Raw genomic sequence first — 144,179 nt, forward strand, 5'->3', positions numbered from 1 at the left:
TTAATTCACGTACTTTGTGCCGTGTTGGTACATCTGTAAACGAAACGTAACATTCTTTTTCTTTTTTTAGTTCAGTTCGGTCTTTAGCGAAATTCGATACTGCTTGACACAAAAAAGGAAATATTCTGTAATACTCTTCAATTATTGTAGTAGCAAGATTTTCATTATATTTCTCGACATCTTCGAAACTAACTTCTAGAGTCGACCGATCTGGATTTATTAGATCGGCTACTGTTCTCATGTACTTGAAATCTCCATCTTCCTTAAACCTAACGAAACAAGAAATTATAAATTGGAAATTCAAGTTTTTATAAATACTCACTCCTCTAAAAAATCTTGGAATAGCTTCTGGCATCGTATTCCAACTTCATCCTTAACACGCAACTGTCCGACGTGGGCATCAGCAACATCCATTATTACTACAACTCGTTAACAATCACTTAAAGATTCACTCGAAAATGACAATAATCATAAAAGAAACCCAGCTTCGTTATAATATTATTGAAAGAATAACTTAAAATTCTAGTATAATGAAAACAACCGCAACAATCCGAAATTGTACACCATACAAAATAAGATGCGCGCCAAATCTGTTGTTGGCGCTACGAATGACAGCTAAGTTGACAATAGTTACACGCTCGTTCAATTTTATTCTAAAGTGAGCTATTTGTACTCTCTCTAATTTATTTACACGCTCATTCAATGTCGTCGAGAAAATTTGCCCGCCGCGTACAATCAGCGCGACAACAAAAAAATCGAGAAAGAATAAGAAGAAAACGAATTGATAATTCATTCCGCATCTTCTGAATCAATTCCGATAGATTTCCGATAAGATATGTCGTTTCCTCTAGGTTCTATATATAAGTCACATTTTTTCCATATGAATTACAATTGAAAAACGGTTGACTGAATCAAGTGTTTTGCCCATACATTTGTTTTGTGCTGTACTAATGTACTTTTCCACTAGAAAATAAAGTGTTTAACACATGTAGTTCGATTCAATAGCAAAACACATCACATCCAAAGGAAAAACACATCAAAGCTAAGTGAAAAAAAAATCTAATCTTGCATCTTAATGAATTTGCACATGAAAGCTTGAAACAAATCACTTTGGTTATGCATAGAAATGAAAAAAGCATATTAAATGGAAGTGCTAATTACATATGAATCGATTGTAGAGGTAACGAGTGATGAGCTCAATATTTAGATAAGTGTAAGATTGCCCATAGTGATGTCATGCAACTTTGGCAATGTACGCTGCCTATTTTTTGCGCTCAAATCAAAATTGGAGTATATGACGATATAATTTTAGGTAGCTTATACAGTGGGAAATTATCGAGGAAATTTGGCACCCGGGGCAAAATAAGATTGCCGTCCCCATCCTTTGTTTTAGTGAGCAAAAAAAAGATGAACTCCGTCTCCATCTGACTTGGGCGAGCAAACCCATACCCCACGCCACGGAGCTTTTAGAAGAGCTCGACGATGAGCGATTTCTGCTATTACTATCATTTAAAAACATTTAGACAAATGCAATGTTTCACACATTCTTCGTGTAAAAAGTTCATTCATCCATCTTCAGGGCGACTTTTCTTATATACATCACAACCGCCTCGAATAACGTTGAATTGTTCACCGCACAAAAGAGAGAAGCGTGAAAATGAATAAGCTATACTTGTGAAAAACCCGAATCTTCGTTCATTTTGCATCAACTGTATTTATCAATGCTCGGTGGGTAGCAATAATGGAGAGTGGTAGGATAAGGTTCAACTAAGTAATAAGGTCAATAAGGTACAATACTACATTTAGCAACTATCTTAAAAATATTTTTCATATTTTAGAGGCACTCTTTTTCGATAGTTGTGTGTGTGTGTGTGTGTGTGTGTGTGTGTGTGTGTGTGTGTGTGTATGTGTGTGTGTGTGTGTGTGTGTGTGTGTGTGTATGTGTCAAATAATCTCACTAGGTTTTCTCGGAGATGACTGAACCGATTTTGACAAACTTAGAAAATTCAAATGAAAGGTCTCGTGGTCCCAAACGGAATTCCTTAATTTTATCCGGATCCGACTTCCGGTTCCGGAATTATAGGGTAAAGTGTGTTCAGTATTGTACACCATCACTTAAACCGGCGAAACAAAAGACGTACAAAAATTTCTAAACTAGTCTCAAAACTACACAAATTGATAGTCATCATCAGTAGGCAACTAAACAAACCGATTCCGGCTATCCTGGTTCCCGGTATCCGGTTTCGGAAGTACCGGAAATAGTGGTCAAATATAATAAATTGGATCTCACTCACTTTTCTCAGCGTTATGGGCGGAACTAAAACCGTAAAAAATGTTATAAACTGGACTCTAAACCGTTATTTCCAATCTTAGGGTCAATTGAAAGGTTTTATGGTCCTACCAAAAATTACTGCATATTTTCGGATAGAACAAACATTTAAATCGTCATTTAGAGTGCGATAACATAATTGTATAAAATCTTCAAAATTCGAATAAAAACTAGTAGAGTTTGTATGTCATGTTAGTTGGTGGCCGTACGAACCGACTTTGATTATACCGGTTCTCGGGTTTCGGTGCCGGAAGTGCATATAATAGTGAACCTATTTCGTTTTCTTAAGGATGACTTACGCAATCAAAGCACTGTTTTATTCTGTATGTTATGCATAAACAATCTCTTGGTTTCTTTCAAAAATCGAAGAGAAAAATTTTGAATAGAATACCACAATATTATATGTACATGAGAACGGCATCATTACAGCATTACGTGGATTAAAACAGGTTTTGAATGTGATACCACGAGCTTTTGAAGAAAATTTGCTTTACCGTATGTGTGATAATGTTTTGCACCATCGTACACATAAGATTTCCATTTCACTTGTACATACAATGCCTTGGGTTTCTTTACATGCGCGTAAGCTCTAACTTATGAAAAACTAAACATACACACTAAACCTCACTCGGTATTTTTTTTATCTTTTGACGAGTTTAGAACAGCCGAACTACCGAACATTCTCATTCTACTGATATATAAGCACAAATAAACATTTTTTGACAGCACCTTTAGCTTTCCTTTTCGTTATGTTTATTCCGCCTCAGTCAACTATCCGGTTTTGGACTGTTTCGCTATCGATCGACGGAGTGCATTGAATATATAGATTCTTAATTTTGAGGTTCAAGTTCGATTCTGCGAAAGAAAACTGTAGTCGCGACAAAATCCCCTGAATAAGTCTTACAGATAGTCGGGCAACAGCGCGACTGGTTATATTTCTAAAACTAACGCCATTAATTTTATCAATGATTGAAGCCGTAGATTCTGTATCAAATTCCAGAGCCGACCGCTCTATTAGTTCTCTCCTGGTAAAAGACGTGGCCGACGTGCATAAAAACGTGTATCTGACCAAGTATCATGTTAATATTATGTTCACACTGGCCGAAAATAACATGTTTTAACGATAGTAATATAAAGTTAAAACCGCACTGTTCACACTAAGAAAAATGGTTATACCTATCTGCGTTGCCAGTTCATTTCCCCAAAAATATGTATTCGACGCAAAAATCTATCTGTATCATATCGGTATCAATATCTCTTCTACATAAGTAGTAGAAAAGGTGAGCGAAAAAAAAGTCCCAGGACAACCTTTTCTCATGTCTATTCAAGCTAAAAACCGAAATCGGTACTTATCTGTGTGATCCGGGAATTATCGGTATTTTGGGAGAACATATCTGTATTGTGGTATAGAGGTCAAAAATTTGTATAAATACCGAGAAATAGGTATACCTGGCAACGTTGGTACCAGTTTTCAGTTTTGTTTATTATGATTACATGGCTACTTTGATGGAAAACTGCCGTTGTTGAACAGCTTGTCAATTGACATAGTCGAAAAGTGAAGGAAAATGCTAGCAGGGTTGTGCTTTACTGACAATTATATCATGTTATTTCGGGAAAACATGTTTTAATGTGACGTTTATGAATATGAAATAACGCAAAAGTAAAACATGTTATTTCCCTTAAAACATGAAATCGGAGTTATAACATGTTTTAACTCATAGTGTGAACATAGTATAACCTTAGTGTTTGGATTGGTGGCTTCCGAAGGCACAAATATTGACCTGGTGCTCATTACAGATGGCGACAAGATAAATACGGAGTTTTATATCGAGATTTTAAATAAGTATGTTCTTTTATGGATCAAAGTAAAGTCGAAAACAAAATTTTGAATTTCAATAAGATGGGGCTCCGTGCCACATCTCGCAACGCACTCAGATGTTTTAGCAGGAACATCTGCCGTTCTGGATGAAGAATATTTGGCCACCACCCAGACTCAATCCTAATCAGCTGTATTACTCAGTCCCGCTTGTAAAAAAATCGCAGACCGCAGAAACCTGGCAAATTCCGGCAACTGTAAAAATTTTGCAGGGGAAATTGCGTTATTCGGTACGTGACGTCTTGCAAGGTCGCTCTTCCTGTTTTTTTTCTGTTCGACTTCATTTGATATTCGTCTATTCTGCATGTAGGTCCGTAAATGAAAGCGAGTCTTGAGACCAGATAAATGAAATACAAAAACTGCTACATTGCGAGATGAAGCTTTGCATATCATGTTTGGTAGTGCAAAAGTTATGTTATTGCTCTTCATTTAAACTTCTAATGGAAAAAATAAAACCAAAGACGCTAAAAATGAAGAACCAATTCAAAACGGTTCGGCCTGTCTTGTATGGAAAAATCCCGACAGAAACAGAACCGTTAATCAATTAATCGTTAATTAATCAAAGGCATTTCACTAGATTTTCATTTCTGTACTGCGGATACATTCGGTGGGTTCCACACAAAAAGAAAAGTGCACTTCTTCCAGTGTCCATTAGACAGACTTTGAGTGTGTGATTGTGTTGAAAAAAACTGGTGCTCACCGGTGTGTACACCTCTGTGAAAATATCTGCATCCACTTCAGGGAATTTGATAGCTCTGTTCTAGCGCTTTTGTGCGATTCAGTACTAGAGGTAAAAGAATATAAACACGCGCACTCATCATGCGTGCACACTGTATGTATGTAAAAGAGAAAAACTCTAGTTGTAACTCAGTGCGAAGGGAAAAATTCCGCTTGCTCTTCATCACACAGAGGAGGTAGACATTTCTGCCGTTAATAACCGCTAGGCGGAATCCTCTGCCGGGAACGGTTGTTGCATTGTTTCAGACTCTTGTCGAAATTTTGCCAGCATTCCGGTAAAACCTTCTGGCAGACGTTGCCAGGCGTCTAGGGAGAAATCTGTCAGGCACATGCAAATGGGGTATGGCTCGTCATCAAGCCCAAGGCATATTTTAAAAGCCCCCCGAGTACAGTAAGCCTTAGATAAATACTGCAAGCAATAAATCCATGTGAAATGGCAGCAAGTGGCAACTGGGTCGATGATTTACATAATTCGAAACTTTGAGAAACTTCAAATAAATTTTTTTAAATCGAAACCGAAAGAATTTGAATAGCAAAACAGTGAAAAACACAACGAATTTCTTTTAATCTGGAGCATCAACAATTTAAATATGGCTTTGAAAAACCACGACACCTAAAATAACATGTTTACTTGCGTTCATTGCTCCAGATTTGATTTTTTGTTTCAGAATTTGGAAAACCTAAACGAACTGCATGAAAATACACGTGTGAATCAAAACTCTATGTTGAATTCTTGCAAATGCCGCGGATCGATTTTTCCTTTTTTGTTTTCAAAACATCGTTTGCAAAATCGTCTTATTTGAAATATTAGGTGAATCAATACAGCTTGTGTTCTTATATCTATGAAACAAATCAATCAAACTGGTTGAACAAAAAAAAACTTATTTTCGTTAGATGGTGCTCCTAATTTACAGTCCTAATTATTTTTCGGTTTACGTTCTCTCTCGGAATATTATTTTAACAACAACAGTCACATCGAATATGTAAGAATACAATCAGATATATTCATACAAAATGTAAAACATAGGATGTCAATTTTCGGTTCATTATCTTTATGTTATCAATTCTCTGTCAGCCGGTTGGTAAACCAACACAATTATAAACTGAATATGCCTCAGGATCAAGTAAAAATTCTCAGTGCTTTCCAATGTCTGCTTTTTGTCTTATCATTAATCTATTAAACAATACATCACATCACTTGAGGCAGAGGGCTCAAAGTGATATCCGGATAGAAAATTGGAGTTACGAGCTTTAAAAGAAATACTTTCCTCAAGTAACGCATTTTCGGATCAAGATTAATTTTCATGGGAGAAGACTTTTTACTCATGGTTTCATGAGAAGTTAAAATGATTGGTTTCATGATTTTCTAATCATGACAGCAGTAACGGGTTTCTTTCCGTGTAAATCTACATCTTCCTAAAACATATGAACACTATACGTATTAAAAATATTTCTTCGTTCGGACAAGAATTTATTTTGTATTACCTTTATTATCTATCCGGAAAAACTGGTAAAAAATGAAGTAGCTTTAGATATTGATAGAAAGACAATTTCTTCGAAATTTATTTGAGAATATTTTGTGAAATTTTCAGAATGATTCATCGAGGTTACCGCTTATTTCGAATTTTTTCTGACTGAAGAACTTCCGAAATTTGCAACGTTAGGAATGACATACCTCTACTTGTTGATAGAATATCTAGACTTTGAAGGCTTATATCTTAAATCTACCGTGACAAAGTCTAAATAATTTAGTTTAGATACGATTAGTAACATATATACAAACATATATGTTTTCGCGTGAAAAATAAAGTCTTATACTTTTCTGTAAAACACAGTCAGTTTCAATGCATCCGCCATTTTATTCGCTTTAATTTCCTGGTAGTGTTCAGGAAAAGAAGACGAGAGAAATCAAATCTACTCAACAAGGTTCCTAAACACACAGACGCAAAAGGGAGGGAGATTCAAAATCTATACGCGACCTGTTCTCAGACTTCAACGAATCAACGAGACGCACCATATAGCAATCATTTACATATTATTACTATTTATTTTCGCATTACAAATAGCTGAAACAAATCCCAACAAAACAAATCGGTAGCAAAATACTACGCAAACAATAAGCGATGATTAACGTCAATTGATATGATTTATGAATCCTTCCGCTAGGTGCTTTGCAGAGTGGTTTCAACCATCATGCCATGAGGATCAATTTCTAGTTTTGCCCGTTAGCAGATTTTACGAAGCATCGCAGCAAAGCAAATCCAATTCATTTTAAACATGTACAACTGTATCGACGATGTCGTGTGACACTCTGTTGTTGCACAAATGAAGTATCCGTTTGGCGCGTTTTCCTTTCTGCATTCAACTATGAATTAATTATGCTTTTTACTACGCGCGCGCGATTTTTCCGATGTCACTATGTTTCACAGATGCCTCCTTGCTCGTCGTTCGACAAAAATTGTATTGCAAACACAAGCACACATCGACCACCTTTCAACTACCGGTAGCAGCATAAGTCCACATGGAACATAAACGATAGCACGACGAGAAGCAACAGTGTGGCAACATCGTCATCGTAGCATCGGAATAACAACCGAAGAAAAGGTGCTCCTTTTTCGGCGTGTTGCTTTATAAATACGTGTGCTTCTATGCTGCTAATGACACAAAGCTCGTACCAACCGAGAGGGAAACACCTAAACAATAAACGGTGGGAGCGAATCCTGATAGCTGAAGAACAAGCATCAATTGTATCCAGTGTCCAAAAAAAAGTTAGCTAGAGTAAAGTGAAGTGATTTTTAAGTTCAACAAAAAGGTAAAAATAAATAACGGCTTTACAATTTTGTGAACACTTCTTCGATTTTTTTTTAGTTTTTCAAAAAGATAAAAAAATAATTCAACAGTTTAGTGAAAAGTATATTTCTAAGCATCTTCAATAGTGAATGTCTGTATAAAAGAAAACAAGTGTGTGTGTGTACCAAAAGCATAATGCATTCGACTGGTTGAGTTTTCCGACTCGAAAAAACGTCCTATGAAAGAAACGATGACAGTTTTTTATTATATTCTAAATTCAGTTCTGATTCCTGAGTTAACCCACAGTGCAAAAAAAACACCAAACTGTTAACGATTTTATACTGTATGCATAGGAAAACCACACCGGATTGTATATCACAAACCGCAACCAACAATTTTATGGCTGTATGTGAATGAGAAAAACATTCCCACCATGTGAGGTACACGATTAAAATATTAAAACAGTCAGACCGAACTAATGGAATCACTCTGTTCCGGATTCCACTTGTTGCTATAACTTGGTCGTCGGAATTCATATCTACGCCAGATTGAAAAAAAATATTTTTTTGTTTTACCTTTTTCAAATTCTTTTAGTTAGTGTTATTTTAGCACGATCTTCAAGATAATTATCTTCGCTTGAGCAACCTCTATTGGTGTTTAATTATCGATAGAGAGCATGAAACTTTACTTTGAAGCAAGTTTTTTTATCAGAACAAAAAAATGTTCACTGTCTGTAATTATTCGATGATAATCTTTTGTCGTCATCAGTCAAAATAAATGATACATATTGTATTGAAGTCGAACCAAAATGTGGAATGAAATCACGTAATCGAAATTTATGTTCAAATTCCATTTAAAAACTATCATTTTTAAGGATTTCCCAACTAGCATGCTGATTGTAAACTTTTCTTATGTTTTAATGTTTCGAACTAACAAGTAGTGAAAAAAGAATATTACGATGATCTCCAATTGAAATCTAGAAAAACGTAAGTTTGAAAATGTTGGAATATCATGGTTTTTGTTTTTTAGAGGTTTAAAATTTGCATTAATCTTGATTATTTATACTGAAACTAGCATTTTTCTGATCCATCCATTCTTCAAAATAACTCGCTATTATGTCTCTGCTTGAATCGATAGAACCTTCTAATACGTCCACTCTAGGAAATCCGTTGTTCATTGATAGATTGTAGGTTAATTGATTCAACTGTAATTTTACGTATTCCTGTAATTAAAAACTATTGTTGCCATTCTCATTAAGAAAGGATATGCAGCCACTTGAAAATTTATTAAATTATATTAAATCTCATATTTTTATAAACTCAGTTCGTCAAGTGTGTGTGGGTGTATCCGTTAAATAATCTCACTCACTTTTCTCCGAGATGGCTTAAATGATATTTACAAAACTAGACTCAAATGAAAGGTCTTACAGTTACATGCGGGATTCATGAATTTAGTATGAATCCGATTTTCGGTTCCGGAATTACAGGGTGATGAATGTTTAAAATTTCAAGAATCCCAAAGAGGGAGAAATTCTCCTGAATGTGGCGCAAGCTGTTCCAATTCGTATGTCATACTGGTTTTCGTCCGAACAAAAGTTACTGGTTTTGTTCAAGGAACAGTTTTTTGAAGAATGCCTCAGTAATATTAATGAGGGCAGTGCCACCGAGAGAAAATACGGGCCCGGGAGGGGTTACACTGTTACGGGCCCCTATACATGAGATCAAACACTCCGTGTATTTATCACGCCAAAACGCGACTCTCGCATTAATTGCACCTTAAGGCCTATCTGTACTCGGCCGATGAGACCCATCGGGCGCGTTTTTTTTTTTCAGATTTGACTAAGCGTGCTATTTGTGCATGGATCCGGGAAAATGTGTAGATCGGTCGCAGAACAAATTTTGGTTATAGATTATTTCTTTCTTATGAAGAATAAGAAATAATTTTAAATCTCTTGGCGGCCCTGGATAAGGGTATGAGTAATATGAGAATTAAATCATTAAACTACTAGGTGTAATCAAATTATATTCATTCGCTAGCTCTGCTTTGTCGTATTTTAGAGAATTGCATAAAACAGAATGTATATAAAAAATGTTTTCTAGTTTCTGTTATGAGGAACATATTTTTTTTGCTTTTTTCAGGTATTAGACTGAAACTTTCAGAAGTAGGTTTTACAAAGCGATTGTACACTATTTTAGTTGAAAACGGTGCTTAAAACACATCATTTCTTCGATTGTCGTACTGCACCCAAATCTCGAATTTTTATGTATTTTTCCTGAAAGTTAGTTTCCTCTATAAGATCAACTTCATGCTTTCTGCTAAACCGTATGTAATTATATTTTTTACCTTCAATTCTGAAATACTACTTTCAAAAATGAGTGAAACCATCAGGTTTAGTATATTCTATTGACATATCTGCATTCTTATCAATTAATAGGATTAGTTATTTAAAATTCGGAACGTTATTGAAAGTTGGTTTGAGTCAATGTGTAATTAGTTCACAACAAACATGATTTTGATTAGTTAGGACCAGAATAATTGTAAATGGGGTTTTCGCAAAAGAGAAACATGCTGGAATATTTGGAAAAAACACTGAACACTATCACTCAACAAATAGTGATATCTTCATTTTCGAGTCCAAGATATACGATATACGAAGTCTTTGATATACGATTCTCGTCTAAGAACGGTTTTGGGATCTTCGAATGAAGTGTATCGGATAAAGTTCCTGGGAGATTTTAGAATATTAAAATGCATTGGTTTAACGGGAGAGTCTCTCCGTCTTTTTTTTATTTTTAACTCTAGGCTTGCTGCCTTGCTGAGAGGGCCCGATTATTTTTGAAGTATTCAAATTAACTAGGTCAAATAAGTCTTGCGATATATTCTTAGTTTGAAGTCTTGAGAAGAGCTTATTTTTATAGCATAAAACATATTGAATTAGTGGAGATTAGCTCGGAATATAATTCTTTGGGTAATAAGCCTCTAAAAAGGCAGATAAATTATTTATCTTTGAAAAAAATTATAGTTATTCTGGTAGCCTTGAAAAAGACTATAAAAATCGAAACAATTCTAGGTAGCCAGACAAAATTCCAGGAACCAATAGTTGTTGGGACTGAGAATCTGAATGTTTAATTGAATTTTCGAGTCGACTCTGATCCGATAGCTCGTTGATATGCCAAATTTCAAATCAATGCTTTATAGTTTGTGAAAGTAGATTCAAAAATAAAGGAATATGTATGTAATTTCACATACAATTTTATGCTACGAAATGTCATGAAAATAACTCTAAACTTAAAAAATGATTTTTAGGGAAGGATGAATGAAAATCAAAGGATGATGATGCAGAAAGACTCAGTTAATTTTGTTTTAACGTTGGCGGGTATCACATTTCTCAAAATCAATCAATGGCCATGACCCATGAATAGGGATTCTTTGTTTTATCAAGTTAAACATTCAGCAGATGAAAAAATGTCATATTCAAGGATATCATGAATGAATCCCAAACGAACTATTGTAAATGATTTTTTTGTATCCTCTAAGTAATAAGAGTCCCATGTCTCTAGAATCGGATTGTGTGTATTGTGATCCAAATTATTCAAGCGATTTTTCGGTTAAGTCTATCTAGGAAATATGATGATTGGATGTGGATTGCTTAGTGCATGCTTGCAATATAAGACCACAGAGATGAAGATATAGTATTAACCCCTGGATTGGAGAAGAATTTGCATTTGCCATTGAAGATCTAAGTTTATTTATTTGAAGGAGTATTTTTGGATGCCTCCATTTTGAATAGTTTTTGATCAGTCTTTCTTCCGTTGGGTTTATTTTTGGGTTGGGAAACCACTGAATCATTCGATAAATTACCTACAGAAAATGTAAAAACATCTTGATCGACTAGCTCTGATTTGAATGAAACGTTGTGTACGTCTTCTTTAAGGCAAACCATTAACTTAGCACGGATAGAGAGGCTGGACGGACACCAAAAAAAGTTAAATGCTTTTCAAGAGTTAGAAAATAAAACAAACAAGATAATGTTGAAAAAATTTTATATAATTTTATTTTTTGATATTCTTTTAATTTAAACTTTGGATGTCACCTAGAACCATTATAATGAGAAATGTAATTCAAAGAACTAAGATTTTTTAAATGTAACTACCAGTTGTACAAACATAATGTCGAAGAAGAATTTACAGGCAATCAAGTGAGCACTTTTGAAAAGTACTTTTTTAAACTAAAACATTTATCGGAAAAAAAATAAATTTTGCCACATTTTTATTTAAAACTTGTTATTAAAATCAACTTGTGACGTTTATTTTATTAGTGTAGTTTAAAAATATAAACGTTATGAAATTTACGTTTTTGGTGAACAATAGTCCTTTAAACACTAGAACATAATTCTACAGCTCAAGAGCAATAAATTTCCTGATGGTGACTGTTTCTCTTCGAAAAGCAACCGTTCTCGAGATAATCAGATTTGAAATTCAAAGCACACTGACTTCTGACGAATGATTAAATTTTTGGCTTCAGTCGACGAAAAAACTTTAAAACTGTAAACGTAAGTGTATCAAATTATTGTTATTGTTTAGTTTCAGATCTGCAAAATTTAATATGCGAATCAAAGGAAACTTTCGTTGGGTATGTTGAGGATTTGCAACTTTTTAATTAGACTCCGGCACAAAAATAATGGATGTTTTATTCACTATTCAATGAACAATTAAATTTGTTATATTTTTTAAATACTGATGATTTCAATCATTTTTGAAAGTAGTATTTCAGAATTGAAGGTAAAAAATATAATTACATACGGTTTAGCAAAAAGCATGAATTTGATCTTATAGAGGAAACTAACTTTCAGGAAAAATACATAAAAATTCGAAATTTGGGTACAGTACGACACCATATACTAAACCTTTTTGAAAATTTTATATATTTTGTAAAAAACTTCAGAAACTAATCCCAGCCCAGAACGATGTCTCGTGGAAATACTACCTTGATCAAAAAGTTCTCGGAATTCATTTAGATAATTAAAAATACATGATTATTCATCAAAATTGATATTGTCCCCTTCGGCTGCAACACACTTATGCCAGCGCATGTTCCAATCCTCAAAACATTTCTCATATTCAGTTTTCGGTATGGCCATCAGAGCCATCTGCAATTATTCCATAACCTCATCTCGGGTGCTGAAACGCGTTCCACGGAGCGGTTTCTTGAGTCGACCGAATAGGAAGAAGTCGCAGGGAGCTGTGTGACTGTGCATTATCGTGGTGCAAGATCCACGAGTTGTTTGCTCATAAGTCTGGTCTTTTTCGGCGACAACACACCCTTGTAACCAATGAAAACTGTGAGCATCGCCTTCTTTTTCGACTGAAAACGACGTGTTTTTCGGTCGCGGCTCATTCACCGCATAAGCACGATGAGAGGGAAAGGTAGATTGAACTCTGGAAAAAGGACTACTCGATTTAAACCGTGCTTCTTGGGTAAAGACAATGCTCTCGATGTAGTTCAAAATGGTTTTGTGGGTGGGATAAAGGAACGGCTTCGGTACAAAATGTTAGGCGGGAATTATTCACTTCGTTAAATAATCAACCATTTGCCGATTTGGTGGTTCAATGCATAGGGCGCTGGTCTTTTACAAGCCAGTTGTCGTATGTTCGAGCCCCGACGTGAAATGATTCTTAGTGTCTGTCAGTAGGATCGTAGTACCAGCCATGCAATGATCCTGTACGCTATGAATCAGCTGCGAAGTCTGTTGAAACAGAAGGTCAAATTCCCCAAGGCTTTGATTTTAATATTTTAGTTCGGTATACAACTGATGACTTTACAGTCCTATTATTTACTTGATTTGGTTATTACCATTAGGACATAATTCACAACTCTAATAGCTAACCTGGAAAGTACGATCCGATAAATAATTTTGATCAAATAAATAGGAAACTGGAAGTGAGACATTTTTATTTAATATTAGACCTTTGTGCCAAACACTGTTGAATGCCTTTTCTATGTCTGGAAGAACAACTCCAGTGGGTAAACCAGTAAACCAGAATACCATTGCATGGCTGGTGCTACGATTCTACTGACACTACGCATCCAGGTCGGGGCTCAAACATACGGCAACTGGTTTGTAAAGACCAGTACCCTATACATTGAACCGCCAATCTAAAATATTAACAATGTTGTAGAATTAATTCATATAACTTTCTGACCCTATGTGCGGTATTGGTAACCGCACCCAGGTGGGTGGCGTGAGAAGCATCGACTAACTCATCACGCTATACTCGTCCCTATGAATAACACATTATCATTTATAAGATAGATCGGAGTGATTTTCAATTTCGAACATTTTAATCATAACTTTCGGTGATTCCGGAATTGAGAATCTGGAACCAGTATATCAGTATGAATTTGTTATAGAATTATACCGGATCTCGGAGTTATACTGGATTCCGTAAATCCAGCTCCGAAAATACCGGAAGTAGTGGTTAAATCTCTAGATTATATTTTGTATCAATTTTGTATATGAGGAATGGATCATTACACCACTAGGTGGATTAAAACAGTTTTTAATCAACTGACCAGACCTACTACATGGAATGAAAAGTCCCGAACCTCTCACAGAAAAGACGTGAATAGTTTTGAATCGTGTATATTTTTGTTGAGAACGACCCTCTAGATAGCCCAATACCAAATTTCTAGTGTTTAAATAACATAGCAACGGTGAAATTGAATGATTGGCAGTACGTTGATCCACCATTCCCCTTATTCTCCAGATCTGGTCCCCAGCGACCAAACAAACCTGATAACGTTTCTCCAGGGAAAAAAAATTTCGTCGAATGACGAGGTCATTGCAGAAACGGAAGCCTATTTTGAAGGCCTTGTCAAATCTTCATTTTCAAAGAGCATCAAAATGTTAGAAGACCGATGGGTCAAGTGTATCGCTCTAGATGGAGATTATACTGAAGAATAAAAAAGTAAATAATATAATAGACCCTGGACTTCTCATTCCATGTAGTACACATTTAAATAGTTTTCGGGGCGGTGGAACAGCAACTCGGCCTATCTGTATCGGAGGCCTCTGTTTCGCGTGAGGAAGACCCAGTGAGTGGTACTGGGCACTATTAACCGATCGCGAGTGTCGAGTGTCGCGAGTGTATAACTCAAAAAGTAAACATCCGATCTCAAAACCATTCAATAGTGTTCTGGGTGACGGGGAGACCTTTCATTTGCGACTAGTTTGATCAAAATCGGTCCAGCCATCTCTGAGATCTCGACCTCTTAGTTGACAACACACATACAGACACACACACACATACACACACGGACATTTGCTCAGTTCGTCGAGCTGAATCGATTGGTATATGACCTTCGGTCCCCCGGGCCCCGGAAAAAATTTCTAAAGTTTGAGCGAATTCTATACCTTTTTTTTTATATTTATAAAAAAAGGTAAAAATATGTGAATTTACGAATGTAAATAAATGAATAATATAAATAAATAAATAGTGTAAATAAATGATTGTAAATATATAAATAAACAATAAATAAATGTAAATAAATAAATAATAAATAGAATAAATAAATAATAAATAGGATAAATAACTAACATATAAATAAATGGAAATAAATAAATAAATCAACAAAACCCTAGTTTCAACACCAACCTAGGCTATTAAGCAGAACTTAAACGTGACTCAAACGTGTAAACACGGAGTAGAAACGCGATTGACATTTGAATTCTACTTAGATATTTACTGACAATTGATATAACCAAAAATATTACAAAATTTGACATATATATATACAAGCTGGACTCAGTGACCAAAGGAACAACATTGTGACCAAAGAATAACAGGCCACAAACCGGAAGTCAAATTCCAATAAAATTTTGTAACATTTAATTATGCTATCATATTTTTCCTTTTATAATAATTTTATGAAAATTGGTCCAGTCATCTCTGATAAATCGACATGAGTTCTATTTTGGAGATTTTGACTATTACGAAAATCCGGCACTCATATAACATATAAAACAACATTTAGGGGTTTTGTTGGTTTGCGCCAAAACACATATTTTGTTTCTACTTCTTCGCGTTTCGCCATCGCCAAGCACTGATGAATATATAAATCCATTCAAATTACCCTTTCCACAATATGGCACAAATCTTCAAATATCAAGGGGAACTTGCCATTTGAGCCAATTTGTTCTGATTCCACAATATGTTATTATAGGCGAATTTAATTTTTCTAAGTCGTTTAAATAGAAAAGCTATTGATTGTAAATAACGAACTGGCAAGATTCTCATTGAGTCAGTTGGATCATAGCATTAGTCATGCAATTATTCCGTACTTACAAAATTTGCCGGCTAAGTCTTTCGAAGCAGAATGGTAATATCCCCATCAAAATGTAGCATAAAAACAGTCATTATAATCATTTTCTGTACTAAGCATCTGCTATTCTACATGGCTGACAATTATTCCACTCGAATATTTGAGCAAATTTCAAGCCACTCAGATTACTAGATTTGACTTGTGACAGATATGAGCTAATATTAGAGACGCATGTGTGTCTTCTTTGTTCGAATGTAGAATTTGACTTTCACATTGTTGTAATCCAACTGTGTCAAACAGGTGTCAAAAACGTGATAAATCTAAAGGATTGTCAGCAAAAGAAAAAGGCATAGAAACAAAGGAAGAGGCAAAGCTAATCCTCTGCACAATATTCGATCTTGCAAATCGAAATTTGATGGCTGTGAAGTAAATCTCGAGCCCATGCATGGGTGTTGATAGATTCATATACAACTGTCGAATTCAAGATTAAGCTCGTAGTATTGATTTTCTTCCTATATCGTCTGGTATGCATTTACAGTGAACGATACCATCAAAATCCTCGCGTTGTCGTCATACACATATGCAAAAGCCAACCTTTTATAAATTTAATTCAAATGTCGTCACTCGCGTATGGCTCAGTTTAACATAATCAGGGTACACAAATTTCTATTCTATATCACATAAAATCAATGTAGTGGAAATAGTACTAACCTGACATCCAGGTGATTAAAGTAATTATCCGGACTGTCACTGAAACGCTGTGACGATTTTAGTTTCCATTAAATTTTTAACCATTCAACATTTTATTAATTTATCGCATGATTTGAATTATACATATATTAAGATACGCGGGAACACCGTCAGCATTTAGGAGCAAATGTAGTTGATTGCTTTTATGATGCTTCTAACAAATCGATTCAAATTGATATTATTAATTAGACTACTGGTTGTAATAAACGAAATTCCAAACAAATGTTGTCATTGCTACGGAAGTAAGAGAAAAATTATAGGGTTGTAAACGAGACACGATGTATCACGAGGACATTAAAAATGCAATTCTCAAACTCACTCATCGATAAGATTAACTTTGAAAAAATAAGCAACAAATGGTAAGACACTAGCATTATAAAGCTAATTTTAGGTTTTAATATGACATTAGTCTTGAATCCTGCTTGTCGAATCCATTCCGAAAATATTTGAAATAATATAATTGAAAAGAACCTGTTTTAACCACCTAGTGGTGTAATGATGCCTTTCTCATATCAACCATACTATCATTTATAATACTGTGGTATTCTTCAAAATAATTTTCTTCGATTCTTAAAAAAATAACCGAAATCGGTTTGTTTGACCGTCTACTGATAAAAACTATCAATTGGAAAATATTTGAGGTCGATTTATAAATTCTTTTAAGATTTTTCCCCATTTTCAGTGATGGTATACAATTTTTAACCCACTTTACCCTATATTTCCGGATCCGGAAGTCGGATCCGCATGAAATTCAGGAATGGGCATGACGTATGGGACCATAGGACCTTTCATTTGAACCTAAGTTTGTGAAAATCGGTCGCGCCTTCTATGAGAAAAGTTAGAACACATATTTTCATTTTTTTGCACATTTTATCCCATAACTCCCGAACCGGAAGTCGGATACAAATCATATCCAGGATTTTTTATGAGACCCTAAGACCTTTCATTTGAATCTAAGTTTGTGAAAATCGGTTCAGCCATCTCTGAGAAAAGTTAGTGCACTTATTTTCACAATTTTTCGCACATTTTACTCCATAATTCCAGAACTGGATCCATAATTCCAGAACGGATCCAAATAATATTCAGGAATTTTGTATGGGGCCACAAAACCTTTCATTTGAATCTAAGTGTGAAAATCGGTTCGGCCATCTCCGAGAAAAGTAAGTGCAAAAAACGTAACATACACACATACGCACATACACACACACACATACACACATACACATACATACATTTTGCGTACTCGACGAACTGAGTCGAATGGTATATGACACGTGGCCCTCCGGGCCTCGGTTCAAAAGTCGGTTTTCACAGTGATTGCATAACCTTTCTATATGAGAAAGGCAAAAATCAAAGACACGGAACAGCCATTTTGGATTTTGAGAACTTAGAGCCTTCAATTGCTGATACCAGAATAAAAACCTTTCCTGATTCCACCTAGTGGTGTAATTAAACCTTTCTCACATTACCAATATTTTCATAAATATTACACGGATAAAAATCTATTGCCTGTACCATGATTTTTTAATCATGAAATCATGAACCATGTCTACTTATGGAATTTCATGAGCAAAATGATTGATATCATGAAAATTTGCTTGAAAGATGTGGCAATGGATTTTTATCCGTGTACTAAACGATTCCTCATAAAACTTTTCTTTGCATCTTGAATTAGAACAAGAACGATTATATGGGCATAAATCAGTATTAATGTTTCAATTTTTAAATAGTTTTGAGGAATATTTTGAATAACTGACGGGCTTCGATTTCAAACACACTATCATACATTTACTTTTGGGACCATTACACCTTTCATTTGAATCTGAATTTGTGAAAATCAATCTAGCCGTTTCCAAAAAATTCTGAAGTTTGCAGTATACGATTACTTTTTGGTGCTTCCGGAACCAAGACCTGAGATCCGGTATGTCCGTAATCAAGGTATTTAGTGATCAACTAACAAGATCTGCTCAACTGAAGAATTACAAGGCTAGTTGGAAGTATTTTACTCGATTTTTCTAGTGTCTTGTTTAGGGATACGCTCTCGAGGTTAAAATTTTTATACTTATCTGCCTGCAATTCCAGATCCGGAAGCCGCTACTGGATAAAGTTTGACTGGGTACTATAAGATTGTGAGATCTTTCATTAGAATCTAAGCTTCTAACTTGCAGTAGAATCTAAGCTTGTGAAAATTGGTCGAGTGGTCTCTGAGAAAATCAAGTGAACTTTTTTTCATTATTTGGCACATTTTAAAACGTTACTCCGGAATCGGAAGTTGGATCCGGATGAAATATAATGAAATTGGGTTTGAAATGCGTCACTTCTCGACTGGTGCCAAAAAAGGTGAATGACGGCGTTGGTTGTGTCGCAGTCATTGGCCAAAAACTCAACCAATATCATCAACCAAGCACCGTACTCTCCAGATATGGCCCCGTGTGACTTTTTCCTCTTCCCCAGACTCAAATTGCCATTGCGGGGAACGCGTTTTGAGACCATAGAGACCATAAAAGAGAATTCGCTGCGTGAACTAAATGCCATCCCTTCGGCGGCCTATAAAACTTGTAAGGAAAATTGGATCAAGCGTTAGCATGCATGTATTGCCGCAGGAGGAGAGTACTTTGAAGGCGATAATAAAGAAATTTATTAAAAATTGAAATTTTGCGTTTTTGAATAAAATTCCGGTTCTTTTTTGATCATAAGGTAGATCATTTGAATCTAAATTTAAGAAAGGCTATTTTACTATACATCATTTGAATCTAAATTTAAGAAAACCGCTAAAGCGTTTCTGAGCTAATCGAGAGCACCTTTTTCGTAATGCACAATTTATCTCATAAGCCTAAAATTTGATCCCGATAAAATTCAATTACATACTATGGGACCAAAGGACATTCCATTTGAATCTTAGTTTGTGAAAATTGATCTCCATCTCCACTTGAACTCTACTTTGACATTTGTTTTAATCACTTCGAGTGATTTTCTTATGGCTCAATTTTCAAAACCAAACCATGCGTATGTACGAGTTCTGTTCAAAAAGTTCCCGGAAGTTTTTAATTGTGCGCGTCTGGGGAGTCCGGTGGTCAAAAATTTTTTTTATTGTGTTGGTACATATGTCCCTAATGTATGGTGAAATTTTCTGTATTCATTGTTTACATTCTGTCTTGTAGCGGCTGGTGTAGACGTGTTTTTTTGAGCTCGGCGATTTTTGTCTTGGTGACGTTGGGTGCTTTCATCGATTATTGACGTGCTGGGTCGACCGGAGCGTTCGTCGTCTTCAACGTCTTCGCGGCCATATTGGAAACGCTTATACCACTCGTAAACACTTGTTTTTTCATAGCAGACTCACCGTAGGCTCTCTGTAACATTTCGCACACTTGGTTACACTTTATTTCATTTTTCACGCAAAATTTAATACAAATTCTTCCATTGTTTAAACTAATAAAAATCGCCGAGCTCAAAAAAACACGTCTACACCAGCCGCTACAAGACAGAATGTAAACAATGGTATTAGGTTTTTGTTATTTAATGTACTATCTATCAATCAGAACTTTTGAATGCTCATGCCACATCAAGCTATATACCAAAACATATCATAAGGGAGGTGCACAAATGGTTCTGAGTTTTATATCAGAAAAGCACTGCACTATTTCAATCCACAACGAAGCAAAGATTGATGATAAACATTTTACCATCGGGTTCGTTTTATCGTGTTGTATGGGAATCCTGCTTCTCTCCTCTTACTACTTGAGCAACTTTCCCCATGCACCGAAGAAGTGAAATTATATTGCTCACTTTAGCTTCTGTTTGCCCTCCGCTTCATGCTAAGAATGGTAAAGGATGCATCACATTGTGTCACACGCACACGTTACTAGAAGAAAAGATAGATAAGTGGCTATTAACGTGCTACGAGAAAACATATTCAAACAACACCACTTGCGATTGAGTTCTGATTATTACAACTGTTGTAATTTGATCCAACCATGCATTGCGGAGTCTAAGATGGTTATCACCAGTGTTAGATAACTGTTAGTAAAAGCAAACGTTGCACACTTGTTGACTGTCGGAATGCCTTGCGATGGTGGCTATTTGAGACAAAACTTCTACCTCCGTTAACCTGAAGCCAAAGCTACAGGCTAAGCACCTGTACCTTTGTCAACAATGCAGAACTTTGACTTGCTGAATGTGCGACAGTTAACCAAATCAACTACAACATTCGTATCCAAGCTCGTTAGGCTCGTTCCAGGGGTGGAAATAAGCAAAGTTTTTTTTTCATATCACATATTTATTGTAGATATTATAATGAATTCTGCAACGAATGATTTTTGATAATATAAATTTTGATTTTACATAGAATTTATAAATGTCTTCATCGTTATCAGTATTACTGCCTGATTCGGAATCAACATTTCAACAAAGTTCGGTTCGTTTTAATGCTGCTCTGTGTTCATTAAACAGGTTTGAAGTTCAAATGGCTGTCACTTACAGTTCCGGTGATGTAATGGTATAAGTGACGTTAACGTCAAAACTGATTACCGTTCAATTTTCTCGGATATGGATTATCCGATATTAATAATTTCAAGCTCGTTAAGTGAGTTTATCTCGTCAGTCGCATCGAAATTCCACGTTTTGTGATGTATTTGAAATTTATTTAGTAATACCGTCGTGGTGGAAGTAATATCATCAATAAAAACTGCTAATTATATTAACATAAATGCTGCGATGAATAATATTATAACTATAAGAAAAACAAGTCCAGTCACAAAGCGTGCTATGGAATTGATTAATATTAACCTATTTAGCTTGAAGGCCATACACAGAAGTAACAGGAGTGCAGGATTTGACTACACCAATTCAAACGCACCATTGAAACGCAGCGCCAAATACTGCGCTCCAGTTACTTATTTAAATCAAATTCATGTCAAATAGCATTTCATTGGGTTTAATCTAGATAATGCATGAACATTAGCATCAACCAGCTGGAAGTAAAACGAAATCTTTTGTCTCTATAATCACTATTTGGTGTGGTATATTTTTTTACTAATTTTGAAATGCGTATTGATATTGCGCAGCGTAAACTGTAAAATTAACACGGCTGGCAAGCCGAAATTTGTTTCGTTCGGGACGTCGGTTTTGATATTACACTTAGGTGTAATATCAAAGAAGTGTTTTGCAAATAGCATTAACTTTACGTCTGCCTAGCGGTTTATGTTGAACCGTCAGGTCGAAGGTAGCAGTTCAACATAAACTGCTACGCACTGATGAGTCTAAGACGAAACGTAAAATCGAGTAACATTATCAATTGGATTACGATCCAATCTGATTATTTTCATAAAACTTTCATCTAGCATCCATTCCTTTCATCTAGTATTCATTTTATTGCAATTAAACAACAGGTTGCGAAATCGAATACGGTTTGTATCATACATATAAATTGATGAAAATCATTGATTTACAAACTCCTTTTTTTTATAACTATTTATTGGAATATGAGTTAAAATTAAATTATTAAGATTTAAATTGGGTGTTCAGCCACAAGTGGTGACTTTTCAGCCCTATTATATATATATATATATATATATATATATATATATATATATATATATATATATATATATATATATATATATATATATATATATATATATATATATATATATATATATATGTATATATATATATATATATATATATATATATATATATATATATATATATATATATATATATATATATATATATATATATATATATATATATATATATATATATATATATATATATATGATTTGGTTGTTACCATGAGGACATCATTTGCTTCCGCAATTCTGAGATTTTTGTGTGGGGAAAATTCTAAACCTACTTGTATTGTGTAATGGGGAAAAGGAACTTATATACTAACTTACTAACTAATACAGAGAGCGAATCGATTCAATTGAAGATTGCATCGATTTTTGTCGGAATTTGCTTATAATATTATGTGACATTACATCTAATGGTTCTATCTATATTTGTGAGTCTGTGTAACTCATTTGTACTAAACCAGGGAGGACGATTCAAAATCATTTTCAGAATTTTATTCTGAATCCTTTGAAGCGTTTTCTTCCTGGTGGAACAACAACTTGACCAAATTGGTACTGCATAAAGCATGGCTGGTCTGAAAATTTGTTCATAAATTAAAGCTTAGAATTTCTGTTTATAAGAGGATATAAACATTTAATATATTTATTACACTTTGCCTGGATTCCTTCAATGTGATCCTTGAAAGTGAGTTTTTTGTCATACGTTAAACCTAAGTATTTAGCTTGATCAGACCATGTCAATTGCAAGCCATTCATTTTGAGAATGTGATTATTGTTTGGTTTAAGAAAAGAGCTCATAAGCTCTTGACTTATGAGGAAAGATAATTAATTGCGTTTTTGCTGCATTTGGTTTAATTTTCCATTTTGACAGATAATCACTGAAAATATTTAAACTTCTTTGTAGGCGACTGCAGATCACTCTTAGATTTCTACCTGTGGCTAACAGACTTGTGTCGTCACAGAATAGCGATTTCTGACAACCAACGGGTAGATTTGGAAGATCAGAAGTGAAAATATTATACAAGATTGGAGCTACGCTCGAACCCTGCGGGACACCTGCTCGTACGGGTAGCAATTCAGATTTACAATTCTGATAGCTAACCTGAAGAGTACGATCAATTAAATAATTTTGAATCATTTTGATCAAATAAATAGGAAACTGGAAATCAGACATTTTTGCTATTAATCCTTTGTGCCAAACACTGTCGAATTGTTTTTCTATGTCTAGAAGAACAACTCCAGTGGATAACCCAGAAGATTTATTTGCTTTTATCATGTTCGTTACTCTGACAAGTTGATGAGTAGTTGAATGTTCATGACGAAATCCAAACTGCTCTGGTTAAATAATTGAATTTTCATTTATATGAGACATCATTCTCAACAAGATATTTTTTTCAAAAAGTTTACTGATAGAAGAAAGTAAGCTAATTGGTCGATAACTTGATGTTTCTGCTGGGTTTTTATCAGGTTTGAGGATAGGAATTACTTTAGCGTTTCTCCGTCTTTTTGGGAAGTAAGCTAATGAAAAACACTTGTTGAAAATTTTAACCAGGAGTCTCAAGGCAACATCGGGAAGATTTTTAATAAGAATATTAAAAATTCCATCATTACCAGGAGCCTTCATGTTTTTAGGTTTCCTAATAATTGATTTAATTTCATCAAAATTAGTCTCAATAATATCATCGTGTGATAACACTTGGGTTGAAATATGCTCATATTTCAGTGAGACTTCATGTCCAATAGGACTCACAACGTTCAAATTAAAATTGTGTACACTCTCGAACTGCTGAGCAAGTTTTTGAGCTTTTTCGCCATTTGTAAGAAGTATTTGATTTCCTTCCTTGAGAGCATGAATTGGTTTCTGAGGTTTCTTAAGAACCTTAGAAAGTTTCCAGAAAGGTTTAGAATATGGTTTAATTTGTTCAACTTCTTTAGCGAAATTTTCATTTCGCAAAAGAGTAAATCTATGTTTAATTTCTTTTTGTAAATCCTTGACTATGTTTTTCATAGCAGGATCACGAGAACGTTTTTTTTTTGTTTCAATTATAGAGGCTTTAACATCTTAGGTCATTCACCTCTTCGGACCATAAAATCTTTCTGACCCTATGTGCGGGGTTGGGAATCGAACCCAGGCGGGTTGCGTGAAAGGCATCGACTATCCCATCACGCTATACCCGTCCCCACGAGAACGTTGATATTGTCGTCGACGAACATTCTTCAACCGAATGAGCAGTTGAAGATTGTCATCGATGATAGGAGAATTTAATTTAGTTTGAGCTTTGGGAACTGAAAGATTTCTAGCTTCGATAATGTAATGATTCAAATGATCAATTACTGTGTCGATGTTCGCAGTATTTTCTAAAATAGTTACATGATCCACCTGATTTTCAATGTGAGATCTGTAATCCAACCAATTAGCTCTATGATAGTTGAATATAGAACTAATTGGATTAATTATAGCTTGGTTGGAAAGTCTGAATGTTACTGGAAGATGATCTGAGTCAAAGTCAGCATGTATAATAGGTTCACTACAAATGTGACTTTGATCTGTTAGAACCAGATCAATTGTAGACGGGTTTTTCACGGAAGAGAAACAAGTCGGATTACTGGGATGAAGAACTGTGAAGTAACCAGCTGAGAGTTGATTATGAAGTATTTTACCATTACTGTTATTTTACCTACAATTCCACTGGACATGCTTAGCATTTAAATCCCCTATAACGAAAAATTTCGGTCGATATCTTGTGAGTTTTTGCAAATCGCCTTTAAAGAAATTTAATTGTTCGCCGGTGCATTGGAATGGCAAATATGCTCCAGCGATGAAATAAATTCCATGAATGGTTTCAACTACGATTCCCAAGCTTTCAATAACTTTAGTATTGAAAGAAGGTAAAATTCGATGTTTAATTTGCCGTTGGACAAAAATGGCAACTCCACCACCCATTCCAGTAAACCTGTCAAATCGATGAACCACATAATGTGGATTACTTTTCAATTTGACATTTGGTTTAAGATAAGTTTTTGTCACAATGGCAATATGAATTTTGTGAAAATTATAAAATTCATCTTCGCTCGATTTCAAAGATAGAGCATTCCAATTTAAAATACTCAAATAATTATTTAACATCACTGTTAAATTTTAAATTCATTATAATATTATTTGCGAATTGCCATCCGATTTGAAATGCTTCAAAAAGTGATGAAGTCGAATTCATTCGGATGATCATTTGAAAAAGTTGATCCTGTAGGTAGATCATTTTACTTCAGTTATATCGCCTAAATCAACTTCATTTAAAGAAGCGAATGGCATTGAAGGAATATTTCTAGGTAGACTGCCATTAGAAGAAGATGATTTGGCCGAGTTCATTTTTAATTTCATCAATACTTTGATCATTTGATAAGCCTTTCAAGACAGCCTTGAAGGGTCTGTCTGATTTTATATCATATGAATAAAATTTATGAAGTTTCTCGGACAAATATCGAATAAGACTTTCGTAATCTTCCAATCAATCAATCAATGAGACTTTTACTTCCAGGAGAAAAGTAGAAAGCTCAGTACGGAATGCTTTGAAGTCGGAAATCATCACCGTCACTGGTGGCATAGATTGATGTTTCTTCCCAGAACGACAAGCGTCCATTTTGGGAATTTTTGAAGAATTTTTTTCTATGTCGCTACAATCGGATTCAGGAAGAATCTCGTAAATATTGTTAGACGGCATAGGATCAACGGAAGGGAAATCCGTCCGTTGTCTTTTATTTTTAAATTCAGATTCTATAAGATCGTGAATGCTATTAGAAAAAAATTAGGCTTATTGCCTTTCCGGTTGGACGCAGGCATTTTTGAAAAATATAATTTAACTAGGCTAAATTAGTCTTCTAGTTTGGATAAGTCTTGATAAAGGCTGCTTTTGAAATAGTCTTAATAAAGACTGATTAGTTTGAAGAAAAATTCTTTGAATTGCTAGCCTTAAAAATGGCTGATTAATGTTTTAGTCTTGAAAAAGACTGATTATATTAGAATATCACTCTTTGTATAGCCTTGAGAAAGGCTGACTAATTGTTAGTCTTTAAAAAGACTGTTAGTGATTCAGGTAGCCTTGAAAAAGACTGAAGCCTTGAATCAATGAAACTCTAGGTAGCCAGAAAAAAATTCCACGAGCCAAGAGCTATACGCGTGCGGTGCGAACGACTATTCAACACCGACTGATTTACAAACTCCTTTAATATTCCTTATCATCCATCACTAAACTTCTCAAAGATACTTTTCTTTACGTTTCGTCTTAGACTCGTCAGTGCAGAGCAGTTCAAATTGAACTGCTTATTGCAAACTTAAACAGTTCAACTTTTCGGCTAATACTGGCCGATGCAGGTATAATCATTTAGAGGTTAACCTAGGTTAACCCCTAAATTCCCAAAGATGCAAAATCTCAATTTTCCACGATTTTTGAAGTCCAATTGACACGCATTATCCTTAGTTACAAATTACTGTAGGATTATTGTTGTCACTAATTTTCACGTCCCTCATTGGGATCAACGATTTTAGATGTAAATCGATGGGCACTAATGTCTGATTTTGCTCATATGTGATTTTCGTACATGAATCAGTGATAATAGTAGCTCAAATCACCACCGATCAGTATTGATTTTGATCGATGTGATTCGATCACTGATCAACCGATCTTAAAAAGATTAGATCAGTAGTGATCTTTATTGGGAAAGATCACAATAGTTCATCTTTGCTAGTGTTTACGATTTAATGATTGTTTGATCTTGATTTTTCCATTTTGAATGGGATAACCGTATAAAATCTTAGCCTGTACTTTCAGAGCAAATGTGTTGTTTTTTTTGCATGGAAACATATTGAATGTTATGTATTTTATCTAACAAATTCAAAGTAGTTTGCTGTATTAATTGAACGTATGCACTTGCAGTCCACTATTTAACCTACATGTTGTTTGAGATCTAAAAGATTTTTCGTGTACTTGATATTGATGACGAACCAGAATTCGGATATTTTTATCTTGACAAATTAGGTTCGATAATACAAAATACCTATCAAAATATTTGTCGGAATCAAATTCATAAAAGCGTGAAAAATTACTTCAATTATCAATATTTTCAAGTTTAAAAAGTAGTTTAATATAATTAAAATTACTAACGTAATTACTATATTAAATTCTAGATCATATTTGAATGATTTTTATGTACCATGCATACAATTTTAAATAAATTTTAAGGTGGTGTTGAGCAAGACCGCATCAGGATTTTCAAGAAGTAGTTAAAAAAAACTTTAGAATGATTGAACAATTACAGATATTTTTCCCCGCTTTTGAAAACCTAATTATGAACAATTGTACCGTACGCCAAGGAAAGTAATTGAACAAGTCTCAGAAAACACAACAACCAAAAATGTAGGGTTTAATATTATTACAAATTTGTATAAATATTATATTGTGATCGGGGACTTGTCGGAGAGTTAATTAGCACAAGTTGCTACACCTGTTCTCATGCGAATGGAGCACTCGAACTCCGTTCTTGGCTAAATGCGTTAGGAACGAACGAACCCATTCCTGACGCGGTACTTGAATGTGCGAACGAGAGCAGCTAATGATCTTCACCTGCGCATGGCTATCTTTTAAGATTGAGATCTCGCAATAAAAAGAGCGCGTATGGATAAGGTCTGCTGCTACTCTGTGTAATATACAGTTCCCACAATTTAAAAACTAATCGCTATTTTAGTTTTATCTCCTAATATATTTATCCGTGAATGAAGTTTATCCGTAATATATGTTCAAAATTTGCAATAAAAATTATTACTTTGCTCAGAGTAAAACTGTCAGATTTTAACAAAAAGTTAAAATTAACCGCGAAATGGTTCACAATCCTAGAAGTCTACAGTTTGGTTCGTTTTTTGGCCTAATGTATTGTAGTATACAACACTCACAGCTTGCTTGGACATCTCGAACGGAGAGATTGAGTTGCCGTTTTAAGTAACTAGTCACGTTAATAAACGGCTTTTACGGTCTCCAGATATAGTCTGCCTAGCTGTTAACAAACCTACTCCGAACATTATTATTATATTGGACATAGTGCGAATTTTTGGGCAATAGCCCTGATATCAATGACAAAATCGCATTTCAAAACATATTTCATTCTTTGCATAAATCATTTTACGAAATTCTCAGATGTAATCAACAACGTTAAATATTTACAGATTTTCTAAGAACTCGATAAGAGTTTTATTTTACTAATAAAAATTTAGAAAAAAAATCCTTTGGGAAGGAACTCTCGAGATTCCGGAGCCCCCAAAGCAGGATAATGAGTAATTCAAATAGTAGTGAAATAACAAGATTCGAAAAAAAAATTATGTCGTTTTCGCTTGAGAAAACTGAAACTGATCCAGGGTAATTTCATCAAACATACGCTTTTCGCGAAACTGTGTTAGGTTCGCACTTAGCAACGGGGGTTTGAGCAAACCTGATATAAAAACCGAGTTCGAAACTGACTAGATTTTCAGTTCAACAACGTTGAAACTAGGTTTGGAACTAGCTTCAAGCAAACGGTTTGACAGCAGTTAGGGTGAAAACTGGGTTAGGTTTGGCATCAAGCGAAAACGACATTAGTCTCAATTTATGTCTTTTTATTTGGGAAAATATGTTAAAATTAAATGACAAAGATAACGTGTATCACTACTCAGCTATCTTATTCTTATAGGAATAATTAAAGTTATCATACGATGTTGACAAGCACAACACCCTACTATTCGATGACAAGATTATGTCGTTCACAGGAGTATAATTGCTTCCTATCTATATTAGCGTTAGTCGCCTGGTATTTGAAGAATTTCATTGAGACTTGTTGCTCTCACAGATGAGAATGTGAAGATAATATGCTAACATGTGGAATTTTGCAATAGATAAATTTGAGCAATCTTTGGACACATACCTGGCGAAACCGTTTCCACTACCGGTGCACTGTACATCCATTATAAGAGAAACAGAAAGGAAATTTGAAAGGCACTCACTTTTGTACAGTAAGATTCTAAAATATGTTTTGCCCAGATAATGAACTATCTAAAGCAATTGAAGTATTGAAGTGTTCCGCCCTGCCCAGTAATGATATGTGTCTTAATAGAAGACAGTGGCCTTCTATTATTTCTATTTTTGCAATTCAAATGGAGTTTTCTCAGTAAGGGTACACATAGCGTGAAGAGTCATATCACCCAGTGTTGGTGATTGCCGAAAATTTGACAGAAGCTGCTATATTACTATCTATATTGTATACAACATTTTCAATCCGGTAGAAGATGCTACAAGAACTCGAGTCTCTCAATGCATGAACCGCGAGAGAATTTTTCTACATTCCTTCGCTCCACTTCATACTTTGAGTATTTCACGGCCCTTAAAAATTACAGTCTGAGAATGATCGTTGCTGTTTAGAATTTCCCAAGAGAGAATCGCAAGTTGACAGTTATCGCAGAAAATAGAGTCGATGATTCAACTTGATGATTCTCATACTAGGTTTCAATATTTCAAAACCCTTGTGTGGATCATTCACATACATTTTCATAGACAAAGATTATATGCACATAGTTAGAATAAGCGGCAATAGTAACATGATTCTATCGCAATTATCAACTGCCTGTATAGAATCGGATCGCGAAACGAGAATAAGCGACCGTTTGTTGCTTCAGAGAAGATCCCCACAGCAGCGTGCTAACCTTTGATTCTCAGAAATGTCATCGAGAGAAATTCGCTCTCGCACTGGTGTCGATTCTATGTTAAATGTGCCATGCCGGGTTTTTGTTGTTGCGAAGATTTCCAACTCTCTTTGATGGCACTGATTCAATCGTTGAAGAGTTGCCAGTGAACGTTCTTTGATACGATAAAAGCCATCCTTGATATCACCATCTTTAACGCAGCATACTTGGGTTCCATTACCCACCCTACATATATGTAGGTTACAAAGTAAATTGTGACTACGCAAGGCGAAGAACCATAAGGTTAAATGCTCTGGAAAAATGTTCGAATCAATACGAAATGCATGAAAGCAAGTTGGCTAAACTGAAATTGCCCCCCCTGTGAAAAAGTCGAATTTACAAATAGTTTCCTCACTGTATTTAGTGTCCATAAGTTGGTTTGCAAAAGCATTTCGACATTGTTAGGAATGTTTACAAACATTTTTTTTAATTTAACGACCGCAATATTTGATTGTTCCAACAATGAAATTAAAACCAACAATGCTTTTCCATTGAAGCTCTATTAGAAGGAAACGCATGATGCTTAGTTCCAGTAGTTTATGCATCATACGTTTCCTTTTAATAGAACTTCAATGGAAATACTAAATGATTGTTAATTTGTTATCTGATATTTATTTTCTCATACAGAAAAATCATGCATGTACTGTGAAAACTGACATTTGAACCGAGGTCATCAAATATCATTCGACTAAATTCGTTGAGTTGAAAATTGTATCTATGGGTGCCAAATAATCTCACTAGGTTTTCTCGGAGATGGCATGACTAACTTTTACAAACTTAGGGACAAATGAAAGTTCTTATGGTCCCACACGGAATTCCCGAATTTCTTCCGGATCCGACTTCCGACTGAGGAATTACAGGGTTACTTTTTTAAAAAATCTGAAATTCCATGAATTTGGTGAAATTTAAAAAAGTAATATTTAAATGAGTAGGCCTCGTAGTGAATGGTCGCATGGTTCATCTATGATGCTTGACCTGTGTTATGTGTGTTTGTGGTTAACTGAAACCCCTAATGTGGAGATCAAGATACCACCTTTCGAATTATGCCGTTTTCCAACAAAGCCAGGAACTCAACTAGTCGTCAATCTAAACGGGTATGCATTTTAGTTTTCAACCCACCTTCAGACGGAACAAGAAACCACGACTGCTAGCATCATTAATAACATAAAACTTTATTTAAATCTATATGAACTTTCACACTGCCGGGTGATGAATACAAGCATTCCATCATAAAAAAACTATTATGCTTGAATACATACAACATAAATTATAAATAATGCCCCTGTTTTGTTTGCTGAAATCAAATAGCTAAACATGGATATTGTGAAAGTGTTATCAAGGAATATTTAACATCTTATTAATAATTAAAATAATGCGAGTACCCTTTAAGTTAGTGTTGAAAATATCAATTACACAGATCTATTCGCTTTCTATACTTTTTGTATTCGTTACTCAGAAATTAAAAACCCTTCTCAATACAGATGGTGCAGCGCATGAGAATCAATTGAACAGTAATAGTTGGTGCAGTGATACTCGATTTGGAAACTTGATTGTTTGATCACCGCTCTCAGTTAACGAAAATCATACAAAGGTAAGTGATAGCAGCAAAATTTGTAGCGATATTTTTCTAACAAAGTTGTCCTTATAAAAGTATTTAGAAATTAAGCGATTGTCGTACAATATAATTCTAATTAAATTATTACTGTGCCTCAACGGAATTACACGCGAAGACATTTTTCTGAATGAAATTATCAAAATTTAATTTTGTTCTTCCATGTTGGTGTCAAGAACAGTTTTTGTACCCGATGGTCATGATGCTATGAATAAGACCGGCCTGATATCAGACGTTTTCGTCATTTCACGATGAACTTCCCACTTAGTATAGGGCATAAGGGAAGAGACAATTTTTGCGCTCACCTCGTGCTGCACAAGGTACAACATTGTTTGCAATCACTTTCTGAATTAGCCACCACCTAACTTGCTTACCGTACAGAAAACGCATTCGCCCCGTTGTAGAGTGCGGGAATTGATACTGAAATCCAAATAGTTTACATGAATAAAAGTTGCTGGATAGCTACAGCATCATGTGAGCTAGAAGTGTATGTCTTGTTTATGCAAGCCCCTTGAATGAATTATATTAATATTCAAATGGACTCTTTTTAATATTAATGAAATTCAAATAAAACTAGAATTACTACTTGTTAGTTGTTTTTTAGAGAAGTGCTATAGTCGGGTAGAGATTTTATTACTGAATTAATCTAAAACCACACCGAGCTAAATTTTCCTTTTCACATTATATGAAATTCTAATGATTTTGCACTATTAGCATTTCCAATAATAGTTACAAGATGTGTTCAACATCATGTCAAATATATGAGATAATCTTATGAAACATAAAACTCTTCTTAACGTTATTTTTACAGGATTTCCATATAACGAATGAAATTTCCGGTCTTAGTCAAATTGATTGGCGCGTCTTATAACCATTACTAGATATCCGCACAACATACATTGGAACAATTTATGAAGCGCATATTATATTCACTTCGATTTTATTTAGATAGGTTCATATATACCATATGACTAGTTTTATAAAATTTATATATATATATATATATATATATATATATATATATATATATATATATATATATATATATATATATATATATATATATATATATATATATATATATATATAACTTTCAATGGAGCTCATACGAATAGCAGATAATCGCCAACTACTACTTTTCTTTGAGGATTCAAGCTTTACTAGTATTCCGTTCGGTAAGGGAGCACCTCATGATATTTGCGAAAGAGAAGTGAGATCCCGAGACTGAAAATAAAAATGAATCTTACTAGACAGATAGAGTAATGAAATGTACCGGATATATATTTCATGGTCCGTTAACGCATATCTTTGATCGAAGTTGGATGAGCTGTCTTGTCAGCGATTTAAAATTACATTGAGATGCGGAACTTCCTGAAAAAAAAAATGGTCTGGAGCAGTTGATGAATATCGGAGACACAACTATTTCTTCAGCTTCAAGCAGTACGATTCACGACTTCCATCGGATTTCCATACAAATTATATGGGATATTTTTATAACTTTCATTATGATAACGTCCATTTAGATTTGACGTACACATTAAATAAAGATTATAAGTTTCCATATAATTTCTATGAATTATATTCTGCATATGATTCATATGACAAATCTAATGAATATAAATAAGATTTTCATTTCAGTGCAGTGCACAGAAGAAAGACCTTGTCACACCATGCGTCTCCATTAGTTTTCGGCACGTTATAATAGTTAGTATGTATGAGAGTGTACAAGAGTTATACGTCACCAATTTGTATTACTCTACACTACACCATACTCATAAAAAAATTGAATTTAACAGATGACTTAATCCTTCATACGATGTAATTCATAAAGACCTAATTTTTCAAATGACGGAAAAATATATTTTGTAATGACTCAATGTTAGATTAGCTTGAATTTTACTGGTTTTGACTGTATTGTGCATTCGACTAGCAGGAGAGACTGTATGAATTTGAATGCACATTTTATCAACCAAGCAGATGTGAGCTTCTATGGCTCAGTCGATTAACATGCGTACTTTGCGGTCCGATGATTCTCGGTACAAGTCGCGACGGTCGCTAACAGTAATCATTTTTTTTATTTCAATGAATTTCATGTCATGGATTTTTAGACACAATATTAAATATTCTTCCACGTAAATTTGCGTGAACTGCGACGCTCCATGTATGTGCATCTAATAAAATGTAAAATCAAAGGGTTTTTTCGCAGTGTGTACATTATGTTTATTTGTTTATTTTATTTCGTCAAGCAAATGTAGACTACATATAAATTGTTTACAATGTTCACTTACATACTACACATTATTTCTACGACAAAGCTTAGATTTGATTTGATTTTTTGACATAGTAAGGTCAAGATGTTCGCAGTATTGATTGTAATGGCGCATTATTCGATTGACTGGACTGTATTTTGCATAATTTGTTCTAGCTTGTTTTTCTAAAAATAATTTCCTGGAACGTAGTTGGCGGCTAGGTATATAAAAATTTAATTGCGATAATAATGGAGCTGATTGAATGCGTTGAGAAATAATGTCGCTGATAAAATAAAGCATTGCAAAGTCGCGGCGTTCTTTAAGTGTTTGTATATTGATAAGCATGCAGCGTGCTTCATATGATGGTAGAGGAAATGCTGTCCAGTTTAATTTACGAAGTGCATATAAAAGAAATTGTTTTTGAATAGATTCGATGCGTTCTTCGTGAATAATATTGTATGGATTCCATACTAGGCTGCAATATTCCAAAATAGGTCTGACATATGTAGTGTATAATAATTTAATTGTATATGGATCCTGAAAGTTATGACTGAAGCGTTTAATAAAGCCCAGCATGCTATTAGCTTTATTGATTATGGTATTGTAGTGTTCCACAAAAGTGAGCTTGGAGTCTAAGATTACGCCTAAATCTCTTACAATTTTACATTTTTCTACAAGTTGATTTCCTAGATGTATGTTTATAGGTATAGTTTCATTTTTCCTACTGAAAGTTATTGAGTTACATTTTTTTACATTGAGTTGGAGTAGACTTTTGCAGCACCAAATGTGGAATAGATTGATTTCGTTCTGGAATATTACAGCGTCGTTGATATTTTTAATTTCCATGAAGAGTTTCATGTCGTCTGCATATATAAGCACTTTCAGATTTTTTAGTATGAAGGAAATGTCGTTCTAATTCGCTACTGAGATTAATGTGATACAAAAAACCTACTTAAAACATGGAGAAAAATCCATTGTAGGTACCATGATTAGGTAAAAATGAAAATAATGAAACGAGTTTTCTCATGAGATCATACCTATTATTAATAATATTATGAACAAAATGATGTAAATCATGAAAATGTTTATGGGATTTGCCCACAAAATCAGCAGTAACAGGAATGATCTAAGTAATGTTTCATAATTTTCATGATTTTTTAGTCAGTACCGGCAAAGGATTTATATCCGTGAAACATTAGAATCTTGCAATCTTGATTGCAATGATTATTATTATTATTATTATTATTATTATTATTATTATTATTATTATTATAATTATTATTATTATTATTATTATTATTATTATTATTATTATTATTATTATCATTATTATTATTATTATTATTATTATTATTACTATTATTATTATTATTATTATTATTATTATTATTATTATTATTATTATTATTATTATTATTATTATTATTATTATTATTATTATTATTATTATTATTATTATTATTAAGGCTTCGAATATATTTCCCAACGAAGCTGAAATCTTATAGTCTCATTCAGGGCTTTTAAAACCGCAAGGGATCCAGTGTCTTCGATTCATCAGTGTATTAGCAGTTTTTGTTTTCTGCTCATAGCGTCGTTTTCCATTGAACATTAAGCCTTCTCAACATTTGTATCAACAGATTACAAAAAATCAACAATTAACTCTTTAACTTAAGCTAACAGAAGAGACCGGGGCAAAAATGGCCACTCGCAATAATTCGAACACTAAATGTCACATCCCTAAGGCCTACGTACAGAGGGCTAAGCCCTCTATATGTAGACCCGAGCATAAGCTACAATTGGCTTATGTTTATTTGCATTCCGTCCACTCATTTGAGCCTAAGTAGTCGGTGAGTGCGAAAGTGTCGATTTTTTTTTGCCAAAAGTAAAATTATTCCAGAGTTTTTGGGTTGTGGAATATATTCCCTGGAACGAATCATGTTCCATGAGTGTTTTCAGCTAATTATGATGCGCATTCCATTGAATGCTCCCACAGAGCTAACCCAGAGATTTTCGATTTCAAGGTTGGTTGTAGCTTCCGAACAGTATGTAACATTCCGAGTGAAAATATTATTCTCGGTCAAATCCCTCCGAGAAATTCCCGGTGCATGTTAAACATGAAATCGAAGATATACTGGTCCCAAACGTGATTTTTACCATCTGCTTTGTTTGATTAGAGTTAAAAAGATTCCATAGCCTTTCTATATGAAATCGTCAATTGATTAATCCAATCCATTCACATAGAAAATAAAAAACACGTAGGGAGTAGAAATGTGGTAGCAAAATTATAAAAATATAAAATAACGTGGTAACGCACTCTACTAACGATTGATAGAAGGCGTTTTTCGGTTTCTAGCCATCAATAATGTCAAGAAAAAGAGAAAAATAGACTTACTAATGTCATTTTCGCTTGAGAAAACTGAAACTGGCCCAGGGTAGTTTCATTAAAGAGACACTTTTCACGAAACTGTGTTGGTTTTGCACTTAGCAACAGGGGTTTAAACAAACCTGATATAAAAACCAGGCTCGAAACTGACTCGATTTTCAGTTCAACACCTTTAAAACTAGGTTCGAAACTAGTTTCAAACAAACGGTTTGACAGCAGTTAGTGTTGAAACTGGGTTAGGTTTGCCATCAAGCGAAAACGACATAAATATTTGTTAAAAAGGAAAAACATATCAAATAGACTATGCGAAAATTACTCAAAACAAATGTATAACAACATGCAGATTTCGAGCAGCCTTTACCAAATCCAACGCATGTTTGTAATGTATTCTCATACCAAGCATTCTCCACGTTTCTTTTCTTCGAGAAAGAGCATCTTCAAGTTTATGTAACAACATGCAATGTTGAACAAGTCAGCGGTACAGGTCAAACGAGAAGCAGTGCAACGTTCTTGCAAAAAGAAAAATTCGTCACTACTTGGACCCCGCTTTTAACCTAATATTTACTAACATATATGTTATGCTACTTTGTGTTTATCAATATCATTATGGAAAAATAATGATCCAAGCAATTACGGCATTCAATACTACATTATCGAAGCAGTTGATATAACTCAAACTCATCGTTGGCTACAAAGAAACAAGTCGGCTCCCTTTTAATGTGTGCACAATTAAAATTGCTTCATATAAACATGAGAATAAGATCTCATCATCAGCGACGAAATAAACGAGAAGAATTCTCATTGTTGAGACACGAAAGTATCCATTCATCCATCCACCTGGCTGACTGTCGTCAAGTGTCGTTTTTACTGTAAAAGAAGGAGGCTCAGTTGTTGAAAAAGGTTTCAAGCCCATTTTTAAGTACCACATAGTAGGGTGTACCTTAGTTTAAAATCCACTATCTACAATATAAATTTGTGGATATCACGAAATATTTGAGACTACAGCACGAATGATTCATGTCCTTAAAAACTATTGCATGAAACTAAATTTTATTTTTCAAAGGTGTCATTCAATTGCTACTGGAAAATAACATCAATTGGATTAAAACTTGATGATCTCTATCAATTGCTTTCAAAACTCAAAAAACTAAAAATGTTATGATTACTTTTACTTTCACATAATGCTGCAACAAGACACACTCTATCCCTTCATACAGAACGTAGAAAATGAAATAGCACATTCGTGCTATTTCATATGATACTGAAACCACCATCTGAATTCAAAAAGAAAGCTTTTGGTTGTTATGTTATTTTCATTTCATGAATCAAACATATTTTAGATACGTTGTACGATGAGTTTAAATTATTATAAAATAGTGTTGCTTTATCTACGTTATGCAGCAACTATCATATGGAAATGCATGGTTATTTGTTACTTTAACAAGCATTAGAATAAAATTCCAAGTTTCCTAGTTCTAGCAAAGTGATGTAAACTCAAACTGAATTAAATTTAATTAACTCGCATCACTTCTTCGCATGTAAAAATTATTCCACTAAGCCTCGAGCGTGCATGCAACTGTCTTATTTACTTCGGAGCCATTCGTCCAACGGTGTCAATGTTTGAACATCCGATGAACAATCAACATGCTCTCGATGATTTATGGTTCAAGCGAAAATCTGTTTATTTTATTAGCTGAATTTATGTGTTTCTAGTATTTTCCTGTTTGCGACAACAGTATCGATAGACAGCCTGCCACACGCTTACAGCTTCAACAAAATCATATTTTTAAATTTTACTTGCTGTTTTATTGTACCATTCGTGCCTACACACACTTCAAGAACAACGGTGCAGTTTCCACCGCAGTGAATTTCCGCCGTTCGCATCGATTTTCCTACGCTTTGTTGGTGACACCGCAATGTAGCAACGGATGTGAAACAGATTATTTCGCACTCCATTAAATTAACATTATCCGGTAAGCGGGCTACTCTATACTATCAACAGGTATTCGATTCCGTCGTTAAGGAAAACGAAGCTCTTCCGAGGCGAATTTTCACCAACAGGCACATGTAATAGGCTATCCGTACGTCCGGTCTCGTTTATCTACCAGCGGGCACACTTATCAATAGCAGATACCTATGTTGTACTGTTGGTGTGCTCATGCTTCTACCGAAACCATGACATGATAGAAGAAACCAAACCATATAAAAAACTCATCTCATATGTTTACATTCAAATAGATACGATTAAAAGTTACAATTAGAATACAACTTTGTAAAGATTATGCAAAGCTGGGAACAATGACACAATAATTGTCTAATTAATATCAAATATAATTCTACCGGCAGGTTGCTCATTATTTGTTGAAACAAAAAAATGTTTGGCCCTGCATATATAGCAAGTTTGGCATGTATGGCGCTTATTGTTAGTTCTCCGTATTTCTAAATACCAGACGCTTCTTGATTAACTTAGAAAAATCGCTAATGCCTAATCGTACAGAGCGGTAGAAACCAGCCAATTTTCTTAGGATCTGCTGTTACAGGGAGCATTTTTTGAATATGACTGAATTTTCCTTACGGTTTGAAAATTACGAGATTTCAAACACAATGAAATGAAGTAAAACAAAAAGAATTATTAAATTTTTTTTAACAAAAGCAGAAGCGATAATTCGGGTATAAATCATGCATTTTTGTAGACATTAACGTGTCCTTCTGGTGGCTTTTATAGGCTCATATAGGGTAACAGAGGTATTTTGGCCACTTCATATATTTTGGCCCACCTAACAAACTTTATCAATTTCATCGGAATTTATCGATGTTAAGTAACCCATGTTGCATCAATTTGAAGCTAATCACATTAAATTACCTATTGCGGAAGGAGTTTTCGAAGATATTTCAACATTTGATGGATATTTTTACTAAGTGGGCCAAAATAAAATCAATCCTAAAGTGGGCCAAAATACCTCTGTTACCCTACTCCACAAGGGTTAAAAGCAGCACAGTAATGCTCGACAGAATGAAAAGAACCTTCATGGTGGTGCATTTCCCCCTAAAACGACATCCCTAGTAAATGCATGTGCGTTTAACCTCAGTATTGGAATCATGGATTAGAACGATTCCTACCATTAGACCGCAAGCACTAATTTGCAGGACACAACGTGTACGGATGTTGCCAGTGTATGCCATCTAATATGAGACAATGAGTAAATTTGTGGTTTTATCCTCCATTAGTGGTCAAACACTATTCATTCCGTATTGTTCTATTACTTTGCCTAGCTCAAGATTCGGCAATTAGAATACATTTGTACTGAAAGTTGATTCTGAGATAGTTTGAAATTGATTTGTTTTTTGGTTTACTAGTTTAAAAACTCTCGAAGTTGCACTTTTAGAGAGCTATTAAAATTAAAAAACTGAAGGAAAGAAAAACCTAACACTGGGGGCTTGTCGATAATTGTTGATCGTTTTGCCAAACAACGAAACGGTATTATACTCATTTAAATCCATACTTGGATGTCTGTTCTCTGTGTCTGTAGTGTGGTCATACTTCACTCAAACGAATTTAGGAGCTATCATGATGACGTCTTCGTCCCGGATTGGGAACTCAATAAGCAAGGTGCTGGTCTTGCAAATCAGTTGTCGTATGTTAGTGCTCCGACCAAGAAAGATTCTAGGTGTCAGTAGAATGGTATTACTAGCCATGCAATGATTATGTACACTAAGAACCGTCTGTTGAAACAGTATGGTCAAATTCCTCAGAAGGAATGAAATACCAAGACATTGCTTTTCTTTCTCCTTGTAAGTAATCATTATAGCATGCTTTAACTATTTTTATGTTTTGTTCTATTTACCCCGGCTTTAACCTCTTTGGCCGTTTACTGGGAAGAAAACCGAAAAGAAATGTCTTCTCAATACATTTAAATTTTGACTTGTCATAGTAGGTATAGCTTGATTTAAATCGATGGCTCGAGAATCCTTGCCGCTGGAGACCCTCTGCTGTTTACTATTTTGAGTATCGGTTCCGTATCGAAATTCTTTGGGTTTGCTTTAACGGTTGTCCTGCGGCAGCTCCGCAGACAACCGGAGAGATGGGCGGCCGTAGGCGGGAGTTCGAAGGCAGGAGAGAGCACAAATTAAGGACGATATGTTCTTTGTCTTGGATAGGATCCCATTGAGTTTAACAAATTAAACTGGTCCAACTGAATTGAGAGGTAGTGCTGGCAAACCGGAAGTCATGCTCCACCCGGCATCGTTAAACTAATTTTAGTTCAATATATTCAACTTTTTTGTCGGAGTAGGCTGAATCTAACGCACACCGGATTTGCTGAACAAGAAGATGATATCGAGATAAGCTTGTCTTAACAACAAATGCAACGCAGCGGCCTTTCGACTATATTGTTGTAGTTTTTTCATTTAATAATATATTTAATAAGGCACCTTGGCTTAGCTCTATGGCATTTCTTAACAGTACTTAGGACTAGGAATATTTCTTGAGTTATAACGATGTTTGGAAATGGTGGCCGTTTCCTTTTGTTCCTGTGGGTCCGCGGGAAATACCCATAGTCTATGAAAAGCCCGGCGGGTGGCCAGCATGTTGCTCATCGACTGGAGCGGTCTTTCGTGGGCGATGATGGTGATGTTACGGACGAGAATGAAAGAAACATAGAGAAGGAAATGTTGTGGAAAACGGAGTAAAAAGTGGGTATGGAAACGAAATAACTAAGAATGATAAAGAGCTAATTAGTTGACATCAAGATGGTGAGAAGACAAGGGAAGGGAAGCGAAAAATTATTATTGTCTCGACTACAAAAACCGCAGTTGAACAAATCGAACAATGCGATGCAATTGAGCACAATGCCATTGACGTGCGTATACATAATCTTCGCTACAGAAACAGCTCTACTCAAGCACCAAAGGAGCAGTACGACGAAATTTTATCAATTAAACTACATGTGCCAATACAATGCAGAAAACAGAAAAATTAAAACAAAACCTCTGTACATATTCATATTTGTACAGCCGCTACTTTGTTCAATCAGCAGTCATGCCCATGTGACAGTCTAACGCAAGAAAACACTCCACACAATGATATCGCCAGTTCAATTTACCTTCTGCTCCACATGAGGGCTGATTCGAGATTTTTTGCTATCTGTAAAACATAACCCGTTTATTCTTGTCATCTATCCTGTCATCTTGTGAAATCTAATTATGAAGTTAATGTATCAGTTGCGTGCCAATTACCATTCATCATAGCTTCAAATTAATTTGATTTTTATTTATCGCACAGTTGAATTATTTCAAATCGTTCAATAATTACTAGAAAAAACCATTAGGACCACCTTATCTGTTCATGTTTAGCTCAATCAAATTGTTGCAATTTTCCCTATTCAATACTAAAAATTATCATCAGCCTACTAGTTAGCACATACAAATATTCTATAAACTTATATCGTTTTCCATTCATATATTATAATTATGATCAAAATGTTTTCATCACAAAAACCAACTAAAACTATTCTTTTGCATAATTTTAGTGTCACAGACCAAAACTAAACGGACTGAAAAACAATAAGCATATAAACGAAGTCAGCTTAGCTTCACTCTAACATTTTGTGACAATCGCTTTCGAAACAAGTTAAAATAAACACTGAAGAAGCAACCTCTTAAATCGCATGATGACAGCTGTGGAAGAAGCATGTTACACATTGTCGAGAAGGCAAAATTAAAACAAGTTTATTTGTGCACATTTCAAGGTGGAGATGCTTTAACTGTGCCTGACCTTATTTATCATCCCGTGGAAAAAGGAAGTTTTAAATTTCAGAAAAAAATACAGTATTGTGTAAGAGATACGACCAAACACAATGACATTGAGAATCAAACAAATTTCAGATTCACTCATCAATACGTTTAAATTTATGGCGCTGATGTATCTAATTAAAAACATTTGCCAGTTCAGTGCACAGAGTAATTGCAAATTGATTTTTTTATTTAACAATATATAGGGAAGCCCGGGGTTAAACCAGACCACTTAAATATCATTGGATTTAAAAGAAAAAATAATGTTATTGAAATTAAATTTACTATTATTAATCAATCCTTACTACTAGTGCAACTAGTGTCCCGAGATAGTGACAGATACAGATACCAGTATTTCGATGTGTTATTTCAAAAATCAGGAATCAGAACTAATTGGCTCAAGTGGAACGTTCCCCTAGTTTTTTGGAGATTTGTGCCTTGCCGTGGCTTCTCATCATTTTTCTGATGGGAAGGGAAGCATAAAAGGAACATGGAAGGGAAATGTGAAGATGTGAAGTGGATGAGGTGATAAAATAGTACAAAAAATAAACCTTTCTGCATCCACGAAAGGATGCTGAACGATCTGACTACTACTAACGAACCTTACTACTAGTGTCCCGAGATAGTAACAGATACAGATACCAGTATTTCGATAAGCTATTTCAGGAATCAAGAATCAGAACTAATTGGCTCAAGTGGAACGTTCCTCTAGTTATTTGGAGATTTGTGCCTTGCCGAGGCTTCTCATCATTTTCCTGATGGGAAGGGAAGCATAAATGGAACATGGAAGGGAAATGTGAAGTGGATGAGGTGATAAAACAGCACAAAAAAAGAAATAAACCTTTCTGCATCAACGAAAGGATGCTGAACGATCTGCGGGTGCCAAAAAGCACATTTAATAAAGCCTCCAACCCCCGAGTGGATTTAAAAATTTAACAGAAGTGGATTTAGAAATTTTACGATAGAATATCCTTCAATTTTAGTTCACCAAACACAGATTCAACCATGTTTGAAAAAGGACGGGTATAACGTGCTGGGTAAGTCGATGTCTTTCACGCAGCCCACCTGAGTTCGATTCCCAGCCCCGCACATAGGATCAGAAAGTTGTTTCCGGCTCGAATAGGCGAATGACCTTAAGATTCAAACCTCTGTAATTGAAACAAAAAAACATGTACGCGCTTTCAGGTGACAGACAGATCGCAAATATAGTAGCATAAGTGACATAAACTATCTATTCGCAAATTTTGCATCGGTTAAATTTTTTCGATTAAATTTGAAAGGATTAAGGCGAAAATTGCCGAACATAATCGTAACCGACGTAACCGACAAATTCCAGTGTTTTTAATGCACCCAATTTTTCAAAGATGAATGAATCGATTTCAAAAGACTTTGACTCATTTGAAAGCAACTAATTATTTAATAGGCTCTCAATGCTAAAACCCGAGGATAGAATCTTAGAAAATGTTTTACCGAGACTATTTAAATAGCAAGAGAAAGGCATCATTACACCACAAAGTGAATTAATAAGGGTTTTTACTTCCTGATAATTTCCAGAGTATTACTTCCAGGTGATGAAAATAACATATGCATAATAGTAGTAGCTTTTCTAATCAACGAATTGCCATTCACCAATAAAAACTGCATCTATAATCTGCACGAGATTGCTTCGTCGGATAGTCTTTAGGGCATGTTTTTAATTTGCGTTCTGAATACATTGCTGCCATTGTCAGGAATTTGAATCGATGCCAAATAGAGGCAATATGAAGAGTAGAGGACGAAAATTTTCTTATTTTCTAGATAAAATTTCTACAGTTGAAATATATCAACAAATTTGGTGTTTCGCCTTTGTTCGATGACTAAATCCGATATATGTTTTAGTTACTTCGAAGACGTTTTCCTTTTGAGCTGACCAACCTCTACGGGATTCTCTTCCCAGACCTTAAGCTAAACGACATGTTCGATAGCGCTTTTGAAAATAACTCCCTTCTACATTACTGCTTCAATCAATGAAAACCTATTCGACGAAGGATATCCTTATTTCTATTTCATGAAAAGATCCACCACACGAGTGCATCACATCCACATCACATATGCATACTCGATCCAGCAAACATTCTATCCAACATATAATCTCTGAATTCTGAATGGAAGGATTAACTCGTTCGATTTATCCACCTTCTAGCTTGCTCAGTTGTGAAACCGAATTTCATTCACGGAATTACTTTTTTTGTGCCAAGGTATGAGCTTCGGTTGGATTCTTACTTACTTACAATTCTTTTGATGTAAAATCTATGTCAAGAGATGTAGGCACTTATTCTCGTTAAAGCAAACAGAGACAAAGTTTACCGATCCACAGGCTGGCTTCACTAAACTCTTCAGAGGAACAAGTTTGCCGTTTTATGCTTTTGTTGGGCTTTTTATCCCATAATTGTTTCCGTCTGAATTGTATTGCAGATTGTAATGACTTGTGAAATGATTATGTGTACAAAATGTATCATTATTAGGAGACAATATAAGTAAAAGAAAATGCTTGGGGATCTGTTCATTTCAGTTTGCTATATTTATTTTTAGCTACTTGAAATCCTTGTGTGAAGAACCCTCTGCAATCTGTGTCAAAAAATTAGCTTATATTTGACGGCATATGTCGATTTATTAAACAAGTAAGCAACACGTAGAAATATAGATTGTAGACAAGTAATCATTATGATTTAATGAAATCTAGTATGTGATAATAAAATTAAGAATAGATGTGGTTTTGGTTTGATTTCTGATCAACTTATGAGTGTTAGATTTCTTTCAAAAACTATTAGTCAACAATCAAAGATAACAGATCGGCTGAAAAGTTCGTATCGTTTCTATGAGAGGGCGCCACTAGAATTAAATCCATACCATTTTCAGTTAGTAAAACCTTTAAAAGATACGTCTATAAATTTGACAGCTGTCTGATTATTAGTTTGTGAGATATTGCATTTTGAGTGAAGCTACTTTTGTTATTGTGAAAAAAATGGAAAAAAGGGAATTTCGTGTGTTGATGAAACACTACTTTTTGATGAAAAAAAGTGCCGCCGATACCAAAAAATGGCTTGATGAGTGTTATCCAGACTCTGCACCGGGCGAAGCAACAATTCGTTTGCAAAATTTCGTACTGGTCATATGAGCACCGAAGACGATGAACGCAGTGGACGTCCAAAAGAGGCTGTTACCGATGAAAACGTGAAAAAAATCCACAAAATGATTTTCAATGACCGTAAAGTGAAGTTGATCGAGATAGCTGACACCCTAAAGATATCAAAGGAACGTGTTGGACATATTATTCACGAATATTTGGATATGAGAAAGCTTTGTGCAAAATGGGTGCCGCGTGAGCTCACAATCGATCAAAAACAACAACGAATTGATGATTCTGAGCAGTGTTTGGAGCTGTTATATCGAAATAAAACCGAACCAGTGACTTTTTCCTGTTCACAGACCTCAAGAGAATGCTCGCTGGTAAAAAATTTAGAAGCAATGAAGAGGTAATCGCTGAAACTGAGGCCTATTTTAAGGCAAAGGACAAATCGTACTACAAAAATGGTATCGAAAAGTTGGAAGATCGCTATAATCGCTGTATCGCCTCTGATGGCAATTATGTTGAATAATAAAAACGAATTTTGACAAAAAAAATGTGTGTCTCTATTAAACGATACGAACTTTTCAGCCGAACTGTTAAAGCGACCCTGCTGGCCAAAACGCTTCCCTTTCTTCTTAGTATTCAAGACATTTCTGAACAAAAGTTTCATCACTAACACTGGGTCGTATCTTCTCAAAAACAAAGTCCACAGAGTAAAACGCGTTTGATATGAATAAAGAAAATCATGTTCGAACATGTAGTTAATGCTACCTTCGAATTTAAGCATTTATTGCATGCCGTATCGAATCGGAGCCGGAAAAGCTGTAATAAGTATGCACAAAGCAAGAAACGTACTTACTGCTGCAAAAATGCCACTTTATTAAATTTTTCTTTTTCACTTTATCTGCAAACACACGAGTAGCAACCTATGGAGCTTGTAGTAAATACATGTTCGAAAGTTGTTGCGTAGTAAAGTTTCTGATTTTGACAGGAACGTGATCCACATGTAGCATTTACTACCGAAATACAAGCATGATACGTTTTATTCATACGGCCCACTATCTTTTCGTAAGATCTTTCTGCTATGCAAGTTTTCCAGTTGTCGTTTGCTGGAAAATATGAAAAAATCTGAAAATATCATTAGGCAGCTTTTCGATGTAAGGCTTTGCCAAATACAAATAATAATACCCCTAAGTCCCATACAAACGAACCGCCAATGTTTGGTGATAGTTTGAAAATGTGGAAGGAGATCGTTTCTGGCAACGCTTTATGCTAGTTGCTACGGTGCTTGTTTGTTTATGTTTATCGTTGCTGTATTAAACTGCAACAATCAGTCTAAATATCGCCGGCACTAGCACAAAAGATGAAAAATGAACACAAACACCCACGAATCTAAAAATATCAATACAGCTAGTAGTATATTCATGGTGGCTTAACCATTCTAGATTATTGTTTAACTTACATTTCGCTTGTGATCTTGGTTATCAGATAAAAAATGTTTATTTTTTTTTTCACTATAATAAACAGTAACTACGGTGAACTTCACGATGTAAAATACCCTGGTGATCACGTTTTTCTATGTGTTAGTGCGGTTGTCATTTTATTTTGGAATAACAGAGAGACGTGAAGAAGAAAAAACATAAACAAATGACGTTCCGGGAGTTGCTTTTATGAAAATATTTAGAGTTGGTTCTGTTTGCGAAAATATTGACAGTGAAATGCGGCCATCCACAGCATAATCACTCCATTATCCATAATAACTGTAATAGATACCACAGTGCGATCCGCCAAATCCTTGTGTACAATTTTCTATATTTCGATGTTACCTTGCAAGCCCTTGAAGAAAAAATGTCCAGATTTTCAATTAGTGCCAAAGATTCACCAGGCTGCGCAACAACTGGAGTAACTTAGAAGTGAAATCCCGATCTGAAATGGTCGTTTGTTTATTTTTACATGCTTGAATCCCGGCGCACCATACTTAATTTCGTGAGAAAATTACCAACACAACCAAAACTGTCTTATTATGCCACCAGTGTATTTTACGTCGTGGGTGAACTTGTTCTTACCCTTCAGTGTTGCTAGTTTTATAGAAAACTCGTTAAAGTACATTGTCACTCTGACAGTGTATCATGACAGTGTACCGCACGATGCAAAATGTGTCCTTGAAAATTTGTCGAAGTATTCCGTATTACAATTTGTATTTGGCTTTGCTTCGACTAAGAAAGAATTTCAACCGTATAAAACGTCTAATGGTAGGTTGCTACTTAGTAATTAACTTTTAGCAGTGCTGATGTCTCCATTTACAGTGCAAAAATCAAGAGAAACAAAGCCATATCTTTGATATAAGAATTTTCTTATAACAGTCACTCTACGGGCATTATGCCCCACCTTCGATTCAACAGTATGCTTTGAGTTAAAATATTGTTTTGGCGAGATGGACCAACCATGATCTTAGTCCACAGTTAAACCTAGGGGAAAGTGTTATAAAGCGCCCCTGATGGCCAAAACGCCCCCTTCTTTTTTTAAGTATTCAAGATTTTTCAACATAAAAGTTTTATCACTAACAGTATCTTTTCCTAAGATCTTTCTGCTATGCAAGTTTGGAAGTTGTCGTTTGCAGGAAAATATGGAAAAACTGAAAATATCATTAGGTAGCTTTTCGATGTAAGGTTTTGTTTCGACTAAACAAGCATTTTAACCATGTAAAACGTCTAATGATCGGTTGCTACTTAGTAACTAACTTTCAGCAGTGCCAATATCTCTAATTACAGTGTAAAAATATAGAGAAACAAAGCCATTTCTTTGATATACGAATTTTCTCATAACAGTCACTCTACGGACATTTTGCCCCACCTTCGATTCAACAGTATGATTCGAGTTAAAATATTGTTTTTAAGATTTATAACGATTATTAAAACAAAAAGTAGCGTTGGGAGGATAAAAAATGTGTGTTTCCAATTGTAATTAATTGATTATGCAATCGATTTCGGATGCAAAGAATATCTTCTTTATCTGCTTTTCTTCTATACCGACATTTCAAGGGGCATATTGCATCATTGTTGTGGGGCAAACCACTGATTTGTTGTGAGACAAATTATACGGTTGCTGGGGCATTATGCCAACGGCAAGCAAAAAAACTGAGAATGTGTCCGTTTTGGAAAATGTGTTTGTAGCAATCAATTCTCATCACTTCTACCGAAATCATTGAAAACTATGTTCCTCAGACGTTTTGCAAAGAAATACATACATTATCTAAGAAAATATATCAGTACATTAAGAAATATCTCAACGTTTTTTAAGGGGGACGTTCAAGTCACAATAATATTTTAGTGTATAAAAGGATTTCGAATAAGAAAATCAATCATTTATGTATAATATGAGCAATGCAGGATGCATCGATATGAAAAATAATAATGCACCGATCGATGGACTTTCGCAATACCTTATCTTACTTGTTGTGCTCATTTGCATCTTATACCTGCTGGATTAGATTCTAGACCCATTAGGTATGGAGTGTGGTTCGGGTTCCTAGTGAGAAACCCAGCCCATCATAGCCGTATAATTTTTGTGATATTCGCGATAGGTATCTTTCCAACCACTGTATCATTTCGCGATTCAAATGCTATCTCCAGGTTCCGCCATCCATCTGCACTTTGACGTACATGATTGACAGTACCTTTCTCTCCAAAATACTACGAGCCTCTGCTAATATAGGCTACGTCTTATAGTCCTAGAGCAGCGTTTTGTAGCTGATCAGAAGAAATTTTTCTCTTATAATTTTCACATCAGAAATAATATTATGAAACTTGAAAAAAATCTGTCAACAATACTGACATTACTGAAAGTAAACACTCGTAATCTGTGGACTAAATTAAACTCGTTGTAAAAACTTACCAAGAATAGTAAAGAATCAATTTATTCATTAGTTTTTTTTTGGTTTTCTCATTTTTAAGTTGTCTGATAATAAATACACTCTCCTACAGAGTTTTTACGTGAAAAGTAGTGATAGAGCGAGAAGACCGGTGTGTGATTAACAGAAAAGAATTTTGGATAAATGGGCCGGTCGTGGGGCGGTTAGGATTAAAACATGTTCAATGTACGCTGTACAAACTCGGTACTGTTGTAGGATTGTGTCCATCACAGCTCAGGGTGGCGGAAATGGTAACCACATATGCACCTAATGCATAAGAACGCAGTTCCGAGTCCTATCTCTATGTCTCTAGGTGTATCTTTTTTTTAATTATAAGGTCAATCCTCAATCTTGCAAACTTTAATAAAATAATAACGGTTGAATGAAAAAAAAATCGGATAAGTGCAACTTAGTTTGGACAACCCGTTGAAGTATATTTCACCGCAAAAACCGGATAAAAACTTTGAATACAAAACTGGACAAGAATTTCGCAATGTAAAAATCGTTTCAAAACTTCTTTTTCGCATAAACCTGACAAAAAATTTTAAATTCGGATAAAAATTTAGTCGGTTCTATTGAGACAAATGTTTTTATCCGGTTCTTGTATTCAAACGTGAAACGCAGCATAGATTTGACCGCCCGTAACAAACGAACAAACAAACCATGCTCAATACAGTGGTGTTCAAAAGCCGCCAAAAAAATTATGTCCGAGAAAAAGTGTTAGGAAATCGATTGACTTCTCTTTAAAATTATACACTTAAAAAAGTTGAGCTTTATGTCCTATCAGTAACCGAATTCGAGATATTTTACATGAAATTTGAAGAACTTAGGTTTCAATTAAATAGCGCCTTTTTAACAAGTCCACAAGAACAAGAATAAATATTCCAAAAAGAATATAAAACTGACAATAATTTTTCAAAGTTCACGATTCTAGAAAAATCTTAGTATATAGTATAATCTTTGATATCATGCCCAAATATCGACAATTTATAGCTTTTGAACCATAAAATCATACGTGAAAAATTATGGTTTGTCATTTTGTAGCTCCCCAAAGTAACAAACAACGAAAACGAAAACGTTAGGGTCTTGTAATTTACATGTAGAAAGTGTGTGGGACAGTAGTTTTTGAATGACGATGGACACGAACTTTCAAAACCTGCTTTCGAGAAAAACGCGTTTAAAGTTTTTTGTCTATAAAATCGAAGGAAACAATTTACTACTATAGGGAGCCCGTAGGGTCTAACATTTCAAGAATTTTTTATCAAGTTTTTAAGTCAGACCCTTGCGCAGGAATCATTCAACAGTGGTTTCAAGGGAGGGTTCAAGAGAAGGTTCAAGAGAGGGCTCATAAAGGGGGTAGACTCAAGGGGGGTGGGGATTCAAGGTGGGAAAGGCGCAAAAATTTTAAAGAAAAATCAAGTTATTTGCACATTTATATAAAAAGTACTCTATTGTTCATGGAATTTAATGTTGAAAAATCTTCCGTACGGAGGGGGTTAAAGCACGGGCCTGTTTTGAGATAAACAAACCAGCTATAACTTGCTATAACTTGCTAAGTTTTGTTCCGATAGGTTTGAAAATTTCACAGAATATTCTTGAAATGTTATGCTATAAACAAATACAACGAAAACAATAAATTTTAAAGACAAGTCCAAAATTCCGATTAGCTTGTGAAATGATATGGGAGTAGTGGTCTCTGAACGACAGCTGATAATCAAGTACTACACCTAAGTCCCTTACAATATACTCTCTCAAGGAATTCTCCAAAAATAGTGTATCTCCAGAGAAGAGGATCTTTCCTGCGTGTGAGTGAAACCACGGATTTTTTAAATTTTCAACGGGAACGGGTCGAGTTCGGGTTAAGAAATTCAGTCGGGTTTCGAGTATTCCCATTTTTCCGAGTTCGGGTCGGGTACGGATGAAGGTTTTTATTTTTCATCGGGTACGGGTTGGGTTGAAATTAGAAGAAAAATTATTCTCGGGTTCGGGTCACACATGAAAACTTTAGAGCAATGTAATTAAAAAATCATATCAAAGCCACTTAGCTTGGAAAACCAACAATATCATGCAAAGACAATTCCAATTTTCAATGTTTGGTTTTACGTGGCAAAAATTCTGAAAAACACTAAAACAGAAAAACATATCCGTATAAATGTAGACTCTGATATAAATTATCAAATAGCTGCCAAAAATGAACTTTTGATTGCACACTTAGTTGGGTACGGTTGACAAAAAAGTTTGTACTGCTGATAAAATCAATAAAAACAGCAAAAGTGTCGACCGCTATCAACTTCCGAATATAATGAAAGTAATTATATTTTCCTTCATTTCCGTTCCGGTTGCATTTCTCACTCCAACAGAATGCTAAATGACTTGGTCGAATTAATACTAATTTCATGAATGATTAATCCCGTACGTATACAAAGTAGCGTCATTAAAATGATACCCGATACCTTTGACAACTATGGCAGAATATGGACGACCAAACTCGCAAGTGGTCCATACCCAATCCATAATGAATTAGGTTCGGCATGCATATTAGTTACGTAAGATGGCATCAACGGTGCAGATGAAATGAAGCAAGTGTGTCTCGTGTATGTTTGCGTCCTGAACGATAACAAGTTGTTCATTTGTTTCTAGGTAATTGGGAAACATGATTGATGGTGGTATCATTGATGTCCCGCTAGTTATGTGGTCGATACGATGTTTCATATAATACTACTAACCATGCTGGAAAGACAGACGTACATTAGTCCGTCCAAAGCAATGAGGACTAAGATTTAATCACAATACATAGAATTTACTTACACTTTCGAAATTGAATTGAATTGAACGACTATTAAAATTTGTGTTTCAATAACCGAATTTCAAATTATTTAGTACATGAGATTAATGTTGTAGTCTCATGAACATCAATGTAAATTAAAAAAAAAATCGAATAGAAAAACAAAAAACAAACATATATGACATATATGAGACTACACGTCATAAAAACTCATAATATCTTAGTCGCAATGTCAAATTAGCCTCACGTGACGGTGCCCGAAAGAACAAATAAAAGGATCATTGTTGTCAATTAAATATGGGCAACCGAAAACTTTTACTGCTCTCCAATTGCACCATGATACCTCATAAATTTCAATCAACGCACATGTGACCTGGTTTTACTTGGAGCTTTGCTTACAACAGCAATCAAAGAGGGTAAACTTTTGCATCTTTAGCATACTCATGAAAAATCCTTAATGAATGAAGCACCATGATCATGCTCGAATAGTTCTCTCACTTGATTTATTCATTCAAAAGACTGTACAGTTTTTAAACGTGATGAACATTTTGAACAGTCCCATAACTGTCTAGATATCTTTTGTCCATCTCTGGACCAATGAATACCAATTCATAAGAAATCTTCACTTTCACCACTTCCATTCGTCTAGTTATTTTCGTACATCTTCAAAAATTAGAAAGTGTTGTTTATCCATGCGTATTCCACCGATGAAAAGAAGTGATAACCAGATGGCGTCAGGTCTAGTAAATATAGCGGGTGTGGTAGGAGTTCCCAACCAAGTGTGGAAATTGTCTTTACCGTACTCCGAGCCCATTCAGACCATTTTTCGATTGATGCATTGTTCAAATTGATCATTTGTTTGCTGCAACGGACAGAATTAACAGTTTCGCCGGCTTTAAGAAGCTCGTAGTACACTACTCCCTTCTGATTTCAACACAAACATTGCATTGTCTTTTCTCCAAAACGATTCGATCTTGCACGCGCTGTTGATGGTTGTCTTAGCGTTGCGTTAAAAATTTGATGGCTTTCCGATGCATTTAAAACACCTGTTTTAATCCAGCTAGTGGTGTACTGATGCCGTTCTCAAAGCTCAAATCTCAAAATAATTTTCTTTAATTTTTGAAAACAAAAAGGATTGTTCATAAACTAGTATAACCTACAGAGTGAAACGGTACTCTGGTCGGTTAGGCCATCTCTGAGAAAACGTGAGTGAGTTCCACTATTGCAGGTACTTACGAAACCGGACTGGGATCCATTTTTAAGTCTATGGATACAATCTCCGGTCGTTAATCGAAACCCGAGTACCAAGAAGGCCGAAATAAATTTATCAGGTCATCTACTGACAATTACTACCGATTGGAATAGTTTTGAGATAAGTTCAGAAATTATTTTACGTTTTTTACTTCACTCGCTTTTAGGGACAGTATACATAATTTAACAATCTTCACCCTGTAATTCCGAAACCAGAAGTCGCATCCGGATGTTTCATTTTAACCTGAGTTTGTGCATATCGGTCAAGCCATCGCTGAGAAAAGTGCGATCCATTTTGGAACTCATAACCACTATTTCTGGTGCTTCTGGAATCGGAAATCGGTAGCCAGCATAGCCGAAATCGATTTGTTTCGGTATCTACTGATAATAGCTACCGATTATAGTAGTTTCGAGGCCAGATTAGAAATTGTTTTACGTTTTTTGTATCGCCGCTTCAAGTGAAGTATTGTCAGATCCTGATGAAATTTCGGAGTTTTATTTGGGACTATGATACCTTTCATAAGATTGTTAAAATCGTTCAAACCATCTCTGAGTGGAGTGAGGAAGTAATTTGAAATAGGATTTTTTTTCACTAATCACCCTACAATTCCGGAAATGGCATTCGGATCGAAAAAAAATTCAGGAACTTTGTATCGAACAGTTACAACTTTCAATTGAATCTAAGGTTTTGAGAAACAGTTAGCCGTTTCTGAGAAAAGTAAGTGCACTTATTTTCATTTTTTGCACATAACACCCTGTAATTCCGGAACCGAAAATAGATATCGAATAAAATTCAGGAACTATGTATGTGGTTACAAGACCTTTCATTTTAATTAAAGTTCATAAAAATCGGTTCAGCCATATCCGAGAAAAATATACACACACATACACACATACATACATTTTGCGTACTCGACGAACTGATTCGAATGATATATGACACCCGACCCTCATTTCAGAAGTCGGTTTTCAAAGTGATTGCATAACCTTTCTATATGAGAAAGGCAAAAAGGCTCGAAACCAAATTAACAAATACGATGTTTATGATGCCAACACGGTTCATAATTACGCGCGTATAAATTGTATCAAGTTTTTTTACAATAAATGGCATTGATTTTTATTTTGAATTCATAGATGGTGAAACTGAATTAGTAAAACTGTTCGCCCGGATCGTATCAGTATTTTTTCAGTCTGTTTCTCTTTTGGTACTGCATTATGATTATTTCAATTCATTGACAAAAAAGTTGCGGTATTTTGTAGGACCGATAAAGTTGTATTCTATAATAAAATCTGAGTCGATAAAATAGTTTTCTGGTACGAAATTTGAGTTGATAAAGTAGAGGTCATATAACACTCAAGTTGCAGCCAAAGTAGAAGTTTATCACTGTACCAAATCCAAAAATAGTATAAGACATTTTTGAAGGCATTCGGTGTTGTAAATTTCATCATAGCTTGTTGACTTGTCTGTTGTGACGTGAACTTCACTACGCAATTCGTAGATGAGAGATTCCTCTATTGAAACGACTTTGAATTTATCTTTTCCAGTAAGAATCTTTTGCACTGACTTTTGATAGAGGTTAGCTTTGTCTAATGATTCGTCATCCATCGCACAGCAACCAACACCGCCTTATATAGCTGTTTAGCAAGGGTTTTGATAATAGATTTTTGATGCACGCTTATCGCTGATTAGAAAGGTTTTGGAACTTGTAATCCCGCCCCTGCCTTGACAAGAGTAAATCTAGAGGCGACATAACAACAAATAGAAACATCGTATGTGAGTGTCACTCCAAGTGAACAAGCGACCTGTCAAATCTTATATAAATCATAAGCAATTGTCAACATTTCGGTCAATTTGTTTGAGTCGTTGTCAACCTTACGGATGAGATGTCGTCACTTTTCTAACAGCTTTGACCATCTTAACGTAGATTCGCAAAAAAACCGACCTATTTGACAACACCTTGTGTTGTGAGCATTTTGGGCGAAATAATTCTTGATCTTTAACCCCGTTTTTCAGTTGAAAGGTCTTACGGTCCTATTGAAATTTTCGAATTTTATCTGGACGACTTCCAGTTTTTAAATTATAGGTTGATGAGAAAAAAATATTTCAATAGTGTGTTTAACTTAGGTTCAAATGAAAGGTCTTACAGCTTTTTAAATATGTTCTGAATTTTATCCGGATTCGATTCCCGATTCCAAAAGTACAAGGAGATAATTTTGAAAATTTCAATTCTTCATTCAAAGTAACTATGCAATGAACGCAAAAACTCTTCGAAACTGTACTGAAAACTGTTCCAATTCGCAGGTCTTGCCAGGTGATATGGTTCCATACAAAACTTCTGAATTTTATCTAGATCCTACTTTCGGTTCCTCAATGATAGGGTAATGAGTGCTTAAATCTTCAAATCTTTGCTAGTTCATTATATAAATAGTTTTAATTGCTGGCTATTAGAACTGACTTCGGCTATACTGGTACTAGGATTTAGATAACGGAGGTATTAGAAATAGTGGTCAAAATCAACAATTAAGAACTCACTTCGATATCTTGAACACGAATAGGTTCAAAAAAAGGTCGGATCCGACGTCCGGTTTTGGAATAATAGGATGATGAGTGTTTCACGTGCTTTAGACAATAACATTTATTTGACAAGCTGTTACCACAAAGTGTTACACAAATAGTATCATCTGTTTGTTGCTAACCTTTGTTTAATGCATTGGAAAAAAATTAGGGTAAAAAGTCGAATTTCTGCATCGTAATTCACCATTTATATCACAAAAGCGCAAAAAAACATCATTGCCCTTTAACTTGTTTCCCAGATGTGAGTGAAGAGACATATCGTTTAAATGAATGAAGTTTTAACGAATAAAAAACCTATATTTACAAGTCATCATTCTAAGTCTGCGGGAAGCGTCCCGTAAAGATTTAGTACGCTATGTAAAGAACCGCCTGACCGTCAGCTTACCGCCTGAATGCGTCAATTAGAAAAGTTTTTCTCCCTACAGATGGGTGATAGCATTGTACCCTTCCCCAAGCCAAAACATTTATCAGCAGTTTAAATGGAAATAGGCGTGAACACGGAATTAAAGTATTTACATGGTTCTTGCTTGCAGCACAAAGTTTTTACTAGCCGGAAGGTTGTGATAAAATAGCTAGACTGACCATCTTTCTTGAGTGATATTTGAACAAGATATAATCATCGTAAACCTGAACACGATGCGATTTCTTTGCAATAGTGAGAAACTATTGCAATGTGATACTTTAATGTCCATACTTTTTTAGCCAAGTTCTGAATTGATATGGCTAAGCACGCTAAGCCGTTGTAGATGTTCTCGTATTTCATGCTCCATCGAGAACGAATCCACTCTATAACGTAATGTTGAACAAAATATACATAACCAATCATCTGATTCCGAAGCTGTCGAACCTAATAACTGACGACCGACAAGACCCAACGTGGCATGCTTAAACGCTCAGTTATTAATATTTTATTGATTTTACATCATTTCCATGTACCTGATACTGATGTTATCACTCTCGTTCGATTCACCAGGATTTGTTTGCATGTCGCATATTGAGGACATGACGCTAACCCTATAACGGCAGGAAATGAGCTAACATAGATAGGTGGAGAGAGCAAGCACCTGTTGATTTTACAACCACTTCGAAATACTAGAAGTATTAAGATGAAGATTACATGTGGACATAATTTCCTCATAAAAATGTTCCTTGAATAAAAACGCAGATTTCCACACGCGATAATATTATTTTATGGTTCACGCTTACCATCCTTTCTACGTGACTGGGTGCAAATCAGGGTGTTTGTTTTATGAATGCCTGATTAAAAATAAAAACTTGAATTAAGCGGTACGAAAGAACAAATCGTTAATGCTTCAACCGTGCATCATTTCAATTCCGTGGATAATTTTTCTTGTTCCAGTAAAAAGCAGTTATGCACGATAGAGATCCAATTACGATAGCAGGTTTCTGCGCCCGAATCTTTTTGCATTGTGATAAATATAACGATGTGCAAAAAAATTTCTATGAGACTAGTTTTGAAAGTTAAGGAAAGCAGCTGAACTGACATTAAGTACCTCAAATTACAATCATTTGTTATTCAATCTCTCGGAAGCGGATGTTGTTACAAGTTATTCTTTCTCGTTTTTTTTTTTGCAGGTCATGTGCCGAATAAACCTAATGACGTTAAGTTTACTTTTAGTGCTAGGACCTGCTGGACTGATGTCAGAACACACACAAAATGCTGACGGTAAGATTACTAATATTACTGAGCCCTAGAATATTCACAGCCAGAGATTATCATCATACATTCGAGCTAGTTTAACTTAACATTGAACCGACTCTGATTATATGGGGTAATTCGCTTTAATTGACCGACGCTATACAAGTTCTTCGTGTAAATAAGCTACTGTAAATCAGAGCTATTATTTTTTACCGAAATCGATGAACCTAAAATTTGCGCTTGATTACCTTCTATGATGCTTCGTTGAACAATAGTAAAGCTGCTTACCAATGAAAATTTTCACCGAGAAGTATCATTCTTTACTACATTAAACAACCAACCCATTTTCGCCAAACCTTCAATAACATTTCTACCTTTTGATGTGAGGATGAAACGATTTAAAATGCAAGGTAGTAAAAAGTGGTATCAAACTTTGTCCAAACGAAACTATCACTGGGAATTTAAAACTTACAACTCTCAAAATGCATAATACATTGAATTATTCGATTACATTTAATTATGAAGCTTTATATTTCGTACAAATTTTTGTACAATGCCAGTATGATCAATACGGATCGGGAATGCTTCATTCGCATATTCGATTGAAATTATTTACAGACCTAAAGACCTTACATATCCAGAGGAGCTTATCTCCTCTTCAAAGTTTTAGTGATTTTCATGCGGTTTCATGTTTGATTATAACATGGACTATCCAAAGCCTATAGAGCAGAATACATTCTGTTTTTGCTTTGCATGATTTTCACCTGAGGTGACAATTTATATTCCGATCTGACTTCTGGTTTGAGTATTGCTAAAATGATGGTGTGATGATTGCTAAAATTTTTAAATACAAAAATGTCTTTATCATAAGAGCTGCGAAAAGTAGTAAAATCATCAAAAATAAATTGGTGTTCAGGCCGAACAAGTGAAATTCGACTATATCGGCTGCGATTGCAATTGTACCGTCACACGCAACCCGGATTGACGGTTCATTGCGTGGTGTACTGGTCTTACAAACCAGTTGTGTCGTATGTTCGAGCCTCGACCTGAAATGATTCATAGTGTCAGTAGTCTACTTGGTGATCACTTTGCCAAACAACCGTTAAATTGGCTGTCTGTTCTCTGTGCTATAAGTTGACATGTACTTTCAGCTGAAGACATACTTGAAGCAATAAGCTTAGAAGTCCGTTAAACTGCTGGCAGCCAACTGTCGAGAGATGTACCCACCTATTCATATACTTAGAGAAATTTATAGTCGCAAGATATCTTCCGATTGAATCTCTAATAAAACAATAATGACAACGCTAATCCTCTTCAAAAATATTGCAAACACCAATAGTTACTCTTTGTATTATGAATGTATAAACTTACGTTATTGTGATAGAAGAAACTGCGAAAATCAAATTCTAGTAGCAATGAGAGCATACAAAAAATGCATTCGAGCTATTTGAAAATTTTGGTCAGATCGAATTCTCTATATGTGCAAAATTAATGTGCAAAATTTGATGACATTTGATACTTACCGAGCACTCGAGAGAACATTTTGTTCCAACAATATGACATTACATGAGATACAGCGAACTCAACAATAGACTATTTGTGTTGAAAATTTGAGCAAAACATTAATTTAAATAGAAGGTTTTTTTATAACATTCATGGAATCTTAGTTATTCAAGATATTCTACAGGTAAAGATATACAATAAATCTCAAACGGCTTTACTGTATGAACGATACGAAAAAAATGTGTTTTCTCGTAGAGCAATTGAAATCAAAAATTTTGCGGAAGGAAATAGTTCTCAGGTTTGATTTCATTCTATGGGGTGTATTTTTGGGTAAATGTTTTTCGTTGGATAACATTGCGCTGATAACGACTTCACGTCAGAACCAAATAAAAAAAATTGTGGTTACTTTCAATTGATTACAGCACCAAGAATTTGAACGTTGCTGGATGCATATTCATTTAATTAAAGTTTTATCCGTGATCGGCCATACATGAGCGATAAAATTTCATCATTCTCCCACCCTACAATTGGGACAAGGCCTAGAATTCATTGATCACTAGTAGGAACAAGTGTTGAACTAAGATTCCTTCTCTTCCTACTGTGACTTGCATGGAATAATTGTATCATTTACATTATTACACATTCCATGTTCTAAGTCAGTTTAAATTGCACGTTGAACATGAAGTACTACTCTAAAGTATCAGGCATATTCAATTTCAACTGTTTTGTTTTGTCAATTATAGGAAACACGCGGACGGTTTACTGAGCTAGGCTAAATTAAAAAAAAACTTCAAATCGATGAGCGACACAATTCAATATCTTTGAATAGAAAATATGCACATATCTGCCGACTTATTGAATAACAAAATCTCGTGCTCTTCACAGATTACCTAACATAACTGTTTCACCTGCGTGCATGGGTGTCACAGGTGGATTTACAAAGCTATTGTTGGACACATTCTTTGCTTTACTGAACTACCGACACCATGAATCTCACATGCATTGTATTCCAAATGCACGGAATAGTCAAAAGGAACAAAAGAAAAAAATAACTCAACACACCTGTTGAAACTCTCTTTCACCAGCAGCTTAAAGTTTCGCACTGCCATGAGGCGTAAGGGGGACAAAATTAGAAATTATTTACTCCCTCGGCTGAAAAACGGATAAACTTCATACTTTTCGTCTAATTGCTCAGCTTGTACTTAATTTTACAGCTTCTTTGCCCCTATAGGCAAATTATCTGAGACAAGATGGAAAGAAACCTTGATTCCTATTTAACAACAACCACTTTTTGTTCTACCACCAAAACAGGAACCATAAAAGACTTGTACGAGTATCTGCTACAGCGGGAGTACGCTGCTCCAGTATCGTATGCGGATCACCAGATAAAGCGGAAGGCTGTCCGTTCACCCTCATTGCGGTTACGTTTTGGGCGACGCAGTGATCCTTCAATGCCAGTGCGGTCCGAGGTAAGCTTCTTGAACTTTTAATATTTATTTTAGCACTGTTATGTTGAGTAGCGTACAGTGTTTATTACAAAATAGGTTAAGGCTATAACTTTTCAAACTATAAAAATGGGAAATGACTCACAGAGTTGCTGCATTTTACAGCATGTAACACGAAAAGTAAATATAAATTGTGAAGTGCTTATGATATCTATCTATATATATTTATCATTTTACGGCACATTCGCAACAAAAGTAATTCACGGTTTATTTGACATAACATATGTTTTAAAAAAAATACTAATTAAGGTGAACAGATCAAATACCGTTCGCACTTAAGCAAAAGAGATCGTTTCCGTCATGTATTCATATGTATTACGAGTTCCGCAAATACTGTTAACTACCTTTTGCATATGTGTTAATGTTCTGTTATAAATAATATTATAATTTGGATGTGAACCTGCGGCTCCTTAGTTCTTTACCTTATTGTTAATTTCATAAGTAGTCTTTAAAGATCGATTTATATCAATTAGCGAGGATTAGACACCACTTTTGAAAACTCCATTTTCCGAGTTCCTCCTTCACAAGAAAGTGCTCCAAAAGTATGACGTTGAAACGTTTTGATTTTTGCTTGAAAGAAATATATACATTTCTCAATGAAACAATTTAGTCTATCTGTCAACATTTTCCTAGCAGCTCTGTAAAAGCTGTAAACGGATGATTTAATGAATTTAATGTCCATTCAGTTTATTTCTTTGATCGAAGAGTGTTCGATTTTTTAAATAAATTCCGCCTCACTTTTCTACACTTCAGTGCAAAAAATTATGTGAAATGATAAAATGAAATCCAGAATATGTTTCAAAATTTGTTTTACACTTCCGATGCTGGCACCACTCTAGATTTTTTAGTAATAAAAAAAAGCTCCATATTTAAATTTTTCTAAAAAAATAACAATTAACCATGCGTCTCTATTAGAAGGAAACGTATGGTACATAACTACTAGAACTAGGCACCATATGTTTCCTTCTTATAACGCTTCAATGGAAACGCATGATTGATCGTTATTTTTCTTTTCATACAAAAAATGAAAAATTATTGCGGATGACTGCTTTTACTTAAACGGGTTCAAAAATTATTTTTATAACATCACTCGGGAAATCTTACGAATTTTCCAGCCATTTTCACCCTGCAGATAGAAAAAAAGTTTTTCAAAGGTCTGTATGTTTAGGTTTAGGCAAATTTTTCAAATTTTCCATCGAAAATTTTCTAAAACCACCCGCACGCATGGTAATTGGACGATGGCCTTAAATAAACAGAAATTCGGTAATTGTTACTCGATTATACACTTCATTTTGTTATGACTCAAGTGACACGTTCCCCTGATTATTTGGAGATTTGTGACATATATTTAACGAAAACGCAATAAGCCAACAAGGACTGAAAATCCAGCCTATAGTTTAACACAAGAATTGGTTTGCTTTTAATAAAAATTAATCATTTCGAAGAAGAATTTAAATTGGTAAATTAATTTATGTTCGATTTCTAAAGTAATATTGCGATAAAACCAGTGCATTTGTTGACACGAATTACTTCAGTATTGTTATAGAAAAAACTGAAGACGAATTTGATAACAGATTTCAGATATTCAAAGTCAACAAAACCACTCTATCATTTAAAGTAAATCCTAATACAAAGTAAAGCCCTTCCATGGAATTTGTCCTTTCTGTTTTTCAACAGACTTCGCAGCCGATTAATAGCATACAGAATCATTGAATGGCTACGATCCTACTGACACTAAGAATCCTTCCAGGTCGAGATTCGAACATACGACAACTGGATTGTGAGACCAGTGTCCTATGCATTGAACCGCCAACCCGGGCTGAATCTTAATACAAATAGCAACACAAATAGGAAGGAAAAAAATAAACAACGATAATAATTATAATAAAAGCTAATAATTATCTACCTTTATAAAAGCCTGGGACGACCTGGACGGGATCATCCGGGACACTCACTATATCCTCTTTTCTAGTTATAAACAGAAATTCTAAGCTCCGTCTTAAGAACAAATTGTTAATTTCTAAGCATATTTTCAACCCATCTATGCTTTATGCAGTACTAATATTGTCAAGTTGTTATTCCACCAGGAAGAAAACGCTTCAAAGGATTCGGAATAAAGTTTTGAAAAAGCTTTGAACCGTCCTTCCTAGTGTAGTACAGATTACTTACACAGACTAACAGATATACACATCTAAAAAAAAATCGCGAAAATTACGTCTTCTGAGACCAACATCTACGAGCGCCAAAATTGACTCATTTTACACACAGAAAAAAATTATGAATTTTACAGGCGACAGAATTCTACAAACGATACAATTCACAACTACTTGATTTTTCGAATGATGCAATATTCCACTCGCACAGAATTTTATAATCTCCGAATGTAATGGATGGATTTATATGTATCAATTATTTAACGAACAGATATGAGCTCTGTGGTTCAGTCGAGTAATCGATGTGCTTGTGATCTAATGTTTCTCGGATCAAGTCGCGCTGCTGCTAACGATCTTTTGTTATTTTATTTCGTTCGAATTCGAGCCGAATTCGAATTGAACAAAAATTTGTGTGAAATACAACGCTCCATTTATATGCATCTTATAAGATGTAGATTCACAACATTTTTTCAAACTGTGTGTCACATAATATTGTAAGTAAATTACGACAAAAAAATTCGAGGCAATATTCAATTGAATCGGTTTGCTCCTTTCCCCAATTACATCTTGTTAGTAAACGACTGGACAATGCGTAATACAGACCCCAAAGTGGTTCTTAGCCTCTTGTCCAGCTACGCCTATCCCTACCTCCCCGCGGTGCCGACTGTGGTACAAGTAACCATAGGAAAGATCGGGTTATCAACCCCTGTGGGATCTTGGTCGTATGCTGACAGGGAAGGGAAGGCTTGTCTCCTCTTCACAGAGGGCGAGCCTATCCGAGCGTATGTTCGCCATGTTAGGGGCGACTTGAAACAGCGTCTGTTCTCCTAGTTAGGAGCGGCTGATTACCGTCCTTGTGTCAGCGTGGGACTCTCAACAGTGCTGACACGATGGCCCTCCTGCGAGACAGGAGTTTGGTACAGGCCTAACAAGCCGCCCGTAAAAAATAAGTTACGTATAATCAAGGAAGAAATACTACTCGGATTACGATTGGAAGCTTGGCACATGGAACTGCGAATCGGTGAGCTCCAAATTCGCGACTTCAATGTCGTAGCACTGCAGGAACTTTGTTGGACGGAATAGAAGGCGTGGAAAATCGTGCATCACCTCCTATCAGAGCTGTGGCACAACCAGGTGGGTGGCAGCCAATCAGTGATAGGATGTGCATATTGAAGATCAAGGGCTATTGAGCAATATCATACCAAGTTGACTTAAACACAACGAACGATTCTACCAAATGCTACAAAATTCTGAGAACTTGAGCTTGTGCAGATATGGGAGAATTATCCTCCAATAACAACAAAGGTTAACGAATTAAGGGTTTATAGCCTACGTTGAGAGAAAACGAACTAAAATCTCTTGATAATTCTAGGAAGTGTGAAAATGGTTTTATTTCCACCGGATAAAAAAACCATCGTGTAGTACATGTTTGTTATTTTTGTGGTACATGTTTGTTATGTTCGTGAAAAATTGTTTGATAGTGCCACTGCCGCAAAACGCTTTTTTGTATTCATTTGCAGTTAGCACGATATCTCCAAAACAAATGAATCCAATAATTTCAAATTTTCAGCTATTGTTCCTAATTGCTATAGCTAGTTCGCCAGCTTTTCGGAATAATCATAGCCCATCATTTGTGCACTTTTTTCGCAAAATCCTTCGTTCACGAACTAGCTAAAGCAATTCAAAACAACGTCTGTAAATTTGGAATTAATCGATTCATTCACAAACATAACAAAACATGTACTATTCGATGTTTTTTAATTCCTTGAAATAAAATCATGTCCACACTTCCTAGAGTAATCAAAATACACCCAAACCTCCGTCTACGAACACTTTTTATACGTAACCTCTTTTTACGTAACTCTTTTTACGAACCGAATCCCGAATAACGTAATCTTTTTTTACGAACCTACTTCGTAAAAAGAGGTTTTGGCATATATCGAAAGCGATTTTCGACTCCATGGAAACTACTACAATAGGGGTATTTTTGGAACGGGATTAAAAAGTAGATTCCGGAAAAGGATGTTTGAGGTATTTTGGAAATCCAAGATGGCAACTTCCGGTTGATTGATATTCCTTGAAAACTCTTACAATATGGGTATTTTGGAAAGTATTTAATAAACAGACGCCGCAAAACTATGTTTGGTGTCGTCTCGTCTAATATAAAATCCTCCGGTTTTTCGATATGCCTTATAAACCCTTAAAACAAAAATATTTCCGAAACATATTGTATACGAATAAACGATGTTGAGCTCGTTTCAAAATTCAATGAGGTGACTTTCGGTATACTGTTTTAAAAGAATATCAAGTCCAAGGAATATGGCAAAAACTTTCAAAAAAATACTAATAAACCGGAAGTCACTGTTTTGCATTTCAAAACCACCTCAAATATCATTTTCCAACGTCTACTTTTCAATTTCTTTCCGAAAGTACCCATATTGTAAGGGGTTTCAAGAAATATGAACAAACCGGAAGTCGCCGTCTTGGATTTCAAAACTACCTCACACATCGTTTTCCGACATCTACTCATCAATTCCGTTCCGACGATACCCATATTGTAAAGGTTTTCAAGGAATATCAATAAACCGAAAGTCGCCATCTTGGATTTCAAAACTACCTTAAACATCGTTTTCCGACATCTACTCATCAATTCCGTTCCGACGATACCCATATTGTTAGGGGTTTTAAGCAATCTCAACAAACCGGAAGCCGCCATCTTGGATTTTTAAACGAGCCCAAACATCATTTTCGTTCACCTCCACTCAAAATAATAATCATGTTATAGTTACGTGAAAAGTTATGTGAATATTTTCCACCCTACTTTTCACGTAGATTTTAATGGACTGACATTTAAAAGCTGTTTAATGCATAATCCAGTAAAAGTTACGTGTTTCATAGGTAAAATGTAATGTGCTGCTCATATCACATTTACCAGTTCATATCAAATTTAGATACCAGAGAATTATTATTTTATATATTGGTTAAAGTCAAAAGGGAGATTTCAGATTCTTATATAAATCTAGGAAATGAAAAATAAAACATTTATTTCAGAAAATTAGCATAGAATTTCAATGGCTGAAAATAAAAAGCAACTAATAACGTGGGATCTCGAATCGGCAAGCCTTCAGAAATCGTATTGTCACTGCCATCCAACCGAAGCCGAAGTCGAGATACGAGAACTCCCACAACACTACCAATGCAGGTTGAAGTCGCAATACATGGTTCCAGTGTCTCTAGCTTCATACCGATTTTGAACTCGTTTTTCGGTGGACCAACGACATGTTTGAAGCATTCGGAAGGAGCGGCAAACTTCCGAAATCACGCAGACACTCGGTCCAGTTAAACACATGGAAACTTTCATACTGGAATGGTCTGGTCGATGTATAGTAAAAAATTGTAATTAATAACATTTCTCGCAAATATTTACACTACTTACAATTTGAGAGCCACTGTTCGCCATTTTCAAAATCGAGTTTTTCACACTGGAAATTCACGTAGATTGTTTTGACGTTTGGTCAATTCACATTTGAAACCAATTTACGTGATTTTTTAAGTAAATCGAACGTGAATTTTTATTTGAGTGTACTCTTCACATCCGTTCCGAAAATAGCCATATGATGCGCGGTTTCCACATTCATTACACAAAACTTTTTTTACGAAGTAAATTTCAAATAACGTAAACTTTTTTTACGAACTACCTCTTTTTACGAACCCCCGTTTAGTTCGTAAATGGAGGTATCGATGTATATGGGCTCGTTTGTTCGCGCCGGATGGTATAATAAAACTCACTAGTTTTTCGTTGGATCTGTTAGTAGAATATTGTCACTAATAGTACCGTTTAATTTCACGATGTTACGTCATTACACTCTCACAAAGTCACTATTTTCACAGTCACTATTTCCACAAAAGTGTATCAAACTTCATAATACAGATACGTATTTTGGAATGTTATTTACATCCTCAGTGTATCGTAACAAACTTAAAAAACTTTTCTGACAACCTCAAAGTCATAGTAAATGGATTGTTTCGAAATATTTTGATGAATATTGAAAAAAAGAAAACCCAAAAATGTTTTCTGAACGAAATGAATATTTAATAAAAATAATAGTCTCAAGGTTTGAAACATTGAAATTAATCTGATAACAGAAACTAGGGAAAAATAACTCCTGCAATTGTAATTTCTCACTACACGGAAGTAGAATTTCCGGATCCAGAATTGTAGAGTTTTAAATCCAGCCATATAACTTTTTCAAGTGACGATGTAAATAGAACAACAAACTCGTTTAGACTTTACCGGTTTCGAATTCCGTAAGTGGAGGTTACAAACTCCAAAAATAAAATGAACGAATGAACGGCTATTTCGGCTCTCGGCTCTAGGTTCCGGAAGCAGCGTTTGAAAACCCAAATAAAACGCACACCGATTTGTCTGAAATGGCTTAAGGCTCTGAAACAGATAATAGTTCCAGGAAGTAAAATGAGCAAATAAATTGGATGGGAATGTAATGAGAACACTAAAGCGTTGGTTTCAGCCATACTTGCGATGCTCTTGTGTACTGGAGTATTGTTTCATAAAAAAACAATTCTGTTTACTTCATGTAAGGTCATTCGCAGCGGTTTTCTCTTTCAATCGCTCCAATAATTTACGCTAATACTTACTAATTTTGGTTATCGATTTAAACAACATCAAACATTATTGAATTAATTTCTTCTTCAAATGGTCACGCAGGAAGATGACACGACGGATTCGGATACGATACGCCCACCACAGAAACGAACACGGTTCGGTCGACAAGAACCGATGTTGCCAACGGGGGAGGATTACGATGAAAATGATCTAATGTCCTATGATAGACGTGAACCATCAAAACGATTTCGTTGGGGCCGCTCAGGAGGAATGGTAAATACCTTTTTTCGGGTTTTGAACATGTCTCGTAAATCTCTATCCGTATTCAACAGTTCCCCGCAAATGATATTATGCAACAAAAGTCCATTCGAGCGCCTCAACTGCGACTTCGATTTGGTAGAAGTGATCCCATCTGGGCTGTGGATGAGATCCTAAAATCCCATAGATGCTATTAAATTTTATCCTGATTAGACTTCCGGGTTAGGCCCCGGAATTAAATAATTTTTGAAGTTTTCAAACCATCCATAACAAGAGTGTGTTTTTACAAGTGACGATTTGAAAGGAATAACAAATTCTATTTGAATCTACCAATTTCCGATCCCGAAGTAGAATTCAGAAACTCCAAAACAGGATACACATAGATTTCTCAGACTTCAATTGACCGGTTTCAAAGTTTTTCCTGCACTCTTTCTGTCCGATAGGTGTTAACATTTTGATACGGAACCCAATTTGCAACTCTGTATAGCAAAAACTGTGTGAGGCGAAATAGTGCGTACTAGTGCGAAAAGAAGTGATCCGAGATGACCACCTTATTCCGTCTCGTAAAAAATTGGAAAAATCTTCTAGATTTACCTCAAAATTATTCCAATTTATAGACCATATTAGTTAATGTTCATACAAATTTATTTTGGCTCTCGATTCTTGGTACTGGAAGTGACGGTCGAAAAACCAAAGCGAAACTAACATCAATTTCTCATATATGACTTAAGTCTCGTTAATAGGTAATAGTTCCAGGAAACAAAATTCGGTGAATAAGGTGGACGGAAAAGTAATGAGAATCCTAAACCGTTTATGATTTTAGTCACGCTCTTGCCGACGCCACGATCTTTCCGACACATTTGGCTTCATCATTCTGTGCTCTGGCGTATGATAATGAATCCAGATGGATATCAGTACTGAATACGCATGAGAGGTGCCAAGCGACGGGATATCTTTCTCATCTACATAATCTCTCCCAAACTATAATGTAAAAATCTGTTGCATCTGTTAGCTCACGCACCTCCACTTTCCGGTCATCCAGCACCATTTTGTATAGCTTTGACACTGGTTTGTGTAACTGCATCGCAGGACCAACCGCTGCGAGCTTAATCTAAAGTCCTGTTTCACCCACAACGAAACTCTAGAAATCATTATTGCACGGTGTAATCTGAAGGAGCATTATCTTCACAACATTTATTAAACTTATTGATTTCGGGACTTACTAACAATTTTCTAGTTGGTCCCAGCTCTCTAAGCCTCCTGAGATCATGAAAAGTTTTAAATGGGAAATCACTGAGATTCGAACAACATTTTATATTGAACAATCAATTTCTTCTTCAAATAATCACGCAGAAAGATGACACGATGGATTCGAGTGCGATACACCCACCACAGAAACGATTACGGTTCGGTCGACAAGAACCGATGTTTCCAACGGGGGAGGATTACGATGAAAATGACCCAATGTCCTACGATAGACCACCATCAAAGCGATTTCGTTGGGGCCGCTCAGGAGGAATGGTAAATACTTTTTTATCGGGTTTTGAACATATCTCGTAAGTCTCTATCCATATCAAACAGTTCCCCGCAAATGCTATCATGAAACAAAAGTCCATTCGAGCGCCTTAACTACGACTTCGATTTGCTAGAAGCGATCCCATCTGGGCTGTGGATGAGATCCTAAAGTCCCATAGATGCTATTAAATTTTATCCTGATTAGACTTCCGGGTTAGGCCCCGGAATCAAATAACTTTTAAAGTTATCAGACCATCCATAACAAGAGTGTGTTTTTACAAGTGACGATTTGAAAGGAATAACAAATTCTATTTGAATCTACCAATTTCCGATCCCGAAGTAGAATTCAGAAACTCCAAAACAGGATACACATAGATTTCTCAGACTTCAATTGACCGGTTTCAAAGTTTTTCCTGCACTCTTTCTGTCCGATAGGTGTTAACAATTTGATACGGAACCCAATTTGCAACTCTGTATAGCAAAAACTGTGTGAGGCGAAATAGTGCGTACTAGTGCGAAAAGAAGTGATCCGAGATGGCCACCTTATTCCGTTTCGTAAAAAATTGGAAAAATCTTCTAAATTTACCTCAAAATTATTCCAATTTATAGACCATATTAGTTAATTTTCATACAAATTTATTTTGGCTCTCGATTCTTGGTACTGGAAGTGACGGTCGAAAAACCAAAGCGAAACTAACATCAATTTCTCATATATGACTTAAGTCTCGTTAATAGGTAATAGTTCCAGGAAACAAAATTCGGTGAATAAGGTGGACGGAAAAGTAATGAGAATCCTAAACCATTTATGATTTTAGTCACGCACTTGCCGACGCCACGACTTTTCCGACCCATTTGGCAGATCATTCTGTTCTCTGGCGTATGATACTGAATCCAGATAGATATCAGTACTGAATACGCATGAGAGACGTTTAGTGACAGGATATCTTTCTCATCTACATAATCTTGCCCAAACTATAATGTAAAAACCCAATATTAATCATTGTTGCATCTGTTAGCTCACGCACCTCCACTTTCCGGTCATCCAGCACCATTTTGTATAGCTTTGACACTGGTTTGTGTAACCGCATCGCAGGACCAACCGCTGCGAGCTTAATCTGAAGTCGTGTTTCACCCACAACGAAACTCTAGAAATCATTATTTCACGGTGTAATCTGAAGGAGCATTATCTTCATAACATTTATTGAACTTATTGATTTCGGGACTTACTAACAATTTTCTAGTTGGTTCTAGTCTCTAAGCCTCCTGAGATCATGAAAAGTTTTATATGGGAAATCACTGAGATTCGAACAACATATTATATTGAACAATCAATTTCTTCTTCAAATAATCACGCAGAAAGATGACACGATGGATTCGAGTGCGATACACCCACCACAGAAACGATTACGGTTCGGTCGACAAGAACCGATGTTTCCAACGGGGGAGGATTACGATGAAAATGATCCAATGTCCTACGATAGACCACCATCAAAGCGATTTCGTTGGGGCCGCTCAGGAGGAATGGTAAATACTTTTTTATCGGGTTTTGAACATATCTCGTAAGTCTCTATCCGTATCAAACAGTTCCCCGCAAATGATACCATGAAACAAAAGTCCATACGAACGCTTTAACTACGACTTCGATTTTCTAGAAGTGATCCCATCTGGACTGTGGATGAGACTATGAGGGATTGAAGCAAAAAGTTCCAAAGGTAGAGATCGTTTTTTACCTTTCTTCTTTTGGCTCTACCAATTTCCAGTTCCTGAAGTAGAAGTCCGAAACTCCAAAACAGATCACACATAGATTTCTCCGAGATGAGAAGAACGATTTTCACAAATGATAAAATGAATTCAATTGAACGGTTTCACAGTTTACCCTGTAGTTTTAAGTTAGTCGTTAATTAAGATTAGAAAATACCCTTGGCATCTTAGAGCTTAAGCAGTGTACCTAAAAATATATTATACTATTGAATAAAAAAACAGTTTACCCTGCACCCTTTTTGTCCGATAGGTGAACATTGTGATACGCGGTCCCAAATTAGAACTCTGTATTGCAAAATACTGTGAGAGGCGAAATAGTGCGTACAAGTGCGAAAAAAAGTGATTCGTGTTGGCTACATCATTCCGTTTCGCAAAGTATTGAAAAAATCTTCTAAATTTATTTCAAAACTATTTCATATTAGTTAATGTCCATACAAACTTATTTTGGCTATATCGGCTCTCGATTCCGGGTCCGGGACTTGCGGTCGAAAACCCAAAACTCTTGAATAGATAACAGTTCCAGAAAGCAAGATCGGGTGAATAAGGTGGATAGAAAAGTAATGAGAATCCTAAACCGTTTATGGTTTTAGTCACGCTCTTATGTACAATTTTTGTTACGATAACTAATTCGTGACTAGTTTGGAACCAGAAATTTTATTGATTGTTACTAGCATCTAACCACTTGCGTCACTCAAAAAGCGCAGTTTCTACTAGTTTCTAAGTCGGCTAAGAATAAGTTGTCGCTACGTTGTTATGCCATACTGAATTAACTTATCTTCCCATAACATGAAAATAACTTGTTTCCAAGTAAACTAGTTGAAACTTTGCCTCCATCGACATTATAAACATTGAATGAATCCAGAATGTTTTTCAATCATCAAAAAAAAGGCAGTATAGTACTTGAAACTTCAAAGTTCAAATTTCACAACGAATTTACAACTGTCGAGCGGAATTCAATTTAACCATCCGATAGCTATTTGAATCAATTCAGAAATTGTATTTTATAATCTTGTAATATCTATGTTACTGCTATATCAATTCAAGGTCACGATTTACATATACGCTTACGTGTTTATAATGGTTTCGCGACGGAAAATAAACTTTTTTTCAACTAGTAGCTAAAAACATAGCTGTGATTAAAAATATTGAATATTCTTCGGTGTTTTAGTTCTCATGACATTACTTTAATGTCCGTCGTTTCAAGCGACAATTTAAAGTTCTATTCACTCATTACCCAGTAATGTCGAAACTGCAAATCGGATCGAATTTGAATCTAAATGTGTAATAATCGATTGAACATTCCATAAGATGTCGAAATAAGTTCCACTTTAGAGTTTACAGTTATTTACGATACTACCAGAACCAGTATTCAGGAACCAGCATAACCAAAGACGATTCGTATGACGTATGTTCGTATATGACGCATAAATTACATCTTCTATATCTGTATGAATTTTAAAAACTCATCACCCTGTAATTCCAGAATCGAATAAAATTCTTCAATTTTGTAAAAGAGTCCTTTAATTTGAATTGTTGTTCCTGAAATTCCATTTTGGCCTTTTTTGAGAAAACGATTAAGCTTTGAGTTTTTTTTACTGGAACCGGAATTCTAAAATCGGTGTAGCCGTAGTCAGTTAAATCCATCTCAGGAGCTCTTTAGTTTACACTTGATTCAAACTTTTTGAAAATCAGTGTAGACATCTTTGAGAAATCGTAGTACGGATTAAATTTTTGGGTACAGAATCGAAAACTGAATACCGCTAAAACTGAAATAAGTTTATTTGGTTGTCGACTATCCAAATCTACATACCCAATAAACCTGATAAATTTATGTGAAATGGACATTTTTATACAAATCACCCTGTATCACCTAAACCGGAAGTTGGATCTGACTAAAAAGCGAGATGTTTTATAGGTTCTTAAGACTCTTTAACCTTTTATGATTCCTGTATTTCATTTGAATCTTAGATTGGTTTAGCCATCTACGAGAAAAATGAGTAACACTATTTTAATTTCGTTTCACATATCATCCTGTAGTTCCGGAACCAGAAGTCGGATCCAAACGTAATTCAGGAACCTTGTCTAGGAGCATACGACTTTTCATATGAATCTGAGTTTGTAGAACACGGTTGAGTCACCTCAGAGAAAATTGAGTGAAATTATTCATCACACACGCATTTGCTGATCTCGACGAACTGATTCGAATGGTATATATCGAAAATGCTGCCATCATCTGGTTTACATGTGTCATATTCGAACAATAATATTTTGCCAAACACGAACCGAACTAAAATCGATCCGAGGCAGAATTTCATAAAAAAGTATACTGTACACAGTCTTTTTGGTACTTAGAAACAATTGTATAAAAAATCGTGTTTTGCGTTGCTCCCAAACATTACTTTGTCATTCAGCACTCAAAACTCTTACTATTGGAATAAGGTGAAAAGTCGCTTACACATTAATATCGATATCTCCTATAAAAATGGACGGATTTTGACAATCTATGGCTTGTTGGATAGCTATTACCGTGCGGAATCTTTCTGTTTTCAAGGTCAATTGTGACAGATATTGTCAAAAAACTGAAAATTTTGACAAAAAACTTCGTATAACTCAAAAAGTAAACATTCGATCTCAAAACCATGCGTTCAGGGTGAGGGGGAGACCTTTCATTTGCGACTAGTTTGATCAAAATCGGTCCAGTCATCTCTGAGATCTCGACCTTTTTGTTGACAACACACATACAGACCCACTCACATACAAACACGGACATTTTCTCAGTTCGTCGAGCTGAATCGATTGGTATATAACACTCGGCTCCCCGGGCCCCGGAAAATTTATCTAAAGTTTGAGCGAATTCTGTACCTATTTTTGCCTTTCTCATATAGAAGGCTATGTAATAACTGTGAAAACCGACTTTTTACCCGAGGCCCAGATGGCAGAATGTCATATACCATTCGACTCAGCTCGACGAACTAAGCAAATGTCCGTGTTTGTATGTGAGTGGGTCTGTATGTGTGTTGTCAACAAAGAGGTCGAGATCTCAGAGATGACTGGACCGATTTTGATCAAAAATATGCACTCACTTTTCTCGGAGATGGCTAAACCGATTTTCACAAACTTAGATTCAAATGAAAGGTCGCATAGTTTCATAGCCTGCCATTGAATTTCATCCCGATCCGACTTCCAGTTCTGGAGATATATGATGATATGCACAAAAAATTGAAAAATTATGCACTCACTTTTTCAGAGATGGCTGAACTGATTTTTACAAACTTGGATTCAAATAAAAGGTCTTATGGTTCCATAGCTTGCTATTGAATTTCATTTGGATCTGACTTCCGGTTTTGGAGTTACATGGTAATATGTCAAAATTTGCGAAAAAGTGTGCATTCAATTTTCTCTGAAACAGCTCAACCGATTTTCGCAAACTATGATTCAAATGAAAGGTGTTATAGTTTCCTACAAATTTCTAGAACATTTTATCCAGATCCGACTTCCAGTTTCGGAACTAAAGCGTGATAAGTGGAAAATTACCAATTTAATTAGTTTTTTTACAAACGATGGTCAAAAACATGTACAAATCCCATAAAACTGTCTGATAAATTCTTCTAGTTTCAAGAGCTTGTTAGTTTGAGGGCATAAAAGCTTAATTCGGCACTACTGATCCCCCTTTTCATGTTCCGGAAGCACCAAAAGTGGTGCAGAAAAACTTAAAAAGTCGAATTCACTTCGATTTCTCTGCGATGCTTGAACCGAATTTCACATATCTTGATTCAAATAAAAGCTCATATTATCCTCAAAGCTATTGTGAAATTTCATCCGCATCCGACTTCCGGTTCCGAAGTTACAGGGCGATGAGTGTCAAAGTTTACATATCGCCATATAGAATGACGATACACCCAAACCTCCGTTTACGAACACTTTTTCTACGTTACCTCTTTTTACGTAACTCTTTTTACGAACCAAACCCCAAATAACGTAATGTTTTTTTACGAACCTAATCCCAAATAAAGTAAACTTTTTTTACGAACCATCTTCGTAAAAAGAGGTTTTGGCACCCAATGAAAACAATTTTCGGCTCCATAGAAATTACTACAATATGGGTATTTTCGGAACGGGATTGATGAGTAGATGATGGAAAAAGATGTTTGAAGTGGTTCGGAAATCCAAGATGGCGACTTCCGGTTTATCGATATTCCTTAAAAACCTTTACAATGTGGGTATTTTCGGAACGGGATTGATGAGTAGATGACGGAAAACGATGTTTGAAGTGGTTCGGAAATCCAAGATGGCGATTTCCGGTTTGTCGATATTCCTTAAAAACCTTTACAATGTGGGTATTTTCGGAACGGGATTGATGAGTAGATGACGGAAAACGATGTTTGAAGTGGTTCGGAAATCCAAGATTGCGTCTTCCGGTTCTTTGATATTGCTTAAAAACTTTTACAATATGGGTATTTTCGGAAATTATGTTTGAAAGCGCTTCAAAAATCAAAATGGTGAGTTCAGTTGTATCGGCATTCTTTGACGATCATTACGATATGATTATATATCGTTTAAAAAAAGTTATGCTTCAGACAAAGGTTTTTCCTGCTAATCATTATTGTTTGAACATTGTACTATATTTTCGAAATGACCATAACAAGTAGACGTCTGAGCAGCTATAATAATTTTATATTGTTATAGTTATATTGTATGCTTTCAATATTTTATTGAACAACTGGAAGTCTCAATCTAATATTTGGAAGCAAACACAAACATTAATATTTAGTTTCAAATCAATGACCGTGTTCTCAATTTTTTTTATTTTCAGTGCTACACTTATAATTTCAGTTGTTTTTGTGTATGTGATAAAGTCGAAAAAAGTACTGTTACTCTCATCACGACACGTTTGTTTTTATTTAAACTTGTCAAAATCTCATGTCAACTGGCCCGTCGGAATATGATTTAACATTTTGTAAGCCATTGAGAAAAAGGGATATTATTTGGCTCAAGTGGTAAGAGTCAGTTAGACAACCACATGACACTGAATTTCTAACATTTATGAGCAATTCCAGGAATAAATAGCAGATAAACTGACAGGATCGACTTTCTCCGAATCGGATGAAACAATGTACTTCTCTTCTTCCTGATAAAGGAACCTTTTCGACTCAATATTAATTTTTAGAATGTCGAAATTTAAAACCGTAACTAACCAAAACATCGTTTTCCGTCATCTACTCATAAATCCTTTTCCGAAAATACCCACATTGTAAGGGTTTTTAAGGAATATCATCAATCCCGTTCCGAAAATACCCATATTGTAAGGGTTTTTAAGCAATATCGATAAACCGGAAATCGCCATCTTGGATTTCCGAACCACTTCAAACATCTTTTTCCGTCATCTACTCATCAATCCCGTTCCGAAAATACCCATATTGTAAGGGTTTTTAAGCAGGCCTTATGCACGCGCTCTCTTTATTTTGCGCTGAGACAAACTTATTCTCATTCTCATAAGACAACCACGCGCATGCGACGTACTTTTGCCGCTCTCAAGAGAACTCTTTGGCACATTTACGTACCGCACCAGAAACTGATGCACGCTTCGTTATATAGTCTCATCGCATTCTGCCAAGAACGAGGCTCAAGCGCTTTCGTCGCATGAGATAGCGCGGCGCACTCGTTTCATGCGATCTACGAGCGACTTGTACGTTATTTTCATCCTCTTCATCTCTTCCTTTAGGATAGGACACAAGTCGCACGAACCGCTCTAGCCACGAAAAAATAATTATAACAGCAGCTCTTACTGTGGCTCACATAGTACACAAGCTGCGCTCATAAAAAATCTCGTGCGCTGTCTCGTGATACCAAAGCGCACGAGTCGCGCGCAGAATAAAATGCGATGCTCTGAAATTTCAAGCAGCACATCCCGTTTTTATGTGCTCGCTACGCGTCTCGTACACGCTTTTGGTTTGCTCTTTTAGTCGGCGCTCACGCTCACAGGATATATATGCGACACACACATTTTCGGTGCGCTCTCGCTGTCGCATTTGTGCACGCATGAGCATTCGGAAGGCCTGTTTTTAAGCAATATCGACATACCGGAAGTCGCCATCTTGGATTTCCGAACCATTTCAAACATCGTTTTCCGTCATCTACTCATCAATCCCGTTCCGAAAATACCCATATTGTAAGGGTTTTTAAGTAATATCGATAAACCGGAATACGCCATCTTGGATTTCCGAACCACTTCAAACATCTTTTTCCGTCATCTACTCATCAATTACGTTCCGAAAATACCCACATTGTATAGGTTTTTAAGGAATATCGACAAACCGGAAGTCGCCATCTTGGATTTCCGAACTACTTCAAACATCGTTTTCCGTCATCTACTCATCAATCCTGTTCCGAAAATACCCATATTGTAAGGGTTTTTAAGGAATATCGATAAACCGGAAGTCGCCATCTTGGATTTTGAACCGACCCCAAACATCATTTTCTTGCACCTATTTATCACATCCGTTCCGAAAATGGCCATGTGATTGGGGGTTTCCACATTCATTGCACAAAACTTTTTTTACGAAGTAAATTCCAAATAACGTAAACTTTTTTTACGAACCAAATCCCAAATAACGTAAACTTTTTTTACGAACTACCTCCATTTACGAACCCCCGTTTAGTTCGTAAATGGAGGTTTCGGTGTATGTACCACAAAGAAAGAGAAAGAAAACACAAAACAAACGATGTCTGCTTTGTTCTATTTCGTGCACGCTATGAAGAAATCGAAACGGTTACGGATGTCTACTACTAGTATGTAATATTGGTAAATGACGATGCTGAGGTTGATATAAATTATAGCTTTCTTATGATCCTTACGACCGAAGGAATAAACGAATGTCAGTGAATTCAAATTTTTTTGAAAAAATATGAAATTTTTACATCCGGTAGTGCGTAATACCGTGCCGGTGGTGTATTGATGTCAATAATAATAATAAAAATAATAATCCTACTACATGTTTTATGCCGTTGATTCATGCTGTTTAGCTTAACATACATATGCAGAAGTAACAGTAACACAGGTTCGCTTCGTTTGTTAGATTTCATTTGATTGGTTCAATCGAAATAGAGCATAAATAGTATGTTTAACTACGTTTAAAACTGTTCCGATTTTTGGGTCATATTTGTTGCTGACAAACAAACCAACTTCGGCTATTCCGGCCGTCTGAATCCGGTTTCGGAAGTATTGGAAATGGTCGAATGTCAGTCGAACTCACTTTCCTTCAAGATGGCCAAATCGACTTTCACAAACATATAGGTTCAAAGGAACAGTCATATAGTTTCATACGGAATTCCTAAATTTGAAGTGGATACTACTTCCGGTTCCGGAACTACAGGGTAAACAGTATTTGTAGAGTTTGTTAGATTAAGTCCGAACACACTTCCCTATTTCTATTCAATGAACAGTTGTTTTTGCGAATTCCACTGTAATATTTTTTTGTTATGAGTAGTATGAGAAAGGCATCATTACACCACTAGGTGGATTAAAACAGGTTTATATATATATATATATATATATATATATACATATATATATATATATATATATATATATATATATATATATATATATATATATATATATATATATATATATATATATATATATATATATATATATATATATATATATATATATATATATATATATATATATATATATATAAGGGACAACATGTTCGTGATTTTGTTGCAACATAGTTAGCACAGCACAGTGATTCAATATGTTTGGATGTTTGAAATGTTAGTAACAATAGCTTATAAATTATAATTAATTCAATATGACAAAAAGATGTGGTGATTGGAAACCTGAATAACTACTTCGTATGTATTCGTATACGTTATGTTATGAAGAAACATTGCTGTCACCTTGATTTAACTAGTATAACATAAAATACATGTTCCTGTTCTTGTTACAATGTTACAACATAGTTTGGACTTAGTCGTATCAGAACTAGTTACGGATTGCTACTTGGGCTGGAGCATTCTCTCGAAAACCTTTTTTTCCACTGCATGTGACACCATTCGAAGCGATCTCGTCCTTCAATCGTTCCAATAATGTACGCTAATACCTACTGTCAGTGGTTTTTCCTTTTTGAAGGTAGTCTGTCAAAAATGTAGCATGGTAATAACAGAAAACCGACGCCACGATCTTTCCGACACATTTGGCTTCATCATTCTGTGCTCTGGCGTATGATAATGAATCCAGATGGATATCAGTACTGAATACGCATGAGAGGTGCCAAGCGACAGGATATCTTTCTCATCTACATAATCTCTCCCGCACTATAATGTAAAAATCTGTTGCATCTGTAAGCTCGCGCACCTCTACTTTCCGGTCATCCAGCACCATTTTGTATAGCTTTGACACTGGTTTGTGTAACCGCATCGCAGGACCTACCGCTGCGAGCTTAATCTAAAGTCGTGTTTCACCCACAACGAAACTCTAGAAATCATTATTTCACGGTGTGATCTGAAGGAGCATAAACCTAACACCATTTATTGAACTTTTTTTCACATGCCGTTTTTGCTCTTCATACAAATAGTTACTTAGAGAACAACAATTTTTTTTCTAATAAAAGTTTATATGCACAGAAAATGCATGTGTAAAATTTATGTGCCAAAACCAATCGCCGAAGGTGACTGATTTCGGAAGAAGCTAAGAGACCTCGATCCTCCATATACGTGACTTACTAACAATTTCTTAGTTGACCCTAGTCTCTCTAAGCCTTTTGAGAGCACGAACAATATTCTTTGGAAATCGCTGAGATTCTAACAACATTTAATATTAATTTCTCCTTCAAATAATCACGCAGGAAGATGACATGATGGTTTCAAGACCGATACGCGCACCACAGCTTCGACTACGGTTCGGTCGACAAGATCCGATGTTTCCAACGGGGGAGGATGTCGATGAAAATGATCTAATGTCCTATTATAGACCACCATCAAAGCGATTTCGTTTCGGCCGCTCAGGAGGAATGGTAAATACTTTTTTTGTCGGGTTTTGAACATATCTCGTGAATCCCTATCCGTATCCAACAGTTCCCCTCGAAGTCCATTCGAGCGCTTCAACTACAACTGCGATTTGGTAGAAGTGATCCCACCGGCTGTGGATGAGATTTTCACAAATGATAAAATAAATTCAATTGAACGGTTTCATAGTTTTCCCTATACCCTTTCTGTCCGATAGGTGTGAACATTATGATATGAGACCTAAATTGGAATTATGTATTCCAAAATACTGCGTGGTTCCCTTATTCCAATTCGTAAACAATCGGAAAAATCTTTTTGAAGTGTCTCAAACCTATTCCAATGTATAGGTTATATTATTATAATTATTAATGTTATTTTATTTCACTCCGGTTTTAACCATTAATCGTCATTCACAGGGGGATACCTAACGTTAGAAAAACCAAGTGAATAGATAATAGTCCAGAAAGTAAAATCGGGCGAATAAGGTGTATGGGCAAGCAATTAAAACCCTAAACCGTTGGTTTTAGTCATGCTGCCGTATACTAGGGAGTTCTCTCGAAAAAACGGTTCTATTTACTACATGTGAGGCCTTTCGAAGCGATTTCGTCCTTCAATCGCTTCAATAATGTACGCTAATACTTGCTGTCAGTGGTTTTTCCCTTCTCGAGGTAGTCTAATAAAAGTATACCATGATAATCTACATAAGCATAACACTTTTCCGAAGTGCGCTGGCAGTCGCCTTATTAATACTTAAAACCATGTACGGCGCTAAGTGACAGGATGTCCTTCTCATCTAGAGAATCTCACTCAAACTGTAAGGGCCCAGTCACTCAAAATGAAAGGGCTAAATCATTCAAATGTAAGGGCCCCGTATTAATCCCTGTGGCTAATGTTGAAAAAAATTAAAATTTCTAAAATCACATCTAAATTTTTCGCCAATGATTTTTTTAAAGAATAGTTCAATACTGACTTTTTGCAAACGTGATTCTCAGTGAAACTGATCTCACATGGCAAAAAATCGATTGCGAAAAGTTCACTAACGAACATTCTCCTCGATAATATTTAGGAAAAAGTTCGCACATTGAATAATCTGATATGATTTTCGAACAGAAGATTTTTGGGAAATTAATTTTCATAGTTACATCTCAACCCTTTGCACAATACATGATGGAAAAATTCACCGATGAACAAAACCTTCACCTTTCTGAAAATGTGCAGTGCACGTAGGGTGATAATAAGATAAATGTTTAGCTCTTGCTATTTGATATAGTTTGATATATTTGATCTTGCATTTTATATAGTTTTGACACAACGAAACTCTTGAAATTATTATATCACGGTGTGATCAAAAAGAGCAGTAGCTTCACAAGAGATATTAATCTTTTTTTATTTTTCATTTCTTTAGCGTTTTGGCCCTCTATACAAATAGTCATTGATAAAACGAATATTCTTTCTCTAATGAAAGTATACGGGGCATTCCACGCAAAATCAGCCACCCAAAAATTTTTTTGTTTCATCTATTTTTTTTTTGGTAAAGAACTCGAAAATATTCGATACGTATTTTTTTATTTCAATGTGGTACGTCAAATTTTCGAGATATGATATTTTTAAATTTTGCGTTTTCAAAAAAGAGCCTTTTCTCAATAGCCTATGCTGTAAAATCTAATAAAGATACAAAAATTCGTCCAAGACATGAAATGTGCGTCTTTTCCTTAGCTTTCAAATAAGCGTCACTCTTCAAATTATTTTCACATTTTGAAAATATGAAGTTTGTTTTCGAGCAGTGAAAGAATGCATGAGCAGCTCAGCCTTAGCCGAAGCAGAAAAAAAAGTCAACGCCGGAGAGCTCGGATCGGTCCGACCGGCATAATGCGGATAGCCTTTTAAGCCCGTATCCGAGCGAATTGCGCTGCGGTACGCTCCGCGCATGCGGGTCGTAATTGAAAATTTCACTGATCCGATCTTTTTACTCTAAAACTTTGCCAAGATTGAGTTAAACCCCTAAGGCTTCTTTTTTCAACAAAAAAAGAAAAAAAATTAGACCCAAGTTTGAAATTTTTAATTTTTAATTTTTTTCATTATATTAACTTTAAAGGTTGTTTTATGGAATCACTCATTTGAAAGCTAAGGAAAAGACGCACATTTCATGTCTTGGACGAATCTTTGTATCTTTATTAGATTTTACAGTATAGGCTGTTGAAAAAAGGCTCTTTTTTGAAAACGCGCAATTTCAAAAAATCATATCTCGAAAATTTCACGTACCATATTGAAATAAAAAAATAAGTGTCGAATATTTTCGAGTTCTTTACCAAAAAAAAATAGTTAGATGCAAAAAAAATTGGGTGGCTGGTTTTGCGTGGAATGCCCCATATCTAAATAATCGACGAAAGTGTGTGATTTTTGGGCCTCAGTCTCCCATCTACGTGACTTACTAACAATCTCCTAGTTGCCCCTAGTCTATCTAAGCCTTCTGAGAGCACGAAAAGCTTTATTTTGGAAATTTTCTGAAATTCAAACAACATTTAATATTAATTAATCATTATTTTATTCTTCAAATAATCACGCAGGAAGATGACATGATGGATTCAAGACCGATACGCGCACCACAGCTTCGACTACGTTTCGGTCGACAAGATCCGATGTTGCCAACGGGGGAGGATGTCGATGAGAATGATCTAATGTCCTATGATAGACGTGAACCATCAAAACGATTTCGTTGGGGCCGCTCAAGAGGAATGGTAAATACTTTTTTTCGGGTTTTGAACATATCTCGTAAATCTCTATCCGTATTCAACAGTTCCCCGCAAATGATATTATGCAACAAAAGTCCATTCGAGCGCCTCAACTACGACTTCGATTTGGTAGAAGTGATCCCACCTGGGCTGTGTTCAACGAACATCAGCTTGATGGTGACCAAATTGCCAAAGCTGCTCCTGGATCTTCGCCGGCTTCACGAAACGAACATGCTGACGATCCTGCTGAGGTAAGTTACGAACAGTTGATGTTTATCGTGGATTAATATTTAATTTTAGTAAAAAATTCAAATTTATAAATGACCACTTTCTGAGAGTACTACAAGGTCCTAACACAAAGCTTCAGATAATGTATCCAAGAAACTACAAACGAATAATAAAGTGATGTCTATTAACAAAGATTTCCAATGTGAATAATTCAATCAAATATTTGAAACATAAAAACCATTTAATTTATTTAATGATTACCTACTATCATATGCCACAGGCAAACTAAAGCTCAATTTTCCTTATATATATATATATATATATATATATATATATATATATATATATATATATATATATATATATATATATATATATATATATATATATATATATATATATATATATATATATATATATATATGAGGAATTCCACTAACAAATTTTCCATCTTTTTTTTTCACTTAAATAGTCTGGAATATAATATTCGTTAAGTTTTTTTTTATCTGTATATGATACGTGGAATTTTAGAAAAATAATTCTTTGGAGTTTCGCGTTCACAAAAAAAAACCATTTTCAACAGCCAGTACAGAAAAATCTAATAAAAATACAAAAATTCGTTCACGGCATCAAATGTGTGACTTTTCCTTTGATTTCATATAAAAGATTCCAAAAAAAACAACCTTATCGTTCATTCGTCTTCGACTCATCATCAACTTATTGTTGATTTAATGAAAAAAGTTAAAAGTTGATAAACGAATGAAAAAAATCAAACTTGGGCTTAACTTATTTTAGTTAAAAAAGTATCCTTTAGTCAAACAAAATTCTGGGAGAGTTTTAGAGAGGAGATATTAATACTTCCAGAGCAGAAAATGTTTCAATCACGAACCGCACGCGCGAAGTTACCGCAGCGCAACTCGCTCTTGACTCTCATGTTTCGTTACGTTACCAGAAAACTGGAATGGCGCTTGCATAGAAATCGACTTACCTTCACAAAAATAACATTCACTTCATTTTCATCACGACAACATATATGTTTTTATGCACTAATCTAGACATTGTCAGGATAGATTTTTTATCCATGCTTTTGAAGGCGAGATATTCAATGAACAAGTTGAAAGACGACGTTTTCAGCTATGAAATTCTTCCTTCAGAAAAAAGACTCCCGACCGCTAAAGTCAATGAATCATTCTGATTTTTTTACAGAATAATCTAAACTAATTTTTTTTTTTTTATTTTTTTTTTTTTTTTATTTTTATTTTTTTTTTTTTTTTTCATATACCCACCACACTCCCCCACACCAAAAAGCTTCAATTTGAAGCCCCCTGGTAGTGGACGCAACTAGTCTCAGCGGAAAAACAAGAAACAAATAGACACTGGCAATAATAATACTAGAAATACAAATTTAATTTTGATACAAAGTCCGCTGAGATTCTATTTATTCATGGTTTGATGTGCAATTTATTAAAGTGGAATCCCAGTGGAAAAGATTTCCTTTTAAGGGATCCACAATTTAATTACTACGCTATGTTGGAAAGAAAGTACAAATATTTTAGGTAATTAGTTATTAATATGAAATACTGTTGACGATAAATACATTACATTATAAAACAAAAAACTAAATTAGCTAAATATCTCGTTCAGTCTGTGCTTAAAATGGTACTTTAGTCTAGCCGCAAATGTGGCACGATTGCTTATTCCTCGCATGTCAGGCGGAAGTGCATTATATTTAGTTGGACCAACAAAAAGGATCCGTCTTTGACCAAGGCTTGTAGCTGCTCGAACACGAAACAAATTGTTACTACGGCGTGTTGTTCTAGAATGGGATATAGTTGGGAACTGTAGGTTATGGTGTACTGTGGATTTATACAAATTATCATGGATGAATAGCAACGTTTGGACATCACATAAGTATGTTATTGGTAAAACATTATGGTTTCTGTCAGAGTATAACAATATACTCGAGAATAGTAAGGGTTTATTGAAAATGATTTTTAGGCATCTGTTTTGTAGAGTTTGGAGTTTCTTCAGATAAGAACTAGCGGCTCGCCCCCACACCGATACCAAGTAGTTGAGCTGTGAATGGATGTAAGCAAAATAAAAATTTAACTGCACACGCTGGGGAACAAAGGACTTGACTCTCCATAAAACACCGCAGTACGACGCCACGTGCTTGGCAACAAACTTTATGTGGTGAGCCCAGGTTAATGTGGGGTCGAAATATATGCCCAGATACTTGAAATAGTCAACTTTTTCAATAATATTGTGTCCAAGCTGGGGATGATTATGCGTTGGTATAATTTTCCTTGTGGAACGGAAAATCATATACTTAGTCTTTGTGGCATTTAATGATAATAAGTTCGCATTGAAATATTGATCAAGAGTTCTTAAATCACTTTCCATTGAGTTAATAATAGCATTGATGTCACTGTCGGGATAGAACAGAGCTGTGTCGTCGGTGAATAGTCGTGGAGTTCCTTTAAGATGTAAATTACCTATATCATTAATATATAAAAGAAACAATAGTGGACCAATATTACTTCCTTGTGGAACACCAATGTTTATTGGAGCAAGGTTGCTACTGTCACTTTCGATGGATACAAATTGTTTTCTATTAGTCAAGTAACTACGGATAATTGAATTAGCAATGCCCCTGATCCCATAGCAATCGAGTTTGTCCAAAAGTATACTATGATCTAATGTGTCAAAAGCTTTTTTAAGGTCTAAAAATAATGCACCAACTATATTTTTACTATCGATCTCGCTTATAATTTCGTCAACTAATTCAATTATAGCGGTTTGGGTGCTAGAACCTTGTCTGAAGCCATATTGGAATCTAAAGAGGATATTATGCTTACTTAGGAATTCGATAAGTCTAGTGACTAGAAGTTTTTCAAATATTTTGTTGAATACGGACAATGTAGATATAGGACGGTAATTATTACAATCACAACGGTCACCCGATTTGAACACAGGAATGACTTTAGCCACCTTGAGGCAATCAGGGTAGTAACCGGTCTGAATAATTACGTTAAAGCACTGAGAGAGTATTTTTGCGAATGCAAATGAATTATGTTTTAGTACACTGACAGAGACGTTATCAGGGCCGTTACTCTTCTTATTATCCAAACCTTGTATTAACAGTATCACTTCATTTACAGATGAAGGACGTAGAAAAATAGAATCACAAACACGACGAACGTTACTTATTGGACAAAAAGATGAGTTTACAGGAATAGCTTTAGCTAATTCATTACCGATCGTTGGTACTGAACAGATTTGGATAATTTTCTACTGTAAAAAGGTCTATGAATCGCAATAATTGTTGAAAAACTTATACCGTTTTCGTTTATTGGGAGCAGCCCGAGAGCTGGCCCAGAGTGACCCAAACAACTTTTGACATGTTCGTTTTAGCAACCTGGGGTCGCTCTAGATCGGACTGCAATCGCGTAGTTTCGTTCTGAAAATTTTCACGGTTCGCACCACGACATCCATGCGGGTTTGTTTATTTTTTCTTTTTGTTTATGAGTTGTCGTTTAGGGCGTGTATCACGTGTTCGTTTTACTCGGAGTCAGAGTCGGCCGAGTGTAGGTTCAAAAACGAAAACGGTATTAGTATCTATCGCGGTAACCTAGGTTTTTTTTTAATTTTAAATCATTCATATTGATACTAGTGATAAGTTCTCAGATTTTTATTCGCATTTTGGCTTCAAAGAAATCAAATGTTTTCATAAAATCACATGTAATTCAGTCAATGTGTATATATTTTTTTTTTCAATATGCTATTCGAAAATTTCCAAGTGATTTGCAAATGTCATCGATCTAACATTTAAAATCAACTAAATTCTAAATACGAGTGTAACCTCTGAGCAGTATGTAAATTTTCGAAGTTTTAGCTACTTCTGACAAAATGAATCATGAGTAACAAAATAAATCATTGGGACAACCTGTTTGTTTCTTTTTTCTCGTTCATTATAGAAAACAAACAGACAAGAGAGAACAAAACAAAACTAGGTAAAAGAATAGCAAACTCTTCGAGGTAACAGATGCTGAAAACTCAAGCAAATTGGTAAACAAAATAAAACGGATAAAAATATTAAATTATATACAAGGTGCATAATATTATCATATAATTGGAGGAATTGTTGATAACATTTCTTGGAAACTAGGCGGGCTCTCCTGCACACCTATTGGGGATATCCGCCATTAGAATGGCTTGACTAAATGCTATCATGAATTGATTGTCTTGATCTGTGAAAAAATTGTAATTCTTCATAAACCAGCGTCTACGGCAATAAAATCGATGTATTGAATTCATATGCATATTCAACACATATCAAACTCACATATCATTATTCAAATTTTTCTTTCAAATTATGACAAAAAACGATATTTTATTCAAACTAAAAATTCATCCTTTATTGTACGAGGTTAAACTTGAGCATAAAGAAAATCGGATGAAATTTAAGTTCACGAGTTTTCGAACTTTTGATCGAAGGCTCTTCATCAAGTTCCGGACAAGTGTTGCATGTTTTGGACGCTTGAGCCCAAATTTTTTTGAACTCCTGCATGTTCCCAGCTGCCTAACCAGTCTTCTTGAAGACCCTCTTCACGATTGCCAGTAACGTTCGATGGGTCGAAGCTGAGGCCAATTTGGTGGATTGATATTTTTCTCAACGAAATGCATACCCTTTTCCGCAAGCCAATTGAGAGTGGTTTTGGCATAGTAAGCCGACGCCAAATCCAGTCAAAACAGTGGAGGTGTACTATGCTTCTTATATTAAGGCAGCAATCTCTTCTGGAAACACTCAGATCGATAGATTTCTGCATTTATAGTTCCGGTAGTGTTAAAAATGGTTGACAGGAACATATTGCTTACCATACCAGTACCTTTCGACCGAGTTTCTCCACTTGAATCGACCTGTCCGCATCGCTCACATCCTCCCCAACGACGACAGTAAAGTATTGTGGACCTGGAAGGGTTTTTGAGTCTTCTTTTGCATAAGTCTCATCGTCCATCAAAACGCATGCATCCGGACCCCGCAAAAGACGCGAATACAATTTCCGGGCCCTTGTTGCTGCTCGCTTCTTCTGTTTTACACTTTGTTCCGAGATTTTCTGCTTCTTGTAGGTCTTTAGGTGATTCCGCCTCTTGATACGCTGGACCATTCCGACACTCGTTCTTGCTGTTTTGGCAAAATCACGTATTGACATTGATTTGTTCTTCATGATTAGAGATACAACTTTCTGGTCCAGTTTCGGGTTGGAAGAACCGGGATTTCTGCCTCTTCCTGGCAGCTCATCCTAAGAATAATGTTCCTCAAACTTATTAATTATGTTTTTAACACTGGCATGATGAATTCCAAACCGCTTCGCCAATTTTCGCATAGTAATACCTTTCTCACTTAGCCATGTGTCCAGAACTTTAATTTCCACTTCCTTTTCAATACGCGACATTTTGAAAACGCAGAATCGAAAGCTGACAGCCAAACGCACAGCATGCTGCGATCTGAGCATAAAAAACCATCACAAATGCATGCGTACAACACAAATGTATGTGGATAGCTTATTTTCGATACACTCCTTAGCAGCATGCCCGATCCACCGTAACCGCCCAACCATGACCATTGGTCCGCCAAACAACAGTCTTGATCCTCCACAAGCTTGACATAGTACTCTTGCCTGAAGAGAACTTCCAGTTTAATCAGAATTTTGCAGATAGTCGACTTCATGCGACTTAGTAGCCAATTTATACTTGTACTCGGTTCCTATTCCCTCACACATCACACTCTTCAAAGCAATTCTCAGTAGACAGGTAAAGCTATAATCTTATCATGACCCTCTGCGAAATTCAAACGGAGTCGAGTTTTTCCACAATACTCAAACTCAGTACATCGTAGCCATGGCCGTATAAGTTTGTCCGGAAATCCGTAGTCGTGCATCATTTTCAATAGCTCGATAGGTCTCGATCGATTGTGTCGTAGGTGGTTATAAATCAATGAGCATGTGAGGTGTGAGCATATTACATTCGCGGCGCATTTGCAACAGATAGCGAACTCCTGAATCGTAGTGACACAAATTGATATCGCAGGGTTTGGGAGAGTTCATTGTAGACGATGTTAAGTAGAGTGATCGCGCTGTAGTTGCAGCAATCCAGCTTATCATTCTTTTCGTGTACGGTTCCTTCCATCCACTGCTTTGGTAAAATCTCGTCTTCCCAGATCTTGGTAATAATGTAGTGCGGCGCTCTCACCAGTGCATCATCATTGTATTTTGATAGCTCGCATGGTTGTTGATCAATGGCAGCAACCTTATTAATTTTTAGCCGGCCTTTCTCCGCTATGCCAAGTTGTACTGCCGTTGGCAGTGATGCTTTAATATGTACATTGGACACATACTACATAAAATGTATATTGCGAAAGGCATTACATATTTTCATAATACAACTAATACAATTCAGAAAATTCCCAGTTACATAACACATGGATCAATAAGTCCCGAGACTAAAGCAGAGATGGCGCTCGTAGTGAACCAGTAACCACGTCTTTCTAGAGTACTAACCTTTGCTTGAAACGGGTTTAAAATTTTAAGTCGATCCGACCAGAAACCAGCTGAGTTATCGAGGTTGGAGTAAAGTCGTTTTGTAGTTTGTTTAAAAAATGGAAAAACCCGAGTTTCGTGTTTTGATAAAACATTGTTTTTTAATGGGTAAAAACATCGTGCAAGCGAAACAATGGATTGAAAAATGTTATCCGGACTCTTGTCCATCAAAAGCAACGATTTGTCGGTGGTTCGCCAAGTTTAAACGTGGTCGTACCGACACAAATGACGCGGAACGCTCGGGTAGACCTGTGGAAGCCGTTACACCGGAAAATGTGAGTGAAGTAATAAAAATTATAATGAAAGATCGTAAAGTGAAGCTCCGTGAGATTGCTGAGATGACACAGATATCATATGGAAGTGTACTTATTATCCTTCATGAAAAATTGAGCATGAAAATGGTTTTTTCCAAGTGGGTTTCGCGATTGAGACAATGCACCCTGCCACAAGTCGATGAAAATAATGGCGAAATTGAACGAATTGGGCTTTGATCTGCTTCCCCACACCCCATACTCGCCAGATTTAGCCCACAGTGACTACTGGCTCTTTGCTGATCGTAAAAAAATGCTCCAGGGAAAAAGATTTGGGTCATCGCTGAAACTGAAACTTATTTTGAAGCGAAAGATAATTTTTTTTATAAACATGGTATTGAAAAATTGGAAAAACGTTGGAATCATTGTAACACTCTGAAAGGTGATTATTTTGATGAATAAAAAAAAATGTTGTTGCCATTGTTAGTCTCGGGACTTATTGATCCATGTGTTATGCGCACATCATGAAGCTCTGCTTAATCACAGGGTTGCGTTTCAACCTGTTAAATCCGTTCGATTTTACATGGTATTGATGTATAACAGAGATGTCATCTCCTCTGTGTGACGAAGAGCAAGTATAATTTCTCCCCTCGCACTGACAACTTTAACGAAAACTCTTCTCTTTCACACAAATACACCACTGTTATATGAAGTGTGCACGCATCATGAGAGCGAATGTTTATTCTCTTTCAACTCTAGCAGTATACGCCCAAACCTCCATTTACGTAAACTTTTTTTACGTTACCTTTTTTTACGTAACTCTTTTTACGAACAAAATCCCAAATAATGTATTTTTTTTTACGAACCTTACGAAAGGTTTTCGCATACAAGGAAAATCTTTTCCAGCTCATTTATATTCCAAGGAAATTACTACAATATGAGTTGTTTTTACAATATGGGTATTTTCGAATGGGGTTTGATGAATAGATGTTGGAAAACGATGTTTGAGGTGGCTATTCCAAAATGGCGACTTCCGGTTTATTGATATCCCTTAAAAAGCATTACAATATGGGTATTTTAGAAACGGGTTTAATGTATACATGTCGGAAAGCGATGTTTGAGGTGGTTCTGAATTCCAAGATGGCGATTTCCGGTATATTAGCTGTACTCAAAACCCCTTACAATATTCCTCAAACTCCCTACAATAACGGATTTGAAGAGTAGATGTTGGAAACGATGTTTGAGGTGGTTCTGAATTCTGCTTTAGTTCCTTATACGTAGAATTTCGCCTTATTTATGGCACTTGTTCAGCAGTTTCATACGTCTTGATAATATGATTTGACTGGTATTTTAGTATTTTGTTGGCTAAATCCGGCTATAATTTTGATCTGACGCAGATATTACACTACTGCTTCAAAAATGTTCTGAACCGCTCTGAAAATATGCATAATGTGAAGGTGTTCTAGCAGTTCGAATAGTATCGACACATATTTTAAGGGTTTTCAAGAAATATCAATAAACCATCTTGGAATTCAGAACCACCTCAAACATCGTTTTCCAACATGTACTCATAAAACCCGTTCCGAAAATACCCATATTGTAAAGGTTTTCAAGGAATATCAATAAACCGAAAGTCGCCATCTTGTAATTCAGAACCACCTCAAACATCGTTTTCCAACATGTACTCATCATCCCGCGGACCCACACGGACCGAAGGATGCGGCCAGCGCTAAATATTTACCAACGCCATCTGGAAGACTCGTGAGATATTGAATTCATCGACCACTGCCGATCGCCAGCTGAACGCTGGATTCTCGAGAAGCTAAGATCACATATTCTAATGATACTATTCTAGTTTTAAGTTAGTCGTTAATTAAGATTAGAAAATAACCTTGGCATCTTAGAGCTTAAGCAGTGTGCCTAAAAATATATTGTAATATTGAATAAAAAAAATGTACTCATCAAACCCGTTCCGAAATTGCCCATATTGTAAAGGTTTTCAAGGAATATCAATAAACCGAAAGTCGCCATCTTGGAATTCAGAACCACCTCAAACATCTTTCTTCAACATGTACTCATCAAACCCGTTCCGAAAATACCCATATTGTAAAGGTTTTCAAGAAATATCAATAAACCGGAAGTCGCCATTTTGGAATTCAGAACCACATCAAACTTCGTTTTTCAACATGTACTCATCAAACCCGTTCCGAAAATACTCATATTCTGATGGTTTGTAACGAATATCGATGAACCGGAAGTCGCCATCTAGGAAATTGATGCGACTTAGAACAACCTCTTCCTGCAAATACTATTAATTTTCGTTCCATAGTTATCCATTACATTATACATATCCAATAATATACATACATAGGGAAAACTTTTTTTACGTTGAAAATTCCAAATAACGTAAACTTTTTTTATGTTATAATTCGATTAACGAAGTCCCGATTATTACGTAAATGGAGGTTTGGATGCACCACACAAAATTGCTAGAGTAGAGCTCTGAAGTTCTCTGAGGTGGATGAAGATATTTTCTCCGAAGTGTGCACGCCGGTGAGGACTCTGGTGTACGGCTCGCATAAGAGAAGCGTGGGGCACGCATATTCAGCAAAAGCGCAATTTATCGTTAAAATTTAGTTTTTTTCTTTCTGCGAAAAAGATTGTCATAGTAAGGCCATCGTTACTTTCTATAAATTTAAAAATTAAATCACAGAAGCGTTCGTTCACTAGCACGCACCAGTGGTCATTAAGGTGTATTTAAGCGAGAGCGTGTTTCACTCGCGCCAGCTGCTTTAACCACAAACACACACTCAAATTCTGTCTATTCGACACTGAGAAGAAGTGCGCTTTCCTTTTTGTGTGATTTTCGCTTCTTGCATCCCCTGTGTAGACAAGAATCTTACACCAGCGTGTATCGCTCTGGTGAAATGCCATCACTGATGTATAACACGAACTACATAACAATATGATTAACATATTTCCGCAACAAAATCCATGATTTAATTATACATGCTCCTACATATTTGGCATAAGATTTGGAAGATACCTAGTAACCTTTGTTCTTTTGTACGGACCATGATATCTGTTTTTATTTTCATTTGGGTTATTTTCATTTGCTACGTTATTTACTGAGGACATATTTAATCATTTCAGCTGTTAATTACCAACGAAATATGGGCGGATATTCAAACATTTGCAAAGAATTAAATATCATGTAATCTGCGTAGGGTGGTACCGATACAAAGTGTAATCGTAATTTAAGGTCTGCTTTGCAATAGAGTCTTCATTTTATTTCTATTTGTGATTGTCAAAACGTGTCCGCTAACGGTTCTATTATTTTCATGAAATTTTAAAGGTCAAAGCAAGAACATAAACGAAAGTTCGGAATTCTAACACTGTTCACAAATTGCATTTCATACTGGTTCATTTAAGGTTCGCCAGAAAGAATGTAAGAACCATTACAGGGCATTGTGGTCCAACCTTTGATACAAAATCAACCAAAAAGTAGCAGCATTTATGTTCAACCAGACCTTGCAAATATGTAGCTATGTCTACAATTATGTTTCAACTGAAAAACGTTTCTTATGGATTAGCTACGCTGCAGCACAAAAACGTTTATTAGTTCGGTTAAATTGTTTTGGAACACATGAACGCCTACACAGTACACATGTGGTCTTCCTTAGGCAATTATCGCAGGCGTTAAATGTGCACCATAAGCTAGCCGTAAATTGACACAATCCGGATGAAGTAGGAGGATTACCCTTTTACTCGTTGTACAAACAATATTGTAGGTACGGGTGTTCACAACACACGCATCCATATGTGAGTGGAAATAAGTAGTGAAAAGCCAATCACTTGCAAGCGATGCTAGCTAAGTGGATGAAAATGCTTTCGGCGATGAAATCACATCCCATGTCGTTAGATAAAACGTATGCAAAATCAATATCCCTTCTATAAGATTCACTACTCTTGTTGTATGACAGTTCAATGATGGAATTCTGGCACAAAACTGCACCATAAGATGAGTTTGGATGTTATATACCATCATAGCTTGTATTTTACATACAATTCACCAATCAGCAAACTAAAATGGTTGTAGGGGAGTGTAGGAAATTTCGAACCATTAGTCACATCGATCGTTATCTGACATTGATCATTACGAAACATCTTCAATGTTTTATATACATCTTATTCGATCAGACGTATTTTGTGCTCTCTATGATAATCAAGTGACTGGAGTTTTCAAGTGTTTTTTGTGTTTTTGAAAATAAATTAGCTCTGCAACATTTTTGCTTGAAACCGAGCAGGTGCCATTTTGTGTATCAATATTATTTACACACACAAAATTTGAGTGGAATTGAGTTCTGAGTCGCATTGAAAGCCATCTTATAGAACATAGCATGTGTGAAATCTCTATTAGCTTACTTCCCAAAAAGATGGAAAAACGCTAAAGTAATTCCTATCCTGAAACCTGATCAATATCCAGCAGAAACATCAAGTTATCGACCAATTAGCTTACTTTCTTCTATCAGTAAACTTTTTGAAAAAATTATCTTGTTGAGAATCATGTCTCATATAAATGAGAATTCAATTTTTTTTATCAGAGCAGTTTGGATTTCGTCATGAACATTCAACTACTCATCAACTTGTCAGAGTAACGAACATGATAAAAGCAAATAAATCTTCTGGGTTATCCACTGGAGTTGCTCTTCTAGACATAGAAAAAGCATTCGACAGTGTTTGGCACAAAGGTTTAATAGCAAAAATGTCTGATTTCCAGTTTCCTATTTATTTGATCAAAATGATTCAGAATTATTTAACTGATCGTAGTCTTCAGGTTAGCTATCAGAATTGTAAATATGAATTGCTACCCGTACGAGCAGGTGTTCCGCAGGGTTCGAGCTTAGCTCCAATCTTGTATAATATTTTTACTTCTGATCTTCCAAATCTACCCGTTGGTTGTCAGAAATCGCTATTCTGTGACGACACAAGTCTGTTAGCCACAGGTAGAAATCTAAGAGTGATCTGCAGTCGCCTACAAAGAAGTTTAAATATTTTCAGTGATTATCTGTCAAAATGGAAAATCAAACCAAATGCAGCAAAAACGCAATTAATTATCTTTCCTCATAAGCCAAGAGCTTTTTTTCTTAAACCAAGCAATATATTAATCACATTCTCAAATTGAATGGCTTGGAATTGACATGGTCTGATCAAGCTAAATACTTAGGTTTAACGTATGACAAAAAACTCACTTTCAAGGATCACATTGAAGGAATCTAGGCAAAGTGTAATAAATATATTAAATGTAAATATCCTCTTATCAACAAAAATTCTAAGCTCTGTCTAAAAAAAAATTGTTAATTTATAAACAAATTTTCTGACCAGCCATGTTTTATGCAGTACCAATTTGGTCAAGTTGTTGCTCCACCAAGAAGAAAACGCTTCAAAGGACTCAGAATAAAATTCAGAAAATGATTTTGAAGCGTCCTCCCTGGTTTAGTACAAATGAGTTACACAGACTCACAAATATAGAACCATTAGATGTAATGTCACATAATATTATAAGCAAATTCCGACAAAAATCGATGCAATCTTCAATTGAATCGATTCGCTCTCTGTATTAGTTAGTAAGTTAGTATATAAGTTCCTTTTCCCCATTACACAATACAAGTAGGTTTAGAATTTTCCCTACACAAAAATCTCAGAATTGCGGAAGCAAATAATGTCCTCATGGTAATAACCAAATCATATATATAATAGGGCTGAAAAGTCACCACTTGTGGCTGAACACCCAATTTAATTCTTAATAATTTAATTTTAACTCATATTCCAATAAATAATTATTTTAAAAAAAATGTGTGAAATCTCAAATGCTTTTAGTGAAGAACACTGAACCACTAAGTATTTGTTATTTGCAAAGCAGATTATGCATTTTATGCTCCTGAATGTTTGTTCATGCAAATGAATTATCGAAAAAATACAGTAGTTACGGGTGGTTTTCAAAATGGATTATTTTTTTTTAATTCTGCCTCACATTGCAAAACATGTTGAAACACTACAATAAAGTGAATAAGAAACCTCCAAAAACAGTTGTCAACGGTTCTGTTCTATAATAATGCGATCCATAATTATATGGAGAAGCCTAATTCGGTTCGACCACTGCCATAAAAAAAGATGTTCGATATGTTGCAATCATTTTCTACAGTGGGTGCAAAACCGATAAGCTTTCGATTTTATTTTTCGTTGAAATGATAAATTGTCAGTCATATTGAGACGTCGTAAATGAACATTTTACATCAATATTTGTTAATTTTTTATTAATGTTTGCTCGGAATTCTCCCCAATTAAGTTTTGATTCGGAATTCTCCACGATTGATACGGATGACAAATGTTTTTTATAACTCTCTTAACTTTGCAATAAATTAAAATTTAAAAAATTTGCATCTACTTAAACGTTACATTTTGCTTCTAGTTTAACCAAAGTTTTGAAAAATTACGATTACGAGTCAATTATTAGAATCAAAATGTGTTTCGAAATACCCCACTCTGCCCTACCAATATTACTGATGAATGTGATAACAGAAGCCGAAATCATCTGGCCGAGTTTGCAAAGTTTGAAAAATCCAACTGCGACTTCTCGGATGCCATGATCATAATTGAAATTTTTGATTGGCCTGAGTGATATTTGTTTTTCACACAGAAATCCTCACATCTAAATCACATGTTCCCTATAAACTTCAATTACAATTCGATAGACCTTTTTTTTAAAGCAAAGAAATGAATTGACACTTCCAGCAAATTTGCCGCATTATTAACTGACATTTCTGATACAGGCACTCTCCCGGAGCTTTTGAAGTTATATTGGGAAAAATTTTTTCATTTTTACATTTAACATTCCAAATCTGACACCCAGCGATTACCGTCTTTTTATGAATTGCAAAACTTTTTTAGCAATTAGAAATCGCCATCAAGAGAAATAAGTTCCAATACTACTATGAAAGAGACAATATGAAGCTACCCAAGAAGTAATAGAACAAGACGATGCATATTTGAATTAAACTGGACAATCCAAAGCATGCAAATGTAAGAATGTCTTGGAACGGATTCCAAATGTAAGAATGTCTTGGAACGATTCGGCAAAATTATTTGTGGTTTATAAATTTGCACCTGTTGGTTTGATCGGTTGTCAACCAATTGATTTTTTCTGTTGATAGCTATGCCATGATACAACAAACAAAGGTGTAACACTGTATCTTAAAATCACATTTATTCTAACTTAATCGAATCTTTTTTTTTATTATAAAATATTTCAAATTGTTAAGCTTATTTTAGACTGTAGTTTTCATGTATCACATTTCCATTTTACCATCATATTACTGAATTTGGTATGTTGACACGTTACGGCGTTTAAAAGCTATGTAATTTAAAGATCGTCAGCTAAACAGATCCGTTAATTAAAATCAATGTAAAAATTTCTTACTGGATTTTGTTATTATTATACAGTGCTTTAAATTTCAGGCTTTTTCAGATCAAGCTAGCTCATTTCGGAAACACTATTGCTCAATACACTATATTGTCTCAGTTTTAGTATTCTCCACTGCACAGTGTTACCATATTCACTGATTTTTCTGTAAAACCACGTTTCTTTTCCTATTTCGCTACACAGATCACAGTTTTGATCAAAATTCACAGTTTCTACACATTTTGAGGAATATTTCATAGAAATGGCCAACTTTCAAAAATATCCTCACAGATTATCATAGACTATAATCGAGAATATGCAACACAGATTGAACACACATTTTTCAAGATGGAACACAAATTTAGATATGGCAACTCTGCCACCGTAAGCAATGTTTGACTATGTTGGATAAGAATGCGAGCAGGAACTGTTTCATTTTTTATAAGATACTTCAAATACTAATTTAAATTAGTTACAAAGATTACTCCTTCTCAATTTACTTTTTAAACTTTCAATGTGTCATAGCCTTTCTGAAACCGTACAGGACTTACTCTTTCCGATCTGTCATCTATTGAATATTAATATTTGAAGGTTGCCTAGTTATAGACAATAAAACAATCATAACCTTTTAATGACACCTTATATTAAAAATATTTTTACAAAACTTACACACAAATAAATTGATGTCTTCTTTTTCGAAGACACCTTACTTATAATTCGAAAAATTTATGGTACTCGACCAAAAGAAGAGTAATTTTTCAGCAATCATTTTTTAATTCAAATATATAAGTTAGACTCCAGCCAAAGCAACACGCAGAAAAATCTCGATTGTTTTAAACAACAAAATGATTAACTCCCAATCAAACTAAAAAAAGTTATTTCAAACCGAGATATCGAAAATTCAAACAAAATATGCTGTCTTTAAACTAGAATATAGTTGTTTCTAAAAATATTGGATGTTTAAAAACAAAACATTAGTTGCAGAAAAATAGAATGTCTCTATAACGTTTGCATCAATGAGTCAGCAGACAAAATTTAACAGCTCAACTCGGGTAGATGTAAAAAGCAAACAAACTGAGGAGAAATTGATAAATAAAACGAAGAAAGAACTCAAAACATGCCTACACGCATATTTTCGTCCGCCATGGTGACTGTTCCGGTTAACTACCGAAAGGCCATTTGCAAGGCCGTAGATTATTTTGCAAGTAAGCTTAGATAATTACCTTCCACGGGAGATTTATCAAAAGCAATTATCTGACTTAGCTTTTTTTATCATCATCCATTTTTCAATGCAAACGTTATCATCAAAATAATTCATTTTAATTACCCTAATTTTTTCAATAGTTTTCCCTGTGTGAATCGTGTATCAACATTTCACATAACCTTTCTCATCCAAAGAAACGCCATTTGATTACAAACATTTTTAAGAAAAGGCATTAACCACTAAGATATAATATTTGAAATTTTCGATATATTTACTTATGCCGATTCTGTATACTATTTTTTTGTAGCTGACAGATGAAACCGACACGACAAGCATGAACGAAAAGTAATAAGAGTTACCGGAAACCAGAAACCAGCTACTACAACTGATGTTTAATTTGCCTACCTACTTGAGTACAATTTAGATTGCGTTGGCCCCCAAAAATGTTTAATATTTACAAGTGATAATCGTGTTAGTCAAATTCAACTTAAAAATGCGTTTTCATCGAACAATCGCAGCACTGCGAACCTATGGAAGACTACAAGACACACTTGTTCGTAAATGTCGCGTCTTAAATTGAATTGTATCCTAGAACTAATGTTAACTTTGAACGGCAGCAATTAGGAATCAGACTAAGTGTGATGGTTACAATTTACATCAGAACATTAACAATAACAAAACTCCATTTCATATCCAAGAACTTCAAAGAACGATACAGTGTACTATCTCATGTAGATAAACATTCAGCAGTATCTTCAATTATTTGCCGATAAGGTAAAACGTTGAAGATTCAGCATAGCAAGGTCATAGTTTCCAACACAAGTCATTCAAATTATGCACAATTTTCAATTATCGCTAGAGTAACAGTATTTGTTCCAATTTTAATCGTAACATTGAAAGTAAAGATGAATTATCACCAATATAGAGAAGACAACCTGTGCTATACTATCATTGAAAAGAATGAACAGTTCCAAGAGTGCAAATAAAAATTTAGGAAAAGCGAAAATGAATTGTACTTTACAAGAAAAATGTACATGTGTATAAAACAGTAAATACAGTCAATACTAGTGGACATAAAAAATCTCTTGTGTTCATTCGATATTCTCCATACCACGAGTGCAATAATTTCGTGTCGTTAGCTTGATTGCACCTTTATTAGGAGTCATCGTTTATTGTTCTTTGTGTTAATTGCTTAACGAGAATATGCCGGATAGAAATCACAGTAGTGATTGTTGCTACTCACACGGATCTTTTTTATTGAACGCCAGAGTACAATTGGATATTCCCTCATCATGAGAGAACATATGTATATGTACTCAAATGCAACCAAGGTAAGTAATTATTATTATGTGTAACAGCTGTGAACGAATGACTACTCTCCGAGGGCTCATCGAAGGAACAAATGTCCTATGAAATTATAAACCTTGTACGACCCAATCGCCAGTGACTGTGAACGACCAATAAAATTCTATTCCCACGTTGAAATCCATTTCGGAATTGAAACAACAACCGCAGTTTTGTCTAACAACTACAATTCTATCGTTTCTTATGTTTTCACCGATGTAATTTTGTGACATATGTTATGTTACAGCATTTGAAAGCATGTTCGTTGTATCGTGTCTGGAGAAATAAATTGTAATACTTTGTATAACAACACTACGGCAAGAACGTTGCTTTATGTATTAGCAATAGTTTTCGAACGTTCGAACAATATACTATTATAAATAATTCGAAGCTACTCAGTACTTGTGACTGGATACATAAATCATAACTTTTTCGATTCTATTATATGCTATTACATTATTATATTATATTTTTCTTGCGGCTCCGAAATCATGCTGTTAATTATCAGTTCGACCCTTATTTAGTACAGTGTGTCTGGATCGAACTGCAAACCGTGAAAAATAACCATGCATCTAAAAAGTGTATTCAATTATTAAAAAAAACGTTACCCAATCATGATTTTTAGGAATATTGGAACATAAATTTTTTTGGCATCGAAATGTGAAACGATGAAATTAATAAATACAAATACTTTCGATTTTTTTTATATATTTAAGATCACACAATTTTCAATTTTGTAAAAAGTATGAAGTAGCAGAGAGTAGTGAAAACTACACATGGTACCGCATTATAGAAGTCACAACGAACGGTTCTTGTACGCGTGCTTGTACGAAAAAGTCAATTCGACTTGGTTCCATAATGTCACTCCTACTTTTTGACCATACTCGTAAACTCGACCTTCACGATGAGAAGATAAAATTAATTTCATTTCTTCAACGATTCAACGATCTAGTTCGTCTGATTAAAATTTATAACAGATTCTATCTAGAATATCAATCCGCCTATTCAATTCTGTCTAGAATATTCAATCCGCATTTTAATTTCATATCTTTAGCCTATCGTAGTCGTTACTGTCCAAAAAATATTAATAAAATCAATCGATACAGTAGTCATTAACACCAGGAAAATTGTGATCGCAAAGCAAGGAAAAGCTGTACCCAGTAAATGACACAAGGAAAGCAGTCATTTCCGGTTCCGGAGATATAATGGTAGAAGTGGCGTAACCAACCAAATAAACTTTTTGTTGCTACTCACACGGATAAATTTCTCTAAGATTAATAAAAAATTGGCTCGTTTGGAAGCTCTAATAGTAGCTTCATTGATCGGAAACTAGTTCGCTCAAGTGGCACGGTCTCCTAATTATTTGGAGATTTGTGCCAAGTATTGAAAATAGTTGAAAAAGTTACATGACCGACAAAACGTTTTTCTATCCTCATATTTTTTCCAGAAAGTGACCGATTTCCAAGTTCAAAAGTATTATTGCTGATAACTTTGGTTTTGGGAATGTTGTCGAATATACGATGTAAGCCCGAATTATTGTGAATGAATTTGTGTCAAAAATAACCCAAATTCAGATAAAAAATTTTCTGCATGAAGAAGAAGGTTTTGTCTCTAGCCTAGTTAGTGCTTTTTAAAGTTCATATCGTGCCTCTCTTGCTCAATATAAAATTTTTCATGCAGATCTGACTTCCGATTTCGAAGTTAGAGATTGGCTAGTTGAAAAAGTCAATTTTCAAATTCAATATTTTTTTTCACAGTTTATGATCATACAAACTCACATCGGATATATCGAATCCGGTTCCGGAAGTACCCGGTATAGTGGTCAAAAACCTTCGAAACGGAACTCATCCGCTTTTCTACGAGCTGATTCAACCGATTTTCTCTCACGTGGATTTAAATGAAAGGTTTTGCGGCTCTATACGAAATTACGATTCCGGAAATACAGGATGATGAGTGTTTGAAATTTCAAGCCGTCTTTTACTGCAACGATGCTAAATTGAGAAAAATTCGTCTAAATTTGGCTCAAAACTGTTTGTTAGTTGCTGGGTGACTTTGGTTATACCAGTCCCCCGAATCCGGTTCCGAGAGTACCGGAAATAGGAATCAAAATCTCTAAAACAGAGCCCACTCACTTTTCTCCAAGATGGCTCAATCGATTTTCACAAGCTTTGGCAAGGGTGTTCCAAGTTTTAAACCAGCTGCAAAAAACGGAAAAATTTGGTATTTTTTCGCGAAATAAACTTGTTGTTTTCTATTCTATACAGTTTTTGCTTTTCTTGTATAGAAAGGTTATGCAATCACTGTAAAAACGACTTCTGAACCGAGGCCCAGAGGCCCATTCGACTCAGTTCGTCCTATACGAAACTTCTGAATTTCTTCTGGATCCCACGCCTGGTTCCAGAATTGCAGGCTGAAGAGTGTTGAACATTTCAAGCAGTTATACAGAGCAGTGATGCGAAACACGGGAAAATAGGGTTGCTAGGGGCTCAAATCAGTTCCAGTCGATAGACCTCGTCACGGCCAAACGTATTCATTCTGGCTATACCAGTCCCACGACTTCCGGTTCCAAAAGCACCGGAAACAGTGATCACAAACTCTAAAATTGAACGAAAAATCTTTTCTCAGTGATGGCTCGACCGATTTTTTAGAACTTTTGTTCAAATGAAAGGTCTCATGACTCCATACATAATTCCTGTATTTCAGCTGGATCTGACTTCCGGTTCCTGAATAACAAGGTGATGAGTGTCCAAAATTTCAAATCGTCTAATGAAGCGCACCGGTACGTACATGCGGAGGTACGAAAAAACCGCCTCTACGAACGAAGCACGCGTTCGATTTCATACACGCGGTGAAGAAAACGAAAATCAACACCAATGTTCGTTTTTGACAATACAAGCGAAACCATCAGCACCGTTTTGAAGAAATGAGAATCACGGTGCAGGTATATATCGTTTATTTATACCCGGCTTCAATGGTGAAGGTACGAATGTCTGTTACCGGTGTGTGATTTTTGTTGAATACAGTACTGAGGTAGAGACAAATCATAATTTAATAATATTATAATGAATTTAAAATTTAACAGTGATGTTAAATAATTATTTGAATATTTTAAATTGGAATGCTCGATCTTTGAAATCGAGTGAAGATGAATTTTATAATTTTCTCAAAGTTCACAAAATCCATATTGCCATTGTGACAGAAACTTTTCTTAAACCAAATGTCAAATTGAAAAGTAATCCACATTATGTGGTTCATCGATTTGACAGGTTTACTGGAATGGGTGGTGGAGTTGCCATTTTTGTCCAACGGCAAATTAAACATCGAATTTTACCTTCTTTCAATACTAAAGTTATTGAAAGTTTGGGAATCGAAGTTGAAAACATTCATGGAATTCATTTCATCGCTGGAGCATATTTGCCATTCCAATGCACCGGCGAACAATTAAATTTCTTTAAAGGCGATTTGCAAAAACTTACAAGATATCGATCGAAATTTTTCGTAATAGGGGACTTAAATGCTAAGCATGTCCAGTGGAATTGTAGGCAAAATAACAGTAATGGTAAAATACTTCATAATCAACTCTCAGCTGGTTACTTCACAGTTCTTCATCCCAGTAATCCGACTTGTTTCTCTCCCGTGAAAAACCCGCCTACAATTGATCTGGTTCTAACGGATCAAAGTCAAATTTGTAGTGAACCGATTACACATGCTGACTTTGACTCAGATCATCTTCCTGTAACATTCAGACTTTCCAACCAAGCTATAATTAATCCAATTAGTTCTATATTCAACTATCATAGAGCTAATTGGTTGGATTACAGAAAATCATGTGGATCATGAAACTATTTTAGAAAATTGTGCGGACATCGACTCAGCAATTGATAATTTGAATCATTACATTATCGAAGCAAGAAATCTTTCAGTTCCCAAAGCTCAAACTAAATTAAATTCTCCTATCATCGATGACAATCTTCAACTGCTCATTCGGCTGAAGAATGTTCGTCGTCGACAATATCAACGTTCTCGTGATCCTGCTATGAAAAACATAGTTAAGGATTTACAAAAAGAAATTAAACATAGAATTTCCTTTTTGCGAAATGAAAATTTCGCTAATGAAGTTGAACAAATTAAACCATATTCTAAACCTTTCTGGAAACTTTCTAAGGTTCTTAAGAAACCTCAGAAACCAATTCCTGCTCTCAAGGAAGGAAATCAAATACTTCTTACAAATGGCGAAAAAGCTCAAAAACTTGCTCAGCAGTTCGAGAGTGTACACAATTTTAATTTGAACGTTGTGAGTCCTATTGAAAATGAAGTCTCACTGAAATATGATCATATTTCAACCCAAGTGTTATCACAAGATGACATTATTGAGACGAATTTTGATGAAATTAAATCAATTATTAGGAAACTTAAAAATATGAAGGCTCCTGGTAATGATGGAATTTTTAATATTCTTATTAAAAATCTTCCCGATGTTGCTTTGAGACTTCTGGTTAAAATTTTCAACAAGTGTTTTTCATTAGCTTACTTCCCAAAAGATGGAAAAACGCTAAAGTAATTCCTATCCTGAAACCTGATCAAAATCCAGCAGAAACATCAAGTTATCGACCAATTAGCTTACTTTCTTCTATCAGTAAACTTTTTGAAAAAATTATCTTGTTGAGAATGATGTCTCATGTAAATGAGAATTCAATTTTTTTACCAGAGCAGTTTGGATTTCGTCATGAACATTCAACTACTCATCAACTTGTCAGAGTAACGAACATGATAAAATCAAATAAATCTTCTGGGTTATCCACTGGAGTTGCTCTTCTAGACATAGAAAAAGCATTCGACAGTGTTTGGCACAAAGGTTTAATAGCAAAAATGTCTGATTTCCAGTTTCCTATTTATTTGATCAAAATGATTCAACATTATTTAACTGATCGTACTCTTCAGGTTAGCTATCAGAATTGTAAATCTGAATTGCTACCCGTACAAGCCGGTGTTCCGCAGGGTTCGAGCGTAGCTTCAATCTTGTATAATATTTTCACATAACAAAGAAGTTTATATATTTTCAGTGATTATCTGTCAAAATGGAAAATTAAACCAAATGCAGCAAAAACGCAATTAATTATTTTTCCTCATAAGCCAAGAGCTTTTTTTCTTAAATCAAACAATATATTAATCACATTCTCAAATTGAATGGCTTGGAATTGACATGGTCTGATCAAGCTAAATACTTAGGTTTAACGTATGACAAAAAACTCACTTTCAAGGATCACATTGAAGGAATCTAGGCAAAGTGTAATAAATATATTAAATGTAAATATCCTCTTATAAACAGAAATTCTAAGCTTTGTCTAAAAAACAAATTGTTAATTTATAAACAAATTTTCTGACCAGCCATGCTTTATGCAGTACCAATTTGGTCAAGTTGTTGCTCCACCAGGAAGAAAACGCTTCAAAGGATTCAGAATAAAATTCTGAAAATGATTTTGAAGCGTCCTCCCTGGTTTAGTACAAATGAGTTACACAGACTCACAAATATAGAACCATTAGATGTAATGTCACATAATATTATAAGCAAATTCCGACAAAAATCGATGCAATCTTCAATTGAATCGATTCGCTCTCTGTATTAGTTAGTAAGTTAGTATATAAGTTCCTTTTCCCCATTACACAATACAAGTAGGTTTAGAATTTTTCCTACACAAAAATCTCAGAATTGCGGAAGCAAATAATGTCCTCATGGTAATAACCAAATCATATATATATAATAGGGCTGAAAAGTCACCACTTGTGGCTGAACACCCAATTTAAAACTTAATAATTTAATTTTAACTCATTAAAAAAAATTAAAAAAAAATCATAATTTCAACGGATTCAAATTTATTTGAAAACATATTGGCATTGGAATCGCATGCGATTATATGAATTTTTGCAGCCGGTGATATAGTAATATCGGACCGGTGGTGTAGTGATGATAATGAAAACTGTAAATAATATTTACATTCATGCTGTGACCAAAATTGATTGAAAGTTTAATCACAAAGTAGGTTTTATGCAACTGATTCAAAAGTAAGACCCTGTTTGGCTTGAATTTCGTATACAAAAGTAAGTGCAGAAATAGAGCATAAGAGGTCAACCAAACAACTGGAATTAAAAAATAAATGGACGCATTAATTTTCACGCATTTTCGGAACTTTTCATTGGTTTCAATTAAATCTGCTGTGTTGATCAACATGAAGCATTTTCATAAACAAACCTATTTTATATTTTTACGTTTCATCTTCCACTCACCAGTAGACTATGTTGAATTGCTGATGGAAAGCAGTTTTAATCCACCTAATGATATAATGATGCCTTACTGAGGGTATTCTTCAAAACAAAGAAAAATCTTGAAAGAAATAAAAAGTGCTCATACAAACTTTATTGATTTCAAATAGCATTATCTATAAATTGGAACAGCTGTTAGATTGGTTAAGCAATCTTTAAGAAAACGAAGAAAGTTCTGCCATTTCAAATACTTCCAGAAACGGTATCCGAGAAGTGTCATACTTGAAATCATGTTAAATGGCTATCAACTAACATAACCTACAAACTGGACTGATTTTTAGAATTTTTAATGTTTTTTGCATTGTCGCTCCAAACAACTGTATGAAAATTAAACTCTCATCGTCGTATAATTCTAGAACCGGTTCAGCAATCTTTGAGGAAAGGGATTGATTTCCTCATTGGAGTATGTGACCACTGTATTCGGCACTTCCGGAACCGGAGCCTGAAGACCGGTATCAATAAAATAAGTCTATTTGGGGATCTGCAACCATGATTTACAAATTGGAAAAATTTTTGAGAAGAAAAGTACAGCTCTTTGCATAGTGCCATTCATTTCAGTCTATGTTTGTGAAAATCGGTTCAGTAACTTCTGAGAAAACTTAGTACGAATATATTTTTTTCACATATCTTCCTGTAATTTCGGGCCCGGAAGTCGTAATAAAATAGAATTCGGGAGGTTAGTATGCAACCTCAAAACTTTTCATTTGAATCTAAGGTGGTGAAAAATCAGTTTAGCCATTTCCCAGAAAAGTGAGCGTACAAAATTATTATCTATACACACACAGACACACGTCGCGTTTTCGACTAACTGTTTCGAATAGTATATGTCACTCTGCCCTCCGGCCTTAGATCGAAAATCACAGTTCTCAGCTCTCTATATGAAAAAGACAAAAATCAAAAGATGATCATCATTTCGCTTCAATAACAATTGAACGCCAAGTAACTTTTTATTCAAATTGTTCTCAAACTCAATGATTGCAATTTAGCATTAGAAAAAATTAAGAAAGTCTGATTGAAACTCAATTTATTGAGTTTTAAAAAAGACAAAGTTAATATCAACTAGAAATTCCTAGAACAAGGGAAACAAATGATTGATGGGAAACACCCATAATAAACATGAAGCTGATTTCAAACTTAGTCTAACAGAAAAACTCCTATCAATAGTGAACCTTAAGAATTGAATTTTGCTGGCAGCAAAAATTAAGAACAAGAATTATTATCAAAATTAAAAGTTCTGTTTTGAAGACAGCGTGTTGTACGAAAAACTCATTGAAAGATTTTCCACAGTAACGCCTACATTGTGGATGAAACTCATGCCCTATCCAACTGAAAACAAAACGGCCAGTATAAGTGAAACAATCGCATCATTAAATCAGGATAGCTTAATCATTTCCCAACCAGCCAGATTCACGTATAGCCTGAAGCAAACAATAAAGTCATTAAAATGAAAAGCGGCTACTTAAACAAGAGAATGGCATATTGCCCTAAAAAAATGGTCATTATTTGTTTAGATTTCGACGTAGCTCACACAGCTTTTGATAAAACATAAAGCTAGCACCGATTAATAATTTTTCAAAGGAATATCTGCATAGGCGGATGCCATTTGAAATGCAAGCGACAATTACTTTCTAAATTTACTTTTGATGTAATATATGTCATGTGCAGAACCACATTGAAACTACAGAAAAACAATATATATTTTTTGTTAAACAAAAAATTGAAGAAAAGGAAAAAAAGTTTTAGTTTCTAGGAAAGCTTTGAAGTACATATTTCGGACTAATAATTTTCATTGTTAATGTTATTTTCCAGAGTAATTGACCTGTTGCCAAAATAAAAGCTAATCAAGTCATTGGCAACTATCCGATTCGCGTGGTTCGATTGCCTATACTGAAATGGCATGGTCATGCTGATTGGATTTTAATATTTCAATTTGCTGTATCATGGAAAACCACTTAACAGAAGAGCCTCCAGGTGCAAGAGAGCAGTAAATGGTGTAGACATGAGTTGCACCATACTGAAATTGGCTGGGAATACCAGTTAAACATAACCCTAATAGCTACAGCTTTGTAGACTGCACTCGCTGATTGTATCCACCGTGAAACACGGTATGTGATGTCCTTTTCCTTTGCTACGATGGATCGTCACAAAAATGTTTGCTGATAAGCAACGAAATAAAACTCGATTCTTACTGGGTATGGTTACTGCGATTTCCGTTTACTGACAATGCTTTGCTATGTTCTAAGCAGCTTGTTACATGCGGACGATTGAATAAAATCCAATCAACCACGTTGTTCAATGATTTGAGCCCTTGCCAACAACGAAAATATGTGAAAACAACTATTCAAATATCCGGCTAGTCGTATCTGTGATAGAAAGTTTCATTATACCCGTAAGTTATTGCATTAGTTTTAATGGTTCCCGAAGAATTAGAATTGATTTAATCTGGCATTATTGATAGAGTTGATCTCTCTAAACCAATTTTTTTTAAGAAAGTAGCATCATATCATATTCAAACATATTACTTGAATCACATTACTAACATAATACAGCTCATACTTTGCTAATGCAACGGACAATTTTAACAGAAATCAATGAAAGATTTGTTTCAAAGTTTAATTGAAAAAAGGTTATTTGAAACTAACTGCATATATTACTAGTTTGACGGTTTGAAACGTTTCACAACCCCCCACCCCGCCCTTTCATTAACTCTGGAACCGGCACTCCGATTGAAATAAAAATCAAAAGCAATCGATGAGCTTATACAAAACCTCCCATTTGAAATTAAGTTTCAACAAATTGGCTCATTAATTTCAGAGGAATTTGAATCATTTTGGAGTTTTTACCTCTACTGTCGGTATTGTCGGATGCCTTTCTCATATCTCTCATATTACCATAAATAAATATGTGGTATTCTTCAAAATAATTTTCTTTAATTCTTGAAAAACAAAAAAGTTCATGCATAAACTAGTATAATTTACATTTATTTATTATTAAATCAATTATTTATACCCGGCTTTAACCTAGTTGCGGTCGTTCGTCGGTTGTGTATAACTAATAGAACAAAATAGTTCTCCGATCGGTTAGACCATCTCTGCGAAAACGAAGAGAGATATAATCGAAGTCGGTTCGAGAACTCAATCTTTTAGCATATGACTTCAATCTCTGGTCTTTAATTGAAAACCCGGAAAACAGGAAAATCGAAATTAGTTTGTTTGGCCGCCTACTGACAATGATTACCGATTGGAGTAGTTTTGAGGCAAGTTTAGATTTTTTCATGTTTTTTGCTTCGCCGCTTTAAGTATTGATATCAATTTTTAGCAATAATCTCACTTATTATTTTTACGTTTCGTCCTTGACTCATCAGTGCAGATCAGTTAAAATTGAACTGCTTAGTGCTAAACTCGGCTTCGATATCGATTTTCGTTTTCTTTACCGCTTGTGCGAATCGAAGGATGCTTCGTTCGTCGAGGCAGTGTAGTGTTTTCTTCATCCATACCAGCGCATGTGCGTACCGTAGAACTTTATTTTTAGGTTTCAAATTCTTGGCCCTCATTACCCTGTACTCTCGAAACCGTAAGTCGAATCAGGATGAAATTCAGGAATTTCGTATGAAATCATAAGACCTTTCATTTGAAACTAATTTTGCAAACATAGGTCAAGTCATCGCTGAGAAAAGTGAGCTCGATTTTCAAGTTTGTGAACAATAGTTCCGGTACTTTGCAATTGATTCAATCTCAGTTTTGAAATATATTTTCGAGTTTTGCATCTCCTCTCTGTATAACTGTTTGAAATTTTCAACAATTTATAGAATTCCGGAACCGAAAATTGGATCCGGATGAAGCTCAGTAGTTTGGTATGAGACAATAAGACCTTTCATTTGAACCTACTTTTGTCCAAATTTTGTTTACCTACTATCTCTGACAATTTTTGCACTAATCACCCTATAATTAAGGAACCGGAAGTCAGATCCAGTTATAATTCAGACACCTTTCATTTAAATCTAAGTTCATGAAAATCGGTTCAGCCACCTCCGAAAGAAGGGAGAGCAGAAAATGTTACATACATACATATACATACGCTTCGTGTTATGCAAAACATTGGAATTTTTTTAACGATATCTCCTTAAAAATCGCAATATTAGTATTTTTCATGCGTAAGACCAAATCTTTATCCGACTTCCGGTTCTGGTGCAAATTTATGGGAAAATGCGCAAGCAATTTTCTCGGATATTTCTAAACCGATTTTCACAAACTAAGATGCAAATAAATGATTTTGATTTCTTTCAAACAGTCTCCGAAAATTTTAACCAGATCCGACTTCAGATTGCGGTGTTATGGCATGATAAGTTGAAAATTTTCATTTTCATGAGTATTTATTCTCAACTGATGGGGAAATTAGGTACAAATTTTTATAAAACTTACTGGCAGATCTTGTTAGTTAACGGGTGTATAAACCTACTTTGGGACTACTAGTACCCGGTTTCCGCTTTCGAAAGCACCGATCATAGTAAAGAAAAGCTTCAAAAACGGAACTCACTTCGATTTCTCTGCAACGGTCAAACCGATTTTTACAATTCATAATGCATATTAAAGCTCTCATTACCTTAAAAAATACTGGGCAATTTCATCCAGATCCGATTTCCGGTTAATATGACGATGAGTACCGAAACTTTTAAGCCGTCATACAAAATGACGATGTTGCTACGGAACGTTCTTTATTCAATTTCGTATAGCTCTTGATTAACAAGTTCCCGGGATTTATTCAGAAAATGAAAGTACAAGAAAAATCGTCATCAAAGTCGATATTGTCCCCTTCAAAGAACTCCCCATCGACTGCAACACACTTATGCCAGCGTTTGATCAGGAATGGGGGACATGGGGAGAAAATTATATGGTCTGGTGCAGTTTGTCATGAAGTGGAAGCCTCGTGAAAATCGGGGAAAAAATTATGACAATTTCTAACTTCAACATCTTGCGGGGTAATTTGGAGGATTCGTTGATCCAGACGAGACTTTAAGCTAAGTTCGGCTTTCTGCAGGGCAGCGAGAACTTTGGAAAGAACAGACTTTACTAATAAAGACTAGTAGCTATAAGCAGTCCTAAGAAATACTATAAAATCGGATAGAAATCATGTCGAAGCGCCTGCAACAAGTCCCGAAGACCAAAAAAGGTCATGTTATTCTAAACTCAATATTTTAGTTTTCTAATATTCTAAACTGTTATAATATCCCCCTTAAGAAAACATTGAGATATTTCTAAATGTACTGATATATTTTCTTCGAAAATGTATGTATTTCTTTGCAACACGTCTGAGGAACATAATTTTCAATGATTTCGGAAGAAGTGATGAGAATTGATTGATACAAACACATTTTCCAAAACGACCACATTCTCAGTTTTTTCGCTTGCCGTTGGCATAATGCCCCAGCAACCGTATAATATGCCTCACAACAAATCAGTGGTATGCCCCACAACAATGATGCAATATGCCCCTTGAAATGTCGGTATGGAAGAAAGGCAGATAAAGAAGATATTCTTTGCATCAGAAATCAATTGCATAATCAATTAATTACAATTGGAAACCAACATTTTTTATCCTCCCAACGCTACTTTTTGTTTTAATAACCGTTATAAATCTTTAAAACAATATTTTAACTCGAAGCATACTGTTAAATCGAATGTGGGGCATAATGTCCATAGAGTGATTGTTATGAGAAAATTCGTATATCAAAGAAATGGCTTTGTTTCTCTAGATATTTATACCGTAAATAGAGACATTAGCACTGCTGAAAGTTAACTACTAAGTTGCAACCGATCATTAGACGTTTAACACGATTAAAATGCTTGTTTAGTCGAAGCAAAACCTTACATCGAAAAGCTATCTAATGATATTTTCAGTTTTTTCATATTTTCCAACAAACCATAACTGCCAAACTTGCATACCAGAAAGATCTTACGAAAAGATAACATTAGATATAAAATTTTTGTTTAGAAAAGTCTTGAACACTTAAAAAAGGAAGGGGGGCGTTTTGGCCAGCAGGGGCGCCTTATAACACTTTCCCCTACTGATGACATGCTTAGTCGATCGTAGCTGTCCAATTTCAGCTGTATGTGTGATAGATCAACCTCCAAGCAGCTGTTGAAACCCGTGGTTATTAAAGTTCAGAAATAAAAACTACAAACCTCTTTGAAAAAACTAAATATTTGTCAATTCATTAGTTCTGATTCATGTATTCCTTACTAATGCGTGCAAACGAGCTGTTTCTCTACATTATTGCTAGCTAAATCGAGAAAGGCGTACGGGCGTGTGTGAATAATATTAGGAATGAAATTCTTTTATCATTAGTAATTCTGTCAATACTCAAGCCCTGAACCCAAGTTACAGATGGAAACGCATGGTACATTTAGTTCTAAGATTTTAGAACTAAATACAATGCGTCTCCATCTGATGAAAATTTGATGGAACCGTATGGTTTTTTGATTGATTTATTTCTTTAAAAGTGTTATATTAACCCGTCCACATTTCATTAAAAATCTAAAAATAATACAGCGTAATGTACTCATGAATGATTTCTTTTTGTAAAAGCTAGAGTGGTACCAAAATTATAAGTGCGAATAGAAAAAGTTCGAAAATTTTGAACATTATTTTTACATGAAATACATTTTGTAAAATTCTGAACAAAATCAGGTTTCCCATAATTTCTAAAACATTTGTGATTTTTTCACGGAGATTCACTGGCGAGGGTGGTCAGAAACCAGGAAATCCATCTTTGCCACCAGGCGATAATTTACCGGTTCCTAACTCGCATAGAACGAAGTTGTAGAATGAAACTTCTGCGGGCCCATGGATAGTCTATTTTCGGCGCAAATTGAAGCTATTAAATTTATTCCAGATATCAACAGACTTAACATTACGATTCTCCGCTACAAAAGTGATAGTAAAAGTCCATAAAGACAAGATCTGCGATATAGCCGAAAGCAGATTGTTGTATGTGAATTATTCACTCGCGAATATCGCGTATATATTCCTTCCAAAGTCGTTGGAATAGACAGTTTTATCACCGAAGCGGATCTTTCAGTTGATGAGTTGCTTGATCATGGAGTTGGTCGTTTTCTGAAATTCTATACTAGAGGGAGTAAAGATACTCGAGTGCAAGCAATTGTACTCAGTATCTTTCGAAGGAGGAAACAAAACTTATCGACCTTCAGATTCGTTTCGAGTGACATTCGCTGGATCTGCCTTTCCTAGCCATGTCCACATCGATAGAGTTCGGCTATTCATACCAAATGTTATGAATTGCACGAACAACAACAAAATCGGCCACACAGCTACTTACTGCAGTAATAAACCAAAATGAGTTAAGTGTGAAGGGCCCCATAAGGATAATGATTCGTTGCCGTTAAATCAGTTCGTAATCTTTCTCTATTGGTTTCTGTAACATCTTGATTTTCGGAGACAGGTCCCCTATCCTTGGGATGGGGCTGCCATCTTAGATATAGCTTCCGAGGAATAGCAGACGCTGTTTGAGCCGTCCCTAACATGGGAAATAGACGCTCGCATTGCAAGAGGGTTTTGATTGGCTGACGCTTTTAAGGCAGCGTCTACTCGACTTGTCAAGGAGGTGTACAGATGCTTGTGACATTTCGGGACGCTTCTACAGTTGACAGCTGCATGAAACCGTCACATTCTATCCCACCCCCGCTACTTGAAAAATTCTTAACATTAGAAAACAAATCCAAGAGGGTTGTACGACAATCTCTCGAAAACCATTTCCCAGAAAAGAAAGCAGCGAAGTATTTTCCCCAGAATGTACCATTCTCCAGAAAACCATAGTCACGAAGGTATCAATTAGTAGAAAGACATACAACAGAATGTACCATTCCCCAGAATACCATCTCCCAGAAGAAGCAAATACCTAGAAACTGTTTCCCCATAATGAAAAATAATACAGAAACAACATAGGAACAGATCTTTTACCAGAAAAGCATCTACTAAAATCAGGCACGTATACATGGGGGGAGAGATTAAACCCCCCTCCGAAACTTAAGAAATTATTAGGGGATACAGGAGTTAGACCGGACACGTTGTTAAACTGGACAGCTTAAATATCTTATCAACCTGCTAATATTTTAATTCATAGATTGACTTTGTAAACGCGCTTGGAGATGACGCGGTAGAAATGATTTTGATAAAAACCCAGTTTTAATGGATGTTTTTACAATTTCTAAAAATTGTCCGATTTAGCCCCGGTCTCCCCAATATTATGAGAACACACCCCGAATTTTTTTTCTGGGTACGCGCCTGACTAGAATGAACCAGTCCAACGAAAATACTCATTAACTGTAATTTCCAAGGCAACTATACTTATTTCAAGCTTTGTTAGTCTGAAAAAGAGGGTTCTGAAAATAACGAGTTTGATAAAAAATAATCAAATTATATAACGGGTATGAAATTATTTAGCTATATTTATTTAAATTCAAACATAGCTTCTTCAAATTGGGTATTTGTTTCTGCATATAGATTATAGTAGCAAGCAAACCTTTCGTCGTTAATTCGGTCTAGTGATAAAGGGTAGTAAATGTGGAGAAAAACAACGACCACCTAGCTACATTGACACACCACTGTTCTTCGCAATATTGCCTCTATCTGGCAACCGTGTCCGGTAAATGGATAAAGCAGAGAAGAAGACATTATTAACAATCCCGTTTCTGTGTAGTGCGGTTCGTTCTCGTGTTCCATAAATGTTTCTCAATAAATTCGTTACAGTTAACGCGTGTGTTTCTTTTCACTTAGTCGCTTAATATCCGAATCCATTCCACTGGTAACCGTACCACTCCCGTCAGGTTATGGGCCCAGCAGATCGGTGTGAAAAGTGAAAAAGTTAAACGTTGAAAATCGCATTTTTTGGTGTTCCGCTTTGGTAGCAACGAATCTAAATCGAAGAAGGAACAAGAAAGTGAAACCAAATCTAAAAGTGTTGAAAATGTGAAAGCGAAGGCAGCGCACAGTGATGACAAAGGTGTTGCTTTTACTGCTGGAGACGGAAATGATTGTTGGATTATAGATAGTGGTGCCAGTGCGCACATGACCAACAACAGGGCGTTCTTCACGACACTCAAGGAATTCGCTGGTGGGTTGATTACCCTGGCGGATGGAAAGAAAACGCAGATTGAAGGTGAAGGTAGTGGCGTGCTTTGTGGTGTCACCAATGAAGAGGTGATAAAAATTACGATGAGTGAAGTAAAATTTGTGCCTGGTTTGACGACCAGCTTGATTTCAGTGAGTAAATTGGCGCAGAAGAAATTTGAAGTGTGTTTTGACGAGCAAGAGTGCCGGATTGTCAATCCGAGGGGAGTCGTTGTGGCTACTGGATGTCGCTACGGCGGTCTGTATAAATTGAGGCTTGCAGAAACGTCACTCAAGGTAATTACCGGACAGCATAAAGAAGACTGCCAACATCAGTGGCATCGGCGTTTTGGGCACCGTGACTGGGCCGCGGTAGACCGTATTGTCAAAGAAAGTCTTGCATCTGGTATGAAGGTAAGCGACTGTGGTTTAAGACTTAAATGTGAATGTTGTATGGAGGGGAAATTGGCTCGGCCACCATTTCCTGCAGTAACTGAACGGAAATCGACTGGTATCCTCGACATCGTGCACACGGATCTGTGTGGCCCGATGAAGACCGCCACCCCGAGCGGTAACCGGTATATTATGAACATCATCGATGACTATAGTCGATTCGCAGTAACCTACCTCTTACAGCACAAATGGCAAGCAGCTGAGAACATTAAGGATTATGTTCGTTGGGTGGAAAACCTTCACGGCAAGAAGCCGAAAGTGATTCGCTCCGATGGCGGTGGCGAGTTCGACAATAAAGAGTTGCGAAAATTTTATCGTGTAGAAGGCATAAAACCACAGTTTACAACCCCATATTCGCCACAGCAGAATGGTGTAGCGGAGCGAAAGAACAGATCTCTCACCGAGATGGCAACCTGTATGCTGCTTGACTCAGGCCTCGAGAAGCGATTCTGGGGAGAAGCCTCGCTTACCGCAACGTACTTGCAGAACCGATTACCGTCAAGATCCATTCAGAAAACACCTTATGAGTTATGTTGGGGACGTACGCCGGAACTGGGACACCTGAAAGTTTTCGGGAGTGAAGCGTTCGTGCATATACCACAGTTGAAGCGTGGAAAAATGGAGGGAAAGGCGAAGAAACTAACTTTTGTCGGATACTCGATGGAACACAAAGGGTATCGCTTTGTAGACCGTGAAACTGATCTGATAACAGTGAGCCGTGATGCCAGATTCATCGAGCTTGGGAATGGTATGTTGCCCCACGACTCGCTCAGTGGGTGGTTGAGGACGGGTTATTCACACTACTACTGTTCAACGTTCGGTGCTAGCATATACTCACCACGTGTATTCTTTTGCTAACGGGAACATTAGGAAAACGAAACATTCACTGTAGGTAATGGTCAAGGTGGACTACCAATAGGCGCAAATGCTACTTTACCAAATGCTCAAAAGCGAAATTCGGGAATCTTTCTTTGAGGTGAGCACTCGAAGGCGAGGGCTGGAGGCCCCTTTCGAGCCTGGAAACCGATGCAAAATAGTGTGTAACGACACTAATAATGACTACCCTTTCAAACTAAACTGACACAGATTTTCTGGACATTATTAACAAATTTATTGCTAGCCTAACATTGGTTTTCTTAAATCTATGTGACGTCACATGGGATTGTTTTACTTGCGGTTTTTATTCCGGAATAGTAGTGTGCATTATCTTCGACGAGATGATCGATAATCTTCAATAGTAACTGACCATGTGCCAGCCGTAGGTAGTCTTGGAATTTTCTACGGAATCGTCCCAACCAACGGTATGTGGGACGCCATCTCACAGAAGCAACACACGGGGTTCTCTTTATCCTGTATGCCTTGATGTTTATCGAATCTGTCTTTAAAGTTCACCAATTGACGTGGGACTAGTGAGGTCGGAGTTGCCTTGGAGTGGCTTGCGGTTGGACCGCGTCAGGTTTCTCTCCGTTGGTCACTGTAAATGAAAATGGCTTCGGACCAAGTCTCCAGCCCGAAACAAAAAGGCCACTGGGACCTACCCAGAAGACATTAGCAATTTTGTCACGTGTTTGCTGAGATCTAACCTACATCCACTATACATAATTTATTTTATTATTTTACCTTTTAACAAATTTTCCTACGTTTTCGTGTTAACTGTGGATGCCTTGTCGCTGTTTTAACACTATTAGATATAAGTACATATTTTAATTTGTATGACACACTTTTAATTTGTAATTTAACTAACCGTATTACTAATTTTAACTGTACAATAGTATCATAAATTTACAAATGCTCACTGACTTTTATTTTCACTAAGCTATAAGAAAGGATAACATTAATAAATCGGTACATCACTTTTTTTTAAGTAAATCACTTTAATCGGGAGAATCGCGCGCACTTCTTACTCCTTTGAGTGCTACTAACAAAAAGAACATTCCCAACTTTTGCTGAGCTCAGCCAACCTTGTACAGAATCGGAAATCGGAAATGTTTTTTATTTTATTTTGTTGCCTAGTCCATACAGGCTGACTTTATAAACTGTCAAATATTGGTAGCTTTTCCAATAGCACCAACCACAGCGAATGGGATGTTGCGCGACAAAAAGTTCTAACCGCTGCAGTGATACACGTAAGGTGCATATCTGCCACATTTACCTTCGTGAGTGACCCATCCGTCTCGCATGTAAACACGGACGTGGAAGGCTATCACTCACACTGGTGAACGCCTTAGACTAATAAGACTCTATGATTTTAGAAGAGAGGAGTGGAAACTGAGCAGGTCGCGTTTAGCCCATGTTTGTGGCGGAGACCAACAATCAAAATTGTACCCACTGGTTACAGGTACAAGTTCAGTGGAGTATCCAATATCAATACCGTTTTCCAATGATCCTGTTTCCTTCAAAGAGGAGAATGACAGTCACTCGGAGTCTACTGATGATAAATACCATGATGCTCCTACTAACGACAATGATGTTGCTGGCAATAAGCGTCGATCGATTCGACCAAATCGAGGAGTAACACCGAAACGTTTAGATGACTACGTCATGGATTATGCCGTTGGGATTGCGGCATGTGCAGTAGAGGAACCATCAGATTTTCGTGAAGCAGTAAAGAACCCGGAATGGCAAAAGGCGATGCAAAACGAAATAGCCTCTCATCACCAAAATGGAACCTGGGAGTTGATTCCATTACCACAGGGGCGCAAGGTTATTGGATCGAGATGGGTTTACAAGATAAAGCGAAATGAAAAGGATGAAGTTGTAAAGTTCAAAGCCAGAATTGTTGCTCAGGGATATACGCAGCAGTTTGGAGTCGATTATGACCAAGTATTTGCACCCGTAACTTGTCAAGCTACACTTCGAACGTTCTTTGCAGTAGCTTCGAAGCAAAACATGTTTGTCAAACATCTTGACGTGAAGACGGCATACCTTCATGGATTACTCGATGATGAAATTTTAATGCGGCAGCCACCTGGATACGCAGTACCTGGCAAGCAGGAGTTTGTTTGTTGTCTCAAGCGCAGTATATATGGGTTAAAACAATCGGCGAGATGCTGGTACAGAAGATTGAACGAGGTTCTTACGAAGCTGGGTTTCAAATCGTCGGGTGCTGATCCGTGTTTGTACCGCAAAACGGTTGGCTCGATCAAAGTGTTTTTGCTCGTGTATGTTGATGACATATTGCTTGGATCAACGGATAAACAAGAAATCAGTAGTGTTTTCGATTCTCTGAGTAAGGAGTTTGAGCTAACTAACCTTGGTGAAGTTCGACACTTTCTCGGAATGGAGATTCAACAAAAAGACGGAATCTATAACGTTCGTTTGAAGAGTTACATCAACAAGCTGATAGCAAAATTTGGTATGGAGCAAGCTAAAACGGCGAAGTCACCCATGGAACCAGGGTACTTGAAGATAGTGGATATAAGCAAACCCTTTGATGACCAAACAAAGTATCGTAGTCTTGTAGGTGGTTTGTTATATCTTGCTGTAAATGCTAGGCCAGATATAGCGGCCTGTACTGCAATTCTCGGACGCAAGTTCAGCACTCCGGGTGAGGCAGATTGGACCGCTGCGAAACGTATTCTTCGATATCTTAAGGATACTGCTGAGTATAGTCTACGACTAGGAGGAGATCCAGATCAAGCTCTTGTCGGATATTCGGACTCCGATTGGGCTGGTGATGTTGATAGTCGCAAGTCGACATCCGGTCATGTGTTCATGTTTGCAGGAGGTGTCATCTCTTGGGCTAGCCGTCGACAGACTTCTGTCACGCTTTCGACGATGGAGGCGGAATACGTGGCGCTCAGTGAAGCCTGTCAACAGACCGTATGGTTGAGGCAGCTTCTTCAGGATTTTGACGAGGAGCAGAAGAGCCCTACAGTTATAAACGAAGACAATCAAGGCTGTCTCTCGTTTGTGAAGACAGAACGTGTAAGCCGGCGTTCGAAGCATATCGATACCAAGGAGAACTACGTAAAAGATTTGTGTGAGAAGAGAGTGATTCAACTGCGTTACTGTCCAACAGACCAAATGGTTGCGGATTGTATGACGAAGCCTCTTGGAGCAGTAAAGCATCGACAGTTTAATGAATTGCTGGGGCTAAGAAGTCTCAATGTACCTGCTGTTCTTTGAGGAGGAGTGTGGAGAAAAACAACGACCACCTAGCTACATTGACACACCACTGTTCTTCGCAATATTGCCTCTATCTGGCAACCGTGTCCGGTAAATGGATAAAGCAGAGAAGAAGACATTATTAACAATCCCGTTTCTGTGTAGTGCGGTTCGTTCTCGTGTTCCATAAATGTTTCTCAACAAATTCGTTACAGTTAACGCGTGTGTTTCTTTTCACTTAGTCGCTTAATATCCGAATCCATTCCACTGGTAACCGTACCACTCCCGTCAGTAAATAGCACACTACCATTTTATATAATTATTTTATTCAATGCTTACACAATATTCTGTTCGTCATAGATGATTCAGGTCGAGACGGCCGAAGGCCGCGAGTGCGCCGGCGACCCGCCGTCGGATGCGCCGGCCACTGCGGGGGGGCAGCGCCCCCGCAGAAATCACCTCTGTCTAGTTGCGTGCGTTTGCCCGGATTACCCAAAGCTAGGAGCTATCCCTCAGTTAAGTCCGAACGAGCGGCAGCGAGGTCGGACAGCAGGTTATTAAAAACGATGAGGCGTAGCCGCATTAGACCTTTCAAAATCGCAGTAAATTAGAACAAATTCTATTAAGCAGCATGTTTATCTGTTACGCCAAATAACTATTATACCAAATAACCATCATGCCAAACGATATTATACCAATAATACTGTTTTAGCGACTAATGCCTTCGAGTGTATGTTTTTCTGGACTTTGGTACATTCTGGGATTTTTTTTTCTGGATTTTCTTACTTTCTAGAGTTTGTATTTCTGGAGATTAGTACTTTCTGGGCAATAAATTTCTGGGGAAAAAGCTTCGGTTTTTTATGTTCTGGAGAATGGTTTTCGGGGAAATGTTATAGAACCTCCAAGAGCATAATTCGGGCCAAAGCTATTGGAGAAATTTTGTTGAAAGTTTGTCGAGAGGAACATCAATAGGTACTTTTTGGAACACGGCCAGATGAATGAGGAATCGTAACGTGGGAAATGAGAGTGAGAAATACTCGAACCGATGGATATTTGACTTTGCTAGGAAAGTTTGCCCAGATTCTGTTCCTATGCAGAGCATTATTTGGGAATCTCCTCTTAACAATAGTTTCACTACCCGATCTCGCAAAAAAAGTTTGTTGGAATTGTTCAACAAATTTCTTTAGCAAAACATTGTTCCACCTGACTAGAGGTAAGTGAAAGTTATCGCCATTCAATAACCGGGGAAACCAGCTTCCAATCACAACTCATATAAACCCATTGCGATGTTGTCCTACATCAGAAAATTGTTCGAAAAAATTATTCTTCGACAAACGGCTTGTTGTCAGATACTCAGTTTGGCTTCCGTAGAAATAAAGGGACGAATGATTGCCTTGCATTACTTTCGTCTGACATACAAATTGCCTTCGCTCAAAAACAGCAAATGGCATATGTATATTTAGACATTAAAGGAACATTTGATTAAGTTTCCATTGATGTTCTTTCAGACAAGCTCCACCAAAAGAACTTCCAGCGGTTTTAAATAATTATTTGCACAACCTTTTGTCAGAAAAGCGCATGCATTTTTCACATGGCGATTGGGCAACATTCAGAATTAGCTACCTTAGATAACTTGTCCGTTTGGGTTGTTCAATTGGGCATCGAATTCTCCGCAGAGAAAACAGAACTGGTCGTCTTTTCAAGGAAGCATGATCCCGCTCAGCTTCAGCTTCATATCATGGGAAGAATGATCGCTCAGACTTTGACTTTCAAATGCCTTGGAGAGTGACACACACACACACACACACACACACACACACACACACACACACACACACACACACACACACACACACACACACACACACACACACACACACACACACACACACACACACACACACACACACACACACACACACACACACACACACACACACACACACACACACACACACACACACACACACACACACACACACACACACACACACACACACACACACACACACACACACACACACACACACACACACACACAGACAGACAGACATTTTGCGCACTCGACGAACTGAGTCGAATGGTATATGACACTCGGCCCTCCGGGCCTCGGTTCAAAAGTTGGTTTTCACAGTGACTGCATAACCTTTCTATATGAGAAAAGCAAAAATAAGAGGAACATGTTTTATTAAATTCAAATCGTCGTGACCATAATATGTAAAAGTGATAATACGGCGAAAAAAAACTTATCTAAAATGCCTTAAGAAATAAACGTATTTATGAAAAACCAAAATATTGGAAGTCAAATTTCTTTAAAGCACTGTTCAAATTATTCACAAGCAAAATTGTGTGATTAACAATTGTTCAACCTTAATGTCAACATCAACACAACGGTTTATAATCCATCAGAATGTGGTAGGTGTTTAACGCATGTCCCCTATCATTTCTCATATTATTCATATTATCAAAATGATTTCTGTGGAATTCCTGAAGTGTTCATTGAATAGAAACAGGAAAGCTTGTTCGAGCGTAAGCTAGTACCACCGAAATAATTTTGAGTTTCGAATCCGTGAAACGATATATCCGATGAGTTTGTGTAGTCATCAACTTCAAATACCTATAAAACTAAAGATATTTATTTACTATTCTTAACAAATTAGCTCATCTGCATCTCTTCTTCTATAAATGCAAACTACTGAAATTACCGCTTTTTCAATCATCATTCAAATCGGAAACCGGAAGTAAGATCCATGTGAAATACAAAAAACATGCTTTGGGGCAGAATTTATTTATTTATTTAGGTATAATCAACAGACACAATATGGTCCTAATGATAATTTCTAGTAATATATAAAAAAATTCCAAGTATCCTACTGCGTGATAGATTGAAGTCAAATCCTGATGAAACGCGGTTGAATGATCTCTGCAAGCCAATAATAGCATTGTTAGCACCGTAGTTAGTTCGTCGTAAAGGAAGTCGAAGAAATGCACTGTTGCGAAGAGCCCGGGGTCGGACGTTGATATTAATTTCGCGGAGCAAAGCAAGGCAGTCAATCCTATCGGTCAGAACATCTGCTATCAATAAAGCACGTGCAACAACTCGACGAACTTGTAGTGTATCGAGACCGATTAATAACCCGCGACTTACGTAGCTTGGTAGTTGGTGAGGATTGTTCCACGGTAAGCGCCGTAGGGCGAAGCGAATGAATCTGCGTTGTATCGATTCGATTCTATGAGCTCCGTTTATGTAGTGAGGGTTCCAAACGACAGAACAGTACTCCAAGGATGAACGAACAAGCGAGCAAAACAGAGATTTTAAACAGTGCACGTCTGTAAAATGTTTAGCCATCCTCATTACAAATCCTAGGTTGCGAGAAACTTTAGAAACGATATAGCTAATGTGTTGCTTGAATGTCAGTTGCTCATCGAGAAAGACACCAAGGTCTTTAAAACACGTCGTTCTGACAATCATTCGAGTCTAAGTTGGTGAAAATGCGAAAAGTGAGTGCATATTTTTGTCATATACACGCATAAGCCCATACAAACATAAACTTTGTAATCTCGACGAACTGATTCGAATAATCACCCCGATTCTGTATTTCGTTCGAATCGGATTGTTTCGATCGAATACGAAATTTGGCATTCTGTAGCTCGATCGAGTTCGAGTTTTCCATATATTGTATATTGTATACAAAAGCATCACTCGATCGAATTAGAGAATGCAAATACAGACTAGGGGTGAATATGTGAGATTCGGCATAGGTTTAAAAGTCGGTTTTATTAACCAAAACGCATTTTTTGTGAACAGCATATAATATACGTGTTTGATGAGCGAAAATAAATCACAATGGAACTGAAATAAAATCACAATTGAACTGATATGCGTACAATTCATGGACATCATGTAAAATAGCTAACATTCAATTTATGAATGTAAACATCGAAGCGAAGAAATGAAGCTTTCGGTTCTGAATATGGGTTCTGAAAAACAATATTCAATTCCATTGCATCTTCTTGCAAATTTGATGATGTATTATTTTCGACGTAATTTGAAAAAAAAACAAATTTTTATGTTGGTATTTCGATACATTAGACTTTATTCACGCTCAGGTAGCAAATGTTTATATATATACATTATGAATCAAATTGGGACAGTGAAATGATTTGATCACATAATTCAGATACCTACTACCAATTAGCTATCATATGGTTAAATAGAGTAAAACTGTTGTAATCACGATATTTTACATAGTACACAACACACGAACGAATGATAAAACACGTATCCCTTCATAAAATCTAATATCACCTCAGAAACAAACAAATTATTCATAAACGTCTATCAATGCTGACATCAACTCAAGCTTTCTAAATTAAAATATGGACGGTGGTATATGTACACATTAGTTTCTGGTACTTGTCGCACTATTTTTGTTACCTTTAGAAGACATACTACTAACATTTGTATGGCTATTATTATCATCAGTTATGTTACTACTGTTATTATTATTATTATTGCTGTTTTTAGCACTTTTACTACTGATTAAAGGCACTCCGAAAATCTTCTCCCAAGAACTACAAATTGTCGTAACAGTGCTCTCTTTGGCAGTATCTGTGGCAAAATCTATCCGCCACGTTTCGTATTTATCTTCCTGCTCGTCCATGAAATGAAGTCGGCACGATACTCCATTGATGTTTTCTAGCTCGACTAGATTCGTCATCAACTGGGTGTATTTCGGCTCAATCGGATACTTACTACTTTCATTAAGCCATTTAATATCTGCTGCTAAATGAAGATGGTTATCCGTCAATAACAACGTACAAAGCTGCACGCTTTGCAGCTCATCGTTGGACAAAACGTCACAAAAATTTACAATCATCAAAATTTTTACCATTTCACCTTTGGTAACTTTACCCAGTTTTGCGGTTAGTAGTTCAGATGACTGATAATCAAATGTACAATATTCGGGGAGTGGGTTATCTAGAACAAGAACAGACAAAACACATGAGAATCCAGTAATATTGTTCATTGGAAAATATACCTGCAAAAAACAAAATGAGGGAATCTGTACGTAGAATATCTTGCAAAACGATATGAATGCCGCCAATTGCACTAATCACGAATTTCATTCCAATCTTCCATGGAAGGACCTGAACAATACCAACCCGATCGATTGTTCCGGATAAATGTTTCCTCATCCAAGTTGACGGATCATCACTTGAAAAACAAATTACGTGAAAATCAAATCGAAAATATAAAGGCAACCCAATCACCTTTCAGCAGCAACTTTCTTCATTACATAAAACTTAGTAGTAGACATAATAAACAATCCATCAAATCCGGTAGGCCAAATATCAAGCTGATTTTCATCGAAAATAACACATGAAACCAGCCATTTAAGCGATTCATTTGAATCCTCAAACAAATTTTGGTAGAGGTATAGTTTTAATCTATGGTCCACATTTGCATAATCGTTATACGAGTATCGAATTGGTTCAAATGAAAGTGTTAATGAGGAGTCCGTCTTATTTAATTTAGGAGTTTTTGACATCAACATGTTAGTCGATTGGAAGAGACCGCCAAGCATTGTGCTGATTACTGAATTTTCACCTTTAGTTGAAGCTGATGACACATTTTTATCCATACGGTGATCATTTTTCGCTTTATCATTGTCACTGGATTCCTCAGAGATAGTACTCTGCTTTTGATCTACAATATAACAATAATTTTAGTTAGATTCTTCTGCATCAGTTATCTATGTCGAGCTCACCTTGATTCGACTCATAGGCAGTACATACACTATCGGTAACAGAACCGGAAGAGCTACTTTCTGTTAGATTCGCAGATGTCAAGACTGCCTTCTTATGTTGTAGAACATTATTAGGTTTGAGCATTGAATTCAATTCATTGTCTGACTGAATCGGAGCATTGTTTGAAGTGTCCTCAACTTTGATTGCTTGCTTGAAGGTTTCCGTCACTTTGGCGATGAGATCATTTGTAGAAGTTTCTTGGTTTATAAGAGTTGTCGATAAGTTAAAATTTTCGTCGTTTGTCCTATCCAACTCTGGTAACGGGAATATTTTTCTCTCTTCTGAATGTTTTCTACTAGGATGAAACCTGAAATATGAGGATACATTAGGAATATAACCGAACAACAATGTATTAGTTTGAAACTAAAGTATTACAACACTGATATCAACTGATGAAATTACTAACATTAAATACATACAAAATTGCACTGATTGGACAATATATCCAGACATCCAATCTAATTTTTTCAACTTTCAGGAAAAGAGGTTAATTTTTCATATGAACGTTGAAGTTATTGTTTCTTATAAATGTTGCTGTTTCAGCTCATTCATTTCGTAAATAATCTATTAATTTTTCTCCGTAAAGTCGTAGTATAAAAACATTATTAATGGAGATACGGTCATACGGTTATACTTTGCAAATGAGTTGAAATTGTAATATTTTCATCCTATGTGAAATTTCGGAGTTCACATAAAGTTTTGAAAATAAAATGCAGAATGTATCAGTGAGTCTATTGAACAACAATAACTTTTGAATAATCCACGCGTTATTTTAATAACGACCAATAAGCCATCCATCAACATTCACTTTGAAGAATAATTTCCAATGACTTCGGCACTCGCTGAGAGTAAGTCATAATAGTAAACGGTATAAAAGTTTTCTCTTTCGCCTGGTGTTAAATTTAATTCTCTGTTTTTCAAAGCTCGCCTGTAATTTCTTTCAAAAGTAGAAGTTGAAAGGTGGCTTATTGGTCGTTATAAAAAAGGGGTGAATAGATGTCAAATAAGTGAGATTTGAAAATCAATTATTCGTAATTTATTCAAATATGTTAATTGTCGAAATTTCAATATACTTTAGGTCAATTGAAATTTAATTGTCGTCGGTCTCATGGACAAGTCAGGTCACGAAAATATTTTTAATTATACTTTTTATATAAATAAGCATTCACAACACTTTGCTTTATACCGCTGACAAACATGTGATTCCCGTACAATGATTTATGTACAAGGCTGTACGCGTACAACGATGAGGTGACAGACACGTTTTGCACACAGAATGAATATACAGTGAAACGAAACAACTCAATACTTAGCTTAATGCTCCGATGATTGATAATATAGAAACCAAAAACTTTTGCGGTTTGAAGTGGATTCCTAGTATTTGATTTATGACATATATAATCAATGCCTCTCTGAACTATTAATTATTAACTCTCTGAATTATTGACTATTAACTAGTTTTGTGTGTGAGTGTTTATCGGATGACAGTTTCACACATATCAAATTTTATGGTTTTAAGGTACATTTATGACACGTTTGTCCTGGGATACAAGATTTTTTCCTCCATTGTTTTAATGTAATTAGCATTACTGAAAATTTGATGTTCTACCGTAACATTCTCTGACATCAAATAAAAGTAGAAAATGGAGGAAATATGAAAGGCTTTTAGAACTAATTTTCGGAACACTAGCACTATTTTTCATGCAACGAAGCTGATTTCTTTCAAAAAGGTGATGAATCACCAAATTTTGTTTGTAAGTCATGCCGACTTTTTCAAAATCTACATAAATTTCAAGGTAAAAGTAAGAGCGCATAAATTTTAACATTGAGTCTTCTAATAGTAATTAAATCTAAGACATTCTTAGTTTGTAATTATCAAAAACGGCATGGCACGCACATTTTCCAGAAAAAATGCTATCAACATAACAGTTTATTCATTACGGAATTTTCATTAAATTATATTAAATAAGGTTTTTTATTATAAAACTGATTTTATAACCTCCTTGAATTTTAAATCATTCCGAAATAGATTTGACATAGGTTTGATGTTTCATTTTGCTTCATAAATCCTATGAAAAATAGTCTACTAGGCTGAAATATAATCTCATAATGGTTTCATTAGCATTTTGAGGAGTTTGAAGTTGTTATGCTATATTTAAAAAGTAACACTGGAAACTACTACAAGTATTTATTGAATTGAATATGTTACTTGGTTCTGCTTCAATTTATCCACATTTAAAGACATGATTCGCTGTGGTGATATAACTAAGTCCTCACAAGTCCCTATCTCATGCCTTCCCGAGCGTCTATGATGACATTTGGTCAATAGAACGGCGTCGACTGGGTGCTATCGCCTTCTGTGTTAGTAGCAGAATGAGAGGGTGCGAAATGGCTTTTAGGTAGAAGCCCATCCTAAAGTTCAATGTTTATCATAGTATATTACAACATATAATTCTGTTGTTTATTACATCATGTATTATTTTTATTATTATTATTATTATTAGAAGAGCGTAACTTACACTGCGACATTAACTGTTATATTGTATAATAGCATATAGTTTCATATATTATCGTCTTACACTATTTTATGTTGTTATATACTATGTTGTATGGTATTATACTGCATTGCATTATATCATATTATATTGTATTATATTATATTTTATTTTATTATATTATATTATATTGTATTCTATTATATTATGTAATATTGTATTGCATTATGTTGTATTATATTATATTATAGGGTTTATTATGAGTAGTACTACGTACCTCTGCGCAAAATATAAATTATTTTCCTTATAAGTTATCATTTTTAAAGTAATCTTTTAACTAACTATCAAGGTCGTCACAAGGTGAGCTGTTTCATGCCTACACGTGTGTCTGTGGTGACAATTGGTAGATGAAATGCGTTGATGGCAGAATGAGAGGCTGAGAAATGACATATAAATTCAACTAATATAATATCATAGCATATCGCAACATACCATTTTTTTCGTTCTATTATTTATTATATATTTCATTGTACTATATTATATTGTTTTTTATTATTATTTTCATTATTATATTTATTGTTATTATTATTATTTGTCATCAATAATAATAACATATATTATTTTTATATATGTGAATATTATTATTGTTATTAGAAGAGAAATATTCTACTTTCTGCAGTATTGCGAAGATAGAAGAGCATAACTGACACTCTACATTAACTGTTATTTTATATATTGTTTTATAATATATTATATTATATTGTATGACATTGTATTATATTATATTAAATTAAATTATATTATATTATATTATGTTATGTTATGTTCTATTATATCATTTTATGTTATATTAATTTCATTACACTATGTTTCATTGTATTTATCAATATAAAACATTTATCACGGGGGCGTAAAGGGGAGGGAGCATCAGGGCATCGGACGAATTGATGACTGGACGAGGGATTGTGGATAGCCAGCCCAAGTCACTTGAAGGAAACTTGTTTCCTTCTGAAGGTTTGAAATGAGTCTGACGCGCCCTTCTCAAACAAACCATCAGGCGGGTTCAAGCATGTATAACGATATGCTTCATCCATGCACTGGATGTTATGGTTGGAAGAGCATCTTTTATTCCCGCGGAATACGAGTAAGTGACTCTACTTACATATCCGCACAACCTTTTTTGTTCGCTTTTCGGTAACAGCTATAGTAAGAAGGTGAATGGATGAGTCATATCGGGGCTACTGTAAGTCTACCCGCATCCACTGGCAAGTCCTTGAACTTATGGTGGCTTCACTTCACATTACATCACATTTAAAGACATGATTCGCTGTTCTCTATTTATACACAAATTAAGACTCTTTCTTAACCATTAAAAAAACAAGTTTTCTTTCTATTCAACGGCATGTAACCTGATGATATAAGACAAAGTAATTAAAAGATTTACTGATTTTATATACCGCTGAAAAAACGCATAATAGTATGAAGACTGAAGTTCACTCTAACAGACTGAGTTCGCTCTAACTGCATCTGCAAGAAGTTACTTTTTTCAAAAAAAAATGTTGCTATAATACCTGATCTCAACGTTTCATCACAGAAAACAGACATCCAAGCTAGTTCAAACTTTTTCAAAAAGGCCTTGTAAAGTAAAAATTCAAGTTAAAATCCGTTTCAAATCCACCCCCCTGGTATGGAAGCTGGTTCCTGAAACCGACGCATTTTGTTTTGGTGGCGTTGTTTGTCAACAATATGTTAAGCTACGTTCATACCATACAAACAAATCACACTGGTGTCAAAAGTTAATTTCTTCAAACCCAATATAAATATAACTCTAGTCTAGTATTCTCTATAAAACAAGTAATTTGACCTCTTTTTTAATAAGAAAAGGAATTTTGGTTTATTATAGTTTGATTATATTTCATCGAAATCGTTTCCTTATGGTGGTGCAACCGCATGAAGAAAAATGTGAACGTATGAACACTGCTAAAACACAGCATTTTACAGCGAACTAGAACCAAAGAACCAAAAATTTCGGCTTCAAGCCAATTGTATGCAGATGACAATCGTGCCACCGGGGTGTAAAAACATCGTTGCGCACGACTTTGCAGTTTGCACGCATGAATTACCATTGTATGAAAGCTTGAACGCAAGAGTCCATTAGGAATTACTGGATTGCTCGAAGTGTCTCTACAGGAAAATTTAAATTTTTTACACAAATTGAAATCTCTACTTGGATATCTATTCTCTGTGGTTTCATGTATTTTGAGACATTTGATATTAAATAAATTTTCGTAAAAAACGCATACCTGCGGGGAATCGCAAAACTTTGAAAATTTTCATAAGAAATCCGCAAAAACGCGAACAAGCGTGCTAGAATTGGATCAAACTGGATAACCATATGTGAACTTTAATAACTATTAGGAATTATCAGTGACTGAAGATATTTTGTTACTTCATTGTCGATCAAATTGAGTCCACGAAGACTAACTGCGTAATGTGCATAGCGATTAAAACACAAAAAAAACCTTTGACACATTTAAGCAAACAAGTGTATAATAACAAATATATTGGCGCTGGTTTTACAAGCCAGTTGTCATATGTTCGAACCCCGATCTGGAAAGATTCTTAGGCTGTGAACCATTTCGTGGTTAATTTTACCTTTTGGTTGAAATCTGACACTCGAGTGGTTATTTTGATGTTGTCAAAAATAACCCTGTTCGAAAACATGGTTATTTTTGACAGATCGATGGTTATTTTCCGACACTGAAAAAAATCATGCAAAGAAAATTCTAATATCAATTCTTTAATCAAAATTATTTCCAGTGCAAAATGAACCCAAATAACTTCCCATCCGTTAAACTTTGAAATGGGCCACAGTTTTAGTTAAATTTAACTACTCGACACAAAATAACCACTCAAGTGTACACTGAGCAAACTGAGCGTACGAGATTCATAATTTATTTCGTATGAACGATTTTTTTAAGAACTCGATTCGTTTTCATACGATGCATATCACTACCATAGGATTGTTTATTGAATGCTTAAAACTACATGTTGAATTTCATACGACGTTCTATTAAATATTATAATAATTATTTTTCTAACATATCTTGTCTGTGACACGTATGATGACAATAATCTTGTTTGTAAAAGGCATACGACTTCGAAATACATTTCATATGATGCACTAATGAAAACTACGACAACTGAACTGACGATATTTATAAAGTGTTTCGTATGAACAATTTAAGAGTGTTTGCGCAGTGCATACAGCTGGGATTTAAATTTCATACGAAGCGATGGTAAACATTATGAAAAGTAAGATTGAAGATTATAAGGCATATGTTAAGCGATATTGAATATTATACAAAAGTTTTGAGAAATTTAATTATCATCAACTAGTTTATGAAATGCGTGCGATTTTGTTATAATTTTCATGCGACGAGCTAATGAACTTTATAAGCGATCCTTGAGTAAAAAATAGCATACGCTCATTATTTGAAAAGTAAAATGGCATTAAAAACAAAGTTACTGGCGGATCTCGAAGTTCCTGCGGCAGCGTTGGCTGTATTTGAAGGTAATTTGACTTAGATCAATATTCCAAAATAATATCACAGTTATTGCATTATACAGAGTGTGGCGTAGATACGGTGGCTTGGCCACGAGAGAAAATCGAACAAGCGCTTTTTCGTGTCGAAGCAACGTGGAAGTTCGATGTAATATAGACGTGGATATTGGAATGGTGTGAAAAAATGTGAGTTAAGTTAGTTTTCTTGCACAGTCATTATTAAAAGAAACATTTTACAGAATCTATCTAACTTAGTCATTGTTGATCTAGAGGACATTGCCCTGAACGAGGAAGAGGAGGAGGAGGAGGAGGAAATCATATCTTATATATAACACCATAATCATACATGTAAAAATTTACAACAAAACCAATTAGAAATCATCTTATAAAACTTTCTTCTACATACAATCATGATATGAGGTTCATGATATAATCCGTATATCTTTCATACGTCACCTTTATGAAATATATGATAGTATTTTACAAAAATCAAGACTATATATATTGGAGTTCATAGCAGAACCATTTAAAAGTCATTTTAAATCGTTTTCTTATTCATTCGACTACAATATAATATTCATGATAACACCAATACATTATTCATACGTTGTCTTGATGAAATTCATAATAGTACGTTACAATATTCATATGTTATTCGACGTTTATGTTCTCATAGCACAGTCGTATGATATCCATATTAAATTCCTTTGGTTAAATTTCATATGCAAATATTATGATTCTCGAAGAAATTTTTTCCTCAGTGTAGGATTTTAACCAAAAGTTAAAATTAACCACGAAATGGTTCACAGCCTTAGGTCAGTAGGATATTAATACTAGCCATGCAATGGTTCTGTACGCTATGAATCGGCTGCGAAATCTGATGAAACAGAAAGGTCAAATTCCACTGAAGGAATGTAATCCGGGAATTTGCTTTTTTATATCTAACAAAAGGGCTCTAAAGTTAATTTGTTTGTATATTTCTGCTTAATAATCGTAATCATCATAAATCATGAAGATTATCATCAAATTTGGACTCAATGCCTCAAACTCCCGTGCTTATGAATTTTGCACGTCAGAGTCATAAGGGTATTTTTTTAAATGGAAGACCAATTTACGACTATATTTGTATTACCTGGATCGTTATTCTATAGGACGAATGTATTTGTGGTGATAAACAAGCCTTTCGTTATCAGGTAAAGAAGAATGTCATAATAATATTTATAGTGAGGATGGAGTAGAAAGTGTTCATAAGCACGAGAGTTTGAGGCATTATTAATCCGATGTGACGAGGAACGTTAATTAAAGTACGTTACAAGCACAGATAGTTTTTGGATCTCAGAGGTTACTAGGAACGTGCTAATAGAAAGAAAAGTGTTTAAAATTTTCTAACAAAAGGGATTAATGATATGACAAGAATACCGTGAATATTATGATTATTATGAGACCTAAGATGGCATACTGTCCGTGCACAGTCTGAGCATATACGGAGCATTGTTCAATCAGGTTGTGTTTCATCTCATTAAGATTATTTCAATTGGCAGAACTATTTCCGGAATCTTTTTACAGTCTTGCATTCACGAAACATTCCCGAGTAACGTTGGGTTGAGTTAGTTCTATATAATGATTACGTACCCTCGATCCAAAACCTCAATGCTGCTCTGACTAGGATTGCTCAAGATTTCAATATCACTCTCGTTTGCAAGCAAATCAACATCCCGATCCCGTTCCGAGTTTGTGCTACCAGCGACACTACGATTAGAATCACATGAACTGCTTGGTTGGGATATCCGCGAACAGGATGACGAATCATTCAGTGAGCCAGCTGACCCTAAAACAAATCAAATCATGTTAATAATTTGTTAATAATTTTGGCGAAATTCAAAATAATAAATAGCATCACTTTAGAGAAATAGTAAATAGTGCAAAAAAAAACAATTGTTTTGCTCAGATGTGATGTGATTTATTATTATTTTACCGAAATTGAAACTAGCCGTTTACGACACACACACCAAATGGGCAATTCGGAAAAATAACAATTAATTTTAACCAATAGCTAGTTTCAATACCAACCAAATATTAGTGTACGCAACAGAAAAATATTCTTAAATTGTCTAAGATTCCCAATCAAGAATATTATTCGTGCTCGTGTTGACAAAAAAAACTAAAACAAGCAGCTTACTCGGATTATTTTGGACCGGCGCCTTCCATGCATCCGGTGGTGCTATTAGATAGTAAACATTTAGTTAAAACTCAATCCACACCGAAATAGAAAGACGATTCAGTTTAAAACGACAAATATTAGTGAGGTTAGTATGGATGCAAAACCTAAATAACTACATTATAATTAAACTTCTAGATTTCGTTATTTAAAAGTATAATATCATGGTCCCTAATTAATCAATCAAATTCATACCACCATTACGAAAAGCGTACTAAGCAATTTAAAAAACAAAACATACCGATACTATTTTTTGACCCACTCTTTTTCATCACTGCTCCAAGACCGGAAGTTCCTGCTACAGGCTGTACGAATTCATCAACACCTACCACACCATCGTCGCAACTGGTCGGCTTGTCAAAATCGTCCAAAAAATGTTTTGTAGGTGATTCTTTTATCTCAATACAGTAACCGCCACTACATTCTGGACATTGTAAATCTGCAAATTACAGTTATAAGTGTTTTGTTCCATTAGGTTGTAATGAAAACAACGAACCATCCAGTGCCTTTTTCGTGTTGATTTCTCTGGAAAATTTTGCGTTACATACAACACATTTGAAGAGCCTCTGATTCATCTCCGACAATGGTCTTTTAGACAAAAGATCTCGTAGAAATTGTTCTAGCTGTTGGCAGGTAACTTCATCTATCTCATACGTCCTCGTTTTTTTATCCTTTTTGACCGTATCAAACAATAAAGTGATACTGGTAGATGTAGGTCTTTCACATGCCTGCAGCGTCTTGATACCCCAGCGCGTTTTAGTTCTAAAACCCAGGTTCAAAGGAAAATATAGGTTTGTGATATCTACCCCAGTTGGTAAATAACAACAATTAATTAATTCAACTTACTTCCCACTATTTTTCTCGCGTATGCTCACATCGGAAATTATTAGGCATAATTCTGTAGGATTGCCCTTGGCGTTAACTACATAACACTTTTCATTATCCTCAATATCAGATTCTACAATGAAATGTATAAGAAAATTGTTAAAAGCGATGCATACAGAATATAAGATATTTTATCACCTATTTCAATATCTGCAATATTTCCGTAAATGTCAGTCAGATCTAATGGAGGCTTCATTGAGTTTTCAACTGTTGTATTGGCAACTGATTGGTAGTTAGAATCGTTTTCGTTCATTACACTTTTGAAATCTGATTCATTGAGCTGACCATCGGATTGTCGTTCTAAGTGAGCTTTGATAGGCGATTCAAATGTTTCCAAAAGAGTTGAGCGCTCCCGGTCCACTGGAGTGGATGTTATCATGCTGTCCTCAAATTCTTTCTTTGAAGCTGTACTAACGATCCTGAGTGACTGTGATGATATCGTTGATGACATCGTTACTCTATGGCTGTCATTTTCATAATGCATCACACTTTCGAATTCCTTTTCGCTCGACGGATCGAAACCTATCACATTCTTCACCATATTTCCCGCTTGACTCTGTAACCACTCACTGCCATACTGCTTCCGAAGTTTCTCGATCTGCTTTTTCGTTTCCAAATGGTCGTTGCTGAACTCTAAATAAATGAATAAATAAATATGAATGAAACTATATAACTCCGAACATAAACCAACAGAACAATGATTTAGGTTTGCTTAAGGGGCGAGTATGGTCTAACACTTTTTAGTAGAGCATTTCAAGAATTTTTAATTTGATCAGTACCTAACGAGAAAAACAGATTGGAAAAATGGTATTCGAATACAACTATGTAATGAAAACCGCAAAAAAGTTATCGCAGAGACGGGACTCGAACTCGTAGCTGGCTGCTATCCGCGGAAATTGTTCTGCCAAATAAACTGGAAGAACCGAGCATGCTTCGCTGCACTCAGTCGCCACGGTATCCAATTATAGACATATCACTATGACAAACCCTCCGCGAATTTACACATCGTATTGCAAGTCTATTTTCACTCTCTGCTTTATTGTCAGACACTGATTTGAGATTTTGTTTTTGTCCCTTTCGCTACCTATTATGGTACATGAGCGTCATCATCTATTTGATGTTCTTGCAGCACTGATGATTATGATCTCGAACACAAGCATAGGCAGCGAAAGAGACAACAACAAAATTTCAAATCAGTGTCTGACGGTAAAGCTAGATGAAGAACACTTGAAATCAACTGCCTTCTACAACATGGAAGCAGAAAACCTTGAGATCTATTCTTGGTAATTTTTTGTTGCTGGATGCTGCCCAAACTCTAGGCCGACTGGAGTAAATTATTGGACACTATCCAGGGTCACTTTTACAGAGGGGCAAAAGGGCCCTTGACGGTATCCACCGAGCAAAAAAAGGTCATACAGGTAATTAGAGGCACACGAAAAAATTTTACCCCCCTGACCCATTAATACGTAAAAGCGGCGCTGGCACTATCAATTCCCTAGTGAACACCAGTGAAAATTCATAACATGTTTGTAAATTTAAAAATCGTTCCAGATCTCACATTTCCCGAACAAATCTTTAACAACATCCTGGCGCCCTCAGGGGAGTCCGCATTGAATTTCGTTCATAAAAGTAGGGGAGAGAAATGTCAAATTCGTGCGCCCCAAAATAGCCGCTCTGCGCACCCATAGAGTTGACATGATATGTTGAATGTAATGCCATGCGATAGCGTTGCTGAACTGAAAATTGATTTCGCTCCAAGCTGACAGGGTCTGATAAAAGTCAACTTTTTAAGCAGTATTAGAAATTATCATTAGGACTACAATGGGCCTGTTAATTTTAACTATATATTAACAAATTATCTAAATCTCATTAAACATTCACTTCCTAATTAACGATAAAAAGACCGAAAGAATCGAAAGAATTTTCACTTACCTAAACTTTTTGTCGAAGCATTTGGATCCGCTTGTTCAACCGTCGCACAATTTTTCTCGTCCTGTTCACTTTCGGAAATGATCGCGCGACGTACTTTTATCCTCTTTTGGCTGATCACAGAAGAACTTAAATCATCTGTAAAAACAAACCTGATAAGTGGAATCTAGATTCGCTACCACGGATAAGTAAACAAAATTACCTTTAGAGTCCCAGTTGAAACTACTCTTCGAGGTAACACTACCGGTCGGTGTGTTCATTAAACTTTTTCTCGTTGGTGTATTGAAACCACTTGAACTAACACTTCCCGGACTTCTCGGTACCAGGATAGCATGATAACTGTCATAGTTGCCGGTAAGAGATTTTTCGTACTTTGATAATGGCTCACTATCAAGTACAAATCGCAATTTAGAAGTTTTTTTGTTCAAATATCGAGCAGTCGCCTGTCGATGCCTTGGATGACATGCTAGTGGATTGTCTTGCAAACTCAAACAGCAGAGTAAAGAAAGCGTACTAACGGGGAGAAGAGCAGTATGATCTACGATGCAGTTTCCCGAAAGATCCAAATCAGTAAGACTCAGCAAACGAGATATGCCCGAAAGATCTTCAATGAAATTATTAGATATGAGAAGGACTTGTAGCTTTCTGATGGCATCCACATGAAACGATGGTATATACGTTAATCGGTTAAAACCTAAGTTGAGTACCCGCAAGTTCGGAAGCCATTTAATAGCCGAAGCACTGACGATCTGGTTGTGACTAAGATTGAGATGCTCTAGCCATGGAGTAAATTCGAGAGAACTATCAATATGGTGCAACATATTGTAAGAGAAATTTGCGATTCTTAGTTCATTCCACGTAAATCCATTACTATTGTCTCCTCCGCATGATGTGATAATTTCTTTCACATGTAATATACTACGAATGCAGCTGATTTCATTCAATTGTGATCGCATTTGTTGAATGCCAATTATCTGGTTTACAGGGATCTTTTGAATTTCAAGCGATCTGAGATTTCGAAACTTACTTATGTCAACTTCAAACCGATACGGATCATCATTGATGAATTGATTCAAACTTAACACAGTAGTTTTTTGTACAAAATCATAAATAAACTGCAAATCCCGAAAAACATCCGACTTGGCATTGTTTGGTTTTACAACCTGAAAACTCTTAGGCGGTAATATTTCATTTTGATCAACAATCAAACTAAAAGAGTCGTTCAAGGCTCTTAATAATGACCCTGAAATGAAGAGTACATAAGTGAAATTTGATGTAATCATCGATATAATTTACCTGATAACGATAGTTTATGTTCAAAGTTTAGTACTTTATCGCCTTTATCTTTTAATAATTTTGCTAGAGCAGTTATTTGTTTTGGATCCATTGTGAACTCGGCAGTGAGATTATCAATTTGACCTTAATCAACCATCAGTGTTTACCATTTTACTACGTAATATAAAGCATGCGTACTTTTTGTGGCTTTAATAAGGTCCCAAACAGAATGAAAATAAATAATGTGTATTGTGGTATCAGATATTCAGCTTGTTCTTTGTTTTCAATACATTTGAGAAAAAAGAAAGTCAATTACGATCATCTATTATACAGAATGTAACTTTTACCTAATAGTAATTGTTTGAACACCTATAATACCCAATTTTCTTTAATTTATAATCACAATATGTGCTATATAACTATGAAAGTATCAATCGACAAAATTACACGCAATACTTTTAGAAAATTGCTCACAAAATCAATCAAAATTACGAACTTGTTCAACTTTTATAAAAGCAACTGTCAAATAGTATCAGACAAACAATCATCATTAGTCAGAGATGCCAGATAACTCATTTGAAAATTTGTATTTCCGAGTACAAAAAAGCTGTCTTCATTTATTACTCAGAGGTGCGTTATGTAATGCGGAGTTGTATAGTATTGGGAATACAAATTAATTGGGTGCGTTTGTTGGGGTCAAAAATGCATTTATTTAAAATAAATAGAATTTAAAGATTAATCAAAGTATCGTTCATCTCTAGTTATTACTTTTTCCCACTTCTTAAGCAACTTTCGAGTTCAATCTCAAAAAATGTTTCTTCTTTTAGGGTGATACAAGTGTGAAGCCAATGTTCGATTTCTGCGCAAGAAGTAAACCGATGACCTGCCAGATCGTGATGCAGCCATCGGAACAACCAGTAATCAATGTTAGGAGCAATGTTAGGAGAATGCAGCGGGTACGACTAAATGTCACACTTGGATTTGTTTACGACTTTTGCGACATGAAGCCGAGCGTTGTCATGCACTAGAATGGCTTTATCATGTTATTGTTTGTATTCCGATCATTCTTCTAGCAATGCACGGCTCAAACGCATCAATTGCAGCCTATACCAAGAACCCGTTATAGTATCGCCTAACTGTAGCAGCTCATAGCACACAACACCCTTCTGGTCCCACCAGATGCACAACATGTAGTATTTATACTTCTTGAAGTCATCATAAAATATTCATTTTTTATCCCCAGTAACAATTTGATGTTAAAAATTTCTTTGAAATAAGCTGCTCGCCAGTAAAAATCGCTTTTTAATGTCTCTCGGTTTCAGTTCATAAGTATGTAATGTATGTAACTGCATTGCTTTTGAATCATTCCCTTGGATTTTAGTCGTACAGATACTGCTTGTTGACTCACTTTCATTCCCTACATGATTTATCAGTTGGAGCATCATCATCGTAAACATCCACAAAAATAAGATGCTCTTCAGCTGTACTTTTCTTCCAATTCAAATAGAAAACAAAAACTTCCCGCAAATGCTGCTTGGTTAACACAAAATACTCATAAATAACACAGTGAAAAACAAGGTTTTTAAAACAACCTCGAAACAATATGAACTGAATAATAATGACAGATGTCTAATCTAATCTTATTGTAGTCCCAATAATTATTATAAGAGAAAGTAAACGAATAGAGGCTGTCACTTACTTATTAAGCCATTTGAAGAATTTATCGAGAGCTGTCAGATAGTACCATACAATATTTAAATGACAATAATTTGAAAATCGATATAGAGCAAGTATAAAATTTGTGTACATTCACAGAAATGGTATTTGGAGGAAAAATTATTGTTTCGTGACATTGTCTCTTATTGTTTACAAAACGATAAATCGACATTAAATGGTAAATCCGAAATTTTCGGACAACCTTATATTGTCTATTTCCCATATGGTCAGACCTGAATTTAATATCTCGCGTTTTTTTTATAACGGCCAATAAGCCATCCATCAACATTCACTTTGAAGAGTAATTTCGAATGACTCGGCACTCGCTGAGAGTAAGTCATAATAGTAAACGTCAGAGAAAAGTTTTCTCTTTCATCTGGTGTTACACAGTTTGAAAAATTCTTGTGATTTTACATCTTATCAGATGCACATAAATGGAGCGTCGTATTTCACACAAGTTTGTATTCAAGATCATGTAAAATTGTTTGATTTGAAAATGACATGGTTTAAAACGAATGGAATAAAAATCAAAAGATCGACAGCAACACCACGACTTGAACCGAAAAACATTAGATCACAAAGCACACCAGTTAGTCGACTGAGCCACAGAAGCACATATCTGTTTGGCTGGTAAATCGTGCATATAAATTCATACAGTCTCACTTGCTAGCCGAGTGCAAATTACACTCGGAGCCACCAAATTTCTGTACGAATGGAATATTGCGTCATTTAAGAAGTTAAGTAGTTATGAATTGTATCGTTTGTAGAATTATGTCACCTGTAAAATTCATAATTTCTTTCTGTGTAAATTTAATACTCTATCTTTCATAGCTTGCTTGCAATTTCTTTCGAAAGTTTTCTCTAACAAATTTTTGTACTAAACATTCAAGATATCATTGTACCATAGATAACGCCGGATAAGGACCTGGCTTAATCCAGACCCTGTCAGTTTGGAGCGAAATCAGTCTTCAGTTCAGCAACGCCATTGCATGGCATTACAATCAACATATAATGTCAATTGTATGGGTGCGCAGTGATGCTATTTTGGCGCGCACGAATTTGAAATTTCTCTCATCTACTTCTATGTACGAGATTCGATGCGTACTCGCCTGAGGGTACCATGTTCGCAATAAAGGATGTTGCCAATGATTTGTTCGGGATATGCGAGACCTGGATATCTTGTTAATTTTTGACGAAAACTCGCGGTAATCATTTGAAATAATCAATATTTCGGTATATGCATTTTATTTTACAAAAATTACACATTTTTGCACCGGGTTGGCGGTTCAATGCATAGGACGCTGGTCTTACAAGCCAGTTGTCGTATGTTCGAGCCCCTACCTGGAAGGATTCTTAGTGTCAGTAGGATCCATAGTACTAGCCATGCAATGATTCTGTACACTAAGAATCGGCTGCGAAGTCTGTTGAAACAGAAAGGCCAAATTCCACAAAAGCAATGTAATGCCAAGACTTTGCTTTACATTTTTGCACTGGACGATCAGTAGTACGCAAGTTTTGGAACAGAATAATATAAATAAATATACAATAGATATGGTAAATCTCAATAGCTGCTGAGTACGGTAAAAACATACAGTCCGCATATCAAACTTCTGTAAATATGACAATTAATAAAAAAAATCATTGTCAGTCATTGAAAACTATTGTATAGGATCGGAACAAACTCTAGTATAGGATCGGAACAAACTCTAGTATAGGATCGAGAACAATAACTAAATTTGTATGTATGCTTATAGGCAGAGAATAGGTACTCATAATTCCAGTCAACCTGGATGTAAAGTCGTCTTTCGAAATATTGTTTCAATTTTTACGTGCCTAAAATATCGCCGGCTAGAGCTGGTGAACTTTTTTTTGTTTTCAATAATAGACAATGGAGACACATCAAAGCAAATAAAATAAATGGATTCAAATAAAACTCGGCATTTATTATTAAATATTATATTAAATATGAAAATCTGTATTTTCAAAACTCCAGTCTATCGGTGTAGAATACAAAAATCTGTATTAGTTTATATAAATCGTTATATCTGGCAGCGCTGCTCTCAATCCTTCATTCTCTCATTTAAGTCATTTAAGTGCTGTTCACACGATCCGGTGAGGTAATGTGGCAGAAACATTTATGTTGCATGTGGGAAAATTTCGAAGTCAGAAATAAAATTGTAATCAAGGTTTACAGTTTATGTTTTCGTCATTTTTGTTCATTTATTCATGTCTTCGGGTAGCAAGCACCGGTATAGTGCAAATTGAAAACGACCCTTAGACTGTTACTTGGGATGGAGAGTCAATATTTAAAACTTGAAAATTGATGACTTTCATTTTACGTTCCCGGAAGCTGACGTACCGTCTGAATCGTGCTTAATGCAACAATAATATCGAAACTGTGTTTGCGCAAGCTTTACATTGAAAATGGGAACTGCTTGTCAATTCAATTGGTTTTATTCAATGGCCATGAACATTTTACAATACTGAACATAAACCAAGAAAATGTGGCAAATTTGTATTTAATACATTATAGAGACTGCAGCTAACTACACACAACTTACATCTTGGCAGTAAGGTATGTTGATATAAGTTTTGTAAAGATAAGGTAATACAGATTTGTGTAGATAAAATTCGTATAAAATTGTTTGTTTAAAAAGCCTTTTTGTTTTATGAAATATACGAATGAAATTGAAAAAAAAAACACCCCTGCCATCGGGTGCATTGGAGTTGACTCGTGATTTTTTGTGTTGTTTTTTTTTATTTTGGAAGTATAACTTCAGTTGATCGTTTTCACGAATATGGTATCAAAAGAAATATTCGCATAAAACAACTACGGATATTCATTAGTACATAAATGATATAAGTAATTTGTTCGAAAACAGTTCTGACAGAGTGGACAGGATCTGCACTAAAAGTTGAACGCATTCTCAACCTTCTAAAAGGTCAGCAAATGTGGAATGATTGGAAATAATTACTAACATAAACACGCGAAAGATAGTAACTGCGATCAATATCGTTTGGTGTGTTCGAAACAAAATACAATTAGTTGTTTTTTATCATACTTCCGAGCAATATATAAAAACTCAGAGGATCGAAATAATAGCGCTAGAGAACTAGTTATTTGTGAGAACTATCAAATCTTAAGTAATTCCTTGAAACGAAACAATTCGTTCATCTCTAATTTAAATACACAATTCGACAGTCCCAAGACAAACAGGCCTTACTGCAAATTACAGTTTCTATTTGTTTACTTTTTCCTTCACGATTTACTGCACTGATTTTAAATTTGACGCCTTACGCTTTGTAAAACTTTCAATGTAAAACCACAAGCTTTCGATTTATATCGGAAACTTTCGAGAAATTGCAGTAATAGCACAGACTAACAGACATGACAGTATGAGTAAATTCTAATAAAAATTATTTTTCGTGATGCACTAGTTCCACCTATATTGTACTGCGCGAACTATTTACTATCTGTACACCCCTTGTGTTATGTAAAAGTTTTTTTACTAGTTGGTTTCCCCTCGTTTGTCAACACCGATCAGCTGCTTGCAGGGATGCCTGATTTCATCAAAATATTTGAAAATGAATCGTCACAATGATTTATTGGATTACGTTGATAATATATTTAACTTTTTCTTGATGTTGGAGGGTAACCATTTATTCGACTCAAATTTGTTCATCTAGACTATTTTTTATTGTGTTGGTAGTTTTCACCCGAAATTAAGTGGCGGCAGACCAGAAGCAAGTAAATATTGTAACAAAACGGGTTCGATTTTTTATTGAGTTGGAGGATGAGAAGTAGGCGCAATTATGTATATAGTTTAGGCAATATCAAAGATAAACTCAAGATAGAGTAGTCTGCGATTTCTTAGGTATCATTTGAATAGGACCCCTCGATGAGCTCGGTTCACTGTCAATTTGAGTATTTTGAAGCAAAACAACAAGTGTCTGATCACTAGATGCGTCGTAACTATGACAATGATTGTTTATGTTTGGAAAAATATCAAGTTACAGTATGAACGATATTGAGAAATTTCGCTTTATATCAGTGATTCTTAGAATAAGAAAGTGAAAACTACTTAGAACCATTGTCTAGAATTTATTTAGTTTGTTATAGCCTCATCCCATGAAGCATCAGTTGTGGCAAGAAATCATTATATGCTGAATGTAAACATATGTGTGCTTCCTTTCTAACTTGTATTGTTTCCATGGCATTTTGTCGGAACTAGTCGACGCTTGTTAACGGAGGGTCAATAAAATTACATTATTACTGAACCAACTGGTTCACGATTACTGACCCAACATTTTTCAATGAAACGTATGGAACATTGTAATCTTCAGTTTATCTTTGGCAATATGTATTAAATCTGTATCCTGCATGAAATTCGCATGGACGCATACAAATCAATACATTACAGGTAATTCTGTATGAATGGCAACTCTGTTGGTAAATGAAAAAAATAAAGACAGTCTAGATGACAGACATGATGTTTTTGATAGGGTAACGTGGCGCCATCATGACACATGTGTGTACTGTCCCAAATAATGGAATATTCGAAATGACCGTTAAAATGATTGAAGAATCAAATTTGAGTGTCCTGTCTGTTAGTCTGTGGTAATAGCTCCATAATAATCAAAAGAGAAAGTAGACAAAGAGAGGCTC

At 35.5% G+C, this 144,179-nt stretch overlaps 4 protein-coding genes and 1 long non-coding RNA gene across 15 annotated transcripts in view; 2 read left to right on the forward strand and 3 right to left on the reverse strand.

Moving 5' to 3' along the window:
- LOC131433129 (DNA replication licensing factor Mcm6) overlaps positions 1-593 on the reverse strand; it is a 3,100-nt gene extending 2,507 nt beyond the window's left edge. Inside the window, exons 1-2 of the mRNA XM_058599951.1 lie at positions 323-593; positions 1-269 (exon numbers count right to left, since the gene is read on the reverse strand). The exon at positions 1-269 is cut by the window's left edge and continues 765 nt beyond it. Coding sequence (XP_058455934.1) covers positions 1-269; positions 323-414 — 361 coding nt within the window. The 5' untranslated portion in view covers positions 415-593. The remainder of the gene's footprint in view (positions 270-322) is intronic.
- Positions 594-7,589: 6,996 nt separating this feature from the next.
- Positions 7,590-99,349, forward strand: LOC131433138 (short neuropeptide F). 8 transcript variants are annotated; one of them, XM_058599973.1, is made up of 11 exons: positions 7,592-7,755; positions 31,619-31,728; positions 57,398-57,488; positions 60,276-60,433; positions 67,349-67,519; positions 68,858-69,025; positions 70,376-70,543; positions 79,633-79,800; positions 82,360-82,530; positions 82,590-82,775; positions 98,576-99,349. In XM_058599973.1, exons 3-11 carry the CDS (start codon positions 57,401-57,403, stop codon positions 98,615-98,617), a joined length of 1,320 nt encoding a protein of 439 aa, XP_058455956.1. In that variant the 5' UTR covers positions 7,592-7,755; positions 31,619-31,728; positions 57,398-57,400; the 3' UTR covers positions 98,618-99,349. The 8 variants fall into 8 exon arrangements, with proteins under 8 accessions (XP_058455963.1, XP_058455956.1, XP_058455961.1 ...); XM_058599978.1 differs by lacking the exon at positions 98,576-99,349 and adding an exon at positions 82,825-83,001; XM_058599980.1 differs by lacking the exon at positions 67,349-67,519 and having other exon boundaries at positions 7,590-7,755.
- Positions 99,350-116,297: 16,948 nt separating this feature from the next.
- LOC131433146 (uncharacterized) lies at positions 116,298-117,810 on the reverse strand. The gene is made up of 3 exons (XR_009230024.1): positions 117,386-117,810; positions 117,257-117,328; positions 116,298-117,193 (listed from the first exon to the last, which is right to left on the reverse strand). It is a non-coding gene; the product is annotated as an uncharacterized LOC131433146 (long non-coding RNA).
- A 5,886-nt stretch (positions 117,811-123,696) lies between these two features.
- Positions 123,697-138,310, reverse strand: LOC131433132 (uncharacterized). Of its 4 annotated transcripts, none has more exons than XM_058599959.1 (14): positions 138,145-138,310; positions 137,819-138,004; positions 136,725-137,765; positions 136,526-136,660; positions 134,732-135,226; positions 134,555-134,666; positions 134,205-134,470; positions 133,950-134,147; positions 133,670-133,711; positions 133,123-133,318; positions 125,391-125,737; positions 124,894-125,329; positions 124,662-124,837; positions 123,697-124,600 (listed from the first exon to the last, which is right to left on the reverse strand). In XM_058599959.1, exons 2-14 carry the CDS (start codon positions 137,907-137,909, stop codon positions 124,023-124,025), a joined length of 4,113 nt encoding a protein of 1,370 aa, XP_058455942.1. In that variant the 5' UTR covers positions 137,910-138,004; positions 138,145-138,310; the 3' UTR covers positions 123,697-124,022. The 4 variants fall into 4 exon arrangements, with proteins under 4 accessions (XP_058455942.1, XP_058455943.1, XP_058455940.1 ...); XM_058599960.1 differs by having other exon boundaries at positions 133,971-134,147; positions 137,819-138,072; XM_058599957.1 differs by having other exon boundaries at positions 137,819-138,072.
- Positions 138,311-141,913: 3,603 nt separating this feature from the next.
- The window catches only part of LOC131433143 (PI-PLC X domain-containing protein 2), a 24,216-nt gene continuing 21,950 nt past the window's right edge, over positions 141,914-144,179 (forward strand). The window contains exon 1 of the mRNA XM_058599984.1: positions 141,914-142,088. The gene's annotated coding sequence lies outside the window, so the exon portion shown is untranslated. The remainder of the gene's footprint in view (positions 142,089-144,179) is intronic.

Source organism: Malaya genurostris, chromosome 2, assembly GCF_030247185.1.
Source record: "Malaya genurostris strain Urasoe2022 chromosome 2, Malgen_1.1, whole genome shotgun sequence".
Lineage (NCBI taxonomy): Eukaryota > Metazoa > Arthropoda > Insecta > Diptera > Culicidae > Malaya > Malaya genurostris.

Coding starts and splice junctions, on each gene's coding strand:
- LOC131433138 (XM_058599973.1), top strand. CDS start 57,401: ATGTGCCGAATAAACCTAATGACGTTAAGTTTACTTTTAGTGCTAGGA. Junction 60,434..67,348: donor CAATGCCAGTGCGGTCCGAG/GTAAGCTTCTTG, acceptor ATGGTCACGCAG/GAAGATGACACGACGGATTC. Junction 82,531..82,589: donor GGGGCCGCTCAAGAGGAATG/GTAAATACTTTT, acceptor CGTATTCAACAG/TTCCCCGCAAATGATATTAT.
- LOC131433132 (XM_058599959.1), bottom strand. CDS start 137,909: ATGGATCCAAAACAAATAACTGCTCTAGCAAAATTATTAAAAGATAAA. Junction 133,712..133,949: donor TGGGTCAAAAAATAGTATCG/GTATGTTTTGTT, acceptor ACTATCTAATAG/CACCACCGGATGCATGGAAG. Junction 133,319..133,669: donor GCCGGTCCAAAATAATCCGA/GTAAGCTGCTTG, acceptor GATTTGTTTTAG/GGTCAGCTGGCTCACTGAAT.